The 144,179-nt window shown below is 35.1% G+C and overlaps 1 pseudogene; it reads right to left on the bottom strand.

The window, feature by feature from the left end:
* Positions 1-36,552: 36,552 nt before the first annotated feature.
* Positions 36,553-108,726, bottom strand: LOC138820647 (DNA topoisomerase 2-alpha pseudogene; annotated as a pseudogene).
* Positions 108,727-144,179: the final 35,453 nt, after the last annotated feature.

The following is a 144,179-nucleotide window of genomic DNA, read 5'->3' as shown; positions in this document are numbered from 1 at the left end:
CTAGTTGATGTATGCATTTGTTTAGATCAGCAGTTTCTCTGTTGAGATTTTGCTGAGTTGATGTATCTATTGGGGATAATGGTGTGTTGTAGTCCCCAACAAAATAATGTCTTTGGATCTATGTGAGATTTGAGGGAAAGTAGTGTTTCTTGGATGAATTTGGGTGCTATATTTTTTGGTGAATACATATTTAGAAATGCAATATCTTCCTATAGGAGAGATCCCTTAATTAGTATGTAGCGACCTTCTTTATCTCTTCTCACTAATTTTAATTTGGAGTCTGTTTCATTTGATATTATGATTGCAGCTCCTGCCTGTTAATGGGTGCCGTTTGCTTGGTAGATTTTATTCCAGGCTTTCATTTTCAAAATATGTTTGCTTTTATGGCAAGTTGTGACTCTTGAAGGTAGCAGATAGAAGGATCATGCTTTTTAATCCACCCTAGACAGTCTATGTCGCTTAATTGTATAATTTAGTCCATTAATGTTAAGAGTTAGGACTGAGAGGTGTTTGGTAGTTCCTCCCTGCATTCCTTTTTTGACGAGAGAAGTTGAGCCTTTCTTCATATGTCTGTTGGCTATTCTTATTTCCTCTTCACAGAAGTCTCTCTTCAAGTCTTTAGCCCACTTGTTGTTTCTTTGAGGATTTGTTTTTGGATGATTTATTTATTTTTGAGTTCCATGTATATTTTAGATATGATATCCAAGATATTTTTCATCATCATAATTATTTTAGACATTTTTGTATTTTAATAGTAGAAGTCAATGAATATTCTAAAGCATAGATGATTAGATTCATGATTAACAAAGTCACTTCAGTAATTATAGAGATTAATATAGCAAGTTTAAAAATTTACATATACTGTGTTAGAGATGATGGTTCCTTACAATAAATACAATAGAAGTACTCTATGTAAAATATATGTAAGATGAAATTGACCAAACTTTTTGATGAACTTCAATATTAAAGGAACAGTAAGAATCAAACTGTAGCTATTGATTATAAGCTGTCTATTTTCATATCCAACACAGAGGACACTCAGTATATAAAGGACTCATACAAAAGACAGAAGAGAAGTAAGTTGCAGAAACGCTAACTCTGAAGTGACAAAGAACATTGTTTACTGTGAACAAGATAAACCAGAATTACATTTACAATATCAAGTTCAAGCAAAGCCAACCAAAATAATTCAAATAACAAGAGTATGGAAGAGAAGAGGTGTGGTCTGAAATTATGAACCTGAGCATTGCCAGCACAGAGGTGATGTTTGTATTTTCAGGGCCTAATGAGAAATTGCATGAGAATGGGAATGTGGATCTGAAAGGCAGAAGAATTCAGTGGAGAGTTAGTAAAAAAAAAAAAGGGTTCTCCACTCATACTCTAGCTAAAAAAAGAAGTATTTTCCTATCTGGTCTATCTCCATAGTTCAGTAAACATTAGTCAAAAAGTATACTCTTGAAATACTCTCAGTAACATTTCATTTTAATTTATTATAGGCTCTGCAATCCTTGCTCAATTAAAAGTATTCCTTATTTGTTGTCTTATTATTGATTTTTCTTTTACATGGCAGTTTTATATGACCAAATGATAGTGATAAAGGTCCAAGAATTTCCAGTCAATATAAGAGCAACCATAAACCTAAAAGAGAATTCTCCATCTCACACTAATCCATGTGCTGAATACCCAATGCATTGGACATATATTGAACACCTTCTTTTGCCTCAATTAAGAAAATAGAGGTCTCAACAGATATGAGATAGAGATTCACCAAGCTTTGCGACTACTGTTAATTTCTTTAAATATTAATAAATTACTCTTAAACATAGATGGAAAATTGGTCTGTGAGTCAATATGTCAGATGAATAATGATCATTAATTCATGTCCAAAAATTTGTGTCTTTTTTACTGAGTAATAAATCACCATATACAGGTATTGTCAAAAATCAATGTCTTCATTTTCAACCATGAAAATTCAGATGCAGAAAGTATTTAGACAGATTTGAAATATGAGAAATATGTTTAACTTGTCACTTCATAAAATCCAGTCCATTCTGACTAGTATCAAATTACAATGCAATATCTCTTATGTAAAAACATCATCTACTGATAAAGCCACTTAGTTGAAATTAATGCCACTAAATATTATAAAATGTATTATTTAAAGATAAAACATTATTTCTTGATATTTTGAAATTTAGGAAGTTATTTTCAGAATTATTTTTATAAAATGAACAATAGCACAAATGCACTAAAATATTTAAATTTGCTTTATTAAGTACTCTTCAAAAAGTTTTCTAGTAATTTTAAGATGAATTGCACATATTAAAATTACTCTCTTTTCATTCATAGATGAACCACAGATTAATTATTTTGTATTTTTAAAGAATGCACAGTCTTAAAGAGAGACTTCTTTGAAGAGGAAATAAAAATGGCCAACAGACAAATTAAAAAATGCTCAACTTCTCTAGCCATAAAAGAAGCAAATCAAAACAACATTGAGATACTACCTCACCACAGTTAGAATGGCTATAATCAAGAACTCTAATAACAACAGATGCTGGAGGGGAGGTGGACAGAAGGGAACCTTACTGCATTGTTGGTGGGAGTGTGAACTTGTTTAACCACTTTGGAAAGCAGTATGGAGGTTCCTAAAAGACTCCATAAAGCTCCCCTATGACCCAGCAATCCCACTTTTGGGCATTTACCCAAATGTTCAAAAACAAGGTCATACCAAAGCTAGCAGCACAAGTATGTTTATAGCATTATTCACCATAATTAAGATATGCAACCAACCCAGATGTCCCTCAGTAGATGAATGGATCAAGAAAATGTGGTATCTATCTATCTATCTATCTATCTATCTATCTATCTATCTATCTATCTATCTATCTATCTATCTATCTATCTATCTATGTATGCATTCACACACAATGGAATTCTATACCTCCATCAAAAAGAATGGCATCCCCCTAGTTGTTAAGAAATGGAAAAACTTGGAAAAAATATACTAAGTGAAGTAAGACTGGGCCAAAGAAACATAGGTCCCATGGTTTCTTTTATTTGCAATATCTGGTACATGTCTAGGACAAGTAAAAAAGGTCAAAAGCTATGTACATATGACCATGTAAGATGATGTTAAGCAAAATGAAACCCAAGACAGGGACATAAGTGTTTTTTTTTTCTTTTTTGCTATTGTTTTTAACATACTTACAGTCCACTATGTGATTCTCTTGTTTCTTTTGTATGTTTTTACCCCAGGGAATAACCCCTGTTTTCACTGTATCTGATTCTGGTGTACTGCATCTTGTATACACATTTTTATAATTTGGGAAGGGTAAGGGATATAACAAAATACTTAAATAATTATACAGATTGATCCATTGTAACAATGAGATCTACAAGGCACTATGCTGAAAATGAACTTTACAATTTCGGGGGGGAGGGGCGCAGGGAGGGAGGAGTAACGATGCTCGATAGGAAATATACTCATTACCTTACTCTTTTAACTGTAACCCCTCTGTACAGTATTTTTACAATAGAAATATATATGGGAAAAAAAGAATGCAAAATCTGAATTCCACATTGTTACATGAAACTTTATGCTGTATTGTCCTATTATTTAATGTATGAAAAAGACATTCACAAAGTATTTCAAGGATTTCTCAGTTGTCTTTTCTCTTAAAACTGCTAAGGGCAGTGTCTGTTTAGTGCATGATAAATTAAAAATAATGAATTAATAAATAAGTTTTACTCTTAAACTGACTCATGGAATTATCTGTCACTTAGAGAGGATTTTTGAATATCATCACCCCATTCACCTCTGTTGCATTCTAAATTTCCAGAAAGTAAAAGGTGAAAGTTTTAGAAGATCTGAAGAGAAACCAGAGGAAAAAAATCATATTAAGTGAAGTAAGCCAGACCCAAAAAAACATAGGCTCCATGGTTTCCCTTATTTGTAATAATTAGTAAATGACTAGGATAGTCCTAGAAGAGGATCACAATAGCTCAATAGCTAGGTATATATGAGCATATAAAATGTTACTAACTGAAATGAACTTCAAAATATGGAAATAAGAGGTTTTTCTTTGTTATTGTTTTAATATACTATGTGAAGTTATTACTTTTTTGTTGATTTTTTTCTTTTTTTCTCCTTAAGCTTTATCCCTTATTTTCACTATATTTGATTTTTGGTTCCCTGTGTATTATATATAGGTTTATCTGAATCAGGGAAAGGAAGGAGAGCAACAAAATGGTGACACACAAGATAAAAGGTGAACCAATGCAACAGTGATACAGGAAAACATCTTGGAAATAAACTTTGCAGCTGGAGGGCAGAAACTTGGGGGAAGAAATCAGGGAGAGGATAACAATATTTGACAAGAAATGTACTCACTACCTTATGTATGTAACTGTAACCCCTCTGTACATCACCCTGACAATAAAATTAAATTAAAAAATCCCAGAAAGTCAGTTGGTATTTTCCAATCAAGTATGTGGCAATGACTGTTCACATATGCATATCTATATGTTGACTTTTGTTGAGCAAAATGCCTGTTTAGTTCTTATTACCCATTGCATCATCCAACAATTTCAACCCAGTTGTACCAAATAAAATGATAAGTATGTTACATTACACATTATAGATGATATCTATTCCTTAACCTGATTCTGGTCAACTTGTGGTAACAAAGCTTTTCCCGATCATGCACTGTGAGAGTATAGCAACATCAAAATAAGTTTCTCAGACAGATTAAATGTTGCCAGGAACACCAATATAAAACCCATAATGGTTTAAAACATTATAGCAATCCACTGTATATTGTTTTTCATTTCATGCTCCTTAAACAGTGGACTCATTTTTAGAATCAATCTTCTTTAGCCTTTTATATGCCTTTGGCAGATATTATTTTTTTCCATGCCATTTACAAGCCAAATATCCTTTCTTGCTCTTAAGATTCCTATTTTTTTCTTTAGTTCTCCTCAATCTCTGCTTATTAAAAATAAATATTCAATCAGTTATATTTTAGCTCATATGATAGCTTAAATACTTTTGTTGTAGCTAAGTTGGAATCTAGATTAAGACAGGAATGTATTTTCAGGAATGCATTTATCTACAGTAAAGGTACATGTAATTAGAAATTATTTGGACTGTTTCATTGTTCTCTTCATGTTCTATGACAAAGCTAATTTTAAATTTCTTTGGTAAAGCTCATTTCCTCACTTTATTCTCCCCAGATAAGCATTAATTATTTATGCTATTGAGTAATTCTAGACCCTTGCTCTGCTCATTCTTCCAGAGTAGTACATCCATCCTCTGGGAATTTTGGCCAATAGTGTTGGGTATGAGAGAAATACTTGGTTCTGCAAAATGAGAAGCATTTGCAATGATGTGATCTTGTAGACAAGATGAGCCCTAAAGGATTTGGGGAGTCAAGATGAGCTCAGAGTTTAATATACGTATTTTTATTTATGTTACCACACTCACATTGTATGATACTGTATATCATACAGTATATATTATATTGTATTTTTCTAAATTTTTTCTGTATTTTATTTCATATACCTTTTCAATATTTCTCTAAAATTTAGAGATAGAAATGTTCTTGATAGCTCACTGTCTCCTTCAGTATCGGGCCAGTAACATAGTTATTGTGATCATGTAATCAAATTATCAATTGTATAGTATTTTTTAAATCAAGTAATGAATAGGAAGGAGTATGGGAATGTATAGAAAGATGAGAGTTTTATTCATTTATATTGCTGAGACAGACAGGAAATGGGGGGGAGGTAATTATGAATTTCACACAAACCTTCTATCTCCTCAAGAATGCATTTCCAAAAACTTATTTACCTACTCAAGAGATAAAAATAGATTCAGTTTCTGGCATCTGCATGAAAATATATCTCTTGTGTCAAAATCCAAGCAAAGCAAAAGAACGTACTGTCAGCCTAAAAAGTCTAAAGTAGAATACTTCTTGTTTTGTGTGCTATCTTCTTGCTGAATTGAAAGTACCTTGCCAATGAAATAACCACTTGTATGAGGAGTTCATTGCAGTTGATCAATCGGCCCCAGACTGATTGACCACAGGCATGTCTCTCACTGTAAAACATCCTCCGGATAATGAATCCCTGAACTACTGCTTACATACACATTATGGCCAACCTTGGCTCCTTTCAGCATCACTCTTTATATCATTTTTTTGAAGACTCAGCTGTCACCAGCGTATTAGGAAGATATATTATCTTACAACTTGTCTTTTTTTCTCAATGGGTATTGTGACTCTATTCATAGACAATAAAGTTATTTACTTCTTATTGGTCAAATCCCACCTTCCACTTATTGGTTGAAACATGAAATTGATATAAGTCAAAAGGATGATTCAAACTAAAATATGTATCTATTACCTACAGATTTAATCTGGAGAATTTTTCACCTGAATTACAACTAAATAGGTAAAGGTGAATTCTGAAACTGTTCAAATTGAACTTTGTTCAAATTCTAGATCTACTAAACCCATGTGGGTTTTTTTGAATAATTAGCCTGATCATCAATGGACAGTTCCTTCTATTTGAAATTATGGAAATAATGGACTTACTTGGTAACATTTACATAACACTTAAAATAATACCTACCTGATTTTAAATTTAATACATATTTATATTTATATAATATAAAATCATGTGTAATCATGTGTTTGTAAATAGTATTTTTAATTGTTAAATACAATACACACATTTCCTCATCAGAGAGCTAAATTGTGTTCATACATAAAATAATTGAAGACTATAAATTAATCCCCTTATTTTTCATTTTTTTTACTAAAATATACTAGTAGAGTGATTAGGATACATGCTTTAAAAAGATATGCAACTGACTAAGCACTGGTAGGCTCTTGGCTATAATCTTAACTACTCGGGAGGCTGAGATTGGAGAAAAATTTGTGAAGAATCTCCAATTAATTAGCAAAAAGCCAGAAGTGAAGCTATGACTACATGGTAGAGGTCCAGCTTTAAACAAAAAAGCTAAAGGATAGTGCCCAGTCCCTGAGTTCAAGCCACAATATCAGCATACACCACACACACACACACGCACACACACATACACACACACACACACACACAATTATTTTACAAATATATGAGAAATATATAGAAAAAAGGAATTAGATACTAATTCAGAATAGATAGGTGTACATTTCTGGGTTTTTTCTTTTTCTTTTTTCTAATGAAAAACACTTAACTACCTAACCTTAAACATTTTCATGTACTTGCCATCAAGCTGTGACTTCGAGCAAGGAATTGGTTTCTTCAACTGTTAAATGATAATGATAACCAAGATGATGATAGTGATGATGATGATGATGATATTGATGATGATCTTTTTTGTTTGCAATACATTTGGTACGATATATGTGTGTATCTATCTATCCATATCCATATATATATATATATAAGTATTCAATAAATCATCATATAAAAACAACAATATAACCTAGTAACCAAGAACATCATCACCTCTCCAGCCAAAGCAGACTACATGCATTTGAATCCTAGTTCTGGAATTACAAAATGAGCTTTAAAAAATTGTTTAACACTTTATAACAAACACACAAAATATATTTGAATATATGTATAAATCCACAAATATTGTTATAAAGACAGAATGAGAATTCATATTTCTTCTTTAAAAGACAAATAGATCATCCATCAATAGAATGATTATCTCATATTTAGTAGCTTGCAACCTTGTCAGGCAAGCTTCTTGATGTTGCCATGGCCTTAGAATATTGGTGAGACTATTATCATTTGGGCACAACTACATCTGTCACAGTGAACCAGCATGCCATAACTTATACACTTATCCATACCCCACTATCTCCAAAAGTTTGCATTATCATGGCATCAATTTCAGGACTGAAGGTTTTGGAATTCATCAGTTTCAATTAAGGATGAAATTCCTCAGCTGTTACTTCTTAAGTACAGTTTCTAAGGAATCTGGAAAACCACCCTGTAAACAAAGCAGTTGCTTTACATCTACAAACCCAACTTAAAAAGTCAGAAATGGTTATATCTTCAATTTTTGAAGTGGAAACAGCTAAAGCAACCAGAAATCAAATTTCATGGAAATTCTTTTTTTCTTTTTTTTATTGTGAAAATACTGTACAGAGGAGTTACAATTATATGGGCAAGATAATGAGTACATTACTTATCAAGCATTGTAGCTTCCTCCTTTTTTTCTCCTTCCCATCACTTCCCATCCTCCTTCCCCACCCAATCCCCCTCCCCTCCACCAAAGTTGTAAAGTTTGTTTTCCACCTAACGACTTGTACATCTCATTGTTGCAATGGGTCCACCTGTATCCCTATTTAAAAGATTTGTTTTTTCCCTTCACCTCCACAAATTATACCGACATCAAATACAGTGAAAACAGAGGTTATACCATGGGCGAGGGACATACAAAGCAACAAAGAAATAATCTTATAAATATGTAAGAAACAATTGCATGAAAGAAAAAAACTTTTGAATACATATCTTAGGGTTCATTTCCTTAATATCAACTTATCTGACCTTTTCTGCTTGACTCAGACATATACTAGTTATTGCAAATAAGGGAAATCATGGGATCTATGTTTCTTTGGGCCTGGCTTACTTCACAATATAATTTTTTCCAAGTCTTTCCATTTCCTAACAAATGGGGCAATGTCATTCTTTCTGATGGAGGCATAGAATTCCATTGTGTATATATACACATTTTCTTCATCCATTCATCTACTGAGGGACATCTGGGTTGGTTCCATATCTTAGATATGGTAAGTAATGCTGCAATAAACATAGTTGTGCTGGTAGCTTTAGTGTGGTCTTTTTGTGATCATTTGAGTAAATGCCCAGAAGTGGGATTGCTGGATCATATGGGAGCTCTATGTGGAGTCTTTTGAGGAACCTCCATACTACTTTCCAAAGTGTTTGAACAAGTTTACATTCCCACCAACAATGCAGTAAGGCTCCCTTCTGTCCACATCCCCTCCAGCATCTGCTGTTTTTAGAGTTCTAGATTTTAGCCATTCTAACTGGAGTGAGGTGGTATATCAATGTCGTTTTGATTTGGATTTCTTTCATGGCAAGAGAGGTTGAGCATTTCTTCATGTGTCTATTGGCCATCCTTCTTTCTCTTCAGAAAAGTTTCTCTGTAAGTCTGTAGCCCACTTATTTATTGGGCAGTTGTTTCTTTGAGGATTTATTGTTGGGGGATTTAATGTTTTGAGTTCTAAGTATATTTTGGATATGAGACCCTTGTCTGTTGTATGGCTAGTGAAGATCTTCTCCCAATCCATGGGCTTTCAATTGATCTTGCTAGCTATGTCATTTGCCATGCACAAGCTTTCCAATTTCATGCAATCCCATTTGTCCAACCTTTCTTTGAGTTGTTGTGTTTCTGGGTCTCTATTAAGAAAATTTCGGCCTGTGCCAACAAGACCTAGGGTTTCTCCTATTCCATCCTGTAATGATTTAAGAGTGTCTGCTTTGACTTCGAGGTCTTTAATCCATTTGGAGTTGATTCTGGTACAGGGTGATATATAAGGATCTACCTTTAGTTTTCTACAAGTTGTTAACCAATTTTGCGAGCACCATTTACTGAAGAGGCTGTCTTCTATTCTATTTTTTTAGCTCCCTTATCGAAGATTATGTGGCTATAGTTCTGTAGGTTCATTTCTGGGTTTTCAATTCTATTCCATTGGTCCTGGGGTCTGTTCTTATGCCAGTACCAAGCTGTTTTGATTACTATGGCTTTGTAGTAGATTTTGAAATTTGGTATTGGTATTCCTCCAGCAGTGTTCTTTCTGTTGAGGATCATTTTTGCTATTCAGGGTCTTTTATTGTTCCATATGAATTTTTGGATTGCCTCTTCTATTTCCTTGAGGAATGAGGTTGGACTATTGATAGGTATTGCATTGAATTTGTAGATAGCCTTGGTAAGTATTGCTATTTTCATGATGTCGATCTTTCCAATCCAGGAACATGGGACTTTTTGCCACTTTCTAAGTTCTGGTTTGAGTTCCTTTTTCAGGTTTTTAAAGTTTTCATCATAGAGGCCCTTCACCTCTTTGGTTAATTCTTAGGTATTTAATTTTTTGTGAGGCTATTACAAATGGAGTTGCTTTCCTAATTTCAGCCACACTTTTCTCATTGTTGGCATCCAGAGAAGCTATTGTTTTTTGAGGGTTAATTTTATATGACTTCAACAATTCATACAAAAAATCATACACCCCGATCAAACAGGATTCATTTCAGGGATGCAAAGCTGGTTCAAGAGATGCAAATCAATTAATATAATTTATCACATCAACAGGAGCAAGGATAAAAACCACATGGTTATCTCAATTGATGCAGAGAAAACATTTGACAAGATCCAACACCCTTTTATGATGAAGGTTTTGGAAAAATTAGGAATCCGTGGAACATTTCTCAATACAATAAAGGCTGTATATGACAAACCTACAGCCAGCATTATACTTAATGGTGAATAACTAAAGCCATTTCCTCTTTAATCAGGAACGACACAAGGATGTCCACTCTCTCCAATTCTCTTCAATCTACTATTACTATTTCTAGCTACAGCAATAAGAAAAGATGCAAACATAAAGAGGATCCAAATAGGGAAAGGACAAGTAAAACTCTCCTTCTTTGCAGATGACATTATCTTGTATTTAAAGAATCCCACAGACTCCACTCCCAAATTACTCAAGCTGATGCATGGAAATTCTAAGTTCAAGCTGGGCACTATTTTGTACAAATGATTTGTCAAAACTCCTGGTTTTACCCTCTGAAATGTTGGTGTCTTGTTTTTGCCATAAACTATCATTGGAATTTACAGATAACTGGTGTTTTTGTATGTCTTTCTGATCTGTAGAAATCTGATGAGCCAAAAGCCCCTTTTACTTCTGCATCTTTAAGCACATGCTGATGATGTTTGTGCCAATATTATTGTCTTAAAGAACCTATGGATTGCTCATAAGTCTTACTGTGTTTGCTTCATTACATAAAAATCTATACCCACAGATCTTACTGAAACACAATGCTTCACATATTTGGATTTCTATAAGAACCAAATCCCTAATTTCTTCCAAGGTGAATTTTCAGACTAAATCTATGAATTATGTTAAGAAATTTTTATCTCTGAAATCTTAACAGAGATTTATACTATAATAGCATCTTTTCATCTACTTATTTATATAGTAATATCCTGATGTAATCCTTCCTAGAAACCATTTATTAAAATTAGTGCTGTTTCCAGGGACTATGGGAATGGAGTATAAGTTATATTCAAGCTCAACAAACATTTTGTTACTTGTATTAAATAGGGTACATTTCTCCTGTTGCTTTTTATGATAGAAATTAAGAAACCAGGAGAAATTTCGGAGCTCTGACAGAAAGTCTCTTTAGCTAGGCCATCAGTTTATTAATTATATTTCTTATTTTCCATATCACTACACTATGGGAAACTCTGAGGAAACTTGCTATTACTAAACAATTTGACCTATTTTTCTATAGCTTCAAAATATATATTTCTTTTTCTTTAAGCCAATTTAAATCCCAATTTAAATCAATGTAAGCTTTCTTGCCTTCTGTCCAGCTTATCTCTGCCACTAAAGTCATATATATATGCATGTATATAACCATATGTATGTATATATTATATACTGCTATATATATACATATATATATATATATGGTTATCTATTACTACTCTATTGACCCTAAATCTTCATTTTCTGTGTTTTGATGCTGTAGAAATCTAAGACTTTTTAAAAAAATTATTATGAAAATACTGTACGGAGGGGTTACAATTACATGGGCAAGATAATGAGTATATTTTTTATCAAGCATGGTGAAATCTAAGACTTTTCCATCTCTAGAAGTTATGCCTCTCCTAGAGGAAATAATTGGATACATCAAACAACTCATCCCCATGTAAAACTCTCAAACGTAAACCAACCAGTTAGACCCAGGATGCCTATTTTTCTGTCTAAATTAGAGGAGGGACAGTACCAACAATTAGGGATAGCCTGCATAATAGCATATATCTGCAATGCCAGCTACTCAAGAGAGAATCAAGAGGACTGATTGCCAGTTTCTGGCCAGCCTGAGCAAAGGTGGTTAGACTTTTTATAAAGAACAAAATAAAACAAGAAGGATGAAGGCATAGCTGAAGTGGTAGTGTACTTGCCTAACATGCTCATGGTCCTGAATTAAATTTGCTGCCCCCCCAATACTCTTGAACATATTTTCCATATTCTCCCCTACCTCCTGAGTTATATATGTGTCTCTTGTGGCTTGTCCTCCCAATATTTCTAAGGATTATACTTTTCTTTTAGTGACAGTCATTCCCCTAATAATAATCAAGTCTTTATGTTAAGTAGAACTTCACAAAGAAACAAAACATTGTCTATTAATATCACTTGAAAAACTAGATGTGACATAACTCCTCTGTGTATGTTACCTTCCTGTATGACTTACAATATAAAGATGGAAATCACTAAAACTCCATTCACTGGTACCAATGAGAGTAGATGAGGTTGTCATCTGAGACATGCTTCTTTGTTGCTTGGACTTCCTCACAATCTGATGGTTGAATTTTCCTTTCAAACATTCCAAGTGAGAAAACTAGGTGAAAGCTACATCTTATTTATGACCTAACCTCAGAAGTGACACCATATCACTGTTAATGCAATTGAGCTGTCCACCCTTTACTCACAGGAAGAAAGGAAAATAGCCCCTGTATTTTGATGGACGTGGCAAGATTCTAGAAAGGGATGTGGGACAAATCTAGCAGGACCGACATTTCAAGAAAAAGTCACCCATCCATTTCATAATTAGCAAAAAAGAAAAAATGAACCAAAGTGTAACTTTAAATTCTCCCTCTGCTGGTAAAGCTACAAGAAAGCCAAGCAGATGTGTGATATTCATTGTCAAAAGCACTAACATTTCTAAATATCACATACAGCGAATGCTGTTAAAATATGAGTTAAAAGACAATTATCTTAGTTTGTGAGGACATTCCTCACAAGCAACTCATATACTTTCATATTTCATTTGTGGATGTCCTAACTCACAATGTTTTCTCCTTTCTCTATACACTAAATTATTTGTATATCTATATATGTCTATATAGTTGTATATCTTCTAATATATCCATATTAGGAGATAGAAGGCTGAAAGGTTTTGATAAAACTGTGGGGAAGGGAATTTTGTGTTTGTTTAGTCTTTGTTTTTCCTTAATCCTTACCAGTAAGGTTTGAATATAGTTTGGGATGCATGCAGAAATTTGATGGCTGCTGATGTTAGGAGATGAAATCTTGAAGAGGAGGCATAGCCAATAAGGGGAATGCATTTATTTGTGATGGGGAATGGGTTAATTCTTTCTGAACTGGATTAACTTTACTGAAGCCAGTGTTGTAAAGCAACAAATTCTCTTCCTGGCACATTCATTTAACTTACGTTTTTACTGTGGATAGAAGCAGCATAGTGTTCTCTTGAGCACCACGCCCCTGACTTTTTCATTTCCAGGATTAGGAAATTGATTTACACAGCAAATAGACTGTGATTCACTTTACAAAAAAATCATTTCTATGAATTTGTATGTGCTATATTATTATAACACTGGCAGAAAATTAGATTCAATATTAGAAGATAATAATAAGATAATTTTTTTTACCCAAAGGGCCAGCCATTTGTTTATTCAACAGGTAAGATCACAGTATCTCAGTAGAATTGTTTCTTAAAATTTGGCATCTGAGTTTAGACAGAATGATCACAGGATTTCTGAATTCACATTTATTTTTCCCTAGGCTAGGGTTTACAGAACTGTGATTTCAAAGTTACTGGTGTCATGTTTTATGTTTTTTATATATTTTTTGTTTCATGTAGTATTATGCTTTTTTATTTTCTTTTTCTTTTTTATTTATATTTTATTTACCTAATAAGTTTTTTTTATTGTGAAAATACCGTACAGAGGGGTTGAAATTACATGAGCAAGGTAATGAGTATATTTCTTATCAAGCATTGGTGCCTCCTCCTTTGTTTTTCCCCTGCCCTCCCATCTCCATGACTACACTCCCCATTTTCCCCCCACCAAAGTTGTAAAGTTCATTTTTCAACATAGCACCTTGTACATCTCATTGTTGCAATGGGTCCACTTGTATCCCTATTTAAACAATTTTGTTTTTTTTTCTTTTTTAATTCCACTTTATTTTATTGTAGCGATGATGTACAAAGAGGTTACAGTACATAAATAAGGTACGTTTCTTTTTATTTTAAATTGAATTTAAATTAATTTTCCCTGAAAGTTTGGGGATTTTACTCCATCTCCCTTGAAATAATAACAGATCTTCTAGGGGTATTGCAATAGCAATTAACCATTCATGGAATTACAGTTCTAATAAAACTTTAATTAGTATCTCTCTTTCTGTCTTAAGTATTTGTTGGTGTTATCATCAAAATTATTAGTAGATTCTGAGATTTGTGCTTTTTCATATATTTAGGAAAACCATCCAGAGAAAAGCAATAATATTTTTGTTGCTAAAAACTTTTCCTTTGGGAATTCTACATTTATAAATTGCATTTTCTGTAAATCAGTTAAATCAAGGTCATAAGTTTGTCTTATGCCATCATAGAATATTAAACAAATATTTAACATGTTTTTTGAACATTACAACTTTGGCTTGGGCGGGGAGGAAGTAGAGGGGAAGGGGAAACAAAGGAGAAGGCAACAATGCTTGATAAGAAAAGTAATTGTAACCCCTCTGTACAGTATTTTCACAATAATAATAAAAAAAGAAAAAAAAGAAATGTACTCATTACCTTGCCCATATAATTTTAACCCCTCTGCACAGTATTTTCACACACACAAACACAAAAAAATAGATAATATCCTTATCAAAAAAGTTTAACATGTTTTTATTATGCATTTACTCAAGTCTGGAAAGATGATAGCAATACAGTATATAAATACTGAACATTTATTTTGAGTTAATTGAAACATCCAAGAATTCTAGCTATCCTTATGAGAACTTTAATTTAAAGTTGTACACAATTACTTTAATTGGCTGATATCAACTTCTTTGAATTTCCTGGAAGTTTACAGGAAGGAGTACAGGTAGAAATTTGCTGTTATTTTGAGGTATTCAATGAAGGAAATTAATCTTTTAAAAGTAGAGATAACTTATTTAATTGGATAGATAATAATAAATGCAAAGATTGAATACTTTTTGTTTATCTGTTCACAGAAAACAAAAATAGTACAAATTGTACACAACAGGCCACACACAAGAACTTAATAAAAGGAAGCTCCATCTCAAACAATGAGTGTAAATCATGAGAGCTGTAATAGAGTATTAACTTACCAAGTCAATGGAGAACATGTTTTCCTTTCATTCACAATCAGAATTGCTGAGGGAAATTTGGGGCAAAGCAATTGATAAATCAGCCTGTATTCAGGCAATTCTTTCAAGTCAAGTATTTACCTTTTTTCCCCAGATAGAGCCAAAAGTTAGCTAATAGATTTTAAAACAAAACTCTTATCATGGATAGTAGGTAAATAATATTTTTATCATCTTTAACAGAACGTGGATTGACAATTTTCTATATTTTGAAGCACAAGATATAGAAATGTTCCTTATAATAATAATTTCAAATAGCAATTAACATTTTTCTTAAAACCTTCCATGTAATTTCTTTCTTAAAGCTGTACTTTTTTGTTTCCACACCAGTGACATCGACACCCTATTCCCAGGCTTACTTCCTTCTCCGCCTACATTTACTCTTATCTCACATATTTTCAAACTTTCAAATGCAAGATAGTCTTCCATTACGCTGATATCAATAAAGAGGGCACTTATGCAAATTCCACATAAACCATGTGCCAGTCGATACTAGCTTTCTAATAAATTACAGAGGAAATACAGAAATGTTAGATTTACCAAAGCACTCCCACAAAATCCTACTACTAAATCTCATGATTATGCCAAACTAAACACACATCTGACCCCAGAATAACATCAATGTAAAACAAAATCAGATAGAATTATTATTAAATAATGCTCAGCACAACAGAGAAGCTATTTACAAATCTTTATGATAAGACTATAGAAAGTAAAGACACAGTTATACCACTAAGGATATACAATTATTATTAAATAAATAATGCTCAGCACAACAGAGAAGCTATTTACAAATCTTTATGATAAGACTATAGTAAGTAAAGACACAGTTATACCACTAAGGACATGCATTTCAAATGTAAACATATTACAAACTTACAGCTGCAAGAACTGGAAAGGAACCAAGGTTTAGACAAGATCTTGGACAGATTTGAAAACAAGTGCAAGGAAAGATCTTTTACAGAAATGAAATCAATTCACTCCAACAGATAAACTAAGGCAATAACTATTAGGAACTACTGTGTGCCTACCACAACTAGCGCAATTTCAAACTTATTTAGGCCAAGTATTCTAGATGTCCACCACAGGCACAAGAGCCTCAGAATCAGATGGCATGGCCTGAGCAGCAAAGGAAAACCTCATTGAAGCAGGAAGAAGGGAAATTGATTTTGATGCCATCAAACAATCTTGATGCCATCAGATGGCAATAGAATACTGAAACAATGATGTTTTTATACCTTTTGCCATGGTTAGAGGGGGAAGGAGACAACAAACATTATCACTAAAGTAAGGAAGTCTAGCGTTACCATGTCATATCTAGAAAGACTTGCAGTCCTTTCCAAACATGAGTAAAACAAGAAACAGTTCATCTGTACCTTATAACAGACAGAGGCCATGAGTCCAATCCCTGAAAAAAATTTATACCGTAAGAATATGAATAATAAAATATAAATCATATGCATGCCATATATTTCATATCATTTATTATATAATATATAAAAACATTATGTTGTAATTTATGTTATCAATTATATAAATTTATATATGATATATTGTGAAAAATTATATATAATATACCTATATTATGTATGCCCATGTATGTATACCTACATGTGTGTGCACATGCACACACACACAGATTTTAATGTAACAAGTAACTGAAGGAGAGGAAGGATGTGTGGAGTATTACTTAGGCAAAAAACAGATAACGATTTTTTTTCATTTTCTCTATTAATTGTATTAGTCTACTTTTTATTGCTGAAGCTGGATATCTTAAAGAACAAAGTTTATTTAGCTACCAAGTAAATTTCTAAATACATGTCACCAGCTCTGGCAAAGAGCCCATACCTTCATCTCATCATGGTGAGTGGAATAATGGCAAAAGTGTCACTGAGACAGATCACATGGCAAGACAGGACACTGAAAGAAAGAATAGGGAGGGGACAAGATGTTGCTCTTTAATCAGCGTCTACCAAGAATTGTATTTCTTCCTTTGGAGGTGAGCAGTCTCAAAAGTAATTCCAAAATACTTCCAGCTAAGTGGAAAGTTTTATTTACCTCACCACCTCTGTCACACAAAGCTTTCAAAGAAACATTCAGACTCTACCTAAATGATGCTAATTCTCTGCTCCTTTACCTTGTCTTTTTCACCATTTATTTAGCACCCATTCTATCTCGAGCAGAGTATTAAAATTTATTTACAGCAATTCTATATTGTCAAAACACTAATATAGAAAGAATAGGACAAAAGTGAAATAAGTTACCACCTTTTCAGTACCAACTGGCAATGTACATTGACAAAAGCATATCATTTATTTATCTTGCATTGTTTAGGTTTTAGTTTTTGAAACAGAATCTCCTGCAATAGCCCGTTTGCCTCAAATTTACAAGATACTCTTTCATCAGCTATCTGAGTGCTCGGGTTAGTACTCACCACCATGCCTGGCTAAAATCTAATCTTAATTTTCTAGATACGAAGTACCCATGAAAAGATTTAATTGTACCCAGTATTCATGTGGCACTGAGTTCAATACCTCGCTAACATCTGTTGGTATGACATCATGCATGGAGTTTTAGTGGTACTATTAGTCTAACTAAAACGTAAGTAGAAAAATAAATAGAAGACAAGTAAAAACATTTCCAAAAATGAAAGAGTAGATTCAGTACATTTATCTATTGCTTCGATTCCTCCAATTTGTTTCCTACATGTTTTATAATTAGTATTCAATAATGATAATATCATTAAAATCCTTCCTCTGGGTTACACATTGAATGTACACTGTGTTAGTGTTCATAAATATTTTTGTACAATTGAAAACTGATGTATATGGAGGATATAAAAATGGACCAAAGCAACACAACCAACAAGAGCACACATGACAAAAGTCTTATGTTTATACATATGTTTATCCATCACTACTCAAAGAATAACACAAAAGAATGTAAAGGACTCTCCAGATACCTTAATGAGCTAGAATAAATAGGAGTTGTTTTGTTCATTTTATTGGGACATATTATTTTTGGAAGCATTAGGACAGCTAAAAAGAATCATCTAAAATTCTCCCTACATAGTTAGCCAAGTATCACTATTAATAATTTCAAAAGATATACATTGAATTTTTCCTTGAAGACTTAATTAGACCAGGTGGTTATTATACATAGACTACACTCCCAAGCTCAAGGCAACTAATATTTTTATTATTATTAAAATGTTGAAGACCAACAAATTACACTACAGGAACAGTATATAAAGAAATGGCAGATAAGGCATTTCTGTGCTAATGTTTGAGATTTCTAATACTTCTTTGTTTCCTTTATAGTTTGACATCCAAAGAAACTTTGCAGATTTATGCATCAAAATGATTTCAATCACTATTATGAATAAAACTCTAGTATCTTAACAATAGGAAGCCTGAATTCAACTATTCAAGAAATTATATTATTACTATTGTTATATATACACATACATATGTATCATACATGTCATATGTTTTAACACCATTATATAGCTATAATAATTAATTATTCTTATTTTTTTATTTGCTCGTCATGGGTACTAAACTCTGGCTCTGAGTCCTGTCCCCCATCTCTTCAGCTCAAGGCTAGCACTCTACTACTTGAGCCACAACACCACTTCTGGCTTTTTCTGCTTATGTGGTATTGAGGAATCGAACCTAGGGCCTCATGCATGCAAGGCAAGCACTCTACCACTGAGACACCTTTCCAACCCCAATAATTATTCTTTTCATTCATCCAAGTCCTGAAAAAAACTATCCAACCAAGATTATTTTTCTTATGAAACCACCATAAATGATTCTACCACAAATAATATATCATATCTGATTCTCTCTCTCTTTTTATAGTAATATAGTGCAGTACTAGGGTTTGAACTCAGGATCTTGAACCATGTTTTCAACTCTTTATTTACTTTTGAGATAGTGTCTCCTAAGCTTTTCTGCCTGGACTGTTCTCAAATGAAGATTCTTTTGTTCTCATTATCTCAAGTAGATTACAGGTGTGAGTCATTAGTACCAAACAAAAATCTGGGTATTTTATATTATATTCAAATGATCATATCTATTCACATTTAGTACAATGTACCAAACATCATAACTCCTGGAGGTGTTTAATAATCCATGCAAACATTTAATCGATCATCTACAATTTCAAAGTGGGGATCAATACCAACATTGCATCAACTCGTATAATTTACTTACAGTAAGATGCTGATGGCACGGTGTATTTTGTACATTATAATTTGTTCAAAGAATTCCATGTCAGCAATTTTCATATGACATTGACTAGAACATATTATCAGTAACAGTATTCTGTCTATAAAAGCTGAAGAAGTGCCGAATCTGGTCCATGGGACTTCTTTGACTAAATGCTTCATCACAAAATGTCGGTTTGCAAGTAACTTAGTTCAGAAAGGGTAAGGTACAGTAAGGAGTTTATGATCTGCCAGGTAGAACTCTAAACAGTACCTGAAGCCTGTGTCACTGTGTCATCTGCAATCCCCACATATTCTGTTCCTAAAGAATGGGAATTAGAAAGGGATCCTCAGCACAGAATTACCAATGGTTTGCCATGTTTTGATGCAGTTACAACTATTACTAGAGCAAAACTGGTATTAAACTTACTCTCTCAAATAAAATACCAAACCAACATTTAAAAGAGCAATACTTTGGAAGCATTTGCATAATTTCCAGCATGTAAATGTCTCTTTTCTAAGTTATTTAAATAGTTTTTTTTCATGTGTTGACTTTGTGGGCATTTATTAAGTAATAATTTTTGTTTCCCTCCCCACTCCTCTACTGCTTTTCCCTGTAGAAAACCATTGCCTGAGTTGGATGCCAGTCAGTTGCAATCAAGTTTGCACATTTTACAGATTTATTTTTTTAATTGCAAACTAATATCAAAACCAGCTACAGAAGAAGAAAACAGGAAAGGCCTCTGGATTCTTGGTCATATCCCATAGTTTTCAAATAACAAAGCAGGCTTAAAATGTAACACTCTAATGTTCACCTTGTTTCTTATATTAAAAATAAATTCTCTGCTAAAATTCAGCACTTGTGACTCCTTGATGTGCCAGATTGGAATTGCCCACAATTATAGAATTTTGCTTGGGATTTCTGTGAGAAACAATTGCTCCCACTTCAGCTATTCAGAGCGGACTCCAATTATTGGTGAGTTTATTGAACTTCAGAAGTTGCAATCATGAAAGTACATTCCCCCAACAACTTGGAAAGGGAAATATTCTGGCAATCGCAATTGTCCCCCACTTTTTGTGTTAGTTGGGGGACTGATGGTCAAATATACATTCCAATCTAAAAATTCCTCCTCCAGACACTTCACCTGGAGAAGTACATTTCAAATATGAAACACACAATAGGGGAAAAATAAATGTAACACATAGTAATACACAATAATTACAATAAATGCTTCTGATTTGGTTTCCTATATGGTGCATATACTTCTACATTGAGAATCGCATTGTTCTTTTATTGTCACAGATGGTGTGTGTGTGTGTGTGTGTGTGTGTATGTGTGTGTGTGTGTGTGTGTGTGTGTGTGTGCACAGATATATGTGTTACCAACACATTGGGTCTGATAAATTCCAAGAGGTAGGCTGAAAGAACAAAAGTCTTTCCCTTTAAGACTGAGGTAGATAATGAAGGGAAATATGAAGGGAAATTTTATCTCCTAGGTCTCAGAAGGAATAAATAACCAGGATGATACAGGAAAAGGAGACAAACCACACTTCATATATGGAATTCATTTCTAGCAAAATCTTCTTAGTAACTAATTTTTAGTGCAGGTGCAAACTATTAGGCTGTTCATTTTAAAAAAAAGTGTGTGATCTCCACCTGAGTATTTCCAAGTGAGTACAGGTGTTACAAAGAGAAGGCTCCAGAGTAGCTATAGGAAAGCAGAAAAGGGTGTGTGACCAAGTTTTCTGGCTGAAATAATTCTCATTATTGTCACATATTATTGTTATTTATATGAACATTATAGAAGTGCTGACTAAAGCCACCATCAATTATTTACATTATATTTACACTGACAAAAATAGGGCTGCATTCAAAATAAAAACTGAAATTTAGACAGGCTTTATGGATTAGGCCAATTTCAGGTTATTAATTATGAATAAAAATTTTATGGAAATGATTTAAGGATTTCAACAAAAGAGAAATAAATATAAGAAAAATGTTAAGAATATGAGAATCAATGACCCAAGACCTTACCTACATCTCTATTCCTATTATTCTTTACTCATACAACCACAGGCAAATGTGTTACATGTCCCACAAAAGGAAGGAGTAGAAAACTTTGCTTCAAAAAAAAATACCATTATCTAAATGCTGTACATATACATAATCTTTTAAATGAGCTGAGTAAGTTTTTCTTTTGGGACAAACACCTCTAACCCAGTCACTTAAATTAACAACTCTAGGCTCAGCTCAGTGGATCTACTGGGCTGAGAGCAGCCCAGACAAGGTAGACTGAGCACATCTCATCTTCAGTGAAGTTAGTTCAGACATGTTCACAGATTATAGGACATGATGAAGCCTCTTAAGGGGTTCATATTATTCCTCCCACCAAATTATCCTGTGTAAAACAAGTTACGTTGCCAGCTGTAGTTTAAAAACTGAAGAGCTAGCTAGCATCACATGATGAGAAAACTTGCATCTCACATTGTATTGGGTGTGATTTATGTACAAAAAAGTATGTAACCATTTGTAAGCAAAATGCCATGGGTAGATTACATATAATAACCATCCCACAAAGACTTTACTAATTAAATGGATAAGTGAGCAGCTGCATGAATAAGTGAAAAATTCAATGATGAAGTGATTTGACTCCCCTCAGTAATGCAGCATGATTAAGTAGGTATGGAACAAGTTATAGCTGTTGATCATCTTTTATGATTGTTTGAATATTATAGATTAAATACTCTGATTAAACTGAGTATTTGTACTTTTTACATTTACATGCTGTTTTCTGAGTTTTAGTTGTCTGGATTATTATTATAGTCCTGTGTTTACTAAATTCAACATTTTTCAGGTTCACTTTTGGATAATAGTTTCATTTTATAGCAGCTAATCTGATTGGATTATATCTGATAATTCAGCATTTGTAACAATCTATTAAATTTCAAGTCTACAATTTATAAAAGAATTTTACAAGTAGTTCATGTATATAAATATGATTAACTGTTGTCAAGTGTTGAGACACGTTACACTTAGAAAACCTCAGAGTTTCTATAGCAAACTTCAGTGCTCATTGTATTTTTTAACATTTACTTCTGTTCTACCACAAGAATAAGAACTATTTATAATAAGTCCTGTGTTTTTAATCCAAATTGCGTCTCTACATCTGATGCTGCATTTATGAAATTAAAAAATGTTGGTAATGAGCTTTTAAAAACTACAATCCCACAAAAAAAATCACCCATATACAACTCATCTTAAAGAGAAAGCACAGGTCTATAAGGGCAGCCACAATGCAAAGATAATTCCATGTAAAAGTAATTCTTAGACATGCTTCTCAACTATTACAAAACATGGCAAAAAAAACTTTGTTCAAATGCTAATGGAAATTGTACTAGTTTAAAATGCATGCAGTATATGAACTTCATTTTAGCTGACATTCTACTGTGGTTGGTCCATGTATTAAATTGGGTTCAATCTCATAATTGAGCCTGCTGTTAGCATATCAGTACACAAAGGTCAATGCTAGGTTACTGTCCAAGTTCGGACAAGGTGCAGGGTTTTATGGTCCTTTTGCTTGCTTCATGGTCTGACACTATTAAAATTTCCACCAAGCACAGCATTATACCAAATTCAATCAGATAAAGAGGAATGCCCCTTTAAGGGAGTTATCTCATTTTCTTTTTATTGGCTTTAATGTGTGAGGTGCCAAACCACTAGTTTCATCTTCAGTGCATTATAAGAAAAACTCTTTTGCCCGGCACTGGTGGCTCACGCCTGTAATCCTAGCTACTCAGGAGGCTGAGATCAGAGGATCGCGGTTCAAAGCCAGCCCAGGGAGGAAAATCCGTGAAACTCCGATCTCCAAAAAACCACCAGAAACACGGAAATAGCGCTGTAGCTCAAATGATAGAGCGCTAGCCTTGAGCTGAAGAGCTGAGGGAGAGCGCAGTTCAAGCCCCATGACCGACAAAAAAAAAAAAGAAAAAGAAAAACTCTTCTAACTAAACAAATACATTAAAATTCAATTATATGAACTAAATCCTTCTTGGAAGAATTTTGTCCATAAAATAGTTTTTTGCTTCTGTTTATTCTAATGGTGTCCTATTCTTAATTTCTGTCTCCTAAAATTGAAACAAATATAAAATTCGGAATAGGACAACTCCTGAAAGTTCTCTATGAATGAATCCATTTGAATATAATTCAAATTAGGAGCATTAATGCTATCCATAATAACTCTCAAGAGCTACTATGTATTGTCTGTATACTACATTATGTATAATATATAAGTACTAAATTAGTACAGTGAGTACTATAACTTATGTAATGCTATGCATAATAGAATGTTTTACTACAGAAATATTTATAATGCATATCTGAGATGTATTACTACAAATTACTACTATGAATTACAGATTACTAATGTTCAATAGTACTCATAGGCTACACATGGGCTATAATGTGTGTGAGTATACAGGTCTAAGTGTCTGTACCTATAAATGGGTTTATATGCAGAATCTGCTTATGTTTTGCTCCCTTTAGTTAACAGCCCCAAACTTCTTTATGGAAAATGAGAAACTTCCTTCCGATTTAAGCTAAAGTACATTTCATATATAATTAATGTTCAAATCGCTATCTTATGCCTTGATGACCTCATCAGGGTAGTTGCTTGATTTACTAAATAAAGAAAATAATTTTCCCATAAAATATCTCTCCAAGAAAACACATATAAAGGAGGTCCATCTGTGCCTCATTATGTATATGAGCTTTATTCTTAAAGGACTTGAAAAAGAAGTAAGGATTTTCACACTCAGGAATCTGATTTCTCAAAGGATTGTACAATAAATATAATTGTCCCCTTCCTCTTTCTCAATGAAACCCTTCTCTCTGCCTCTGTGCAACAATATTGATATTGCTTAAGTCATCAATGCTATTTAAATATAAAGCTATATATTTATATTTGTATCTACTTTATATAATCTTTTTGTTCTGCTCTTTCATCCAGGATGGGTTTCTTTGCTCTGTCTGCTTTATCTTTTTATCATTATCAAATGATTTTTATTCATTAATATTTCATTCTTGAACTAAAATTACTTTCAGTCCAATGGTCCAGCCTGATGTTATAATAACATAGTGTACTTTTCCATCTCAAAAGCATTTAAGAAAATCTTCATAAAAGCTAAAGCAGTTTTGAAAAGTCATTGATTCTTACTTTCCCTTAATGTAAAGGCATCGGTTATGAGCTCAGACCTTGCTTCTTCTTTCACTTGTTTACTTCTTTTCACACTTCTGAGATTTCTAGACTAAGAAGAAAGCTCCCTTCTGCAGAAGATACACACACTCAACTCCATCTCATATGTACTCTCATAGGATCCAAGGTGGAAGAGAATAAAGTCACCATAATTGGATACATTTTACTTTTTTTTGTTTTTTTTCTGCATCATTTCCATTGGCATAGTCATCTTTTTCTTAAGTAACTTGAAATTTCAATCATTTTTGTAGTTCTCTTCTGGGACTTTTTAAATGCTTATGAGAAAGTAAAAGAAATAACAGGAAAACAATTTAAAATAATCAGTGCCTTTATCCAGTTAGCATTCTGTTTCCAAAGTTTGTCTCTAATACATTCGCAGAAAACATTTATCTTGTACCCATGATAATGCTTGGTAATCATTTATTATAGGGGGGGAAAAGAAATCAAAATATCTACAGGGAAATAGAATGATGCAGACGAAACTTTTATTTCATGGGAAGCTGGAACGCAGAAAAATTCATCTGCTATAGAGATCCAAAGAAAAGTAAAAAAATACAAGTTTTAATGTATACCAAGAATGACCTATTCTTTGGTAGAAATTAATCTTGTATAAATCCTTTAATAATATAATTAAGAATCCCACAAGCCTCTGTATGTAATTCACTGTTCCAACTGTCTACAGCTCTGATTCTGACCTTTCAAAACCCCATTAAGCTATGTAAATACAGTAGAGAGAAATGTGTACTGTGCATAAACAGTATTCTAATGTCAACTAGACAAGGCCACATTGCTCACTTCTGTCCCCTGTGTTTACAAAGGCACTGCTGATGTGTTAATCCATCCTTGCTATTGATTTGTATATGACAGATCTACCATGGGACTCTTGTTGTGGCCTTTCTGTTCAATGTGTGGCTTGAGGGTAAACTATACTTTTATTAATCTGATATTTATAACAGATGTTACAAACATGTTTAGTGATTCAACAAAAATGATACTGATAAAAAATGGAAAACAAAGGAAAATGTACAAACTTTCACATGAAAAGTAATAAACTTATGCTAGGATTAGTACACAATTACTACTCCCCATAGAAAATATAAATTAAACCCCCCCAAAAAATTAAACATTTCCTTTAACATTTTTATAGTTTTGTAAAATATTTTCTATGTTTATAGCATGTACAAGCATATATGCTCATCATTATATAAATATATCTACTATAAAAAGAAATGAAGCACCAAACAAAATTACAATCCATTGCTTCACTTAACAGTGTTTTGCTTCATTTTTATAAGACATGAACTTTAAAATGTAACTTTGATGAATAACTAATTGATTAACTGTGTAAACCAAGTGAAACTCCTTTTACCCTGCCCTAAGTCTTACTCTGTGATGTAATAGTGCTAGTCAACTTTCTATCACAATGGCAAAATACCTGAGAGAAATCAAGTTACAGGTTAAAAGATTTATTTGCCTCACAGTTTCAGACATTTCAGCCCTAAGTCAGTTGACCCTGCCACATGGGCACTGGTGACCCAAGTATCGCAGCAAGAGCAAGTGATGGAACATAATCATTCACCTATGGAAAGCAGAGGAGATGGAGTGGGGACAAGATATATCTTCACGGTGAACATTTCTAAAACTAAGCCACAACTATTATAAACCCTATTACTTCCCAAAAGTCTATTGACTACAAATCCATCACATTAACCCATTGATGAGATCTGACCCCTTTGGATTGAATCACCTCTGAACACTGCTACATTGAAGACTAAGTTTTCAACTCATGATTTGGAGACTGGAGTGGTGGAATATTACAAAACTAACCCATGATAATGATGAGTGTGTGTGTGTGTGTGTGTGTGTGTGTGTGTGTGTGTGTGTGTGTGTGTGTGTGTGTGTGTGTGTGTGTGTGTGTGTGTGTGTGTGTGTGCTGGACCTGGGGCTGGAATTCAAGGCCTGACCTCTGTCCCTGAGCCTTTGTACTCAAGGCTAGCACTCTACCACTTGAGTCACAGCTCCATTTCTAGCTTTTGGTGGTTAATTGGACATAAGAATCTCACTGTCTCACCTGACTGGGTTGACTTGCAACTATGATCCTAAGATCTCAGTCTGCTGAGTAACTAGAATTAGAGGTGTGAGCCACTGGCACCCAGCAGATAGTAATGAATTTTAAATGGGCAAAAGCAAAATGTCTTAAGGACTTATCAAAGAAAATTAGGATACTACTTACCCGAATGACTTAGTTTCTTTTCTCTTGTGTCTTGGTCTATTGAAGCCATCTAAAACAAAAACAAAAACAAAAATACCGTGGGCACAGTGACTTAAACAACCAGCATTGCTTTCTCACAGTTCTTGAGGTAAGCCATAGAAGATCAGTGTGCTGGTAGATTCCATGAATGGTGAAGGACCAGTTTCTGGGTCATAAACAACCATCTTTGTAGTGGAGCCTCCACAAGGTTAAAAGGTCAAGGAAATTCTCGTTCTCTTTCAAAAAGGCACCAAGACGATCAAAAATCCTTGCCAACACCCCCCCTCGGTTTTCATCACCATATGGGATAGGTAGTAACTCAGTATATTAATTTGGTGAGAGACAAATACATAGTCATCACAAAGCATCAAGTAAAAAACTACTATAATTGGCATGACTTAAAGGAATGTTAGTTTCTGCAAATCCCTTTGGGGTCTCACAACACTCATATTAAATTGTTGGCCAAGCTACTTTCTCATGTAGAAACTTGACTCAAAATTAATCTACTTCCAACCTCTCCATGGTCCTGGAGCTACAGGACTCACAACTATCTAGTTTTGTGTTGCCTGTAGCTGAGTCACTATGAAAGATGCTGATTAATCCCAATTCTGGGTCTTCACGGGTTACTCAAACATGGTATGTAGCATCATCATCCTCTGTACAAAGAAGAATGTATTGTTTTCATTTCATTCTCTGCATACAGAAATTTCTCTGCTTTCAAATAAACTACCTCATTAAAGCAGGCTAAGTCTGCAGGGATTTTCTTCAGGATCTATCTCAAGGTATTCTCAGGCACCATGGTGACTCATGGGAGAGATGATTTGGGTTAGAGGTTGAGTATAATCTTAAGAATTCTGTCTTAAGACAATATTAGTGAGATTAGTTTGTTCATTCAAATATACTAGATATGTTATGTAAAATTTAATTACTAAATCTTATCTTGTTCTTTTTATTTATATATAATTTAGATATCTACATCTGAATATTTTAAAATACAAAAGCTTAAACCTGGTATTAGCACTATAATATGTATTTTCTTTTTAATTAACATGATAGATAGATGGATGATGGATAGACAAATAGAGATTAATAAATAGATGGACTTCTTACTTTGCAGGAGATTTATTTTATGTATTATTTAGCTTTTTATAGATAAATATTATGGATATTTATTCTATAAAATATGATCTACCAATTCTTGAAGGGTTTATAATTTATTAAGACATTTTTTGTGGCCTAGGGAAAAGTAAGCCTCATAAATATTACATATATGAATAGAGAAGAAAGGGAATTGAACCTAAACAATCAGACTGAGTAAATTTATTGCAATAACAATGTGGAGTGTTTTTATTTACTTTCATTTGTTGCATTTTCATGGTACAAAGCACAATAGTGTGACTACTTAGGCACATTGAAATAAATCTCTCCTCCACCTGGATTGTTACCTTCAAGGACCTCCATTTTATTTTCTAATTGCTAACTCTCGCACCTTCTATTGAATATGCTTCTTTGTTGTTTACTATAACAGTTGTGTGATTTGGGGGTATTAATTTCTCTTTTATCTCTGTGGCTTAATTTTGTACAAAAATGAGTAGATAAATATCTTCTTGTTGATTTTCCTATGAATATACTCTCCTCCTAAGATACTACCACTAAGACTGACTTAGTTGCAAATAGTCATTCATATCATCAAATAATTGACTAAATCTGACATAAGAATTATAAACATTTTTAAGGTATGTATTGTGTATGTGTGTGTGTGTGTGTGTGTGTGTGTGTGTGTGTGTGTGTGCATGTACACACACACATACAGGCACTAGTTCTGGGATTTGTGCTGAATATTTGGGCACTGTCCTTGAGGTTTTTTGCTCAAGTATAGCACTGTATCTCTTGAGCCACAGCTGGACTTCTGAATTCTTGGTAGTTCATTAGAGATAAGAGTCTCATGTACTTTCCTGCCAAGGCTGGCTTTGGACTATGATCTTCAGATCTCAGATTCCAAGGGTTGTAGACATGGGCTCATGGCATTAAACATATTTTAAGGTAAAGAAAAAAATTTGTGAGCCGGGCACCAGTGGCTCACGCCTGTAATCCTAGCTACTCAGGAGGCTGATATCTAAGGATCACGGTTCAAAGCCAGCCCAGGCAAGGAAAGTCCGTGAGACTCTTATCTCCAATAAACCACTCAGAAAACTGGAAGTGGTGCAGTGGCTCAAGTGGTAGAGTGCTAGCCTTGAGCTGAAGAGCTGAGGGATAGCGCCCAAGCCCAGAGTTCAAGCCCCACTACTGACCAAAAAAAAGAAAAATATTATGTAGCTTTTTCCAGTGATTTACATCTATGTGTAATAGGCCTGAATGTCCATTTATTTCGATAGTTCCAAGGTGCTTACAATTTGTGAAGAGTCTAAAAATATTTTACATGCTTTCATAAATGAAGTAGAAACACATGATTGGGAGCTGAATAGAAGGTAATAGAAGAAGCTTGGAAATAGTCTCAAGTCCAGATCACTATATTTCTATACAAAAAAAAATGATACTTTGACATGCTAAGGCTTTGAATCATCTGCAGATTAAAAATATTAATAAATTTTGAATTAAATACAAAACAAAATTTCTGCAATGCAATAAATGAAACATCCATGCCAACAATTGTAGTTAAAGGGTAAACTATCAAAATATAGATGAAAATTAAAAGAACTTTTATTTCTTTTTTAATGTTAAATGTCTTTATACTTTGTGATCTGAAGTACACCCTGATTTAAGGATCCTTGATCAAATGATTTATAAGAAAATATTATATGAAATACCAACCAGGAGCTGGTGGCTCACGCCTTTAATCCTAGCTACTCAGGAGGTTGAGATTTGAGGATCCCAGTTCAAAGCCAGCTTGGGCAGTCCATGAGACTCTTATCTCCAATAAACCACTCAGAAAACCAGAAGTGGTGCTGTGCCTCAAGTGGTAGAGCACTACACTTCAGCTGGAGAAAAGGACCAGAGTTCAAGCCCCACGACCGACCAAAAAAAAAAAAAAAAAAAAAAAAAAGAAATACCAATAAAGTGATCAGGAATCAGGAAAAGAACAAGAGGGGAATTAAATTGGTAGCCAAGTAGAAGGGCAGCAAGTTTGTCCTAGGTGTAGCTAGGCCTGGGAATGCAACCTATAACTGAAAGTTGCCCTGAGCTTCATAAAACAAAGGGTATGGGGTTTGCATTCTCTACCTCCAAGTATTCATTAACAATCCTTGATAAGAAATGTACTTGTTATCTTTCCTATGTAATTGTTAACTCCTCTGTATGGTATTCTCACAATTAAAAAAATAAATAATTAAAAATTAAAAATAAAATAAAAAAGAAGTGTCATCTAAGAAGGCTAAAGTTATAACAATGTAGACTCAAGCTATTGAAAGCAAAATCAAACAAAATGGTACTGTACACACACACACACACACACACACACACACAGCTAAAAGGAAGACTCGGCCATCTGAATGAGTACTCAAAATGACTTACTGTTTCTTTATTTGTATAAAAGTGTATATTTAACCAGTCAGGTCTAAAAATATAAAAAATATTAATGAACACTAATAAATTACAAGTACCTATATGTCATAGTTGCAATATACATACAGATCCATAGATAGATAGATGTATAGATAAATCTATAACATATAGATAATCTATAAATACATCTTTGTATAGGTATATAGATTTATAGAGATAGATTAGATATAGATAGATAGATAGATAGATAGATAGATAGATAGATAGATAGATAGATCCAAAGAGTGTGTATGATTTATACTTAATAGTACATACTAATTTCACAAATGGGTTGCCAAAAAGGCATCATTGTATCAAAGTAGTTCACTGTTTCTGAAGGTTTCTGCTTTGGTCAGGTGGGTTGTTTCTTGTTAATTACAACTTAGTTGCATACAGCCTTTTGCTGAGCAATTTAGTGCATCTTATTCAAAGCTCCTTGAATTTCAGGTGCATCCAATTAATTAAACCACATCCTTTTGCAGATTGTGAACCTGAGCTGAGCCAAGTGAGTGAAGGGTCAAGACTGCTAAGTTAGGGATAAAAAAAGGAGCAACTAGTCTGTTCTACATACTTGTTTTCCAGATTTTTGACTGATGGTGCACCCTTCTGAAGAACTAAACTCTGCCTTGCCAAGTTCCTTTGGAGTTTCTCCTATGCCACACCCCAACATTCTAAGCAATTTCTAACAAGGTTTCACTGTTACATATCCATATATATATGTCTAATAAACCTTGAAAAAAACTAATTCAATAAATTTTATTACTCTATTTTTATTTTTATAAATGTATTTGAAATACTTTGATTTTCTTTCCCCATCAACTCTTCTTTTACCCAGATTAATTCCCCTCTCTTTCCTTCCCCCTCTCCCTCTCTCTCTCTTCCTTTCCCTTTCCTGTTTCCTAACAAAACAGCAATACATGCATATATGCCAAAATCTTCCAAAGGAAGATTTCATCTCATGATGAATAGTTCCAAGAAACATGAATCAGTAATGCCATCATCGAAAAAAAAATCTATTCAATAATGCAATTGTTCATTGTGGTCTGGGGTTAAGAAACCGCAGGTGCTAAGTGAGGCATAGCTTGACAGCATCAGAAGAACGAGACTTTGTATTGGCCCGAGTGACATGCTTCACTTGTTTTTATGCTTACTTTTAGAAATTAGCATGAAGCATGCTATTGGTAACAAATGAGGACTTCCATCAGTGATCCCCCCAACAACTGTATTCTCAGCTTCCTCAGAACCTTAGGAATACAGGTAAACTCTTTAATTTTTGCTTCCTGGAAAAATCTGCAAAGGATATGAGTTTGGTGAGGTACATTCTGAGTCAGAGGAATAGATTGTGTGTAGTAATGGCTCATTTACATTAGTTGAAGTGATACTTCTATTCAGTAATTTTCAAAAATTATTCAGGAATCGATTTTTCCTTTATTGCCTTTTTTTCCTTTTACTTACACAGACTCCTCATCCAGTCAGCCAGGCCATTTTGTATTCCTTGCTTTATGGAATAGCTATAATTTCAGAGAGTGGAGAATAAGTATGTTTCCCCACGCTCTTTTAAGTTTCCAGTGTGTAGGTTTCCAAAATGCCAAAAGAACATTTGACTAAGGAGGAAAAAAAATGATGATGCAGAAAAAGAAAGACTATAATGTTGAATAAATGTATGGAAGATCAATTGTTTGTAAATACAAGGTTTTAATGGGCTGGGAAGGTGCTCAGTGGTTGAGTGCTTGCCTTGCATGCATGAGGCCCTGGGTTTGATTCCTCAGTACCACATAAGCGAAAAGAAAAAAAGCCAGAAGTGGTGCTGTGGCTCAAGTGGTAGAGTGCTAGCCTTGAGCTGAACTGTAAGGGTCAGCCAGGCCCAGAGTTCAGGCCCCACAACCGGACCCAAATAAATAAATAAATAAATAAATTCAAGGTTTCAAAAATAAACAGATAAAAGTTAAGAAGCCCATGAATCTAGTCATACCATTTTTTGGCAGATAAATATGAACAATCATATTCTATTTGCTAAAATGGCTAACCTGTATGAAGTCTAATATGTACACACATCAATGAATATTCACATCCAACAAATTCACATGCATATTTAACCTTTGCCCATAATGTTTAGAAAGTGTGTATTCTCATATTTGTGATTATATGAAATATGAAATATGACCACAAATTGGCCCCATACTATTTTAACAGTTTTAAATACTTTACATAGCGGTTATGCTCCATATTATATGAGTGCATGTAAGTACAAGGTTTGTCCCCACTTAGTGGCACTATTGAGAGGTGATTGGATTATGAGACTGCTTTTATTATCCCTGGATTAACCCAGTGATGAATTCACATTTGAATGAGCCTTCAGCAAATGGAGTATAGTTGAAAGAAGCAGACCTCGTGGTATGTTTCCTTAAAGGCATAGTTCATCTCTACTCCCTTCCTCGCTCTGCACTTCCTAGACAAAATTTGTTGAATAGCTCTATTCTACCACCTGTTCCCCACCATGATGTTTTGTCTCATTTCAGACCCACATCAATGGCGTCAGGAAAGCATAAGGTGAAAATGAGCAAAAATAAATCTTATCCTTGAAGTTTTTTTTTCCTATCATATGTTGTCATAGCAATAGTAAACTGCATAGCACATAAACCCACAATTAAAAAATAAATATAATTGAATGGATTATATGTCACCAATTGGGCCACATAATTAGTCATGGAGAACAGTTCCCACAGTACCTATGTTTTGGCACCCAAGTTAATTGATGGTACTTAGTCCATTTTATGCTTCTATTTCTCCTTGGCATATGAGTTTAGTAGATGGGAGAATTAAGGTAATGAATTATTCAAATTCTTTATCATAGAACATAATGACAATTTCTTTATAGAAAAAACTGTCTTGAATGTAAAAACTTGAAAAAGTATTTTAAGTTCCTACTGCTTGAGATGTGATTAAACTAGCACTAGTTTTGGTCCTTTTTGAAAGGAAAAAGATAATAAATTAATGAAATATGTGACAAGTGAAGGTATTAGTGATAGAACAGATTCAAGGAAACTATGAAGGAAATAGCAAAAATAGGAACAGACAAAAGATCTAGAATTAAAAATAAAATCAAGTGCAAAGTTGGATATTTTAAACAGGATGAAAAAATTGGAGAAAGGTAACCCCAAAATATAATATTATAGGGAAAGAAGAGAACAATATAGGAGAGGAAATAGAAACAATATAGTAACAATATTAAAATAGTGTTGTGATTGTCTAACAACTAAGGAAAGGAATCATTAATGAGATATATTTAAACATATATACAAACACACTCATAAAGTTTGAAGAGAGCATTTGATGAAACGTTCAAAAAAGACATTCTTATAAAAAATATGTAGGGTGCCAGTGGCTCAAGCCTGTAATCCTAGCTACTCAGGAGGCTGAGATCTGAGGATTGTGGTTCAAAGCCAGCCTGCGCAGGAAAGTCCATCAGACTCTTATCTCCAATTAACCACCAGAAAACCAGGAGTGGCACTGTGGCTCAAGTGGTTGGGATTCACCTTGAGCTGAAGAGCTCAGGGACAGCACCCAGGTCCAGAGTTCAATCCCCAAAACCAACAACAACAAAAGAATAAGAATAAAAATAAAACGTATTCTAGAAAGTAGCTATTTCTACAGTTTATTTTAATAAAGAAAAATCACACAAGGACAGTGAAAAATAAAATCAACAACCCATTCCGAATCATAAGCATAACTACCCTTGAATCTTTAGCTTTGAAGTGAGAAACAAGGCCAGAATATCTGCTCATTCATTTCATTTACTCAATAATTTGTTCACATACAGATTGAGCTCATGCCAGCCATCCTCTACGAAATGTGTAAGACATTCTGGTTTCTGCGGTACTTACATTCTATAGGGAAAGGATTGAAAACAAATAACTGCAATGAACAATTACATGGAACATTTAAGCCTAAAAAGTGAGATGGTAAAATAGGAACTCTTACAAATTAATGTATATCAGGATTACAAGATTGCGGAAGAGTGAGAAGGCACACAACAGTGGTGAGATTAAATGGGAGGTACTGCTAAGCCTCACTGCGAAGAAGGCATTTGGAAACATACTAGATAGATGAAGAAGTTCACTAAATGGATATGTACTTGAAAATAGCAATGACCGTGGGGCAAAGTTGTATTCTAGGTTGAGCTTTCTGAAAAGGCAACTTACCTCCAAAAAATTGATAAATATTGTTTTTATTTGTGGTACAGGGGTTTGAGCTCAGGGGCCTCTTGCTCATTCTGTTTGCTTGCTCAGCTGGTGGTTTACCACTTGAGCCACACCTCCCTGCTTGTGTTGGTTATTTTGAAGACAAAATGTCAGACTTCAATGCCAAGGCTAACCTTGAACCACAATTCTCTAAATCTCAGCCTCCTGAGAGCCATGAACACCTGTAGGTGGCTTAAATATTTTTTGTTTTTGTTTCATTGTTGTTTGTTTGTCTGTTTAAAGTGAGAAGTGAAGCAAAAGGATGATTAGTTTGTAAAACGTGAGTGGACGATATTCACCAGTGTGTCCCCTGATACCAAATCCTAATGGGGATTTTCTGAGGCTGCAGTGTACGTGGCATCTCAGAATTCCCCATAAGAGAGAGAGAAACAGAGTTTTCATCTCTTAATTACCATTTCTCACTGGTATATAGTTGTTCTTGGAGAATGTCATTCCAGCAGTTCTATTCTTCTCTGCAGATACCTCAGTAATGCTCAGGATGCATTTGTAGTTGGAAAGAGTTGGTGGGAGCGGTCACAGGAAGAGTACTAAGTGAGCTCAGAGGTATTCAGTGTGAAAGAGAACACTAAGGGCATGTTCAGTGATCAAAGGGCTTAGGGAGAAGAGATTTTACAGAGTGTAGTATACTTGTAATGACTTGGCTTTTGCCCTAAACTGAATGGGAAACTAACAGAGGGCTCTGGAACCATCAAGCAGAGGTGGGAAGAATAATCTGGATGAGAGCAAAAAGTAGACTCAGGAAAAACGGCTAGAAAGCTATTAAAGAAATGAAGTCAGGTGGTAAAGAGGGCTTGGAACTTGATGATGCTGGGCAATCATTGGTAAGTGATTAGCCTCTGGATATAATTGCCTAAGGTGATGTGTCTTTCAGTTTGTTTGTCTTAGACAAGGAAAACAAATGTATAGGGATAGGTGAGTAAATGGGATAGGTGAGTAAATAATCAATCTGTAGCTGATGCCCATGTACACTGAAAATTTCCAAATAAACAAATATAATTATGAAAACTAACCAAATAATTTGGTAGATAGCAGCTAGGTAGCTATGAGATTAATACCAAAAAAAATCAATATCATTTTATACCATTATGCATAGAATACTTAATTATTTAAACATGCAGCATATGCATTAGCAAATAAGTAAGTGCATAGATATATATCTTAAAAGTAGTACTATAGAAAGATTGTGATGCCTAGGAATATCATTGATAGAAGATATGTAAGAGCTGTCCCAAAATTGTCTAACATATATATATATATATATATATGTATTTATATGACACCAAAGATATAAATTAATTAAAAATATTTAGTGTTCATGAAGAAGAACATTCATTCAGCAAAAATGTCTATTTTTTGGGTCAGATGAATCCACTCAGTGAATTCAATAGGACTTTAACAAGAATCAGAAATGCAGCATTTTTGTGCAAGGATGAAAGAGCAGCAATAATTGGCTCACATTATTTGGTATTTTTGTTGTTGTTTGTTTTGCTTTGTTTTTGTTTTAAACTTTAGAACCAGTGTTAGGCTCAGTGAGATCATTCACATTTTAAAACAGGCCATCTTCATCTTACTCTTCGAGGTATTTGATAAGTTTTTTTGATCTACCAACTTTGCCTGGTATTGGGGGGGGGAGCTGCCTTTTTTTTTTTTTTTGTACCAGCAACAGAGGTAGAAGACTGACTTTTTTCACTGTCTTCTTCACGGTCATGTTCTTTTTAGAAGGTTGATTTAGAATTTCAGTTTTAGCTGGTATGTTTTGGGGGAGCTTTGGTCTTAGGTGGATTAACAGCCATGGAACAAAAATCTTCATGTTCAAATTTTCCATCAAAATCTGAAAAATCTTCATCTGAATCCAAATTCACTTTGAATTTGGATTTTGTTGTAGCGCTCCCTGACTCTATGTCTTATGGAGGAAAATCAAAATTGCTTTCAGTACTACTCATATCAGATTCTGAATCAGACCAGGGGTTTTTCTTCTTTAATTTTTTGACAGGTTAAAATGGCAACCTAATTTGTTTCTTTGCCTTTTTAGCTGGTTCTCTTTTCTGTTTCTTCTCCAATCTTTCTTTTAGGTTTTCTATTTCCATCCCATCCTCCTTAGGTGTCCCCTTAGTATTTTTGCTCTTATTTTCCTTTTAATGTTCATTTCTGATTCTGCTTTCATTTCTAGGGTCACTTGAGGAATGACTCTTTTTCCTTGTGGAGAAGGCAAAACTCACATCATTTGTGTTTTCTTCCCCTTGGCTTTTCCCCTCTTGCCAGGAATTCCTAATTGTTATCTTGATTTTCCTTGGCTTCAACAAGTGTAATTCTTCAGTAAACGCAGCTAAGTCTTCTTTCCATAAATCTGATGGACTTTTTTCTTCAATGTATCCAGTGCTTGCTCTTTTTCATTTTTGTATACAGCTAATCCTTAATTGCCTTGGTTAGATACCAAAACGGCATATCAAAAGGGATGGCCCTGAATCTGGTACAGTCACTCTCTCCGTTGTGACTATCTTCATTTTATCGTTCATTTGGAGCATTTTGTTGGGCTTCTTTCCAGGCTTTCACAGGATCTGAATCATACCCCCTCTGGATCAGAACTTTAATAAGTTCTTTCTTAGGCTTGTTTTCAATAACAATTTTTCCTAAGATTAAAGCGAGCCTGATTGTTGAGTTTAGCAGATTCTACACAAAGCATTCCTAGAAGACATTCAAAATATATGAGCCTGAGTTCAAAGAAGCCTCTTAGAATATCCAACACTAGGCCAGGCACCAGTGGCTCACGCTTGTAATCATAGCTATTCAAGAGGCTGAGATCCGAGGATCCGGGTTCAAAGCCAGCTGGGGCAGCTAAAGTCCATGAGACTCTTATCTCCAATAAACCACTCAGAAAACCGGAAGTGGCGCTGTGGATCGTGTGGTAGAGCAATAGCCTTGATCTGAAGAGCTGAGGAACAGCGTCCAGGGCCAGAACTCAAACCCCACAGCCAACAAAAAAAAAAGAAGAAGCTATCCATATTTCTTTAAACACCTTACATGGTCAACAAAGAACCATAGAATTGCAGGTGAGACTGGTTTAGAGTTTAAAGACTTTGTGTAATCCACCTCTCTCTGCTTCTGCCAGTTTTTCTTCAGCCATCTTCACAACAAACTTCACTGTAGTATCCCGATAGTCTGTGATGAGCAGGGGTGTCTTCTCAGTGCCATTCAACATGAGTTCTAGAACCTGTTCTTTGCATGTTTGGGTTCATGTTCTGATGAGAAGCTCTGAGATTTCAATGGCGGTGGAATTAAGAATACCTACTCCACCACTGACTACATATTGATTTGAAGCCAGCTCTTCAACAGTACCCTTGAAGTTCTTGTAATTGGGCAGCATTGGCAAAGGTTCTTCTCCATCCATCAAACGCCTTACTTTATTTGCAACTTCACAAACATCAAACCCAGTTTCACTGCCTTCAGCACCATGGGTATAATAGGAATGTACCATTCAGGTTCAACACGTTGGCTTCATATAAGAACTTTAGTGTGTGATCATCTTTTGGTGGAAATAACAACCGAGCCAAAGGGCTGAGCATTGTGAAAATGTATCGAGAGCTAGCAGAGTTTTTGCCACCATGCAGCCTTGTACTGAACTGACCAATGAGCTGCAATAGGTTCAACTTATTGCAACCCACAAAATTCTGAGCCAAATTGATAATGATCATCATTAATGACGTCTCACCATTATGATAAGAGGACATTTCTGGCACTGACCTAGCAAACTGGGCAACCTTTACCTCTCGCTTGTCATTCTGTTTGAAACAAGTAAACAAAACTTTCGCTAACCTGGTTTCAAATCATATACCATAGATGGGATAGATACTGCATTATCAGAGGAAATTGGTAAAATAATTTCTCTTTCTAGGTATTAAAACACATTACAAAGCTATAATGTCTGGGCATGCGGAATTGGGCCAGCATATTAAAAACTAAGCACCAATGTCACAGGATTGAGAAGTCAGAAGCTGGCACCAATATATTGGATAAGGTATATGGCCAACATAGTACAATATATCAGAATGAAGTAGTGGAAGAGAAGAAAAATCAGTAAACTGTAAATTAGAAAATTGGTAAAAGTGAGATAGAAGATGCTTACACAGGAGCTAATAAAATAAATTTTAAAATGTGGAAAGCACAAATCAATGTTAAGGAATAAATTACAGAAAAATATATTTCTATCTAGATAGTTCCTATCTTTAATCCCAGCACTCAGGAAACTGAGGCAGACTTGTAAGTTTGATGCCAGCCTGGTCTAGAGAACCAGACCCTGTCTCAAATTATAAGTAGACAAAGAAATAATAAAGAGAAATAAAAAAATTTGAAGAAAATGAATGGTTTCTTGAGTATGACCATTCTCTTCCAAATAGTAGATATACTTAAATGCAATGCTTGATAAGAAATGTACATGAGTACATATCTTGCCCATGTAATTGTAACCCCTCTGTACAGTATTTTAACAATAAAAAATAAATAAAATGTGCTCAAATATATATAGCAAATATCTAGTATGCAGAATGCATAAATTATATTTACATATCATGAGGAAAAGACAAGCAAATTCCATTTTATGTTTGCTTGCTTGAAAATACTTCAGAAACTCATAGTAACAGAGGACAAGGATCAATGGAAACATGCCTGTGTTGCTTGAGAGAGGCAACACAGCACTTTCTGGTAAAATTAAGCATTCATGTACCCTACTTACCAACTTACATTCCAAAGTAAATGACAAGCGACTCCTTCACAATGGAAAGCAAGTGTATGAGAAAGCCTAGAGAAGTATACCGAATATTAAGTGCAAAGGAGAGGTCTATAAACCAGAAAATCAATTTTTAAAACACGGTATGTTCACATATTTATATTACAAAGCAGTGAAAGTAAGTAATTAATGGAAGCATAGAAAAATCACAAAGCATAATTTTTAGTTTAATAGAAATCTAAGAAAATTAAGCCTATTAATGGACATAATTCATTCCTTTAAACTAACAAACAGATAAAATGAAATAATGCATTGTCTTATATTCCATATATATGTATACAACCCACATGAATATGTTATTTCATATATATGTTAATCATATATAAGATGTATATGATTTTATATATTTATATATTGCATAAAATATAATTGTATTATATATTAAGTATATAATGTATATAATACTTGTAGGGTACATATATTTTGCATAAAAAAAATCACAAATGACAGAATGGAATAAGAAATCTAAGAGGCAGAGAGAATAACTATCAGAAGAGTGATTATGTCTTTGATACTATCTTTGTTGTATTTTTGAGTTTTGCAATATACATATGTGTTCAAGTTTGTATTCTTCAGAGAAATGGAAGCAATACAGTTGAGATGTGGGGGGGGGCGTGCATATGTGTGCACAAGACAGATTTTTCATCACAAGGATTGACATGTAATTATGTTGGCTGGTAAATTCAAATCAGTACAATAGAGTCTCAGGATAAGTTACAGTTCAAGTCCAGATGTGGACAAGGTTCCTCAGTTGTTAAGGTCTGTTTCTTATGCATAAAATGATAATAACATTACTATCTATTTACAAAGAGTATTTTCTCAGTTAAATAGGGTAAATTAAATAGACATTCTTACATTGTTTGAACACAATATATATACAAACCTTTATTAGCAATGTCTGAAATAGTCAATGTAAATGTGATCACTAACTTTATAGACATGTATGTTAATTTATATTCATATTCATTTTAGTATTGTTCTTAAATTGACATACACTGATTATATGTTCTCCTCATGAATAACAGTTTGAGTCTCATAATAAGATGATGAGAACCCTTCTTCAACTTTCTTATTTTGACAAAGCTAGACCTAGAAGCATAAAACAGTATCAACCAACAATACAAGAACCAAGTCACTCATGCATGAGTTGTAGGCTTCTAATTTTTCCATCTATGGACAAATACATGAAGAAGTAGTAGTTCATTATGAATGATTGCTCCTTTTCAACATCCCACACTCCACCATATGTGTGTGTGTCTGTGTATGTGTGTCTGTGTATGCATGTATGTATACATGCATATACATACATCTGTATATCTGTACATGTATATATGAATATATATAGATATGAATATATACATATATACACTGTGAAGTATTTTTAATATATAAAGTATTTTGTGAAGGAAACACAGCTTAAGCTGCTGTAACATAAGCTATCTCTGTGTTCCTTACATTCAAGTTTCAAAAGATATTATTCACAACCTGTATTTAGATAAAACTTAGCAAATAAAGAACTTGCATCCGATTTTACCAGTCTTTACAAGAGATTAATGAAGCTATGATACTAGCTACTCAATAGTGAGGGATCTGAGAAATCTTGGTTTAAAGTCAGCCCAGGCAGGAAGTCTGTGAAACACTTATCTCCAATTAACTGACAAAAATAAAAAAGCCAGAAGTGAAGCTGTGGCTCAAGTGAGTATTAGCCTTGTGCAAAAAAAAAAAAAAAAAAGAGAGAGAGATGCATTAATCTACTGAGGGGCATCTGGGTTGGTTCCATATCTTAGCTATGGTAAATAAGGCTGCAATAAACATAGTCGTGCTGGTAGCTTTAGTGTGGTCTTGTTTGTGATCATTTGGGTAAATGCCCAAAAGTGGGATTTCTGGGTCATAGGGAAGCTCTTATGTGGAGTCTTTTGAGGAACATCCATACTGCTTTCCAAAGTGGTTGAACAAGTTTACACTCCCACCAACAATGCAGTAAGGCTCCCTTCTGTCCACATCCCCTCCAGCATCTGTTATTAGAGTTCTTGATTATAGCCATTCTAACTGGGGTGAGGTAGTATCTCAATGTTGTTTTGATTTGCATTTCTTTTATGGCTAGAGAGGTTGAGCATTTCTTCATGTGTCTATTGGCCTTCCTTCTTTCCTCTTCAGAGAAGTTTCTATTTAAGCCTTTAGCCCACTTATTTATTGGGCAGTTGTTTCTTTGAGGATTTGTTGTTGGGGGATTTAATTTTTTGAGTCCCAGATATATTTTAGATATGAGACCCTTGTCTGTTGTATGGCTAGTGAAGCTCTTCTCCCAATCCTTGGGCTTTCTATTGATCTTGTTAGCTATGTCCTTTGCAAAGCAGAAGCTCTGCAACTTCATGCAATCCCATTTGTCCAACCTTTCTTTGGTTTGTTGTGATTCTAGGTCTCTATTAAGAAAATTTCTGCTTGTGCCAAGGAGACCTAGGGTTTCTCCTATTCCATCCTGTAATGTTTTGTGTCTGCTTTGACTCCGAGGTCTTGTGGTATATATACACAATGGAATTCTATGCCTCTATCAGAAAGAATGACATTGCCCCATTTGTTAGGAAATGGAAAGACTTGGAAAAAATTATATTAAGTGAAGTAAGCCAGGCCCAAAGAAACATAGGTCCCATGGGTTCCCTTATTTGCAATAACTAGTATATGTCTGAGTCAAGCAGAAAAAGTCAGATAAGTTGATGTTAGGGAAATGAATCCTAAGATATGTATTCAAATGTTTCCATGCGATTGTTTCTGACACATTTATAAGATTATTTCTTTGTTGCTTTGTATGCCCCCCCCACGGTATAACCCCTGCTTTTACTGTATTTGATGTGGAGGAGAAGGGAAAAACCAAGTCATTTAAATAGGGATACAGGGGGACCCATTGCAACAATGAGATATACCAACTTTGTGGGGAGGCGAGGAAGGTTGGGTGGGGATGTGGGGGGAGGATGGGATGGGAAGGGGAAACAAAGGAGCAGGCTACAATGCTTGATAAGAAATGTACTCATTATCTTGCCCATGTAATTGTAACCCCTCTGTACAGTATTTTCACAATAAAAAAAAGAAAAGAAAAGCTCAAGAATAGTGCTCAGGCCCTGAGTTCAAGACCCAGGACTAGCACAATAAACAGCCACAACAAAAAAAGGTATTGATCATTTCATGTAGAATAATCTTACAAAAGTGTAGTATGTTTTGCCAAATCATAATTTCTGCAGAACCAACAGCTTCAGAAAAAACTGTCCTTATCCTTTGGATGAATGGATACTTCTCTCTACAAGCCATTAAAATTAAAGTACTAATTTTGGTGAATTTTGAATAATACAATCAAAATCTCAATATATTAATAAGGATGCCACCTGTGTGAACTTCTTTTGCTTTCAGAAACTGTCTGAAACCTCTCAATTCCCCTTCAGTGGCCCACTTGATATTTCCCTGTACAATGATACTGGGAATAATTAAGCTGTTAGGAGAAGATTCATAATGAAGCAACAAAACACAAAACAATTACAACAAATATTTTATGCTCATTTTAGTTCCCCTCATTAGAATTTAAAGGTCAGGAAAACATTTATAATTTAGGAGTAAAGAATACAACATAAATGTTAATTTCCTCCTTGCTTTCACTTGAAGAAATATTAACATTGTTCTAGAATGTAAACCCAAAGCAATTTAGAAGAAATAATAATCTTCAGGATGAATGTATTCTGTATCATCATTGTGCAGTAGCATACAAAAGTATAAAATTGACAGAGTAGCCATAGTTCTAATTTAAGAGAATGTACATTTGTAATACTTATTCTAAACCCGATAACTTCCTTTCTATGTTATTTAGAATCAAGTATCAATATGCATACATAGTGGGTAGAAGACCTTCTCCGTGCAAATCTCCAAAACCTTACTCAGAGGAATACCCCCTGGGATTGTATAGTTAATCATAGGTCTTGAAAAGGTTGAAGTTTTGGTTAAGTCAGGAAGTCAATAAATCCATTACTGATAGTGCAAGGTTCTCCCTGATATTGCAGGTTTATTGTTTGCTCTTACCATGTATAATCTTCATTTTCCTTTTTTTGGGAAAATTTTTATTGAATTTTTATTATACATTACATTTCTTTTATGCCAGAGATGTTGAACATTTTCTTCATGTGTCTAGTGGTCATTCTTATTTCTTCAGAGAAATCTCTTTTTAAGTCTTTAGCCCATTTATTAATGGGGTGGTTGTTCTTTGAGGATTTGTTTAGGCAGGATAGGTTTTTGAGTTCTCAATATATTTTAGATATGAGGCCCTGGTCTGTTATATAGCTAATGAAGATCTTTCCCAATCTGTGAGCGTTCTATTTATCTTGCTAGCTGTGTCCGTTCCCATGCAGAAGCTCTGAAGGTTAATGTAATCCCATTTATCCAGCCTTTCTTTTATTTGGGTCTTAGGAAGTTTCAATCTGTGCCAAGGAGTCCTATGGATTCCCCTTTCCCGTCCTATAATTTGTCTTTGCTTATACATCCATTTGGGGGTGAATGTGTATAAACAAAATATATACAAATATATTTTCTAACAGTGAGTCAAGGATTTAATCACATAATGTCTCAATGTACATCCAAAATATATCAAGTATAAAACTGTCCTCCCTCATCATTGAAGGAAGTTCTTGGTGGTATTCATGCTGCAAAACATTTGTGCGTATTCAGCACTCCCAGTTCTAGTCACATTTCGGTAATTACATCTAAAATCTGAAATAGAAACGCTATTGCCTTTGAGTATCATCTAATTTAAATTTCAGTTTATTACAATTATCTTTAATATACATATTCTTCATTAGAAACTGTTAGCTAAGCTTGAGTGATACTTTACATTTCCATTAAAACTCTTAAGTATGGAATATTTTCTTATCCTTAAAGGTCAGTCACGGGCCTTGTTTACCACTACTAGTTTTATTGTTGCAACAATTAATTCATGTGGTTATCTGGCTTCTCATATTATGTCATTTTATCTCTAGAGATCAAGTCTTCTATGGAGCATAGTGAGGTTGCAGGCAAACCTCCAATAACCAGATCCATTGTCAATGTCTCTTCCTTATTTTCATAAGTCTGTTTGATGGTTAGTTTTATGTGTAAATTTGGTTAGTCAGGGAACTTAGATATTATATTCTTTGTATTTCTTTAAAACTGTTTTTAGATGTTACTAACATTTAAGTCAGTTAACTTGGAAACATTGTATTATGGGTGAGCCTTATCCAATCTATTGAAAAACCGTAAGATAAAGGATAAAGACCAGTGACCCATCAGAGAAGGAATTCTATTAGCTGACTGCCTTTGGACTTAAACTACAATTCTTTTTAAGGTCTCTGGCCAATCAATCTGTCCTATAGTGAATTTATCAGTCTTCTTCCCAATGCCACAATGACTATCTATCTATGTAATGGTTCTATTGGTTCTATAAAAACCCTGATATTAATGCTTTAAAGAATTTGACATTTAAATTATATTCAGTCTTTTATACTATAAGAGTTTTTAAGTAAACATTATAAAAAATAACCTGATCATTCTATAATTATTTGTTATTATTGATGTAAAAAATCAGAGTTTGCTCTTTTAATGTGCCTTCTCTAAGGCCAGTGAATACCCACAGTTCTACCGTAGAGTAAATCCAGTGAATAGAACTTGAAAAGAAATGGTATATTTAAAACCCTTTTTCTTGAGCCAGGCACCAGTGGCTCACACCTGTAATCCTAGCAACTCAGGAGGCTGAGATCTGAGGATCGTGGTTCAAAGCCAGCCTGGGCAGGAAAGTCCGTGAGACTCCTTGTCTCACTCAGCCTTCCAAGGACTGAAATTATGGGCATGTGTCAGCCCGCTCAGTTCTTTTTTTTTTTTTTTTTAATTTCCTATTTAATAGATCAAGGCTGGGATGGGAGAGGGGCATTTCTGAGCTTTACACAAGCAAGCTGGATGGTTTTATCAATGAATTCTCTGCTATGTTCACTTCATTCTCTCCATAGCAGTTGTGTTTCACTTGTGCTGTAGCATCTGCCTGTACACCTGTCTTCCCTCAGTGTAAATGAGCTTTATGAAGAATGGCATCGCATGCGACTTGTTTGGATATGACCTGAGCACACATCTGTGCCTGTAAGATTCATTAAATATTTTTAGTTTCTATGACAAGCAATTCAGAGTAGTAGCTACTATATTTAAAATACTGACTACTAAGAATCATTAACTGGATATTATCAACAGCATTATTGATATTCCTAGCCAGGAGTTTTATTTTTATTATTTTTATTTTTTTTTATTTTTTATTTTTTTGTCCATTGTGGGGCTTGAACTCTGGGCCTGGGCACTGTCCCTGTGCTCTTCAGCTCAAAGCCAGCGCTCTACCACTTGAGCCACGGCACCACTTCCGGTCTTCTGGTGATTAACTGGAGATGAAGAGACTCGTGGACTTTCCTGCCCGGGCTGGCTTTGAACCACGATCCTCAGATCTCAGTCTCCTGAGTAACTAGGATTACAGGCGTGAGCCACCAGCGTCCGGATTTATTTTTATTATTTTTATTATTTTTAATTTTTTGTATTTTAAGTCTATCTATAACTTTGTTTATTGGTTGATCTTTTTTTTTTAATTGTGAAAATTCCATACAGAAAGGTTACAATTACATGGGCAAGATAATCAGTACATTTCTTATCAAGCATTGTTGCCTCCTCCTTTGTTTCCCATTCCCATCCCTTCCCATTTTCCTTCCCCCTCTACCTCCCCCACACCCCCTCTTTATTTTTATTTTTAAGATTTGCTATTTTGTGAAAAGCTATAAGAGAAAATTGTCATGGGTTAGGGAAGTAATGCTCCACCCATATCTCAACTCTGATTTCACACCCTCATTCCCAGAACTGGTCTGTGCTTACGATGCTATGTTATGTCTATGGTTGTGGGAAGATACCGGACAAAAGTTCTCCTGGATATTAAGATTGTTAACTACTTGACTTTGAGATTATTTCAAAATTTCAATCAAAATAAAAAGTTATTTCAAAGTTGGGGATTGTTATGCAAAAGAGGATTATTTCTATGATCCAGCAAAATAGCACAACTTTGTATATACACAGAACTTTTACAAAATTCTAGTAGAAGAGAAAGGAATTGAGAAATATTCAAGGCAAAAGGACTTGGCTTACCATTCCAGGATGAAGTTGGTACGGAGCTACATGGAAAAGGACATAGGAGACTTCAAGAAAAGAGGATGGAGCCACACACTAATGGCTTATACTTGAAATCCTCAGCATCCAGAGAGGATCAAAGTTTTAAGCCAGCCTAGACAGAAAAGTCCTATCTTCAACTTGAGAGCAAAATCTGAAAAAATGACCTCAGACCTATGATCTGCAAAGAAGTTGATTCTACTAATAGTCTGACCAAGCATACACATTTCCCCAGAGATCAGAAGTACTGACTGACAGCTGACACCTTCATTTCAGCCTCAAGAGACAAAGAGTCTAGATAAGTCTACTTGCACCTCTAGGACCATGAGCTTATGAAGTTTTAAGCTGATAAAATTGTGATCATGTGTTTTGAGCAAGAGATCTAATGCACTACTAAGCTGTCCTTATTTTAATCCAAAATTCCAGTCATTGCAATATACTAACTAAAAGTGGGTCAAAATCAAAGGGTAGTAATTTGTTTTGGATTTCAAAACCCAAATGCTATCACAGAAATATGAAGGACTTACATGTTTGCTTATACTGCTCATTTCAAAACTTCTCAATCAGCTTTCTGATGAGATTTGCTTTGTGACAAGATTCTCCTATAGCTAACTTTTGAAATAGTCACTAGTTTCGCCTTAAAAGCTTATCTTGACTTAATTGGCCTGTCAGGAAGTGAGCAGCTGTATATGGTCAGAAATATGGGCTGGAGTACATAGCTGTGATGCTCTGTGTGGTGTCCCAAGGTTCCTCCAAGGGGGGGGGGGGAGAATTAGAAGTTTCTTATTTGTCTGGCTCCTCCTTTTCCTGCTAGGAGTACCCTACCTAGCTGACATTTACTGGCAGTCAGACCTCACCTCAGCCATTGCTGGTACTACTCTCCTTTTTCAATCTCTGCTATGTCTTCCCCATAACACCTGAAGTAAGCAACCTGCCCCATATGCAGTTGGAACTTATCCTTTCAAAAATCCCTATAAGGCACACCATTATGTAGGAAGACGAGATTCCATTCATGTTTTCTTGACACAGCCTACACTAAGCAACTCAAAGAGGCTAACCTACATCTTTTCTTCAGACTAACCATTTCAGGTACAGGGTTTGCTTTTCGGTAACCTCATGGAGGGTATCTCCTTCCAACGTTCCAGAGATTAATCTAGAAATGTGTTCTCAACCTCAGAGATATCTCCAGTTTGAAACAAATATCCCCCTTTCAAAGGCAAAGCCTGAAAGTCAAAGACTAAAATTAGATTACCAGGTTCTCAGTATTTTATTACCTTCTTATTATATTTCTTACTTTCTTATATTTCTTATACTATACATACTTATATATATGCTTATAAGTTTATATATACTTACATACTATATATACTACTACTACTTATACTTCTTACCTTCCTTCCATTAGCTTACAGAATTCCTTGTAACCAAAATAGAAGACTTTCTACCTAATATTTTTAGTTCAGTGTATCATATTGGCTGTAAATATGAGAATGGTTCTGACAGTCATAGATAGTAATCCAGGAAGACTACTGGTAAACATGCCAGGCATGTGCTCTTCCTTTAGAGTAGAATTTTCAGTGCTAGCCAGAGGCTAGGTATTGATATATTAAATACATTTTAGAAAATATCTACTTCAAAGTCTTCATTTCCAACCGTCTTATGGCAAGACTACCCTTTGGTTTTCAGAAATTAAACAATAAATCCACCTTAGTCTTTATGTTCTGCTATTTCCATTGACACTCTGGAACTAATACAATTTTCAAGGTTTGCTAAATAAAGACCTAAGAAATACAGTGTTGAGGAAAAAGACATGAGAGTGAAATTCAAAGAATGATAGGGAGAGGATAGCTCATATAGTAAAGCACCTATCTAGCAATCACAGAGCCCTGTGTTCAACTCCAGTATAAAAATAATGAAAAATATCAAAATATCAACCTAATAAGTTAAATTATTATACATTTGAGAAAAGAAGACTCAACATGACCAGATTTTCTGTGCTTTTTTTCCCTTTACTAGACATTAATGTTTACAAATCATGGAACATGTTTTCCATGAAACAGAAATAAATCTTAATTTCAAAATTACTTAAATGCTAAAATTAGCTTTTCACAATAATAAAATTTAAGTCTCTATGAAAATGATTTGGTTCCATATCATAGTTATAGATATGGAACCAACCAAGATTCCTCTCACTAGATGAGTGGATCAAGAAAATGTGGTATACATATACCACCCCCTTTGTTAGGAAATGCAAAGACTTGGAAAAAATCATATTAGGTGAAGTAAGCCAGACTCAAAGAAATATAGGACCCATAGTTTCCCTCATTTGCAATAATTAGTATATATCTCTTATAAGTTTATCAGATGACCAGAAAAGCTCAAAAGCTAGGTACATATGACTATAAAATAATGCTAAGTGAAATGAATCCCACGTTATGGACACAAGAGGTCTTTCTTTGTTGTTGTTGTTGATATTTTTATTTCCTTATCTGTTCTTCCCCCTATAATATATCCCCCATTGCAACTGTAGTTGATTTTTGTACCCTGAATTTTATATATCCAATTGTCTAATTTGGGGAGGGGAAGGGGAATAGCAAAATGCCGAAACAAGGACACAGGATGACTCATTGCAACAATGATACCCACAGAATAGTGTATTGGAAATGAACCTTACAACTTCGGGTGGGGTAGGAGTGATGGAGATGGGGGAGGGAAGGGATAGTGGGAGAACAACAAGGGAAGGGGTAACAATGCTCAACAAGAAATATACTCATTACCTTACTCATGTAACTGTAATCCCTCTGTTCAGCATCTTTACAATAAAATAAAATTTTTTTGAATGATTTGGTTCAGACTACATCACCAAATGGTCATGTTGGAAAAGAATACCTTGATTAATTTAAGCAAAAGTCATGTTTCCACCTGCCTGGCATCCTTCAAAACAGAGATACAGTTTCATGTAGGGTACTTTCCTGATGATATCATCTTAGATTGGAGTTTCGTTCTAGTTTGGGGTGAAACTTAAGTGCTTATAAATACAAATACTTATTTTTAATATTGGACTCATATGTATACTTCCCATCCTCCTATCTCATAGAGTCTTAGCTGAAAATACAACATAAGGAGGAACTTTTCCTCTATTTTCAAGAATAAATCAGAGGCACAGCATTGTCCTAATTTATTTTTAATCCTTTCCTCTGATTTATTATGTAGGACACTGGACACTCCCTAGAGAGCTTGAGTTCCACACTACAGCATGTTCAACATTGCCATTTGTTCATTTAAGTCTGTATTTCCGGAACTGCAGTATTTAATAGTACCAAGAGGTTCTCACAATCTTAGAGAGTTTGCTAAAAGGAAATTCCACTGTGTAATCTTTCGGAGACAGAGAATGCCATTTTTTATGGAGAAATGTTACTAACAGCTTACATTCTCTGAAAATTTGTGAGCATCTTTAATTAACACTATGTCCCGATAATCACATCACATTTTAGTGTACTGCTTTCTACAGACTGAGAGATGATGGTGACTTAAAAACAAGGAAAGAATAAAGGGAGTGGGGGGAAAATGATCACACAAGAAAGAAAATTCAGTGACTATTGGTTGTGTATGAAAAAAAATAGAAACATATACAGAATAAGCAAACTGATACTTTTTCTAGTCATCTCATTTATTGAAGTGACAGCAAACTGTTTACCCTGCTGGTTAGCTCTTGCAAGAGGACCTCTGATCTCACGAATGTCAGCACTTGCCTTCCAGGTTTACTCAGCTCTCAGCAGAGATACCTTTCTTGTCCAGCTCTTCAAAGCAAAGAAAAGAAGAAAGAGAAAGAAAAAAAGTATCCAGAGTGAGATTACAACATCCTCTACAGGGAATTCCTGAGATTTGCTGATTGTAAGAATGTGTTGAGAAGGAACTGCATGTGCCCTAATCCATTCTGAATGTGACTGGAGCCTTCGATGCACAGCAAGCTGAAGGTCAGCCTCTTGTCAGCACAGAGGAGAGGAAACCCACATTTTGTGTTTCTGTCAAGGAGTTAATTAATTATCACCTATAATTGTTTTTGTCAAAGGGTAAATTCATTCTTTCCTGAGAATTTCCTCATCTTGTCAGCTGCATAGCAGCAGGGTGAAATACTCCCTTTAAATATGAAGGCTATTTTAATTTTGTGATTTCAAGCCTTATGAAATACAAGATCCATCCCCAAGATTTTATAGGATGCCAAGTAACTTTATAACTACAGAAATATCTAGAAGACTTGAGCAGCTTCATAATTACATTAAGACACAATCAAATATCGTTCATTATTATTCTGTATACTTTTCAAGCCTATTTAGAGCTAGTGTTTATTACTGAGGCTTTTAAATCTTAAGAACAGAAGAATAGTCATTTTGAAAGAAATGTATATGTATGAGACAAATACAATTGAGTAGCAAAGTGAAAATAACTTGTTCATTCAACAGATTGACTCATTAAAGACTTTCAGCTACATCTGTTTAATTTCTCTTCTATTGCTCAAGTAAGTTTCTTAATCCAAGCTTCCATCATCTCTCATATTAAGTCTATTGGTATCCTCCTCCCCCAACCCTCTCTTTCTTATCTATCCTCTCCTGTATTCAAGCTTAAATTTTCTATTGAAACCTTCATGGATTTTCATCTCATCATTTTGAAGTCCAGACATCATCATTCAAACCTGTTTGCAATCTTAGCTAATTCTGCTTTCAGATTCACGTACCCCCACCACAGACCCCATCCCACACAATCTTCTTCCTTCCAACGCATAGTAGCTCATGGATGCTCTCAGTCACTTCCCACTGTCTTGCACAAAAGCTAACTTTTCCTCTATTCCCTGCCCATATACTACATGTCAGAAATGTCAGCTGACGGTTCACCCTGAACACTCTTCTTAGACCAAAGTCCACAGTATCAGTTCATGAGATAAAATACTACAATACTATGTCCACCTAGAAGACCAATATTTGAAAGACTCTTACAGATTCCAGTCTTCTAAAATCAAAGAGCTCATTTATATTCAAGTTTTCAAAAAATTATAGAAAATTTTGAATATCTGTTAAAGAAGTTTAAATGTACTTAGAAAACCAAATGTTGGGTGATACTGGGGCCTGTAATTGCTAACTAGATTCCCTACCATGTGAGCTATGCCTGTAGATGTTTCTTGCTTTAGTAATTTTTCAAATAGGGCCTTGTACATTTTGCCTGGATTTACTCTTACACCATGATCATGCTACCTAGGCCTCCTGAGTATCTGTGATTACAGGCATATGCCACCATGCTTAGCTTGTTTGTTGAGAAGAAGGGTCTAACTTTTTGCCTTGACTGTCATCAAACTGTGATCCTCCCAGTCGCAACTAAACTAATATTGTGTATCCATCTTGAGATATTATGTTGGGCTCAGAGTTGAAAGTTAAAAATATTATCATTCAGAAATTATGTAATAAAACAATTGAAAATATTGCTATAACTCTACCAATATATGTCAAGGCAAACAAACATGCTAGCATTACTCACATCTTCTCAATAGATTGAAAAATGAATTACAATGAGATCATCACTAACCCACTGAAGGTTCTTTTGCTTCAAATGGAAAACTCTCTTACTGTGAGAGGTCCTAGTCTTAGACTTGAGACTCTCTACTCTCAAATCTAAAGATCTGGGCATTAAATTATCATGGCTCAGACCCAGGGATTCATGTACACTAGGTGTCCTGGGTAAGGAGAAACTCCTCCCAGAGCGGCCCCCAACAACTAGCATTACAATGCTTAGCTAAGGCCACCAGATCCTCTGCTCTCCATGCTACAGTTCCTCAACAGCCAGGACTGGTAGCTTTTGGTGGCTTTGTAAAAATCTTGCAGTGTTTGGGGCTGCGATTCTTCTGTAGACTCAGCTATTTAAAGACCTTCACCTTCTATAGTCTCAGTTCTCTGCTATCTTTCACTCTATTGGCAATTCTGCAGTCCTTTATAGTCTGAGCTTACCTCATTTCTTCACAATTTCAGTGCTTTCCAATGCTCCTGGTCACTCTCTTCTAGTTGATGCTGGGTTTGTAGCAATCCCTTGAGTTGTCTGTTCTTGGCGTTATAATTCAGCTGGATTTTCTTATTAAAAAAATCACAAGTACACAGTAGAGTACCCTCATGAGGTTTTATTGCCTGTAGTACTGCAGGTCAATAGGGTGCAAACTATCCAAAGGGAAGTGAGAAGTGTGCTACACAGGTAGCTCTCTTCACCCATCCACACTTTTATCAAGAGTATGGAGATAGCTCCTCCAAGATCAGAGTGAGACTTTGGTGGGAGTCTCCACCCACATCAGCCTTAGCCTTGTGCAAGTCTCCCAGAGCCATTCTAGCATGTCTAGAAAGACATGACAGAAAGAGGATCTCCCTGAGCAAAGCCTCAGTTGGAAAATCAGCAATAACATTTTCAATGGTTCTTAAAACTTGAAGCAAGTCTCTATAGCTGATCTAGTCTTCTCTCAGTGTCAGAGGCTGGAACAGAGTCCTCCTAGCCATCCACAAGATTTTCAAAATAAGTAAATATGTCCTGAGTATAGATAGTAAAATTTGGAGAAGCAGCTTCTTGATAGACAGTTGGCTGCCACTGCCCCACCCCTCCCAAACAGGGTCAGGAAAATGGTGGTGAGGGGGCAAGGTTGGGATTGTCATTGCCCTATGGATGGCAATATTGCTCACAGTCTGATGAGATTCAGAAACAAAAGGAGCAGTGCAAAGCAGGTCTCCATCAGGGCTTTAAATAGGAAGAGCATTGGGCTTCCTTCCTAAGTAGATGCTGGAATCAGAGGCAAAGGATGAGACTGACAACTGTCAGTGAGGTTGGGAGCTGCTCACATCTTACAGTTTTGTCCACTTAAAAGAAAATGAAGATGAAGTTGTGCATGCAATAATGGCATGTGAAATAAGTTTTCACGTTTAGTAAATCTCATCCAACAACTATTGGATACTTTGAATATCTTCCCCCTCCCTCCAGCAAAGTCAACTTAGAGAGGGATGGTTCTTCTAGTCTTACAGGGATACAGTACAGTTCTCCCAGATAGGATTTTGTAGCAATTTCTGACAACAGCACCTGAATTTTGCCTGCACAGAATCCCCATCTGAAACATGAGAACATGTGTTACTGTTTTACATCCAATTCTTTACAAGTATAAGTTGATAGCCATGAAAATGAGCTAATAAAAAAAGGAAAGCACTCATTTTATGTTTTCTTCCTTTTATTTCCTCCTACAATTGTACTATTATCTTCTGCTTGCTTTTATCAAAAATATGAAATCCAGCCTATTCATATAAAACAAAAGCAAACTGGATGCTGGTGGCTTAAACTGTAATCAAGACTCTTGCTTATCTCCAATTAACCACCAAGAAGCTGTGGCTCAAAGTGGTAAAGCACTTACCTTGAGCAATAAAACTCAGAGACAGGGGCTGGGAAGGTGGCTCTATGGTAGAGTGTTTGTCTTGCATGCATGGGGCCCTGGGTTTGAGTTCTCAGCACCACATAAGCACCAAAAGCCAGAAGTGGTGCAGTGAGTCAAGTCGTAGAGTGCTAGCCTTGAGCTGAAAAGCTGAGAGACAGCATCCAGGCCCAGAGTTCAGGCCTAGGACTGACAAAACAAAAAACAAAACAAAATGAACAAACAAAGAAAAACCCTCAGAGACAGCATTCATGCCTGAGTGCAGGCCCCATGACCAACAACAACAGCAACAACAAAACAAGGGAGATAAAAGTAATCATTTTGCTTGATAAGAAATCATGTATTTATTAAAAGATTCATATCTTCTGCCGGGCGTTGGTGGCTCATGCCTGTAATCCTAGCTACTCAGGAGGCTGAGATCAGAAGATCGCGTTTCAAAGCCAGCCCGGGCAGGAAAGTCCGTGAAACTCTTATCTCCAATGAACCACCAGAAAACCAGAAGTGGCACTGTAGCACAAGTGGTGGAGCGCTCGCCTTGAGCTGAAGAGCTGAAGGACAGCACTTAGGCCCAGAGTTCAAGCCCCACAACCACCAAAAAAAAAAAAAAAAAAATCATGTCTTGAATCAATTGACTATTAAATCATTTTTGTTGTTTCAAATTATAAAACAAGATATGCAACATTCTGTCATTTTCTTCTGCCTGAAAAATGGACATCATTTATAATTTAAGGCTACTTGAACATCTGAGAAGCATTTGAGAATCTTGTGAATGTGATTTAGAGGAAATATATGACTAGTTAAAGAAAGAAAAATCTTTTAAATGCTTACAGAATTTTTTTTAAGTTTTAAAGTTTTTAAAGTTTTATTTTCTAGGAAGACTATCAATATTAAACATGGATTTAAAAAATCATTATGTATCCTTTCTGTTTCAACCAATAACCAAAATCAGTGTCACTGAAAAGTAGCAACCGAAGTTGAAGTTCTATTGTCATTTGATTTCATTAGCATATCTTAATTGATTTCGCAAATAATACCTCCTGTGTCATACTTAAATGGGACATATTTAAGTGATTATAACTACCCAAGGCTTCTTGGAGACTTATAGACTAACTTCCTTTCAACTTGGAATACATTTCATTTTGTTAGCTTCAGGGAAACAACTTAAAGATGAGAGTTTAAAGTACATGTGCACATGTCTGAGAAACATAAATTAAAGAACTCTGTTATCAGTATACAGGATTTAAGAAATAATTTATTATCAGATATCCATTTGTATAAGCTAGTGTCACAAGCCTCACAGATAGCTCCGCACAGTAGCTCATGCTTGTAATCCAAGGTACAAAGAAGACAGAGATCAGAAAGACCCTCATTTAGAGCTAGCCCCACTCCTGACCCTAAACCCTAAAAAATATACATGAAGTAACTTCACCAGCTAAATTTAGTCAACTTATCTAAAACTTAGAAGTGGAACTTAAAGTTTATTTTTTTAATAATTAAATTGTTAGTTCCCATCAAAGCCTGAGAAACAGAAAGAATCCACAGCCATATCTATAATATGACATATCACTATGTTAATATCTAATGTGATCATTGTATTTAGAGAATAAAATGAGCTAGGGCTGGAATGTGGCTTAGTGGTAGAGTGCTTGCCTAGCACCCATTTAGCCGTCAGTACCACAAAAAACAGAAAAAAAAATAAGCCAAATAGGAGAATAAAGTAAGCTAATGGCTAAGAAATGAGAGCATGAGATGGAAGGCAGAATCTGGAGAAAAACAAGCAACGGAATTCTCTCAGTACTTTGCCGTAAATGTAGAGGAGAAAGGACAGAGTAGACTGTGCTGTTCAAGCCTTGTCTTTCACAGCTACTCTGCAATTAATTTCCATGCTGTGTAAATATTTTTCCTATAGACTTATGAGCATTAATCATTATAAAATAATTGAACATCTTTTTCCTCTTCACACTTGCATCATTCCAACTGGCAACACCTATCTCATTCCCTTCCTTATTCCTTGAAGTATTAAATTGTATTACTACTTTTTTTTTCTGGGTGATTTTTTGAAGCAATTTATTATATATAGTTTAGGATTCTCATTTGACTGTATATTTGACTGCCAGGGTTGGAGATATTAGGAGGTATAGAATTTTTTAGCCTTTCTAAAACGGAAATGATGAGAGGCCCTTAGTTAAAGGGAGGGGCAGGAGATAGCTCTGTATCCTTTGGCAGTTCTTATACAGACCTTGCTAGTCTGGCACCTCTGACTCTCTCCTTCCATGCTTAAGAAGTAATCTATTTCCTTCCTAATGCTCTACAAGGGCTGTCCACTAGGAGGTAGAGAGCTTCCCACAGAGCTTCCCTGTGATCTGGACTTTGAACCTCTAGAAGTGTTAGCTAAATACACATCTTTTCCTCTTAAGTAGATTATATCCCTTATTGAATTACAATAACAAGCTGACTGAAACAGTAACCTTCTTTGTATCCTTCTTTTTCCTACAGGGGAGACCGCTTTTGCATCAGCCCTTCAGAGGCTGGGATAATCTTCACCTTGACTTATGTGGATTTATGAATATGTGTCTCGACACTCAGAGGATTTAGCCAGTCTTACACTTAATAAACACTTGATATCTAGTCTGATTCATTTGGAAATTTTTTAAATATCACCAAATGACAACTTATAGATGAGGTGCTAAACTTTTCATGTCATTATATTCCTGTGTTTTGCTTTTAAATTATGTAATGGCAATTTACATTTTGTGTTCAAGCATAATGAAGCTATATATCCATTATTTATTCTGAAAATAGATACTACATTTTATTATAGTAACATATAAATAGTACCAAGAACATGATGCTTTGATAAAGATCCCTGTAAATGATGAAGGAGATGCTATGAAATTTGTCCAATCTCTATTTGAATATATTTATTATTTTTCTTTGTCTCGCTGGTATTCTTTAAAACCTTTGAACAAAGTGTGCAGTTGAAATTTGTATCTGAAGCTTTTTATTGCTTATCATTTCATTTACAAATGATAATAATGACAACAGCACCAAATCTTCCTATCTAAATTTCCCATACTGAAAAATGGATTATATATACTTTACTACTGAAATATTTCCCAATATTCTCATGTAAGAGATCTCAATGCATTCAGTTTAAATGTTAGGAGGAAAGAATTATGAAAAGTGTAAGTTTGCTTTGACAAAAACCAAAGAATAAGGAGGGCTGGAGAAGTCTAATGAAATATCTTAAATGGTTAACACTCTATTGGAAAAAACCATGGGGCAAAATGAATGGATAAACATCCTTGTATTTTCTTATTCTTAGTATCAGCCTGAAGACTGTTAAAGCCAGACAGCAGACTTTTAAGCCTAATTTTAGAAAAAAATAGTGAATTATACAGTGTGAATTGTTTATTTAATTTTTTATTATCTGTAAGTAGTTGTACAAAGAGGTTGCACAAAGGGGTTTCAATTCAACATGTCAAGTTGTAAATAAGATGTGAGTGCCAAAAAATGTTTTACCAAACATTCTTTTGCCAAAAACACATCTTAGAAAACAAAAGAGTATGTCCTGCAGCATATCTAATTGTATATTCATAATTTTGGGTGGAGTTGACCTTAAATCCATTTGATGTTATGAATAAAACTTTTGACCATGGCCTAATGTCAGGTTATATGCTGGAAATATTCTAAAGCTCTAGAAGGAAGAAAAACTGAATCTCAAATGCGACTTATAATTGTGGGAAGAAAGCAATACCATCAAGACCTTCATCACACCTTCTGCTGTAGATGCTGTTCTAAGAGACATACTCCCTCACATGAAGCTATGTTTTAACTGCTTTAAAAACATACCTACTGTAATCTAACTATGTGAATGAAGTACTATTACTTCTGTCCTCAATTCACAGAATTAGGTACCTGATTATAGATCTGAATGAGCAGTCTAGCTCGGAGCATATGAGCTACCTACACATAGCTCCATTTCTCATTTCAAAGAATTGTACCTAGGACAAATAAAATGGCAGCTTGCCTGTGAGAATAAACACAAACCACATATATTTTATTACAGATCATAAAATCCACATCGAAATTTATTTCTTCCTCTCTTAAGACAGTAATTTCACCCTATCTAGTATTATAAATATTTTTATTTGTAAAATACTCCTTGACATAAAAACTAGGCCTGGTTTTTGTACCCTCCAATGTCTTTAGAATAAAGTCTTTCAAGTTTTTAAAGCATTTATTCAGTGTGTTTGAAGGATAGGTTATAAATCTGCCCCCCACTTTGTATTTAAAAACTGGGAGAGCAAAACATTTACCACAATGAACTATTGCTCAAAATTACAATTTGATTTTCTATGTGATAAGTAGCTCTCCATCTAACACACTGTCCTCTACTCCCCAAACAGAAATAAACACAAATCCAACCATAGAGACCATATGTAATCCGTGAAAAAACTAAGCAAAATTTAATATTAGTATTTTCAATCAATAGAATTTAATTTAAAATTTTATTTTAATTTATAACATTGTATTTAAGATTCATTATAGTTTTACTTTGTTAATAATTCCCATCCTTTGAAACTTAACTGCGTATAAGATTTTAGAAGTCATAGAATTTTTGCATCCATTGCATTGTTAATCTTTTTTTAGCATGAGAAGATAAGGAACTGACTGACACCAAAAGCAGATAATGATCTGGATAATATGATGAGACTACTATATCTCACTGTTAGATTAACATTTCCCAATTTTTGAGGTATCGAGGTTACAAAAAATGATCAAATAACAATGGAGAACTATGGAGATTAAGGGTAGAATTGGGATCTATCTCCATTTGATAGTAGAGGTCATAGACAAGAATTTCCTAATGAAAGAAAAATTGAAAGAAAAATGCAAATGTTTGAAGACTCAACCTTGTGTAGTAATTATGCCTCATGGAGTAGGGGGATGTTGAGCAGGAAATCCAAAGAAGAAAAAGGGCCTTGAATACCAGCAGGGATCATTTGAAAGAAAGCACGTAGGCAACAGAATATAGAGACTAATCAGCACTTTAAAATAGCCTAGACACTTCAGTGATAATAAGAAGTAAAACTAATTTTCAATTTTGGTGACTACACAACTCTCAGTAACCATAACAGTTTTCTATGAATTAGGGAAGCTAATCACACAACCGTTTTCATCAAATTGGGAAAGCTGAAACATAGAAATAAAGATTTTAAGAATATCAAGAAAGAAAAAAGAAACACAGTGAGTTTTTTTTTTAAAGAAATTGGGAAGAAAAATAAACAATAGTGACTGAGTGGTTAATTTAGAACTTTCCAACATTGTGATCTGTGCTTCCTGACCATTGTTAAAATTCCAAAAGTAGGGAAATTATTGTAACTCAAAAATAAATAAGCAAGCCAGCACTGACAGCTCATGCCTGTAATCTTAGCTAATCAGGAAGCTGAGATCTGAGCATCATAGTTCAAAGTTAGCCAGGGCAAGGAAGTCTGTAAGATGCTTATTTTTAATTAACCACCAAAAAGATGGAAGTGGAGTTGTTGTGGCTCAAGTAGTAGAGCAGTAGTCTAGAGCAAAATAGCTCAGGCCCTGAATTCCCAGGACTGGCACATAAATGAACAAACAAACAAACATCCATCTTGAATTGAACCCACTGCAGATATCTGAATCACCTAAATATATTTGCTATCATTTCACTTATAAATGCCTATTAAAATATTTCACATACATAAATACAAAACTCCACAGTCGAAGTGATTTTTCTGATTGTCAGTCCATTATAGTCTACATAATAACCACATGACTAAGAAAGATGTGTAAACTTTGTCTACCCTTCAATATGTTTCCTGAAAAACTTTCCACTTCACAATGTTACTGACATTTACTATGAAGACACAGAAGTTTGAATTCCAAGGATGGATGATGCTCTCCTTAATATTATAGGGCTTTTAGAGTAACTGTTCTTGGAAAATGTGAACAGCATTTAAATTTAAGGTATGAGTATTCCAAATATATCTAAATCCCATCATCTTGTATCCCATCATCTTTAAGGTATACAAAGCCATGAACTGTTGTAACTACAGTTACTGGCCACCTGTTTCACAGTCCTTTCTAATTGATGTCATCTCTCTCAAAACCATGAATTGAGATGATGTGGCAAACTATTGTGAAAGAGAAATAAGAATAATAAGTTATTGTATGTAAACAGGAATGACATTCAATTTTTCTTCACCTTTTCCCATGATTATGTAACTGTTGTTGATCAAACTAATTCTACTTAGTGTAACTGAGCTATGTAATACCTGTGTTTACATAGGTATGATACTTTCAAGCAACAATGATAAAAGCCCCCTCCATTTTTCTCTACAATTCACATAAACTAAGAACTAAGAGATCCTCTCTTTTTTTTAACCTAAGGAAATATACCATAGCATTGTATCTATAAACTGACACATTGAATTGGAAGTCTTTTGTGCAGTTACTTAAATATAATAATCTTTTTTTTAATTTAATTTAATTTTATTTGAGAACATACTGTACAGAGGGGCTACAATTACATGGGCAGGATAATGCATACATTTCTTACCAAGCATTGCAGCCTCCTCCTTTGTTTACCCTTCACCTCCCTTCCCAGCCTCCCCCCTCCCCCCACCCAATTATACCCCCCTCCCCCCCCACACCGACATTGTAAAGTTGGTTTTGACATGACATTTTGTACTTCTCATTGTTGCAACAGGTCCACCTGAATCCTTAAACGACTTGTTTGTCCCCATCTCCTCCACATGTTATACTGACATCAAATATAGTGAAAGCGGGGGTTACACTGTGGGGGAGGGACATACAAAGCAACAAAGAAATAATCTTATAAATGCGTTAGAAACACATGCATGAAAGAAACGAAAACATTAAAATACATATTTAAGGGTTCATTTTCCTAACATCACATTATCTGACCTTTTCCGCTTGACTCATACCTATACTAGATATTGCAAATAAGGGAAACCATGGGACTTATGCTTCTTTGGGCCTGGCTTACTTCACTTAATATAATTTTTTCCAAACCTTTCCATTTCCTAACAAATGGGGAAATGTCATTCTTTCTGATGGAGGCATAGAATTCCATTGTGTATATATACCACATTTTCCTGACCCATTCATCTACTGAGGGGCATCTGGGTTGGTTCCATATCTTAGCTATGGTAAATAATGCTGCAATAAACATAGTTGTGCTGGTAGCTTTAGTGTGGTCTTGTTTGTAAACATTTGGGTAAATGCCCAAAAGTGGGATTGCTGGATCATAGGGGAGATCTATGTGAAGTCTTTTGAGGAGCCTCCATACTGCTTTCCAAAGTGGTTGAACAAGTTTACATTCCCACCAACAATGAAGTAAGGTTCCTTTCTGTCCACATCCCCTCCAGCATCTGTTGTTGTTAGAGTTCTTGATTTTTGCTGTTCTAACTGGAGTGAGGTGATATCTCAATGTTGTTTTGATTTGCATTTCTTTTATGGCTAGGGATGTTGAACATTTCTTCATGTGTCTATTGGCCATCCTTCTTTCTTCTTCAGAGAAGCTTCTCTTTAAGTCTTTCACCCACTTATTTATTGGGCTTTGAGAATTTGTTGTTGGGTGGTTTAATTTTTTTGAGTTCCAAGTATAAATATAATAATCTTTTAAAAGAACACAGCCTGCCTGTTCTTGATTTGACTTGGTAATTATGGTGCTATGTAAAAGATGTTATTTGTGCTACTGATATGGTTCAAAGTGAAAGAATAATAGCCGGGCACCTGTGGCTCACACCTCTAATCCTTGCTACTCAGGAGGCTAAGAACTGAGGATTGTGATTTGAAGCTAGCCTTAGCAGAAAAATCCTTGAGACTCTTATCTCCCAAAAGTCTGAAGTGGAGCTATGATTCAATTGGTAGTGTGCTAGCCTTGAGAAAAAAGCTCAGGGACACTGCCTAGGTCTTGAGTTCAAGCCCAGGACTGACATAAAAAGAAAGATAAAAATTTATAACTATGGGATATGTTTATATATAGTTAAATCAAACAAAATTACAGTTTAGATATAAACATTACTTTCATGATGTCATAAATTATGAGTTTAGATTTTCTGTAAATTTATCTCTACTTAAGGAAAAATAATGATCCTTATAAATATCTAGAATGCATAGCTGCAACGAGTTATTGTTCAGACATTTCTACTGATTGTGAAACTTCACCAAAAGTAAACTGCCATATATTGCACTAAAGAAAGATGATACACAATATATAATTTTTTAGTAGAAGAAATATAAAACGTCATTATATCAGTAATAAATAATTGTGTTTCAGCAATTTTCCTTTTACAGATCACCTTCTAAATATGATAGTATAAATTGTGTGCAAAGTAACCAATTTGAGAAATAATTAAAGGGACAATTTTCCTTTAACAAAAGATCTTCCTGAATAAAGTCCCCTTTGCACACAGAAAATATTAATGAAGCATATAAGGACTGAAAGCATCTTGTCCAGAAATAAATGTTGCACAAATGAAAAAGTGTTTTGCTTTTAACACTAATCACAATTTAAAATGCATTGATGTTCATATGAAATATTAAATTGAGTTTTATTATTTATGAAAGTCAGACATCTATATTTACCTATTCTAGCTCTGAAAGATTTGAATTTTTAAAAATATTTTTTAGTTTTATTATTTCTGCCAGTCAGATTTTCCTCAGTTGCTACTGGTTCACAAATATGTCAAGGAGTCATTTAACTTTCCATTTTTTACATGGCAATTTGGAAGGATGAAGATGCGCTCGGTATATTATAAATGAATTATTTATTACTGAAGACTATCCATGAATAGCAAGTCATATTATAAACCAGAAAGACTCAAGCCCATGAAGACACTGAAAATCTAAAAAAGATAAAAGAAGCAAAATAATTTTTGCAAATGTAACTAGCTGAAAGTTGCCTGTGTATATGTGTGTGCACACATTTGTAGGTGTGAGATCTTGAATATGTACTCCAGTACCATCTATAAATCATGAAGCTGAACAAATCTCATTTCCAAGGAATGAAGTTCTCATTATACCTCTATAACTTTATTGCCACTTTATTAAGAATGATCTCTTCCTATTCAAATTTTAAAACTAAATTTAACTCTCTTTGTTGCAGATTTAACAGACCCCCCAAATTATAACACATGTTTTCCCCAATAGCACAGAAAGGTCAAATACTTGGAAACATTTAGTAGCTGGAGAATTGCAAACATTGATTTAGGACATTTTTGATCATATTACATTTGTAGCCAGAATAATGATGATGATAATGATGAAGGTGAAGCAAAAAAAGAAGGAAGAGGAGGATCAAGAGGAGGAAGAGAAGAAAGAAGAATGGTGAAGAAGGTGATTGCTTCACAAGGAAGGAACCCAGAAAAGCACTGTACATGCTTCCTTATGTAAGACTTATAAAGTGGGATTGCTGATTTTCTACTAGTTAATGATAGATAGCTCAGATAACATTTTTAATCTATTAATGATAATGCTATCAGTGAGAGACTGGCTTGATTCTTAAACTAAGATATGCTTAACCCAAGCTTGTTTTGCTTTTAATTTGTTGTCTTATTTTTTAATAGATTTTTAGGACAACCCTAGTAGTTTGAAGAGTTACATTAATCTTTATTCTAAGATCTATAGAAATTATAATAATGAACAGAGCATCACTGTGGGTATATAGTATCTGTAACATACCACAGCATTGGGAACTTGTCATAACACATATGTGAAAACTCATCTGAGATTCAATAGTAAGAGGAAAACATACATACCAACAAACTTTATGCAACTATGATAAGAGAGATCTGTAAATATTTGTGTGTGTCAGTCTGGGACTTGAACTAGGATCTGTGTGCTGTGCTCAAGGCCAGTTCTCTACCACTTAAGCTAAAGCTCTACTTTCACCTTTTGGGGGGGGGGTGGTAGTCAAGTGGAGATAAGAGTCTCATGGACTTTCCTGCTCAGGCTGGCTTCGAATTGTGATCCTCAGATCTCAGTCTCCTGAGTAGCAAGGATTACAGACATGAGCCACATTAATCAACTTTAATTAAGAACCAGTTTATGGAAATGTTGATAAGGAGAAGAGCTATGTAGGCAAGGAATATGAGAAATCTCTGTACCTCCCGTTCAATTTTTCTCTGAAATTAAAGAATTCTCTAATAAAAAATTAAAAATCAAAATTTCTAAAAGCAAGTAATCAAGAAGATAAAAAAGAGGGAAAAAATGAGACAACGTAAAAAAGAAGCAAATATTTGGAAGGCAAAATGCCACATAGGGATAGATAAGAAAGTACAAAGTCCTGGTGGAAATTTCAGGAACATAAAAGTCAAAGTCTGAGTCCAATTTAAAAATATTGTATTGAAACATTTAAAAAGATTTAAAACTAAAAAAGAAGACATTCTGCAAAATTCATTTTCCCAACTTCTATTTAGGAAACTACTCCAACTCTGCCTACTAAAGACTAATGTTTTGGAAATGCACTTTATTTTTATTTCAGATAGTTCTATACTTTGTTTTTATTGTTATTCCAGAGTTGATGTACAGAGGTGGTACAGTTACATGAATCAAGTAAGGAGTAATCAGTATAATTCTTTTTTGAACCATGTCTCCCCTTCTGTCACTCTCTCCCAGTCTTTCCCTCACATCCCCACCCACAAGATATCCAGTTCATTTTCAACATAGTATCTAATGAGTATCGCTGTTGTATTTATTCGCCCTTGTTCCACCTTTGGTGTGCCCTTCCTTACCCTCTCAAATACAAGCAAACAAACAAGACAAAAGGAAAAGAAAAGAAAAAAAGCAACAATGGCAACTACACATGTCTCTTGTTTCCTTTTCTTGGAATTCATTTCGTAGAATAGCTATGCCAGTTATTTTATAGAGTGGTGGATAAAAGACTCATTTTAGAAAGAATAAAAAATATGACAAATGACTGGTTTTGGAGTCATGGCCACAATAAAGGTAAAAGAAAGATGTTTCCTGAAAAGCTTCCTTTCTTTCAAGCTCTCAGAATGCCATCTGAGAAACCTGTCACACGGATACCATCACACCAATATGTGTAAAGAGCCCTAAAGCTACTGGGGTTGGGTCCCTCAGGAAAACACAAGTCTTTGCCAAACCAGTCTGCATTCCATCATGTATTTAGTTATTATATATATTATTTAATTGTGAAAATACTGTACAGAGGGGTTACAATAACATGGGCAAGATAATGAGTACATTTCTTATCAATCATTGTAGCCTCCTCTTTGTTTCCCCTTCCCATCCCTTCCCATCCTCCTCCCAACTCCCCCCTTCCCCCGCAATCCTCCCCGCTTACCCCCGCTCCCAGCACCAAAGTGGTAAAGTTCATTTTTCGACGTAATGACTTGTACATCATTGTTGCAATGGGTCCACCTGTATCCCTATTTAAAGGATTTGTTTTTCCCCTTCCCCTCCACAAATTATACCGACATCAAATACAGTGAAAGCAGGGGTTATACTGTGGGGGAGGGACATACAAAGCAACAAAGAAATCATCTTATAAATGTGTTAGAAACAATCGCATGAAAGAAAAAAAACATTTGAATACATATCTTAGGGTTCATTTCCCTAACATCACCTTATTTGACATTTCTGCTTGACTCAGACATATACTAGATATCGCAAATAAGGGAAACCATGGGACCTATGTTTCTCTGGGCCTGGCTTACTTCACTTAATGTAATTTTTTCCAAGCCTTTCCATTTCCTAACAAATGGGGCAATGTCATTCTTTCTGATGGAGGCATAGAATTCCATTGTGTATATGTACCACATTTTCTTGATCCATTCATCTACTGAGGGGCATCTAGGTTGCTTCCATATCTTAGCTATAGTAAATAGTGCTGCAATAAAAATAGTTGTGCTGGTAGCTTTAGTGTGGTCTTGTTTGTAAACATTTGGGTAAATGCCCAAAAGTGGGATTGCTGGGTCATAGGGGAGCTCTATGTGGAGTCTTTTGAGGAACCTCCATACTACTTTCCAAAGTGTTTGAACAAGTTTACATTCCCACCAACAATGCAGTACGGTTCCCTTCTGTCCACATCCCTTCCAGCATCTGTTGTTTTTAGAGTTCTTGATTTTAGCCATTCTAATTGAAGTGAGGTGGTATCTCAATGTCCTTTTGATTTGCATTTCTTTTATGGCTAGGGAGGTTGAGCATTTCTTCATGTGTCTATTGGCCATCCTTCTTTCCTCTTCAGAGAAGTTTCTCTTTAAGTCTTTAGCCCACTTATTTATTGAGCAGTTGTTTCTTTGAAGATATGTTGTTGGGGGATTTAATTTTTTGAGTTCCAGGTATATTTTAGATATGAGACCCTTGTCCATTGTATGGCTTAGTTATATTTTTATTTTTCTTGCTTTAATTAAACAAAAATTGAGTATACTTAATGTGTATAGTATGATGATCTAAGAGTACCTTGAAAATGATCCCTAGAAACAATGTAATAAATTTGTTGGCTGTGTGACTATTTTAGCTTCTATTATCATTCTGCATGGAACATCTTTTCCATACTGTTGCTTTTGACCTACTGGTATTAATGAATCTAGAATATGTCTCCTCTAGACAGCATATAGTTGGGATCTAATTGTTTAAAAAATTAATCTAATGCTACATGGCATTTGATTGAATAATTTGTTCATATTGAATGTTCATAGAAATACAAATGGTTTTGTAAATTTCATTTTGCATTGTGCTTTTTGTGCATCTCATATCATTCACTGTTCTTTTTCTGTCTTCCTTTGTATTAAATGGTTACTGCCTAGTAAACATTGTAATTCCTTTGTTATTCGCATATCTTAAATCATATTCTAAGACTTAAAATATATCTTACTAAAATGTGCTGTATATTTTTATTATATCCCAGTTAAATACAAAACCACATTTCAGAGCTACGAGATGGATAGATAGATAGATGATAGAGATAGATAGATAGATAATCAAGCTCTATATTATAAAAGCATAATCATTACATTTTACAATTTTATATGTTCAAAATAGTGAGAGATAGAATAAGAGCAAGTGTATATTTTGAGTTAATTACATCATTCTTCCTATTTACTCTATCTGTTCTCTACATGTTTTCATTCTTTTTGGATACTCATTACCATATGGTGTCATTTCCTTGTTCCAATGAAGCTTTGCTCCCACCCACCAACTCACTGCAATTTTTCCAAATGAATTACATTTCTATATTCTAGAAGTTCAGCAAGATAATTATGCACATATTGTTTTATGCAATTACTTTTAAATTAGTTTTTAAAAGACAGGAGAAAAAATATCCACTTTTCTGATTGGTTACCTTAACAACCGAACCATCTCTAGCCACACCTGACTGTGGTTTGAATTACTATCTGGAAGCTTACAACTTTAGTCCTGTTGAAAAGTGACCTTCTAAGAGCAAATTTTCTTGGTTTCTGTTTACCTGGGAAAGTCCTTTTCTTCCTTTGTTTTTAATGACTTTTTTTTTCTGAATATAGGATTCCGCATCGGAAATTCTGTTGTTTCTTACTCAGGGATTTGAATATATTTTCTCATTATGTTTTGACACTCATAACTTCAGAAGAGTAGTTACTTGTTAATTTTATTGACATCTCATATGTAATAACATCTCCATTTTTATAACTTTCCTGGTATATTAAGATCAATATTTCAACTATCTTGTACTTTTATCTTTTACCTATTCTAGTTGAAATAAGCTAGGTGTCATACTTGTGTAGATTAGTGGTTGTGGAAGTTTAGTGGAAACATAAGGAAATAAATGGTAAAGAAAAGACCATTCTCTGGTGAGAAGTTTGGCCAGAAGAATGTTTTAGGTGTCAATAATGGCAGCCGGTACCATAATACTATCTTCTTGATATTGAATATATAGCTGGGCACTGGTGGCTCACCCTTATAATTCTACCTCCTCAGGTGATTTGAGAATTGTGGTTCAAAGCCAGCCAGGGCAGGAAAATCCATGAGACCCTTATCTCCAAAAAACTCCCAGAAAACCGGAAGTGGCACTGTGGCTCAAGTGGTGGAGCACTAGCCTTGAGCTGAAGGACAGCGCCAGGCCCAGAGTTCAAGCCCCACAACAGACAAAAAATGAATACATAGCATAATATAGTGTTATATAATAAAAAGATGTTCTATCATTATGTGACATTGCATCAGAAATGTACAGGCTTAAAATTGTATCTATTTATTAGATCATAGTGTCAGAAACTTTAATATGTTCCATCTGGATTCTCTGCTCAGTGTGTTAAAGACTCAATCCAAACCAAGTAATTGTAGTTCACCTCTATGATCCTAGTTACTTGGAAGGATGAGATGGCACAGGCCAAAATTTTCTTAATAGAGACCCAGAAACACAACAAATCAAAGAAAGGTTGGACAAATGGGATTGCATGAAATTGCAGAGCTTCTGCATGGTAAAGGACATAGCTGTCAAGATCAATAGAAAGCCCACGGAATGGGAGAAGATCTTCACTGGCCATACAACAGACAAGGGTCTCATATCTAAAATATACCTGGAACTCAGAAAATTAAATCCCCCAACAACAAATCCTCAAAGAAGCAACTGCCCAATAAATAAGTGGCCTAAAGACTTACAGAGAAACTTCTCTGAAGTGGAAAGAAGGATGGCCAATGGACACATGAAAAAATGCTCAACCTCCCTAGCCATAAAAGAAATACAAATCAAAACAACATTGAGATACCACCTCACCCCAGTTAGAATGGCTATAACCAAGAACTTTAATATCAACAGATGTTTTTATTTTTCCCTTGTCTCTATTTTTAATTTCTGTGCCTTTGGTCTAGTGTGTAAGTTTTTTCTGTTTTGGGGGAAAATAGGCGGAGCACAGAAATGGTAGGACAAAGGGTGAACAAATTCAACAGTGATATTCACTAAATACTATGTAGTGTGGAGGGGAGAATTGGGTGGGGGAAAACTGCAGGAAAACAAGGAAAAGGGTCACATTGTTCAAAAAGAAATGTACTCATTACGTCACTTATATAACTGTAACCTCTCTGTACATCACCTTTACAACAAATAATAAATGCAATTTCAAAGAAGAAACAGAAAGATGTGTCATTATGAATATTCAGAACAGAATAAAATTGATTTCAGAACTGAAATTATGATACAAAAATGTTTTAAAAATCAATCTAAAGTTGCACACCTAAATGCAGAAAATGCTTTAGGATATACGACAAAAAGAAAATAGAAAGTAACTGAAAACTAAGAAAATTAGATACACAATAAAATACTCTAATCATCTACATGTAATTCTTAGGCAGAATAAAATTACAGAAAGACATTTAGGGATGAAATAATGCAATATTATTTCCCTTAATGAAAGAAAAGAATTTCTAGATTACAATGACCTATGCAAAGACTGTAACATAATTGAGAATATATTCACAACAAATCAAATAATTATGTAAATTCAGAATACACCAAACATCCTAAAAGATTTCAGTAATAAAAATAAAAGCAATTCACATGAGAAATCAAGTTTTTAAATGGCATAAAATATATCAGTAGCAGCACTAGCAATGGAGAACCATATATCAGTGATTCTAGTATTGAGTGGAAAATACTTTCAATATGAAATCTTATTAACACTCCATGTTTCAATCAGCAGATTAGAGCTAAAATTATTCTAGACCTGAAACTCTAAACAAGCATTGCTTTCATGCTTAGAAGCCTACAAAGAATGTGCTCCATTAAGATGTGGGTTTAAATTGAGTTTTTTAAAGAAAGCCTAGTTAGTTGGAAAAAAATTTATCATTAAAGCACAGTACAGGAAATCTCCTCCAAAATTAAGGCACATTGAAGTACTTTGCAAACAAAATTTATTAGCATATATTAATTGTACAGAGCAGTTTCATTGTGATACATACATAGCCACATAAAATGTGTTTTGACCAAATTCTTCCTCTTCATCTCTCTCTTATCTTTCACTTTCTCTCTAACCTTTACTCTCCTCTCTTCTTCTATTTTTGTAAGTTTCAGTAGGTTGCAGCAATGAGTATGTCCTAGCATAAACAGTAGTTTACGACTTACAGCAAATACCTTCAGGAGAAATACTTTCTAGAAAGAGTTAGATGACATAATGTGGATATATTGATAATTGGCATTATAGACTTGCCAGAAATTTGGGGATGTATTGGCGACAGATTAGTAAAGGACTTTGTACTCTCTAAACCTCTCCCAGACTAGATATAATGGGGATCTTGAATGTGGATGCAGGACACTGATTTAAAAGGTAGCAATCATTGCTGACTATGTGACCCAGCTTGATCAGTCTCTACAGAGTCATAATTTAGTAAACATTGTGTTTTAATGTAAACCAAGGTGTGATTTATGATAATGAGACATAGAGTAAGAAATAACTGTTTCTGTAGGAGGCAGGAAATGTAAGACACTTACATAGGAAGTCTCAGATAAAATTTAAATGGAAAATCAAAGCATATCATTAGAGGCATTTTATTTCAAACTAAGTACCTTAATAATGACAGACACAGGAAAAGAAAGTCTTTCAGGAGTTCACCAGTATAAATAAAGACTAAAAGAAAAGCAGATAATATTATTTGTTACTGAAGGAAAACATTTACTCAAAGTCAATTCAAGATTTTACAACAAATTATATAGATTGAGATGCTTATATATAAAAATGTGTATTTCTCATGCTTCTAGAAACTGAGATGTCCAAGATCAGGGTGTAAGTATATTTGTAGTCTGGTATAGGCTTGCTCTCTGATTGTTTTCAATGACTTGCAGCCATGTTCCCATATGGTAGGAGGGAGGGTGTCTTTTGGGCTTCTTATATTACAAACAATTGCTCAAGGTCCTACTTCTTAATGCCGTCACATTCATCAACTTATAGTTTTCATAAAAATAAACAGATGAATTTTGTACTGAATACAAAAATTCAAATAGGAACAAATAATTATATAGAGTATTTCTTGTTATTTTAGTTTTCATTACTTTCACTAATATTATTATTTGAACAAGGGAAGTTTCACTGTAACATTTCATGTATAAAATGTATAATGTATAAAATATAGCTTCACTCCCCATAATAACTCTCCATCCTATTTCCCTCTTCTTAAAACCATTTCAACAGGACCCTTTGTTCTATTTTCATGAATATATTTTTGTTGTTTTGGTTTGGTTTTATTTGACCTGGGGTTTGAACTCAGTGCCTAGATGTTGTCCCTAACCTTTACCATTTAAGCCACAGCTCCACTTTCTTTTTATTTTTTTTGTTTTGTTTTCTGGTGTGTGTGTGTGTGTGTGTGTGTGTGTGTGTGTGCGTGTGTGAGTGTGTGTGTGTTTGTGTGTGTGTGTGTGTGTGTGTGTGTTTAATTAGAGATAAGAGCCTCACAGACTTTCTGGCTCTCTTGCAAGTGCTAGAACCAAGATTCTCAGATGTTAATCTCCTGAGTAGCTCAGATTACAGGTGTCAGCCATCTGTGCCTGGCTATTCAGGAGTGTGTTTAAAGGAAAGTTTCTCATATCCTAAGAATAAAACATCACCTCTCATGCATGCCATTATGAACTTCTTAGTGTTCGAGTGCCAGTCTCCCTCCAGGCTTAAGGAACATTATTAATAAAAAGTAATCACACAAAATGCATTGATACAATAATGTCTTTCTTCCTCTCTTCCTGAATTCTATATTAGAATGCTTAATTGTTCTACTTAAGTGGCTAAAAGATATACCTTAATCTTCAGCACAAAAAAAAAATCCCAATGCTGTTTAACACACTCAGTGATGTTTGAGATTTAACCTGATCTATTTTCCAGGTTCCACAGACACCCTGGTCTCTGTGCCATAGATTCCCATTACTAATCACAGGTGAATACTCATGATCTTGTGTTCCCCAATCCTTTTGCCGGTGCCATTTGCTATTCTGAAAAATATCAACACCTCCACTTCTGTCTGGGTAATTCTCCCTATGTCCTTCTTGTCTTCACCTAAATTCATGCTGCATATATATTTGTCTCAATTCCATTCCTGTCCATTTTCCATTCTATTCCTTCCATTTTCTAATAAGCATTGTTAAAATCTACTCCATTCCAAATTCTAACCCTAGATATAATTCAAGATTTCTTGCTGGCATTTGTGGGTGTTATAAATCAAGGACTAAGTTCTATGAATTTCATTGGCAATATATCTTCAAGTAGATCTCTTGAAAAAAAATCTTTAAGTAGTTGTAATTCTAATGCAGAATATTATAATAGCTGTTGTTCTGTGTTTTGACTTTCTGTTTTGTCTTGTATTTCAATACATCCCAGTACTGGAGTAAGAGTACAAACAGGATTAGTGTCTAGAAGAAAAATTCACTCTGAGTATATCTAGTCATGCTATACATGAATCCATTCTTTCCCTTCATTTTGCCACCGCCCACAAAGTTGTCTAAATCTCTAATTTTGTTCTAGTAGAGTGCTCAATTAAAATTGTAAAGACCATCTGTTTCCGAGTTCTTTACAAGCAACAAGAGGAAGCAAACTCTGTGAGAAAATGTCACTTTCAGTTGATTGTCCATGGGTTGACTACTGCTAGATTTAAATTCTTTTTGGACAATTTCTAGACAGAGAACAGGGTACTAAGTCAAGTTACAATCAACTTCTGAGCACTTTCTACACTTGCCACTCAAATTAGAGTTTGTGGACCAACCACTAATGATGACATCTCCTGAGATGTTAGAAGCAATCGATATTTTAAAGTCTGGTCCCAGTCCTAATAAATTATTAAATAAAATTTAACCATATACCAGATAATAAATATATAGTTTAAAATTTGAGAAACTACTCTGTAGATACAGGTGGACCCATTGCAACATTGAGATGTACAAATCGTTATGTCGAAAAACGAACTTAACAACTTTGGTGGGGGGTGGGGGAGGATTGGGTGAGGGGAGGGGAGGAGTATGGGAAGGGATGGGAATGGGAAACAACGAGGAGGCAACAATGTTTGATAAGAAATGTACTCGTTATCTTGCCCATGTAATTGTAACTCCTCTGTATGGTATTCTCACAATAAAAAAAAAGAAGTTTTTCATTGCTGTCCCAACCTCCTAACCAAATGTTTTCTGGAATTAAATGTTATTTCTTCTTTTTCAGTTGTCACAGCTTTCCCTGTTCTCATTCTCAATCTTACCTTGTTTTCTGAAAGAGGAAAAAGCTTGCTCTACTATAATACATTTAAATCTTTACTTGGAACTCACTCCAGAAGTTTCTCTTGAGTACTCATCTGTGTGTATCCAGAAGCTGTGAGTCAGGCTCATCAGAAGAATCTGTAGAAAAATGGGCCTTAGGGAATAGGTAAAAGAATTCTGTGCTGTTCACAGAAATGGAGGGACAAAAGGCTGAAACAAGGACACAGGATGACCCATTGCATCACTGATACCCACAAGACAGTATATTGCAAATGAAGTTTACAACTTAAGGCAGGGGTGAGGAGTGAGGGAGGTTGGGGAGGAAAGGGATAGTGGGAGAACAACAAGGGAGAGGGTAACAATGCTCAACAAGAAATGTACTCACTGCCTTACTCATGTAATTGTGACCTCCCTGTACAGCATCGTTACAATAAAATTAAATTTGAAAAAAGAAATGCAGAGGGACAAAGGGTGAACAAATACAGTCATGAGTGAGACACTATGTTGAAAACGAACTATATTATTTGTGCGGGAGAGGGTCAGGAGGGAAAAGCTAGGAGAACTTAGGGAATAGGTGTAACAATGTTTGACAAGAAATGTACTCATTACATTAGGTATGTAACCATAAGCCCTATGTACATCACTTTGACAATAAAATTAAATTTAAGAAAATAAATAAAAATTAAGCAAATAATTAATAAAAGAAAAATTTAAAAAGAATTCTGTATGACTAAAGAACAGAAGAACATACATAAACTATCATCTTAAGGTTTTTTGTTTTTTGGGGGGTCCAGTGGTGGGGACTGAACTCTTGGCCTGGGCACTGTCCCTCAGCTCTTCAGCTCAAGGCTAGCACTCTACCACTTGAGCCACAGCACCACTTCCATTTTTTTTCTTTTTTGCTAATGTGGTGCTGAGGAATCAAACCCAGGGGCTCATGCATGCAAGGCAAGCGCTCTACCACTGAGCCACCTTCCCAGCCTGATCTTAAGGTTTTATATTCAAACACTTTCATATATTAAATATAAAAAGTAAACTCATGCAGGTACTTACAATAAAAAGCCTACAGTGGCAACCTTGTGCTTCTTACGAAAATCTATTAGGCTGGGAATGTGGTTTAATGGTAGAGTGCTTGCCTAGCATGAATGAAGCTCTGGGTTCAATTTCACAGTACCACATAAACAGAAATTGCAAGAAGTGGTGCTGTGGCTCAAGTGGTAGAATGCTAATCTTAAACAAAAGCAGTTCAGTGACAGTGCTTAGGCTCTGAGTTCAAACCCCAAAACTGGCCAAAAAAAAAAAGAAGAACTAAAAAAATCCCCACAAAACTATTGTTTTCAAAATCACTGTCAAGGCTGCTGGGAAGTTCACTAATCTATGGATCCTCCATTTTTTCTCTGGCTTTTTCCTCAATAGCTCTATATTCTCCTGTTCTCAGGGAGACCCTATCCCTTGGTAAGATTGGCTCCATCGTTCCAGGGTAGATATCTGAACCAACAGTGTGACATGATAGCAGTAGATACGTGAACTAGCAAATCAATCAAATTCAGAGACAATCACAAGACATTTATCTCAAAAGAGGAGCTGGCAAACTCTTCTGCAAGAGACCAGTTGTCAAAAAAATCTGAGCTTTGAGAACAAAGGCATATACTGTCTCAATTACATATTTATTTTCATAATTTGTCTTTGTGGATAGCCCTTTAGAAGTACAGAAAGCTTACTGACTTCAAATGTCAACACAGTTGACTTGGCTCTCAGGTCATACTTTGCCAATACCCAATAAGTAATGAAGTCAAAAGGATTTTTCTTTTCTGCTATAACAGAAACGGTGAGAAGGTAAGTCTTCCCAGTTAAAAATATATTTGGGTGGAGAAACAGCAGGAGGATAAAGATACTAAAGATATTGTTGCATTCCAGCTCAACTGCTAGACATATGAGTTACAAAAACTTGAAAGAAATTTATTTCTACATCTGTTATTGTAGACTAGCTTTTTGGTCACTTATAACCAGCAGGAGCCCACCTGTAAAAATCCTTCTAAATTCACCAGCATGGGTTCTTATAAACTACCTGCATAAGGTGTGCTCCAGTCATGCTTTTACTTGAGTCTGGGAAGTGACAGATCTTCTTTCTACAGAGCATTTCCTGCCCACTTCACCAGTTTGGTTTTGATTCCTCCCAAAGAATTTGGGTTAGAAGTCACTGGCTCTAAAAAGCCAGTGCCATTCCTTGCTTGCATATTTCACATCATGCACTCTTTAGACACTACCAATAAAGAAGTTTCCATTAGTGTTAACAGTAAAACAAACATAACACTGGAAATGAGGCATCACACATCAATAAGGAAATGATCAATAAACAAACAATGTTGAGAAGATCTGATTAGCATTTAAGGGGATGTTCAAATAAATTCTCACCTCTCTTGACACAACAAATCTCAGATAAAGTTGGTATATGTACAAATGAACATAAGTCAAGCTGCCCACCTTTGATACATATTAATGAAAGTTGAGACAAAAATAAATTTCTGTTATCACTAACCAAATTATCAAGTAACTATCGGAATGATTATTTCTACCAATGAAACAGGTAGTGGAGGCAGATGCAATCATATATTTAGGTAAAAATATAATAATTCACAATTTTATTAGAAAGTAGTTTTAATTTAAATAAGATTTTTTAATTTTATTTTTACATAATTTTATTGTCAAGATGCTGTTCAGGTTTTAAAATTTTTATAAAATTTTTCCTGACATTTCCCTTAAAGGAAACTAAAAATTTTGAAAAAACATGTACACATGTCCAGAAAAATAATACTGCTCTACATTTTAATATATATTGATTTAAAACAAAATATCCACTAGCTCATGCTAGAAGGTTATTGTAAAAAGAAATTTAAAATACTTTACTAGCATTAAAATATTAATAATTTGATATCTGTAAATACTAATAGATTTCCTAAATATTGACAGATAATTTATCATAAAATGACAAATTGTCAAAGAATTATAATTCCTGGCAACTTGGAATTTATATTACATTTGTAGATGGAACTTTTTCTGCATTATTTATAAGATGAAAAAATAGAATAAACCTTCACTTTATTGTTAATAGTTTTAGAACATACAAAAATGATCCTTGCTTTGTAACATTTATTTCTGGTATATAATAGAGGAAAAAATAATGCCTAACACCACAGTCATATTGAAGATTAGCTAAGATGACTATAGTAAGATGTTTCAGAAATGGCTATCTCTTTCAACACTTCCTTTCCAATTTTATTTCTAGAATTGCATGTTGCAAAAATGTACATGAATATATATTTTATAGCTGACTTCCTATATCTATTTATGTCATCTATATCTGTATCTGTAATCATCATGACAATATAAAGACCCAGGTTAAATCTAAAAAAAATTTGTGTGTGTGTATGTGTCAGTTGTGGGGCCTGAAATCTGGGCCTGGGTACTGTCCTTCAGCTCTTCAGCTCAAGGTTAGCACTCAACCACTTGAGCCATAGCACCACTTCCAGCTTTTTTTTTCTGCTTATGTGGTTCTGAGGAATTGAACTCAGGGCCTCATGCATGCATGACAAGCGATCTACCACTGAGCCACCTTCCCAGTCCTCTAAGGATTTTTATTAATACTGCGATTTATCCAAAGAAACACACAACAGATCTGAGATGTGAGCATTCAGTTTACAGCTGCAAAACATACAAGGTATCTTAACACTTTTATTTAGACAGCATGTACAAACTTGAATGCCTGAAAGACTTCCTCCTCTCCTACATTTTAACAATAACCTTCTTGTTTCAGAGGTGATATCTGAAACATCCTGACTTGGGTGCACACCAACTTATTGTTTTGGTTCAAACGCTGGAAATAATACAGCTTGCTGACAAATGAAATGCAAAAGTGCAGTTTCCATATCCATCTAGTTTTCATGATTTTGTAAGAAAAGGGACTGATGATAATGTAAAAAGGTATGCCAAAAACCCTAGAATATTTTATAAACTAGTGAGTGAACTGATCCTTACCATCTAAAGTCAATTTTAAAGCTGAATAACTCTAGGAATGCATTTGCTGAATATTTTTAAGGATTGTTGATGACCACAAGGATAATTACAATCTCATCACGTCTGTATCTGCCTACTCACCTTTGGAAAACAGAAATATGAAACCAGAATAGATTGCACTTCATTCTGCATGGTTGTTCCAAGTTGTGTAGGAGAGCTGTGTGTGTTCTTTCTTGCATATCTCTGTGGAAATATAGTGATCCTTCTAGCCTCAGAAAGGGTGGGAGTTGTACCATGTGGAGGTAGTTGTGTGTTTGTGGGAAGAAAAGCAGTAGGAGGCTGGTGTGATGTGTCTGGAACAGGCATCAGAGTATGAGTTAAGGATGAGTCAAATGTGTACCTTACAAGGAACAAAAGGATACATGTGCTTCAGTAGGGAAGTGGGGATTTATTTTCAGCATATCTAGAATTAGATTTGCCCTTACTTGCTGAAATGTACAGGGAATAGTTATGCCAATATCACCTTTGGAGTTAAATATAAACCAAAGGTAGCCATGGAAGTGCAGGAAGTACTAATTTTTAAGAAGAGGAAAAGGTTAAATGCCTATATCTGCCAAAGAATAAAAGCAACTTTCGTAAACTTAGAATTAGTGCTGTGTTTCAACATGCTATGCACAAAAGAGCTTTAGCATAAAGAAAAAAGGAAAGATGAAAGAAAGAAAGAAAAAGAAAAAAGAAAGAAAGAAAGAAAGAAAGAAAAAGAAAGAAAGAAAGAAAGAAAGACAGAAAGACAGAAAGAAAGAAAGAAAGAAAGAAAGAAAGAAAGAAAGAAAGAAAGAAAGAAAGAAAGAAAGAAAGGAAGGAAGGAAGGAAGGAAGGAAGGAAGGAAGGAAGGAAGGAAGAAAGAAAGAAAAAAAGAATGAAAGAAAGAAAGAAAGACAGAAAGAAAGAAAGGAGGGAAGTAAGGAGGGAAGGAAGGAGAGAAAGAGGGGGGGAAGGAAGGAAGGGAGGGAGGAAAAAAAGACAAAATAGTAGGGCTGGGAAGGTGGCTCAGTGGTAGAGCGATTGCCTTGCATGCATGAGGCCCTGGGTTGGATTTCTCAGCACCACATAAGCAAAAAAAAAAAAAAAAAAAAAAAAAAAACCGGAAGTGCTAGCCTTGAGCTGGAGAGCTGAGGGACAGCGCCCAGGCCCAGAGTTCAGGCCCCATGACCTGACCTCTCCCCCCCAAAAAAAAAGATAAATTGTAAAAATAAAGTGTATGAAGCAGGGCGCCCATGGCTTATACCTGTAATCCTAGTTACTCAGGCTAAGATCTGAAGATCATTGTTCAAAGGCAGCCAGGCAGCAAAGTCTGTGAGACTCTTCTCTTCAATTAATCACCAGAAACCCGGAAGTGACGCTGTGTCTCAAATGGTAAAGCACTAGTCTTGAGCTGAAGAGCTCAGGGATGGCTCCAAGGATGAGTTCAAGGCCCATGACAGAAAAAAAGAAATTGTCAGAGACTGAATTTAGTTTAGAATTAGGGTTACTTTTTGTTGTTGTTTTGCTGGTCATGGGGCCTGAACTCTGGGCCTGGGTACTGTCCCTCATCTCTATAGCTCAAGGCTAGCACTCTACCACTTGAGCCACAGTGCCACTTCCAACTTTTTCTGCTTATGTGGTGCTGAGGAATCGAACCCAGGGCCTCATGCATACAAAGCAAGCACTCAAACACCGAGCTACCTTCCCAGCCCCATTAGGGTTACTTTTAAGTGTCTGAATTACTTCTTAAAATAGAGATTGTGAAGTTTAGGTCACTGAAAAAAAATATACCTTCATGTACTCATTAGTGTTAATAATGATATTCTGAGAATTTGCTTATTACTGTGCTGCACATTAATTTTGGTCTATTGTTACTAAGTGAATAGCATCAACTTCTGGCTCTGTAACCTTTTCTAAATTAAATGAAATTATATTTTTCCCATTTTAATACTATCAATATACAATCTGTATGCCTACATATCCAAAGCATTAAAATTCTAGTCTCACAATATGGTCCCAGACTAAACTGCCAAGTTTTAAGGTAGGTTGATGTGTTTTTATTTTCTTGCTATTTTTAACGTAACAAGTGAATTGGCATAAATATAGACATAGGAGATATAGAGATAGAGATAGACAAACGTCAGTGATGTAGTTACGGACATCATCAAGTAACTTGCTGAAAATTTTCAAACTTCTGAAACTATACAGAAGCAATGTTTAGTTTCTTTTTTGAAAATCCATTGATTAAGAAAGATTTATTAAGTACCTCTTGTGAACCAGGCACCATAAACATTTCTTTGCCCCCATAGAGCCTATTATAATTTTATAACTATCTGACTATAACAAAAGCCACATAAGTATCAATAAGTATCACTATATAGAGATTGTTGTTTTTTTTGTTTTCTCACTGATAGGAATAAGAGACAACATTGGTGATTTTTTCCATTAGTAACTGAGTGTAGCAATTTGATGCTGTCATATTGCTAAGGCAATGCCAACAGTCTGTGACAGCATATGGGGGTAGATAATCACTCACAGACACAGACAGAGTGGTTTTGTAAGCCTCCTTTATGACACATAAACTAAAAATAAAGATTGTTATCAAAACTATATTTTCTCATATTAAAATAGCCTAATTTGTCAGGCTGTGGTGAATAGATGTTGAACCACTTCTGGCAGTTTGAAATGTGTATTAGAAGATGATATTTCTTCTGCCTCATGCACTTCAAAGTTCTTTCCCTGATTAGAATAACAGGTAGTATGAAGAAGAGAGTGAAAATGTTATGACTCTTATCCCAAATGCCTTAACATACAGCATTTCCTTATAACACATTAAAGACATCTAAAATGAGAAAATGATGAAAATCACTTGAGTTACACACACACACACACACACACACACAAATACACACACACACACACACACACACACACACACACACACACACACACACACACACACACACGCTTCAAACCACAATCTGAAAACTAAAGCACTCACATCACAAAAATATTTTCAGTAGCATTCAGCATATCAATTTTACATTTGATTCCTATAGGAAATACAGAGAGATGAACTGAGAAAATCCTAAACTTTTGATGTTTTCTTTTCACTTAAATCAATGAAAAAGCCAAAAGGAAAGTGAATAATTTGATTTTTCATTTTACATTTTAGTCTTCACATTTATTTTACCCTTATGACACTACTTAGTTAAGCATGAATATTTTATATAGAATAATTCATTAGTTTAACTAAGAGATTAGTGATAATATATTCAGAAGCACTTGATGATAAAGAAAATCAGGGCTGAAAATAATCTCAGCCAATAGAAGTCATCGACCTTGTCAGAGCACAAACTTTGTCTCTATTAATGGGTCTGTGGCTTGTCCACATTCCATTGTAACAAAAATCTTTCTTTTTCCTCCTTCTACTCATTAAGAATAACCAAAAGGATCACCTTCTTAATTAAGAGACAAAGGCATATATAATGGAAACTTGATTATGTTAAGGTGAAACTAAGTCATTAATAACAAATTGTAGAACATATCCAGGAGAAAGTTCAACTTTGAAATCTTAAAACCTAATGTTCTGTGGAAGAATACTATTTGTGTATGATTCTAAAATGATGAATACCAAGGAAAGGTTAGAGGAAAAAATGAAATCTAATTGATGACTAATTGATGGTGGTTAAGAATAAGAGGACCACAAGATGATTGAAAATGCCACTTCAACCATTGTTATAAAGTAGGTACTTCAGTTTATGACTCATGGAAATAGCATGGTGCTGCCAAAGATTGTATCTGTCTTTAGTGAAATTGTCACTGCTTGTTACTGTTTCTCAGATAGGGAATGGATAAATCAATGCATTAGTCGTGGGTAGATAAAAGAGTGAATAATATAATAAATATAATTATTGTGATCAATTCAGAAGCAGAGAGAGTATACAAAATAACCAAAACAAGGACAGTATTCTCTAATTAAAGAAGTATCAATCTCAAATTAAATAAATGTAGACAGTTTAATAGAGATATCAGAGTAAATAAATGTCCACAGATAAAAATAAGAATTCACTGCTGGAAACAAAAGTGATATTTATTGCATTTTTTATTGTGAAAATACTGTACAGAGGGGTTACAATTACATGGGCAAGATAAGATAATGATTATTGCATTTTTGGAGATAATAAATCTTATGAAAACTGGAAATTGGGACTACCATATATAGCATGAATAATTTTAAAAAAGGCTCTACATATCTGGGTAATCTTGTGCTTCAGTTCTCTAGGGTTCATCAAATGTCTGGCAATAATTTATTTTCAAACATGTTAACATACATAGTAATTGCCTATGACTCCCCACACTACATAAAAGAATCATTTATGTAAGAGGCTGACCTTTGCTCAATGTAGGTTCTTAAGAGTTTTTGTCAAGATTATTTGGCTACAGATGCATAGATGTATTTATAGGCTCTTTTCTTCTGTTCTCTTGGCTTTTATGTTTGTACCTGTTTATGTATCTTAGTTACTACAGGTTTGTAGTTTAGTCTCATTCAGGTTATATGATGTTCTCCATGTTCTTCTGACTATTTATTAAGAACACTTTGTCTAGTCATGGTCTTCTGATATTCTCTATATATTTTTCCATGTCTGCTAAAATATCATTGGTGTTTTGATTGGATTACATTAACCTGTAGATTGCTTTGAGAAATATGGGCATAGATAGTATTCCATATTTCTGCATCCTCCTCAGTTTCTTTCACCAATGTATAACGGTTTTCATTATAATACTCTTTTACCTCTTTGGTTAAATTTACTACTAGATATCATCTATATGTTCATACATATGTGAGCTAAGTATAACAAGCCCTGCTCTTAAAAAAACTATTCTACATGATCTAATTTATTTGTGGATTACTTTTTAAATGGCTGTTTCCACAGAATCAGAGAATAGAAAGAGCAGGTGTAAGACATAAAGAGAAATTGCTCAGTAGTAAAGTTAGCTGTGAAGAATAAATTTTATTGTTTTATTATACCACAAGGTGACTATACAATATATTATCTATGTCAGAACTGATATAAGTAAGGATCTTTATGTTTCATCAGTCAGAAGTGATAAATTTGTGGTGACATATACACTAATTTTACCACTACATAATATATGCATATATTAGAACATTATGTTTTGCCTCATATATGTAAATATTTATTGTGGGTCAATTTTAAACATAAACCCAAATTTTAAATCTTATTATTTGTTTTAGAATACATGAAAGGTCCAAAGATCAACACTCAAGTCTTACTCATTAGAAGTATTCTTTTCAAGGAATCACAACACACTATTGTCATTAGTATTTCTGGATAATATTTATAGTAATATTTCTGTATTAAAGTGTTTCACTGCTATGAAAAAATACTTGAGAAAAACACATTGGGAGAAATTATTTCTTTTAAATAAGTTTTAGGGATTTAGGATCATCATCTGGGAGAGCAGAGTAGCTCACAAGGTGATCAGAAAGAGAATGCATTAAAAAGCATCTTTCTCCTTTTCCCATACTATTCCATCCAGCTGCCCAGCCCATGGGACAATGATGCCCACAATCAGAGCAAGTCTTTACCCCTTAGTCAGTCCTTCATGAAAACTCTACCAGACACAAAGAAATGGCTTTTACTAATTTCCTATGCACTTCTCAGTCCAGTCAAGTTGACAATCAAAATTAACGATTATAGTTACTAGAAATAGAACATGGAAGTTAGTTCATTAACTAACGTTAATGAACGTGAGTTCATTAATGTACTCAATTTGTAACTAAGATGCTGAAAATATGTGAGAATGTATCACATAAATAATTTTCATTTGCTGCATTTGTTCACTTTGACAAAATAAGCACAATGTCTAAAAACACCCACTTGGAATATCTGTTACAGATTTAAGCTCAGAAGCTGATTTTTTTTATTGTTTAGTTAATCATTTTCTTACTGCAACCAGCAACAGGTCTTCTGCTTAGTGAAATGTCTTAAATGCATTCATTGAATAGAATGCTAAGATTGAAGCTCAGTGAACAGCTCAAGGCCATAAGTATCAAACACCACAGTAAGATGTCCAGTTAAATTTCTATGCGTAGAAAAGAACTAATCATATAACTGTTAAACTGGTCATCAATATTAAGAAGCTAAAAGAATTTCATGAGTGTATTAGGGAGGTAGGTTTATAATCAGCATTTTTTTTGAGAACAGCATTTGATTTCTCTGAGTCAAAAAGGCCCAGGAGATTTCCTTTAGCATGAATCCAAACTCTTTCCCACTTATAGCAATGAGGCTTATTAGACTAGGTTTACCATAAAAACTGTCTCACCATGTCATCTGAGCCTAGACACTCTATTTAGCTTTGAAACTAAAGGAAGGATCTTATTGAATCCCTTGGAACTTTCCCTGTGAACAGAGGGAAATTCTTTTCAATAAGTTGAACTCCTCATTACCTATTTACTCCCATTCACTCCAGCACAAGCTGATAAGGACTCTTGAAACTCAGGTCATCTAGGTTATCAATTATTATTTACAATAGACAAAAATCTAAGTGCATATTCCCATGATATAATTTTACCATTAGTCCTTGTTACACTAATTGTATCCAATAGGGGAAGCTTGTCACCTAATGCATGTGACTGCTGTTAAGATTCACATTTTCTGAGCATGTTAACATATCTGAAATCAAAATGGCATTTCAAAATTACTGTTGGCCAACTGGTAGTAATGGTGTAGTTTCACTCTCAGTTTATGTGCTAAATTTGAAAAGAGCAGCATCCACATTTACAGAGGACTTATAACTTCTTGGAAGAGAGTTTTGGACAAAAGTATGGCAGTCATTTTGAAAATTATATTATCAATGATCTTGACACTACCCAGGACAATACTATGTGGAAAAAAACAGAACACCAAGACCAAAATGCAACAAAATTCAAAAGAGTATAGCAACATCTAAACAATTCAATGACTAATGTAATGTATGCATGGAGTGAAATATGAAAAATATATACAAAAATTTAGTTACTAACAGTTCTGTGTGAGTAAATGCAGTATGTGTAACTATTAGTATATGTAGTGTATGTAACTGTTAAGAAGCTGGGTGATTGTGGCTTAAGCAGATGAGGTCTGAGGATCTCAGTTTGAAGCCACCCTGGCAGGAAAGTCTGTAAGACATTTATCCCCAATTTACCAACACAATGCTGAAAGTGCAGTTGTGGCTCAAATGGTAGGGTACTAGTCTGTGCAGAAAAAACCAGAGACAGCACCTAGGCCCTGATTTCTAGCCCCAGGACCAGCACAAAACAAACAGAAGCAACTGTATATACTGGTTGTATGACTGAAAATGCTATTATTTTGACTTTTGTGTTAAGAGTGAGGAAACATAATCTGTGTTATATTAGTTTCCACACAAAATACTCTAATTAAAATATTTTCTTTGTTAGCATTGGGCTTTGAATTCAGGGTCCCACATGGAATCACACAGCTAGCCCTATTTTTCTTGGCTGTGTCTGTTTTTTAGTTCTCTTATTTTATAGATAAAATTTCACTTCCCTCCTCGGAATACTCCCTGGGAAAAGACTCACTTATTTTAGGCGTACTGGAGTTGCTGGTGTCACAAGCATGAATTATTGCATCCAGCTTCCACCCATTGAAATGAAGTCTTGCAGAAATTTCTGCCTTGCCTAGCTTGGAACCACAAATGTCCAAATCTCAGAATCCCATATAACCTAATTGGGTTGAAAAGGGGGTCCCAAAGACATTTCAGCCTTGCCTGGTTTCAAACCACAGCACTGCATTCTCAGGCTACCAAGTCACAAGAAGTACAAGCGTAAGCCAAAAGATCCATGCCCAAACCAATTCTTCTGTGTCTAAGGTGCTGTGGTGAAAAGTACTGTGAATTGCCTGGATAAAGTCCAGCACACTGTCCGAATTCTCCCTGTTTATCAGTCTGGTCATACAATTCTTAAAAAGGCAATTATTTTACTATAAAACTTGTTTCTATTAACTGAGTTCTAATGACTAGCACATATTTTTTATAACACTTAGAGGTTCATTTCTGGATAGTCATCATCTGTGACTTCATAATTTCTAGGTCATATTTTCTAATAGAGTTCTATTCACTAATGAGATGATTTTAGTATTTAATCTTTATGCAGAGGATTGAATTAACCTTTCCCCTCCCCCATTAGCAACACTAAGAGTGATCCTCATATATCTCATACATATAGATGACTTCCTTGTTTTCCAAGACTGAAACTTTAGATTTTTTCAAAAGTTTGAGAATTATGTGAACTTGATGGAAATGCCATTAGACAACTGTTCAAGCTGCTTGAGAAATCATTGACAATGAGATTTTGCAAATAATTGACATAAAGGGAAATTAGCAACAAGAAAATATCATGGAAATTCAAAGTATATTTTATTTATTAAAGAATTGATATATACCCTTGGCAAAAATCGTTACAATTTTTTAGTATAATGACAGAATTTATTACATGCTCTTCAAGATTTATGTTATGATGTTATTCTCATACAGTGCTGATGTCAAACACTTTAGATAGTTAGATAAATAGATAGATAGATAGATAGATAGATAGATAGATAGATAGATAGATAGATAGATATAGAGACATATGTGTGTATACATGCTTAATAAAGTACTCAAAATCTATTTTCAAGAAATTAGCCCACAACACAATAAGAATGTAAATTTTCGGAGTATCCTATTAAAGAACATCATTTTTCTATTTTTGAATTTCAATGTTTAGTATAACATCCCAACCAATTTTTATTCCATCTATTATTAAATGCACTCATTAATTTGAATAAATATCAACACGATAAAAATTTCTTGTTGCTACAATTTTTAATTTTGTGTTCTGTAATGTATCTATTTTATCAATTTATGCATAAATTTGAAAATTTGGCTTTTGTTGTTATTGTTGTTGTTTGTGGGGGTTTTTTTGTCAATCTTGGGGCCTGAACTCTGGGCCTAGGTATTGTCCCTCAGCTCTTCAGTCAAGGCTAGCACTCTACCACTTGAGCCACAGCACCACTTCCATCTTTTTCTGCTTATTTGGTGCTGATGAATCAAAGCCAGGGCCTCATGCACACAAGGCAAGCACTCTACCACTGAGCCACCTTCCCAACCACTATGCATAAATTTGAAGTGCATTTATGCTGTTATAATTTTGGATATTGTATGGGATGATGTAGAAATTTAAAAATTGCATAGCAATTTATCTACTAAAATCTATGACATATTTCTTTTGTAAAACTTATATCAATAAGATTAATAATTTTAGGTGTGGATCAGCAGCCAGATTTCCTGTTTGTATTTCACCTCAAACTCCAACCAGCTATCAAATGATTACCTATTTATTTAAATAACTTTGTAAGCATGAGAGAAGAGGAAGTTAAAGGTCTTCTACTCCTGCCTTCCCCAAGTACTAACCCAGAAATTATACTCCATAGTTTACTGGGTAAGAAATTCAGAAGACAATAAACAGGCTAATACACCCTGTGCACAGTACAAAACCAGTTACACTGAAACAGGTAAGAAAATTTGTGACACAAATTATCATGCCCTTCATGCTGACTCAGTATGCTACATCAGAAGAAAGCTTTCCCTTTTCCCTGGGGAGGAATTTAATTATGTACACCTACAGCCTGGATGTTACTGTTGTCTGATTTTCCACACTCCAGGAGCGACTTCCTTTGTCTGGTACTAGGGTGACAACAAAATTTGATGTCTGTGGCTAGATAAGTACACAGACTCTAGGATGTGTCTTTTAGTAATATGTTTTAACTGCTGGGTGGGTCAGAGCTCTGCCTCCTGGATTCTCGGACATGTATTAGAACCACAGCCCCTGAAGACCCACAGAGAGAGGAACTAGCAGAAGGGCCCAAAAGGAGACCAGGTCCCTTGAAACTGAATCCCAGTGGATCTGCTGTTGAAGCTGAATACTCAAATCCAGACCATTTGATTTGTAAAACTTTCACAGCCTTCTCCTCTACAAAGTCAGGTGAATTTTGGGATGGGATTGAAGTAAACAGACTGCCAACTTAGATTACTATAGGCACCAAAAGTATCCTTTGTAATTGAAGAAGAAATGAAAACCTTCCAGGATAAAATAAAAGGAATTCATGAATGCTAAGTCAGTACTGCAGAAGAAATTCAAAAGAAACATCATACATAAAAGAGGAAGAGGAGCACAATTAAGAAAATACAGAGCAGAAAAATCACACTAGATGAGTAGACTAGCAAACAATTAGGAAAGACTTAAACATGGTGAAAACAGAACAGGAAAGTATACATACAATTTAATATTATCACTGAAGGCTAAGAGTTTCAATTCTGTAAACAAAAGATATATACCTAAAATTTCTATAAACAAATGATATATACCTAAAATGATGGACCATGAGGACTGCAAAAGAAGGATTGTCTAAGGGAATCAGTGGGAGGAGAGTATGGGAAAGGACAGAATGCTAATGAGTAAAGATGGTTAAAATAAGTTACACATATACAACATAATGAAGCTCATGAAACATTACTTGTAAAAGAGAGAAGAAAGTAACTGCAATACAATGGAAAGGGTGAACTTCAATGTAATGCGTCTGTGGCGCTATCACTATGAGACGTGCTGTCATGTAAGTAGTATAAATCACAAAAATAAAATTTAAGAAAACCTTTAGAATATATAAAAAATGAAATGGAATGAAAGATAGTACAATGTGTCTGGTGCCACAAAATTAAAGGTGATCCTGAGAGACTACTATAAAAGAACCCGAGGAAATTGGATAGCCTAGGTTAAATGAATACTTTTTTAAAAAATGAAAGAAAGAAAAAGATAAAGGAAGGAAGGAAGGAAGGAAGGAAGGAAGGAAGGAAGGAAGGAAGGAAGGAAGGGAGGGAGGGAGGGAAAAAAGCCTAGCAAAATGCAAACATTAAAAGTAGGAAAACTGAATAGCTTTATAATTAATTGAATCCATAATCAGTAACCTTCTGACAAAAATTGCTCAGAACAGGCTAGATTCATTATGGAATTATACCAAATAACAGTACATTAACACTAATTCTTTTAAAGATTCAAAGAGTAAGAAACAATTTTGTTCATTTTATGTTGCTATTTATCTTGGCAACAAATCCAGACAAGCATACTCCAAGAATAGAAAACTACAACCCAATATCCAATAAGCATAAAAGCAAATGTCCTCAGCAGAGATAGTAAAACTTTGACTAGAACAGTACATTGTAATTATACACCACTGTCAGAAGGATTTACTCTTGACAGCCTTTAGAAATATTGTAGCACACCATTATAACAGAATGAGAAATAACAACCACAAACTCATGGTCATGGGGCTCAAACTCTGGGCCTGGACACTGTTCCTGAGGTCTTCAGCTCAAGGCTAGTGCTCTACCACTTGATCCACAGTGCTGCTTCAGATTTTCTGGTGGTTAATTGGAGAAAAGAGTATCACAGAGTTTCCTGCCTGGGCTGTCTTCAAACCCGGCTCCTCAGATCTCAGCCTCCTGAGTAGCTAGGATTACAGGGGTGAGTCACCAGCACCCGGCCCACAAACTCATCTTAATAGATACGAAAGCAACACTCGACAACATGTAAAATTATTGTTTATGTTAAAAATGAAAACTAATAACTAAAATAAGAATAGAAGAAATTTACCAGCACATTATGACTTTCATGCAAGAACATCCCAAGCTTAAGAGGATAATCAATAGTAGAAAACTGACAGCCTTAACCTTAAGATCGTCAGGTAAAGTTGCTCACTATTGTCACTTCTGTTCAACATAGTCTCAAATGTGCTAGTTATAGTAATGAGGCAATAAAATAAATTAGAAATATACAAACTGGAAAACATGTGAAATTATCTCTGTTTACAGAGATTAAGGTACTTTATGAAGAAAACCTGAAATCATCTGCAGCCACACATGTTCGTCCCACCAGAATTAATAATAAGATAATATCAGGATGTAAAATCGACATAGAAAATCAATTGTACTTCTATATATAGGAAGCAAACTATCTGAAAAGGATATTAAGAAACCAATTCTAGAAAAGTGTAAGTGCTGGAAGTAGAGCTGTGGCTCAACACTCTGGTGGGGGGCTAGCCTTGAGCAAAAGATCTCTGAGACAGTGTAAAACTCATATTCAATGCCAGAATATAGGTGTAGTTCAAGTGATAAAGCATCTGACTTGAGGAAAAAATCCAAGTAGGAGCATGATGCATGAGTTCAAGCCGCAGTACTGGAAAAAAGGACAGGAAAGGAGGGAGGGAAGGAAGAAACAATTCTATTTATACTAGCAGCCGAAATCAGCATAACCTTAATGAAACAAAAGTTTTATATACTAAAAACTTACATAACTGCTGAACATGAATGGATACAAATAAAAAGTCTTTATCCATGTAGTAAAGGAATAAACATTGCTATGCCTACACCATTCAAAGTAATCTACAAAATCAATAGAATTTCTATTAAAATCCCAATGACCCATCATCTCAGCAATTATAAAAACAAAAATTGATTCCAAAATTCTTACACTACTGTAGAGGAGTCTAAATAGACAAAACAATTGTGAGAAAGATCAGAGTTGGAGATCTCATTTTTTTTCTGACTTACAATCTTATTACAGAGCTACTTGCTCAAAGGAGTATGGTACTGAGATAAAGGCAGACATATGAATGAGTGAGGCAAACTAGTGGATCCCGAATAAACCCATATATATTTGACTTAATGACCGTCAACAAGGATGTTATGACTACTGCACAATAGGGAAGGGATAGTCTCTTCAACAAGTTGTGCTGAGACAGCTGGATATACTCATACATAAGAGACAAGACTGAACTTTTATCTCATCCCATACACAAAAATCAACTCAAAATAGGTTCATCCTTAAATATCAGACTTGAAAACATGACTCCTAGAAAGAAAGCATAGGAAAATCTTTTTTGTGGCATTTGCCTTGATAATTATTTCTTTTTTAATTTAATTTTATTGTGAAGAGGGGATACAATTACATAAGTAAGGTAATGAGGATATGTCTTGTCAGTGTTACCCTTTCCCTCATGTTCTCCTACTTTCCCTTCCCCTAACCGTCCACCCACCCAAGTTGTGAAGTTCATTTCCAACATACTGTCTTGTGAGTATCACTGTTACATTAGTTTACCATTTGTCCTTTGTCTTACCATTCTGTGATTTCCCTCACTTTCTCATATCAGATTATACACACACACACACACACACAAACACACACACACACACACAAACACAACACAAGGTATCAAAATCAAAAGCAGTAATAACAGGGTATAAACCACACACAATGTATCAAAATCAAAAACAGTAATAACAGGATATAAGCCAAAGGAGAAAAATGAAAGAAAAAGGGAAATAACTTCACAAAGTATATTTTAAAAACATCCTTATTTCCATATCTTGGAGTTCACTTCAATTAGCATCATTTTATATGGTCATAGGTACATAAGTATTGAGCTATTGTGATCTTCCTGTAGGACTATCCTAGACGTATATTAATTATTGTAAATGAGGGAATCCGTGGAGCCTATGTTTCTTTGGGTCTGGCTTACTCCACTTAATATGACTTCTTCCAAGTCTTTCATTGTCCTTCTGAATGGGATGATGCCAGTCATTCTGATGGAAGTATAGAATTCCACTGAGTATGTATACTACATTTTCTTGATCCATTTATTTACTGAGGAGCATCTGGATTGGTTCCTTATCTTAGCATTGGTTAGTAATACTGCAATGAACATAGCTGTGCTGGTAGTTTTAGTGTGGCCTTGTTTGTGATCATTTGAATAAATGTCCAGGAGTGGGATTGCTGGATCATAGGGGAGCAAAAATCTCATACACTATGACCAAACAGGATTCATTTCAGGGATGCAAAACTGGTTCAATATATGCAAGTCCATTAATGCAATTCAACATATCACTAGGAGCAAGGACAAAAAACACACAATCATTTCAATAGATGCAAAAAGAGAAAAGAAAAGAAAGCATTTGGCAAGATCCTACACTCCTTTATGCTGAAATCTCTGGGGAAACTAGGAATCCATGGAACATTCCTCAATATAATAAAGGTTGTAGCCAGCATAATACTTAATGGTGAAAGGTTAAAATTCATTCCCTCTAAAAGAAGAATGAGACAAGGATATATTCTGTCTCTACTCCTCTTCAATATATTTCTAGAATTCCTAGCCACAACAACAAAGCAAAAGACAAACATAAAGAGGATCCACATAGGTAAAGTAGAAGTAAAACTCAACCCCTTTGCAGATGATACAATCCTGTTTGTAAAGAGACTCCTCTCACAAGTTAGTTGATTCCAACCTTTAACAACGTAGTAGGTTATAAAATTGGCCCACAGAAATTGGTAGCTTTCCTGTATGCCAACAATGAAAAGAGTGCGGCTGAAATCAGAAAAGCAACTCCTTTTGTAATAGCCTCCAAAACAAACAAACAAAAACAAAACAAAACCTAGGAATTAACTGAACCAAAGAGATGAAGGACCTTTATGATGAAAACTTTAAAACCCTGAAATAGGAAATTAAAGCAAATTTAAGGAAGTAGAAAAACTTCCCATTTTCCTGGATTGGAATGATTAACATCATGAAAATGCCAATACTGCCCAAAGCTATCTACAAATCCAATGCAATACCTACCAATATCCCAAAAATATTCTTTAATGAATTAAAAGAAGCAATCCAAAAATTCATTTGGGGTAATAGAAGACTGAATAGCAAAAACAATACTTAGCAGGAAAAGCAGTGCTGGAAGAATATAAATACCAGACTTCAAACTCTATTGTATAGGCTGTGTATGACAAACCTACAACCAGCATTATAGTTAATGGTGAAAAGCTAAATCCATTTCCCCTAAACTCAGGAATGAGAATGTATGATCAAGCTGTAGTTTTACAAAACAGGTTGGTATTAGCACATGAACATGTCTAAGGATCAATGGAATAGAAGTGAAGACCCAGAAATGATCTCAGAGATCTATGGTCACCTATTTTTTGATATAGGAGGCAAAAGCATCAGATGAAAGAAAGCAGACTCTTCATCAAGTGATAATCATTTTTTGAATATATCAATCACCAAAGGCACATAAAAAACTAAAACAGCTGAGACTATATGAAATTTTAAAGTTTCTGAACAACAAAACCTATGACAGAGGAATAAACTTACCCCATATAAAAAAGTAAAATTATTCATAAATGTGTAAATCTGATAAAGCATTAAATCCAAATTTACAAGAAACTCCAACAATTTGAAACAAAATAAATAAATAGACATGACACTTGAGTAGAAATGTTTGATGAGTGTAAAATTATGCACAACATGAGTAATCATCAAGAAGTGAAAGTCAAAACCACAATAAACTCACTCCAAAAAAATGTAAATCTTTGATTGCCCTCAGTGAGAAAGGGCAAGAGTCTGTAGATTTCTAACAAAATTTGAAGTGGAAATATTATAGCTTCAAGCAATGACACATATGGGTATGTGTCTAATAAATGAAATTCAAAAGTGTATTTCTACCTGCATATTCATTACAGTATTATTCATAGTAGTCTACAGTTGAGGTCTTAATGCCCATGAACATATGGGTGTATAAAATGCAGCATGGGCATACAGTGGAATGATATACAATCCATTTTTATGATGATTACATGTCTTTTGTCACAATTTTAAGTAATGACAGCTACCACTCTTTTCCTCTTTTCTGGTTCCCTAGACAGCAGAGTGTATGCTCTGCCTTTTCCTTAACTGGAATTACCCAGGGAATATCTAGAGATCTGATAGCAGTTTGGGATATTTTTTTTAATAAAATACTAGAGACTAAATTTTCTGTTTCACATCTCAGATACACTGGGTATTGTTACTACTGAAAGTTGTATAAAGAAATAAAAGTTAATGTTTTAAATGAATTTTCCTGTAAATTATAGAAATAATGCCTGAGAAAATAAAGCCCAATAGAAGTCATAAATAATTTTAGAATTTCATAGAATCAGATTTATGAAGATTATTTAAGAAGGATTATTGACATGAATTCAGCTCCCAGCACAAAATATAAAAACAGAAAAATAAAAGATTCAATTAATGACCATTAATGATTCTTGTGAAATCTGATCTTCACTATCTTTGAAATCTGATGCAAGTTTCTCTGGGCCTCAATTTCCACCTTTATTAAAATGAGTACCTTGGGGCTGGGAAGGTGGCTTTGTGGTAGAGAGCTTGCCTTGCATGCCTGAGGCCCTGGGTTCAATTCCTCAGTACCACATAAGCAGAAAAAAAAAAGCCGGAAGTGGCGCTGTGGCTCAAGTGGTACAGTGCTAACCTTGAGCTGAAGAGCTGAGGGACAGCGCCCAGGCCCAGAGTTCAGGTCCCACGACCGGAACCAAAAAAAAAAAAAAAAAATGAGCACCTTTATTTTCAAGAATCTTTCATTTTAAGCTCTTGCATTCTATAAACTGATGTGGAGCGATGAGTTTTATTATTAAACTTTTAAATTTATTCTCCTTTTTCCCTTATAGCATTTAAATTTTTGTGAAGAATACAGACTAGGACCACATAAAATAATATAAAAATATTCCTAAGTTCTTGGACTGGTGATATAGCCCATTAGTAGAATGCTTGTCTGTGCATCAAAAGAAAGAAGAAGAAAGGAAATATACCTAGCTCTTTCAGCAACCAAAGTAGTGGAATAAACTTTCTTCAATTTTTAATCTTGAAAAAGTTTTCTTCATTTACCTATTTCCCATTTATCAGAAACTCAAAGGTAGTTATAGTTTACAGGCCATTTTTTAAAAAGTAAATCCTGTAATTTGCAAAAAAAAATGAGCTATACCTGTAAGTCATGGTGAATTAAATAAGATAGTGAAGGCAAATACTGTAAGACTCCATTTCTATGACATAGCTAATAAAACAGAAAGTTAAACAGTGGTTCCAGGGATTCTATGAGGGTAAAGCAGGTGGTATTGACAGTAAGAATATGTTCAATGGGTTTAGAATTATAGTCATACCAAATAAAGAAATTCTATAGAACTGCTGTGAACAATGTACATTTAATTTATAGCATTATACCTTGAATTTAAAGGATGGAAAAGGTAGGTTTCATATTTTGTACATTTTACACAATGTAAAATAAAAAATCTCATCTAAACAACCTGTGTATAAAATGAAGTAAATGTCTCAGTGACATAAATTTATTGTGAAGTTTGATTTGTTAATATATGTACAAAATTCATAGAACAAGATCTTAATGTCAATCATTTCTTTTTCAAGGAAATTGATGAAACATTTAACTCCTTTAGTGGTTACACATAGAAATATACTAATGATACTTGGCTTTACTGATGATTGAGTGATAAATAGTTATTGTGAAAAGAGATCAGTAAAACAAGTAAATGAGCTAAGAACTGACAATCTGTCAACAAAACCAATAGCAAGATTTTTCAGTGGGTTAGCTATTTTAAAGTTTATTGCATAATTGCCTTAGTAAGCATACTCTATTTTTGTCATTGTAAATCTTTGTTGAAGGCAACTGGTGGCAGATCCATTACTTTTATTCAATTTTTTCACATGCTAACATTCAATTAAATCTATATTCTCAGACCTTGCTTCAATTTCCTTAATGACATTCCATAATAGATGAGCATATTAATAGCATTCAATTCTATAGCATTAGCTAAGATTAAACAGGTGCTGAAACAGGAGCAAGAAAACATGAGTTCTTGTACTGAGTTTACCCTATTTATGAAGTCATCTCAGGCAAGTGACTTAACATTTTTCTTACCCAATATCAAATTTCAGAGAATTAGTATGTCAAAATGAAGTAGCTTCCAGTATTAGATTTTTTTTCTACGTAATCTGAGTACACCCAGCTTGCCTACTCTTATCTGTGCTACATTTCCACACACAATTTTGGCCAACAGATAAAGGCAGCTTTCCCAAGACAACTGAGAGTGTATTTTTATCTGTGATTTTATGAAGGAACTATATGGCATGAAAAAGAGTAAAATGCTCTAGAATTATCCTTCACAACTTTATCTTTCTTAAATAACCATGTCAGCTTTCTTAATTTCTACTCATACACTATTAATTTCCAAAATTATTTCTTCTCATAATTTTTATTTAGTGTTTCAGCATTGTCTTTTCTAGTTATAGTCACATTCTCTTACCCTTCCTCACTATGCTATATATTATACAGAGCAATTTAAGCTCTTTAGATGTCAGCCATCCCATTTCTCCAATCAGCTCTAAAAGTTACCAAACATTTAAAACTTACATCATTTCCTTTCATCTGTATAAAATTTTCAAATATTGCCAAAAGTCCTTTGCCTTCCAATTCTGATATAATGATATATAACAGCAAACATAATCCCAAGGAATATCCTTGAAAAGAGATTCGAAGCTTTGGCAGAAACAACAATAACATTAGTGCCAAACCCAAGATGTACAAATAAAAATGGGATGACATGATGCTATCCCTTTTCGGAAAAATGTAAGTTGTTGAAAGAGTGCAATGTGGAGCAAGATCTTGACTATGAAATAGAAAATAAGGAATGAATTAGAGATGTTTTTCTTCTATTTGTAGGAGATTTTATGATTAACTCTGGCTCTAAATAAGCCATCATTATTTTAAGCAAATTGCTTTTTGAAATACGCAATTATTTATCAAACAACACATTCATTAAACAAATTGCCATTATTTGGGGAAATAAACTTACCCCCATTTTAGATGTTTCTAATTCTACTGTTTTATAACTTTGCAGGTAACAATTGAGATTAGACTCTATATGAGAAGTTTCAATGATACAGAATAACTAAAATGTCTAGAGGACATTATGCATTGTTTTATAGATATGACACTGATATGGTAGAGAGCCTAACTAAAGCATGATTTGAGGGGCTAGAACATCATTTCACCGTCACTGCTTAACCCAGTTAAAAATGGTACTGTGCAAGCTGGGAATGTGGCTTAGTGGTAGTGTGCTTGTCTAGCATGCATGAATCCCTAGGTTCTATTCCTCAGTACCACATCAACAGAAAAACCCAGAAATGGCTTAAGTGGTAGAGTGCTAGCCTTATGCAAAAGAAGCTCAAGGTCAGTGCCCAGACCCTGAGTTCAAACCCCAGGACTGGAAAAAAAGAAATAAATGGTACTAAACATGACAGGCCTTCTACATTTCTAACCTCTACTACTCAGTTGCTTTAGTTGAATCAGAAGATTTACCAAAATTCCTTTAAAGTTATGAGCCAAACTAACTAGAACCATAGTTTAATAAACTCAACTGGTCAGTAGTTTGTCCTTCACAAACATTTTGTTTGAAAAAATATTTATATATATAGAATATATATAATATTTAAAATTTAAAATTTCCAAAGCAACAATTCTTCCTCTGCAAAGTATGGCTTACCCAACAGGAAATCATACACAGATGTACACACACATGTACACAGAATAAATAAAACTCTGAGTTTATAGCCATTATTCTCAGGAAGTATTTCACTTCTATTTAAAATTCATTTCATACATTAGATTTCCTCATGACCAAATATTATGTGTATATATATATATATATATATGTCCTGTAGTGGTGTGGGTACACCATTTCTGATGTCCCATACTTCCATGGTCTTACTGAAGTGAAATTATTTTACTCACCACTCTTGTCAAAAATGTATCTCTAGATGTCTATGACTTGTACAATTTGACTAAAGTCCGTAAGTGTACCAGAAACAGATGCTTAATTCACCAGTAATCAATAGGCCCCCCATAATCAACACATGATGTTGCCTACTACTGCAAGAGAGACTTAATTAAACTGATTTTCTCTGGGTTATCTACTTGGAGAGAAGCAAGCAATTAGCAGAGGGAACTAATGCTAAGCAGATGCATGCAAGAAGGGAGAAGATGTAGGAAGGGCTTAGATGCAAAACTCTGTGAACCCAAGGTCACAAAAGCCAAATTCTTACGCCTCCAGAAGCTATAAAATATTAGAGAGAGAAAGAGAGAGAAAGAGGAGAAAGAGAAAGAGAAATAAAAAGAATGAATATTCCCCCTGCCCTCGAAGCTGTAAAGCTCATTTCCAATGTAGTGTCTTGTGAGTATCATTGTTGCAATGGGTCATCCTGTGTCCTTGTTTCAGCATTTTGTTATTCCTCTTCCCCTCCCCAAATTAGATAAATATGTATACAAGATGCAGAGTACCAAAATCAAATACAGAGCCAACAGGAGATATACCATAATAAGAAAAAGATACGAAAGAAACAAAAAGGGCTGGGAAGGTGGCTCAGTGGTAGAGTGCTTGCTTTGCATGCATGAGGCCTTGGGTTCAATTCCTCAGCACCACATAAGCAGAAAAAGCTGCAAGGGGCACTGTGGCCCATGTGGTATAGCATTAGCTTTGAGCTGAAGAGCTGAGGGACAGAGCCCAGGCCCAGAGTTCAGGCCCCACGAATGACAAAAAAAAAGAAGAAGAAGAAGATGATGATGAGAAATAGAAGAAACAACAACAAAAATCACATAGTACATTAAAAACAACAGCAACAAAGAAAAACAACTTCGGGGAGATTGCAACAATCATACTCACAGGAGGCTATGTTGGAAATGAACTTTACAACTTCAGGGTGGGAGGAGGAAGTGGGGGAGGGAAGGAATAGTAGGAAAAAAACAAAGGAGGGGATATAATGCTTGATAAGAAATGTACTCATTACCTTACTCATGCAACTGTAACTCCTCTGAACTGCATCTTTTCAATAAAATATTAAAAAAAAGAAAAGAATGAATACTACAGACGAAGCATACAGGAAACAAAAAGGAGAATAAGTTTGTGATTCACAATTAGCACTAGATAGCACATATGGCCCTCTGCTTCTTGGCGAACCGACGGCAGCCTGTCATGCTGGCCAGGGATGAGGCACTCCTGTTCCATGCAATAGTCAGTGTTGTTATTTTTGAATCATTTCATACCATATCCTTGCTTGAAATCCTCCCAAAAATGTTTCTTTGTCTGAGAATAAATCTAAGGCTGAATGACCTACCTAGTTTCTTCTGCGTTAGTCCTTCTCAGGCCCTGACTCTCAAGTAACTACAAGATCCTCCAAATCCCTCTGCTACTCACTAATTCTTAACCTGGTCTTCTCTCCACTTTACTGGCTACTAGTCTCTTTCTTGTTTGTTATGGTATTTTTGTCTTTTCACTTCCAAGACAAGTGTGCACACTTGTGCCTATATGTTCACTGCTAAGAATACAGTAGAAACTTAAGGGAATCTGTGGAGAAATGATGGGAAAATGAAAGGAGACAAGAAAGAAAATTACAGAGGTCTCAGAAGTAGAGGTATGGGAAGGATAACCAAAGAGAAAGCTCCTCTTGGAATCCCTGTGCTGCTTTGAACTTCCTCGCTTTATTTCATCCTGTCATTCTACCTGAGCCCGTGTTTTCCCATTTCGTCAGTTCCTTCTTTGCCTGTGACCTGATAGTTTGCATTTTCCTGGTCGCACAGAACTTAAATGTATGCTCACCTATAAAATAAATTTTGTATTTTTTGCTTCAATTTTAATTAAAAATATTCTCAAGTGAGTATCTGTAATGTCATAGAAAGGCTGACCATTTAAGAATAAAAGGGCTTTAGTTATCTTTTTTTTTTTTTTTTTGTCGGTCGTGGGGATTGAACTCTGGGCCTGGACGCTGTCCCTCAGCTCTTCAGCTCAAGGCGAGCGCTCTACCACTTGAGCTACAGCGCCACTTCCGGTTTTCTGGTGGTTTATTGGAGATAGGAGTCTCACGGTCTCTCCTGCCCGGGCTGGCTTTGAACCGCGATCCTCAGATCTCAGCCTCCTGAGTACCTAGGATTACAGGCGTGAGCCACCGGCGCCCTGCGGCTTTAGTTACTTTTTACACTAATTAAATATAGATAAAGATCAAATCATTCTATTTGTTTTTAGTTGCTATTATCATGGCACACATTATTTCACCTAGTGACATTTTCTCCTCAATTGTGTCACTTTAAAGTCAAACAAAACCTCAATGGAATTGAAAATCAAAGTTAAGTTTGTGTTGATATAATTAATTGACTTATGTTCATTGTTTTATGTAAGTAAAAATCATTTGAGTTATATTGTTTTAAAATTGGGGGAAGGGAAGAAATTTTGTAAGCATGGTTAGTACTTTACATGTGAGGCATAATATAACATATGCATAGTAGATATGATTGGATACGATTACTATTATGACCAGATTGAAAAATAGGCACAAAAGATAGTACCTCAAAACAGGCATGCACAGTAAACATTTACCTGAATTAAGTGAGATTTTAAAGTTTGCTGGTGTTTTGAAAGTACCACAATCAAGGAATTAAATATGAAATAATGTTACTAATCAGGCAAATTTTCAGAATGTATTTTTATAGCCATAGATGTCATAACTCTATACTCCTCATCATAAATTTAAAATGGTTTTCTGAATAACTGAATCTTCTCACTGGCATAAGATCAGCAGTGGTCTACATTTGTCCTTACGTGAGCAACCCAGAGAAAGGATGAGCAGAAAAAAATGTGCCAAAAAGTTGTCGTTTCCACCCATTTTTCAAAGAAGTCTTCTGTTTATAACACACAGAAAGGACAGCTTTGTACATGCTGAAGTGACAAGGACAGGCCATTCTTAATCAAGGATGACACAAAAATCAAGACTTTTCAGGGCAATACTTGCTGTAAAAGACAAGGATTCTGACAATATTAGTGTCTGCAAATATCTCTAAATGCCACCAGGTGAATATGTGTGTGTGTGTGTGTGTGTGTGTGTGTGTGTGTGTGTGTGTGTGTATACATACCATCAGCAGTCTCCAATGCTTATTCAGAAAGTCATGGAACTAAATGACTAAATGACCTCAGATTTCTGCTACAATAATTACTAAGATAAAACTGAAATTCTTAATGAAGAAACATTACAAAGAAAAGGCTCCATAAAAAGTGATATAATTGTGTGTGTGTGATTTGCACCCTTGTATTTATGTTGTGAGGAAATCCCCATGGTGAATTACCAAGAGGGTAAAAATATAATCCAACTGTGGTGTTTAGAGATGAGACAGTGGGCAGTGATTCAAATTAGACAGCAATTAAGATTGAGTTCCATGACTAAATGCTGGTAGCTTTCTTTGAAAAGTGTTCAATAACTATGTGCATATGATCATATAAAATGAATCTTGTTGAAATGAATTCTATGAAATGGAAACAAGAGGATTTTTATTGTGGCGTTTTCAGTTCTTTTTCTTTCCTTTTGTTCTTTGGTTTATTCCCTTTTGTTTCTGTATTTAGTTTCTGCATCCTTTGTCTTGTATATAAGTCTATCTGATTTGGGGAGGGAAAGGGGAAACACAGAAACAGTGGAACAAAGACTGAACCAATTCAGCAGTGATACTCACTAGACACTATGTTGAAAAGGAGCTATACAACTTGTCAGTGCGAGGAGACAGAAAGGGAAAAACTGGGAGAGAATTAGGGAGGGGGTGACACTATTCAAAAAGAAATGTACTTATTACCTGACTTATGTAACTATAAGCCCTCTGTACAACACTTTTACAATATTTTTAAAGAAAAGTGTCTTCTTTGCAGTTTATTCCAGTGTTGTCTGTCTTCTCTCACTTGTACAAAAACAAATGCTAATCCTTAAAGAAATCTCACTGCCCTGGTTTCAGAAGAGTCAGTCTAAAACAATCAGATCACTACAATAGGCAATGGACACATTACTGTGCTGCATAAAGGTGAATTGTGGGAAAATTGTAAATCTTTCAGAGTGAATATTTTGAAAGATAAGCTGAAAGGAGGTATGATGATGGATTTGTAGTATGTTTATTTCTTCAGATATCTAAAATGATGGCAGAGGGGGAGTTGTCTCAACCTGGTACAGAAAGAAGATAATGTAAATTTAAATGTATTACTCTTTTGATTGCCAAGTATGTTTCCATTTCAATGGACCTTCTTGCATGTGATATACAGAAATACAAAGTGGCTATTTACCTGCAAATATTCACTGTTACTATCGAAAAATAAAATGCCCATTGAATATCTTCCTTACACTTCTCATATTGAATCAGTAATGCATCACTAAGATTTTGAAGTAAACTATTTCATATTTGATATTTTAATAGGGCTATTAAAATCTACTATACTGTTTTCTCTATACAGGATTTCTCTTATTAAAAAAAATATTTTATGTGAGTTCAACTGTTTATTCATTTTCCAGGGACATTTAGGTTGTTTCAAATATGGCATTATTATGAATAAAGGTGCTGTAATTTTTTTCTCTTTTCTTTTTCCTTTCTTTCTTTTTCCTTTCTGTCTCTTCATTTCTTTCTTCCTTCCTATCTTTCCTTCTTTCTTTCCCTTCCTTTCCTTCCTTCCTTCCTTCCTTCCTTCCTTCCTTCCTTCCTTCCTTCCTTTCTTTTTCTTTCTTTCTTTGTTTCTTTCTTTCTTTCTTTTTCTTTCTTTCTCTTTTTCTCTTTCTCTCTTTCTTTCTTTCTCTTTTTCTCACTTTCTCCCTCTCTTTCTCTCTTTCACCCTTCCTTCCTTCCTTCCTTCCTTCCTTCCTTCCTTCCTTCCTTCCTTCCTTCCTTCCTTCCTTTCTTTTTTGATGCTGTTCCTGGACCTTGAATTCAGACCTGGATGCTGTCTGTGAGCATTTTATTCCAGGTTAGTGCTCTACCACCTGAGCCACGGCCCTACTACTCTATTTGGTTTTTGGTGGTTAATTAGAGATAAGAATCTCATAGATGTTCCTTCCCAGACTGGCTTTGAACCACAATCTCAGATTTCAGTCTCCTTGGTATTTGTTTTATAAATTAGCTTTATGTTATGTAAAGATATTAAGCCAAATTTTATGTTTTTTCTTATTCTGAAATACTTCTGGTAAGATCTTTCAAAGAATGTAGTATAAAATTTTGAAATCATTCTTATGTTTTTCTCAATTCTATGGAAAATGCATTTAAGGCTTCACTATTAAGACTGATATTAAACTGTAGAATATATTTTTCCCTTTTTATTTTAAAGATATTTAATCTCAGGGTCTCTTGCTTGCTTTTGTCCTGGGTGCTCTACCACTGATCCATGCTTCCAGTCTTTTTTTGCAAAGGCTATATTGACATAGGGTCTTGCTGTTTGCCTTGACTCATGGGTACTGCCTTCTATTAGCTGGGCTGAGAAACACACACCATTACTCCCAGCTTCTTTTACTAACATGGAATCTCACAGTCTTTTATGCCTAAATTGTCCTGGAATGATGATCTTCCTAATTGTAGCCACGAAACTGGGACATCATGTATGAAAATGTGATCAATCCACTAGTTCCCAGTTTGTAAATGTTTATATAGGTAAACATATATATGCATATATATGATTTTAATTTTAATGTGAGGTAACTATAATATCAAGCGCATAATTCAATTAGTTTACTTAAACATATGTAGACATGCAATAGCTACCAAATCTATAATAAATCTATAATAAAGATCTCCAACTCTCACTGCTCTTTTCTAGCTCTCTCTGCTCTCTCTCTGCACTCTCTGCTCTTTTCTAGCTCTTTCCTCTCTCTTTCCTCTCTTTCTCAGCTCTCTCTCATTCCCAGGCCTTTCCCAGCCACGTGGAGTGCCAAACTTGCCTGGTCCCAGCAGATCTACTGAATAAACCTACCCCTTACCTGAATACCATGTGAGTGCTGCTGTTCTTACTCTGCTCTCTCTCTCTGCTCTAGCTCTTTCCTCTCTCTTTCCTTGCTTTCCCAGATCTCTTTCATTCCCAGGCCCTTCCCAGCCACGTGGAGTGCCAACCTTGCCTGGTCCCAGCAGGTCTACTGAGTAAACCTACCCCTTACCTGAATACCATGTGCGTGCTGCTGTTCTTACTCGGCTACCTCTTTTTAAAAACCTAACATAAATGGTGCCTTGACTCGGATAAAGGGCTTAAAGTCAGGATAGCTGGGATTCCTCTCTGTTTTTTCCTCTTTTTTCTTTTTCTGTTTGTTTTTTCCTTTTTGCTCTGAGGAATACCCACAGTTCTGACGGCCTTTTGCGTACCCATCTGTCTTGCTGCGGAAACAGCGCATTGATACCATTGCTGACCTTCACATCCATGTCCACACCACTTCTCTACTCTGGTGAGTGAAACTACTCTACGGTTCTCTGTTGCTCAAGAGGGCTCTGGGAAGTCGGGACGCCGCTTCTGCCTGGTCAGCTTTCCTTCACTCACCAGACTGAGTCTCCTACTCATTTAATGGGGTGCTGCGAATCATGCCTGAGCCGTAAAACCCCTTTGAAATGTCTCCTGCACTACCTGGAAAGCCAGAGCGCCTCATTTTTATGCCAGTCTCAGATGTAGACAGTTTTTGCTACTGCAATGGTAAATGGTCAGCAGTCTGTTTACTTTCAGGCTCTCTTTGCTCTCTCTCTGCCATTCATGTCCAACTTTCTCTATCTCTCCCTTTCTCTTTTCTACATTTTGGCTTGTGCCTTGTATAGTGCGACACAGGCTGGGTCCCGGGGACCCCCCCTCTAGGTTCCCTCTCAAAGGCTGGCCAATGTAGGCTTGGTCTATTTGTTCAGGCTTTCTTTGCATTCTTTCAGAAATTCACCATCTTGAATTTGCCATCTTGGCCACATGGTGGGTTAAGGGTTTGGCCCCATCTGACCCTTAACCTTCCACCAAGCTTACTACTCCATCCATCTATTCTAAGGTGCCTTGCTAACAAGTTGCTCTTTTCACAGGCCCTGGTAACTGAGGCCCAACCATCTGATGTGCTTTGTTAGCAAAGATGTCTAAACGTTGTCAAAATTTTAGGTTTTGAGTTTCGCCTTTTTCGTTTTGTGCTGTGTATTCTACTACTGACTACACGGTTCTAAAATACTGGGCATATCTGTGCTAAAATTCTCATCACATCTAATGAGTTTTGTCATTGCAGAATATTTATTGGTCAGTTCTAGATAAGGAGCAGGTAAGTATAAGTATATTCTACTTGATCTCCTTGTTGCTTTAATTAGAAATAATAAAGGGCTTTTGTGGTAAAGATTTCTGCTCAAAGCCAGCCCGGGCTGAAAAATCCCTAAGACTCTATCTCCCAACTGCAAAGAGCCAGGCTGGAAGCATGGCTCAAGACTCTTATCTCTAACCAGCCAAACTCTGGAAGTGGTACTGTAACTCCAAGTGGTAGAGCACTAGCCTTGAGCAGAAATGCTCGGGGACAGTGTCCAGGCCTTGAGTTCAAACCTTCTTGAATACCAACTGGGACAAGCCATCCTAGTAAAGAGCACCTAGACTCAGCCAGTCTGGAGAACAAAGGAACATGGAAAGGAGTAAGAAGAGATGATGTCACATCAGCAACTTTGTGCCCGCCCTCCCTTACTGGGAGGTCAGTAGAAGAACCTGCCCATCCAATGTCTATACCTGTCTACCTATTAACAACAGGAATTTATATTCTTGCCTCTGTCACCTGACTTCTCTACATAGTCGCCAGATGTCAGAAGTAGCTAGAGACATTTTTACCAACATTTTCAGCCCCAAGTCCTTCCTCTTGCAATTTATTTGCTCTCTAGTATTTTTTTTCCAGCACCTCAATGCTCATGAGACTCTCCTGACTTCATCTAAGGATTCAACGCCACCAAAGGACAGCTGCTGCTCACTGCCTTCTCTGGGAGGAGACCAAATTCCAGCCTTTTACCCCTATTGTGGACGCCCCTTGTCAGCAGGAAGTAGCCAGAGAGAATCCTCGCCCTATTTCATGATTATTAAAAGGCTGGAATGTAAGGTCCGCTCCTGGATGGCGAGCAGACTCCACCCTCCTCGTAGCAAAGTCTCCACCCAGTACCTGCATTACCTAGGCAACTGGGACACCTGGAAGAGGTCACGTCTGCATCAACTGAGGTCACATCTGAATTTGATGTGGCCACAACTTTCTCTGCCAATACCCTAGATAAGGGCTAGCCCAGGCCCAGACTTTCTCTCACTGCTCTATTCTAGCTCTCTCTGCTACCTAGCTCTCTCACTGCTCTTTTCTAACTCTCTCTGCTCTCTCTGCTCTTTTCTAGCTCTTTCCTCTCTCTTTCCTCTCTTTCCTAGCTCTCTCTCATTCCCAGGCCTTTCCCAGCCATGTGGAGTGCCAATCTTGCCTGGTCCCAGCAGGTCTACTAAATAAACCACCCTTACCTGAAAAAAAAATCTCCAAAACTCATTTTGGGGATGGTGGGTATCTCAGTGGTCCAGCATTTGCTTTCATGCCCAAGGCTCTGGGTTTGAGCCTTAACATTCTAGTTAAAATTTTAAAAGTCAAGAATGTTGTGTTTTTCCTCAATTAACTTCAGTTAAATCTCTGCCCTTATTTTAGATTCTGATAATCACTACTTTGCTTTGAGTCAAAATAGTTTCAACTTTTCTAGGATTTAGTGAATGTATTCATACAGTATAGAATTTTTGTGTTTAAGCCTTTTCTTTTTCTTTTTTTTTTTATTGTGAGAATACTGTACAGAGGAGTTACAATTGCATGGGCAAGATAATGAGTACATTTCTTATCAAGCCTTTGTCTGAGCCTTTTCATTTAGCAAAATGCCTTTAATGAAATATTAGCCTTCTTTATTAAATTGAATTGCCACATTTGTCAAAAATCAGTTAATAATATATTTATGCTGTGTGTTGTTCCATTATATAAATCAATGCCAAGATATCTAAATAAACATCATTTTAGAATTAATCTTATATATGTCATTCCTGTATTCCATCTTTTAAAAGTTACCTTGGAAAATCAGGTTTTTTACACTTTTATATGAATCTTAGCATTTATTTCACAATTCCTACAAGAAATTTTGCTTGAGTTTCTGATAGGATTTGCAAAAAAAAAATGTATGTTCCTTTAGGTAATTAGGATTATTGACCACAATGCATTTTAATAATATAGCATTCTAATAGCTGAATTTTAGAAAACCCTTTCATTAGGTTTTTATTAATTTTATTCAGCTTTTCTTTATTTGTTGAGTTCACAGCTGCTTCTAATAATTTCAAAAATATTCAAAAAATCATATCTCTATGTAAATGAATGTTTGCATACACATTGTTACATTTGTATGATGGTTTGACTTTTTTATTGTAAAGAAACTTGCTTTTTTATCTCTCCTAATATTCCTTGTTTTTCAAGAAATATTACCGTAGATACTCCGGATTTCCTCAGAAAGTGAGTTTCCTGTACACAGTAGTTTGACTTATTTGACTTATTCAATCTGACAACTGGGTGGGTTTTGCTCCAACAGATAGGTAAACCATAAACATATCACCTGCGTTTATAAAAATTTTGAGTAAATTAGTTCTATTTTGATTGTCTTTAATAATAGGGTAGAAAATCCATCCTGGGCTTATTTCTTCAAATAGTACACACCACTAGTTCACCTACGGTGAACTTTCATTAGTTGAAGTTCTTTATTAATATTATTATTATTAAATATGTGTACAAAGGGTTTATAAGTCCTTAAGTAAGGTTATAAATACAATGCTTACTTCATTATCTCCCAAGTTATATTAACTTATATTCAATGTTCATTGAATATAATGATTACAAAAGCATAAATAAAAGCATCTATAAGTTAAGCCCCAACTTCCTTGACAAGTTGCTTGAAATTCAATTGGTTGTTTTCTTTTTCACGTGCTTGACCTGTGACACCTTTGTAAATTTCTTCATCATCTGTTTTTTTACAGACAACCCCCTCCTGTTAAGAACAGGTATCATCTGTGGTGTACAAGGGTATATCTTCCAAATTTTTCCCTTCATTGAGTACATTCTTAACCATCCATGTGCTATTCCAATGATTCTCCTTTTTACCTAATAAGATTTAGTTCCATATCACAACTTAAAATTATTTTCAAATTACTTGTGTGGCCAAGGTGCCAGTAGCTCTAGCTTCTCAGGAGGCTGAGATCTGAGGATTGTAGTTCAAAGCCAGCCCAGGCAGGAAGGTACATGAGACATATCCAATTAACCACCAAAAATAAAGCCAGAAGTGGAGTTATTGCTCCAGTGGTGGAGTGCTAGCCTTGAGAAAAAGCAGCTCAGAGACAATCCTGAGTTCAAGTCCTAGACCAGAACCATGAAAGCATTTGTGTGGATTCTTTCTCCTTCATGAACTGTAACAATTGCATCTTTAAACAGTAACTACTTCAAGACATGAATTTTGTGTTGGAAAGGATCTTCTCAAAAAATATGGTTGACTTCAACTTACCTTCAGTTTCTATCAGCTTTATCTGATATATGAAATAGGTAAAAGTGGAGTCTTAGCAAGAAATATGGATTTAGCTGCAGTGATAAAGTGTGGGGGATGTGGGTACGTATGTTCATCATGCCTGCACACATTCTTTAATAACAGAGTCTAAGAACTATAGTATTTTTAAAAGCTGTTAAAATACTTGTGTCTTGTTTATGAAATTCTCTTTATTATAATGACACGTATCAAAATCTTAAAACAGATACTCTATCCCCAAAGATGATTGAAAGTACTATGAGATCATTTAACAAGAGGTAATATAAAACTTCAAATGTGGGAAGTTCTAGTTGACTGCTGATATTTCTTCTGTGCACACATTTCAAATGCTTCTTTCTGTTTTGAAATGCTTCTTTCCAAGCTCTTTACTCTGAGTACTATGATTTTTCTCACATCTACCGTATCAAAACAATTCCTATTACTCTCTCTTTGAGTCTCTGCTTTGTCTGTACACTTGCTTGTAGTGCTGTTAGTTTTTCATTGTTACCGGTGGGACCAGTCAGACTGAGAACTTGGCAAGCACTAGATTCCCTGTCCCCCTCCCTGCAGACCCCACCCTCAGGTACTTGAAGCAACTGATCCTTTTGCCACTGCTGAGATGTACTGAAACCTGGAGGCACAGTTTCAGCTTGCTCTTCTTGCAGCTTATTGACTGTCAGTGTCTCCACCAACCACCTGCTGTGGCTGGGGAGTGTCATCTGGTTTCTGCAGCTTTCAGTGAGAAAAAAGTTCATTCTCCGAGTGATAAACTGTTTCTCTCTAAAATATTATCAAATAACCATTGTTACTAGGTCCTGCTCTTTCCAGAAAAGAAAACTTTCCTTTTAGCAGTATATGGACTGTTAGAGAGGTAAATAACTGGATCACAAAAGGACTCCATCAGACTGGCAAACTAATTCATTCACTGTACTCTTAAACACTTGTGACTGGTGGTCATAAAAAGTCTCCATTCTCTCAGTGTGAATGTCTATATTCCATATGATTTATCATGTCTAAGTGTATTCTTTTGTCTTCTACCATCCAGTATGTTTACTTGTAGATTTATAAGTACTTTCTGCTTAAAATAAAGGAGAATATCCATAAAAGAGAATCATAAAGGTTCACTAGCTATGGGTACAATATATGATCATAAAAAAATGATGTTTATCAAAATGATCTCCAGGAAGTGGAAATAAGAGTTATTGTGCTATATTGCTTCTTAGACTTTATTGTAATTTTTAATTATTTTTACTTTTTTGTCCTTTGTTGCTGCTTTTGATTTTTGTACATTTTTCTTGTGTCTAAATTTATCTATTTTAGAGAGGGTGAGGGGGAACACAGAAATGGTGATAAAAAGGCTAATCAAATGAAGCAGTGATTCTCACTAGACACTATGTTGAGAATGAGTTATATAACTTGTGGGGAAAGGGGTCAGGAGGGAAAAGTGGAGAAATAAGGGAAAAAGTGACATTGTTCAAAAAGAAATGCACACATTACCTGGCTTATATCACTGTTACATTCTGTGCATCACCTTAATAAAATAAAAAATAGTTAAATTAAAAATAAATTATTTTTTTAATGTCACCATTCCACCAGGGATCTGTAGCTCATGCCTATAATCCTAGAAACTAAAGAAACTAAAGCCTGAGGGTTGTGGTTCAAAGCCAGCAAGGGTAGAAAAGTCCATGAGATTCCTATCTTCAATTAAATACTAAAAAAGCTGGAAGTAGAGCAGTGGATCCAGCAGTAGAGTGCTATCTTTGAGCAAAAAAACAAAAAAACTCATAGATAGTTCCTAAGCCTTGAATTCAAGCCCCAGGACCAGCAACAAAACAAACAAACAAAAAAAAAAGTCACTGTTCAACTTAGCAACCATTTATAAAGCATGTACTCATTTTTTTTTAATGTTAAGGCTCTTCAGTTCATTTTTATATTTGAAATATAATAACACACCTATTTAATCTATAGATAAACAGCAAATATTTTCTCCTTTTTTTCTGGGGAGTCCAGTCGTGGGGCCTGAACTCTGGGCTCTTCAGCTCAAGGCTAGAACTCTACCACTTGAGCCACAGCGCCACTTCCGGCTTTTTTCTTTTTGCTTATGTGGTGCTGAGGAATCGAACCCAGGGCCTCAGGCATGCAAGGCAAGCACTCTACCACGGAGCCACCTTCCCAGACCAACAGCCAATTTTTTCTATGTCAAAGAGCCACTCACTAAAAAATGCTAGGATTGAGCAGCTCTTCCAAATACATCAAACTAATAAGATATATTTATGTGTCAATTAGTGATTGGGATATACTCTGAGGAATACACCATTGACTAATTTGTTACTGGGAAAACATTAGAGAAAATATTCACAGATACCAATATGGTAAAGTCTAACCAATTGACAAAAGTCTCTTTCTCTCGATGTAACTTATACAAATATGAGATATTCTAGGTTAAAGCTGTAATAATATAGTATTTTGTTTCATAACATAATTTTGTAAGTAGAAGATAGCTTAAAATCATAAAAGTCATAATTAAAAGTATAGTATTAAAAGTATAGTATGAGCGTATGCCACAGGAGACTGAGATCTGAGGATTATGGTTCAAAAGCAGCCCAAGCATAAAAGTCTGTGAGACTCATGTCCAATTAACCACCAAAACCTGAAAGTAGGAGTAGAGCCCAAGTGGTAGGTCACCAGCCTTGAATAAAAAAGCTTAGAGGCAATTACTAGGCCCTGAATTTAGGTCCCAGAACTGGCACATTTTTTTAAATGTAGACCACCAATAAAAGCATGGTATTATAAATGTATAGGTTTAAAATATAATCACATACTATTACTATTATGATCAGTATTACATCCTAATTATGAGTACTATCCTTTTAAACAACAAGTGTTGTAGTAAATTTGTTCATACCAGCATCAGCAAAACAAAGAAATAATGTACTGCCCGAGGGTTTGTAATGGCTATGATGTCACTGGGCCATCATTTAGTCAATGGCCCATCTTGGACTAACATCTCATTATGCAATATGGGATTACACACAATAAAATATATATGATCAGAATTGACCCCTGAAATTATAGAAGCTAAAACATTATAGTAGGCAAGGGACATAGCCACAAGGTAGAAAAACAAGAACAGTGATTGTACTTTAGCCTGAACCTGAAGCCCTAAGAACAGTAGTTTTAATGTCTGAAAGAAAGAAAGTATATATTATAATTTCTTCCAGAATCTCCTTCAAAGAAACAGTGTTTTACAGGTATCTGGGCATTGTTTAACTCAGTGAAGTTAATACATATAATTATCAAATTGTGACATAAAGAAAATATTATCAGTCTTTAATGATTTTACAGCTCCTTAGCATTAAATGTATTGCATACTGTAAGAGTGACATCATAGTATAATTAAATTTTGAATTTCAATAATTTTAATAAAGCCTTAATAACCATAAGACCATATTGTTATATATAGTTATATACTATATTGTTATATTATACTTGTTAATATTGTTACATTGCTTGATTTGTCTAAATTCATTAGATGGACAATAATCTCCTTAACTTTAACTCTTACAATTTCTAGTATAACTTTCAAGACAAAGTTGTAATGCCTCCAAAGTTTTGTTGCTGAATTTCTCTTGCATATATTTCTTTTTGTGGTTGTGGAGGCTGAAAATCCAAGCAAATATCTAATATAAAAGAAAGGGCACAAGGCTGGGTACAGGGATCCAGATTGCAAACCCAGAGTCTGTTTCTTACCAATTTGAGTAAATGTGGTCATGAACTCAAACTTTGACCCCCAGATTCCCTTATTTTATGATAACTTACTTGGAGGAATTTTATGATAACTTACTTGAAGGACTTTTAATGGGACTAAATCGCCTGCCATGAAAAAATAGTTATTTAGTAAATATTTAAAATTTCAGATGTCAGGACAATTTCTTTTGATGGTAAGTATTCAGCCCAAAATGTACTAAGGAGTATGGAGTTTCACTTTGTGAATTTTCATCTTTTAGAAGCATCATGACTAGATCTCTAATCATTTATTTTCTTACATATACTCAAAGATATATCAAAATCCATTCTATTTTGACCTAGTCATTCTGAAACTATTAATGGCTCATATCAGTGATTCATTTTCAAAAACTGTATTATTTTTAGATGGAACATTATTCATTTTCCCACACAAACATGCAATTCTATTATTATGATCATTAATGTTGGCCTCTTAATATTTTATTCTCTTCATAACAACAACACAGTAGAGTTGCATTTTTCTACCTTCTGCAGGTTAAATATCATTCTGCTTTGGGCAGATAATGGTGAGCTAAAGGGCTATAAGTAACCTCCCAGCAGAAAACAAGAGTCACTATTCATTTCCCATGTTCTTTCCCTCTATCTGGACAGTCAGCAATATTCTTGAGAGCAGTGGTTCTTAATCAGGGTGATTTTCTCTTTTCAGGAGACATCTGGCTGAATTTTGAGACATTGATTCACCCGACTTAAGAAGGATGTTTTCTTCATCTAGTGAGTAGAAGCCAGACGGACAGTGGAATCTACAAAGGCCAGGATAACCCCCACTGCATAACCCTTACCCTGCAACAACAATTTCTATCATCCAGACCTAAATGTTGATGGTGTCACTATTGAGTAAAATGGCTCTGAGTAAAAATGATTTGGATCATGGTGGCCAGATGTTCTCCAACAGAGAAGCATCATTATCAAGAAATAAGCCTTAGCCATTTCAGACCATTAGGAGTTTTAGGTTTTCTGTTATCAGAGCATAGTTGGCTTTGACTAACTGAGATGTTTATTTTGCAATTGGAGTGATATAAAATCACAACTCACTTCCCTCACTTTCCTGGTATTTCTGGATTTAATATCTATTGACAATATGATTTCTTGGCTTAAAATTGAGATGAAATTTGTTTAAAATGGAAAATAAATGGATGGATTCAAATTTCAAGATAATTCAGTTTACCTTTAGAGAGAAATGACTGTTCAGGAAAAAAAAAAAGCATCTGGTTTTAGTGCTTAATGTCCTTTTTCTAAGAGACTCAGTAATTCCACCAAATGCTTGAGAAAAAAAAATGATAAAATTTGCTTTGAAAAACAAGACTGAAGGTTACAATCTTAAATAAAAAGACCTTCATATCATTTACACTAAGGTTAATAGTCCCTAGTATTTAGCGACAAAATAATTTAAAGTACATATTAATGTGACCATAAAAGGACAATTTTAATTTATAATTTTGCAGAATAGAGATTAGAAAATGAATGAAATTAAAGCAAGAGATTTTTTTCCCTCTGAGAAGTGTTCTTTTAATGAAAAATGTTTGCTGCAATGTCAGGCAGACATGCAATTTTAGCTTCTGTTCTCATATGCTCTCTGTCCTCGAGACATTCCTTCTGATTCAATTCATTTTCATTTATCACTTTGAATACTTAACATAGTCACATAGTTAAAAGAATTAAAAAGTTGAAAAAGAAATACAATAAACAGTTTTCCTCTCAACCATGGCTGCCACTTTTGACCTCATGGATTGTGCCTGGCATAAGTCTGCTGAAAAATGACATTGCCTAGAACTGCTGTAATCTCACAATATGTGCAACCTCCTCATGCTAAATCACTCACAGTAAACCTGTTATTGTCATGAGGCTATGCATATATGCCTTCTCTGATTCATTCATATGCACATATAATATACACAATCTATATGTTCAATCATGAAAACATGCATATGGATACATAGAAACAAATGTTACTTAACATTTTCACTATTTTTTAAGTCTTTTTCTTGCAAATCCGTCTAAAGTCTAGAAAGTAATCTCCTGTCCATTCAACAAAGACAGACTTTTAAAGAAAAGACTGGACTCTTCCATATGCTTTTAGTAAGTAAAAATTAGTGAAAGTAAAAGGTAATATTAGGTATGTATGAAGTGATTTGTGATTTGCAATTTCCAACAAGTCATTGCAGGATTCAATGTTTTTTTTTCCTTTTTTACATGCTTTCTCAGATTATCTATATCTCCTCCAATCGAAAGTTCTCATGTACAAGCCTACCTCTCCTTCCATTCCTCTTTAAATGAGCTTTGCCTCACAACTTATCCAGTGCCACTGTTAATATACATACTTATAAATTCCTGCTTTATCATCAACCTGAGGGTCTAGTTCCCAATCATGTCATGGTAAATGTCGAATGCTTTGAGTGAGAAATATTCAGTGTTTTTATTCTTGTGAATGTCTTATGTAAAATTAAGTTTCCAAATGTTTTAAATTATGTTAAAAGTCTTCATTTAGAAGAGATTTATAAAATTCTGTGTTGACTGGTATTGAAATCAAAGTATTAAATCTTCCTTGTTGATGTCTATAGATGTGACCTTTAAAATGTAAACATGGAGGAAATTCACTGAGGAAAAACATGGAGGAAATGAAAAGATGGAGCCTGGCACCAGTGGCTCATGTCTGTAATCCTAACTAGTCAGAAAGCTGAGATCTAAGGATCCTGGTTCAGAGACAGCCCAGGTAGGAAAGTCAAGGACCTTTTATTTCCAGTTAACTACAAAAAGAGCTGAAAATGGAGCTGTTGCTCAAAGTTGTTAGAGTGCTCACCTTAAGCAGCACCAAATTTCAGGGACATTGCCCAGGTCCTGAGTTCAAACCCCAGGCCTCACACAATAAAAAATAAAGGAAAGCAAGAAAGCAACAAAGAAAGAGAGAGGGAGAAAGGAGAGAGGTATAGTGGCAACAAGGAAGGGAGAAGGAAAGAAGGAAGGAAGGAAGGAAGGAAGGAAGGAAGGAAGGAAGGAAGGAAAGAAGGAAGGAAGGGAAGGGGAAGGAGGGAAGGATGGGAGGGAGGGAGGGAGGGAGGGAGCTAGGGAGGGAAGATTAAGATTTGAGGCTACCATTTGTTAGGAAATGGAAAGACTTGGAAAAAATCAAATTAAGTGAAGTAAACCAACCCAAAGAAACATAGGTACCATGGTTTCCCTTATTTGCAATAATTAGTATACATCTAGGATCATCTTAGTAGATGAGCAGAATAGCTCATCATTCAAATGACCATATAAGACCATAGAAGATGATGCTCAGTGAAATGACTCCAAGACATGGACACAAGAGGTTTTTCTTTTCTTTATTGTCATTTTTTATATTTTTATTGTCATTGTTTTTAATGCACTAGGTTGTGTTTTGGGGGTTTTTTTGTATGTTCTTCCCTCTATGGTATATCCCCTGTTGTCACTGTATTTGATTTTGGTACCCAGGTATTATATATATATGTGTATATATATATATATATATATATATATATATATATATATATGAACTAGGAAAGAACAGGAGAACAACAGAATGGTGAGACAAAGGACAAGGTAGGAGCCGATGCAAAAGCAACATACACAAATCATTTGGGCCAAAGCTCAGTAGCTATGAAATCAAAGATGTATTTGAAGTGTATAATTCTAGCTATGGAGAAGGCTGAAATCTGGAAGACTGGGGTTTGAGATTAACCCAGGAAACAGAATTCAGTAGACTCTCACAAACAAATCCACCAAAAAAAGCAGGGCTGGAAACATGTCTCCATTGATAGAGTGCGAGCTTAGCAAGCTGAATAAAAAAGTTATTAGCATTATTTTTGTAATAAGAATGACTTGGAAACAAAAAAATTGAAGTTTATAAAACCCCATTTACACGTGGTTCCAATATCATGTATTGAATCTTGGTGCTTAGGTTATTTGTCTGTAGAGATTAAAAATTTAGGAGGCTTGGTAGAAACTATTAAACATTATATTTATTATATTTGTTGTATTTTCCTAAAACTTCTATAAGAGGCTGAGAAAAAAAATCATGCTTTGGTCTAAGGCAGTAGTTCCAAAATTGTTGTCTAGAATCAGTTACACAAGTATCACCTGGGAACTTATTAGAAAAGGAAATTTTCAAGCCCCACCCCTGACCTACTGTATCAGAAATTCTAGAGGAGGGGATAAGCAATGAATGTCTAATAAACCCTCCTGGTAATAAAGATACTCTGAAGTTTGAGAACCACTGATTTAAGGTAGCAGTTCTCACTCTAGCTGCTCATTAGAATTGCCAAAGGGACTATAGAAAATAGAGTTACTATAGTTCCATCCTCAGAGATTTTGTTTAATTGTTATGTGGTAAAGCCAACTATTTTTGAAGGCTCCCTGTGTGATTCAAATGTACAAACACAATTAGGGCCAATATTGATAAAACCCCAAACTAGTAGCTGAAAATGAAACAAAACATAACTTAGTATTACTTACAAAAGATGTTTTCTGTGTAGGGGCCACAATGGAAATGATATAGGTCAATCTTTTGACTTTGGACAATTATAATAGCTTGCTTCTCTTCATAAATTTGAATTTTATGTGAGAATAGATGAGTTCAAGACATTCCAAACAGTGCTTTCCTCTTAGTTTTAGAGTTAGAAATGAGATTGAAATACCAAGTAAATGGTAATTTCTTGATTAAAAGAAAAACCAAAAGGCAAATCATTGTTAATTAACCATGAGCTAGTTTTTGGATTTTTGCTATAAAACTAATTATACACTATAGATATAGATATATATAATATATACTAGAGAATATTTAACATGTATGTTACAACACATTACATAGGTAACAGCATACTACTATTGTATTGGGCTAAAAAAATAAATATATAAATAACAGAAAATCAGAAAAATCTAGCACTGTGAAGGGAAATAGAACAACATAAGTACTAGCAGGTGACACTTCAGAAGCAACTTGAAATAAATGAGGACAGTCACATTCCTATTTGGGGACAGAAAAAAGCCAGAGGGAAGAGCAGTGGAAAGCCTGTAGCATTTCAAGCTTGAAGTGTTCCATGAACAGCAGCCTCATTTAATGTTATGAATTAAGCAAGGTGGAATCCATTAGAGGTGAGGTTACAGAGACATTCATATCCAGAGATCTGCAAGTTATGGCTAAAAGTTCAAATGTTGTTTTCTAATAATAAAAAGACAGGAAGGTTAGAAAAGAGATGTTTCCTTCCTGTGGCATACAATTTTTTTTTATTGTAAAGATACTATACAGAGGGTTACAGTTACATGAGCGAGGTAATGAGTACACTTCCTCTTGAACATTGTTACCCCCTCCATTGTTTCCCCCCCACCATCCCCTCCCTCCCTCCCTTCCCCGAGGTTCTTTTTTTTATTGTGATTAAGTGATTACATAATTTCCCGAATTTCACAGTATTGTGAAATAATGATGCTCAATTAAAGTCACAAGTTCATTCTAATTTTCCTGGAGCAAATTGTCTATCACAGTCTGTAACTTATAACGGTGTTCACATGTTATACACCATATATGTGATCAGCAGCATGGGTATATTTAGTAGTGGTTCAACCAGATGAGTGGGAGTTCTTTGTTTCTTAAGTCCTGTTAGTTTTGTCGTATCACCTAACATTTTGGATTTAGCATCCACTTATCAGGGAGACCATGTACTGTTTGTCTCTTCGTTCTTGGCTTACCTCGCTCAACATGATTCCTTCTAGCTCCATCCATTTCCCTGCAAATGCCATTATTTTGTCAATTCTAATGGCTGCATAATATTCCATTGTGTATAGATACCACAATTTTTGGATCCATTCATCTGTGGTGGGGCATCTGGGTTGTTTCCATATCCTAGCTATTGTGAACAGTGCTGCAATAAACATGGAGATGCCCGTGTCCTTGTATATTGGTTCCTGTTGTTCAGGGTAGATGCCTAGAAGTGGTATGACTGGGTCGTAAGGGAGGTCAATCTTTAGCTTTCTAAGGACCCTCCAGACTGCTTTCCAAAGTGGTTGTATAAGTGTACATTCCCACCAGCAGTGTAATAGGGTTCCTCTTTCTCCACATCCTCTCCAGCATTTTTGTCGTTGGCTGATTTGTGGATGTGGGACATTCTGACTGGGGTAAGGTGGTATCTCAGGGTTGTCTTTATTTGCATTTCCTTCACCACCAGGGATGATGAACATTTCCTCATGTGTTTCTTTGCCATTTTTATTTCTTCATTTGAGAAGTCCCTCTTTAGTTCCCTTGTGTGGCATACAATTTTAAAGTAAAATTATCTTAGATATAATTTACTGTACTGGTTAGGAGATCAGAGGGTAATTATGAAACCTCTACTTGTGATACTTTAAGACTAACCAATAGACCTAAAGTCTTGAACCAGGGTGGTGATGATACTGCTTTGATATTCAGAATAAGTCTGGATTTATTGATATAGTTCCTTAGTGTTTGGCATGAGAAATGGGAAATCATACTGGGAGATGAGAAGGCCAAAGATTTTGGCCACGTTGAACTTGAACTCCCATTGTGGAAACCCTGAGAAATAGCTAGAAATAATGTGGGAGTATATGGAGACTAAAGGTACTAAACAGACTTTGCAAATTACTATGATAATATGTGACATACTCTAGGAAATGGGTACAGAATACAAAAAGAAACTAATTGTCTAGAATTCACCCAGTTATTGAGTAAAGTCGTTGCCATATGAGCTATCTAAAGACTGTGACTATTTCATCCATGAAGCAACTTAAATAAATAGGAAAAAAGATTTTCTAAGTGAAATGATTAACTTATCAGGATTCTTTTAATATTCCTTTGAAAGATAATCATGGAAGGCCTTAAACAAGAAAAATTCTATTTTTGCCATTCTAAAATATGTTTTTTTTTTCTTTTGTAGAACCCATTCTTCAGCTGGAAAGAGATGGATCAGATCATCTGTGATTGTCAGTGGGAATAAATATATGTAAAAGTTTTCCCTTTTCCCTTTTCTAAAAGAGAGAACTTATTGTAAATATTTGTATTTCCAGTTTTACTTTAAAATGTATGTTTAGATTTTTTATTTATCATTTTTCCATAAGTGGGCAAATTTTGAAGTAATAAACTCAGGCCTAATGGAAGTAATTTAGGTAAGTTTTTAAGCATTCTTCTGATGGAAAATACAAAATGTTTTCCTATTTAAGCTAGTTACCTTATCTTAATTGTGGGTATTGTTGCAGGTTTATTTATAAAAATTGTGTTATATCTATCAAAGAGTGAAATGCCATTAGGAGCTTTATTTTTGGCTACTTAAGAACTCCCTCCAGGTTCCTCAAAAAACTAAACGTAGAGCTACCCTTTGACCCAGCAATATCACTCCTTGGCATTTGCCCAAATGACTACAAATCACACTAAGGCCACCAGTACAGCCATGTTCATTACAGGATTATTTACCATAGACAAGGAATGGGATCACCCCAAATGCCCTTCTGTGGATGAATGGATCAAGAAGATGTGACATATATACACAATGTAACTCTGTACTTCTATCAGAAAAAAATGGCATTGGCATTGCCCCATTTGTAATGAAATGGAAACACTTGGAAAAAGTTATATTAAGTAAAATAAGGCAGACCCAAAGAAACCTATGCTACATGGTTTCCTGCTTTTGTAATAACCAGAATATGTCTAGGATATTCTGAGAAGAGGACCACAATAGCTTAAAAGATATGTGCATATGACCATTTAAAATGATGCTTATCAAAATAAACTCCAAGAAATGGAAATAAGAGAATTTTTATTGTACTTTTGCAGTAATTTTTTATTTCATGTTTTCCCTTTGATTTATTCCCTGTCACTGATTTTGATTCCCCAACCCCTTGCCTGGTATATATGTTGATCTGATTTATAAAAGGGATGGTGAATTACAGAAATGGTGGGATAAACCAACTCAACAGTGATACTCACCAGGCACTATGTTGGAAATGAACATTTGGAAGGGGCTGGGGTGGGGGGTGGTCAGGAGGGTAAAAAGTGAGACACAATGAGAGATTGGGTAGCACTGTTCCAAAAGGAACCTACTCATTACCTGACTTATGCAACTGTAACACCTCTATACCTCACCTTTACAATAATATTTAATTTGACAAATAAAAGAGAATGTCTTCCCTCTCTCCCTCATCCACTTCCTTTTAGGAGTTACTTAATTTCAAAGGAATTCATTAACTTTCCAGATTTGTAAGGTAGGCACACAATCAAGTCTGACACAGTCATATTGTCAATTCAGTTGACCACAGTACATAACATGATCTCACATATTCTAAACAGATACCTACTCTGAAATTAAAGCAAGTGAAAAGGTGCTGGTCTTGTGATGTCCTAGTTTGAAAAGTTTGAATTATTGGCTATTACACTTCATTATCTTTCACTCAACATATGAGAAATTTACTCAGACAAGGAAAGAAGAAACTGGGGAAGAACACTGCAGCTACAAGCAGTCTGGTGGGAGTCTAACAGTGTCCTGGCTCTATGCCCTGACACCTCTAGAATTATACTTAATCTTAGAGCTCTTTGTGTCATTGTCTTGAAGTTTTATCACCCTATGAACACACATACACCTATTACACATTATGCAATATATATATAAATTGCATTTGTAGAACTTGCCACTGAGATTATTTTTACATGATGTATACATTTATTTCCACCTCAAAGACTAAAAGGCTTAAGTACCACATTCCAAGCCCATAGTAAAAATAACTTAAGTCATCTTCACTAAGTGCATCAAGTGAGAAAATTAGACTAAATTCTGTTTCAAAAATGCTTTCTTAAATGCTGAGTGTATATCATGTATAAGTTTCTAACTCTTGAAAAAAAATAGTAAAAAGACCCACAGTGGCAATGTGCAAAGTTACGTCCTTAGGTACAAATTCTCTATTGTGTGTATGTGTGTGGTTCACAGACACAAGATGTAAACTTGATTTAGAATGTAACACCTGACTTCCTACTATATTAATATCTCCCAACCAGTTGCCTCCAGCCGTTCCTTGAACTTAATCAATATGCTACCAAAAATTATTTATTATTCCTTAGAATTAGAACAGAGTTAGCAAAATTTAAACAAAGAAACAAATCCCTTTCCTGTGACATTTCTCAGAGCTTCTAATTGCATTGTAATTCTTTACTGTGGTGAACATAAACACACCACTACCAATTTAAAGGAAACCATATCGTTTATTAACATCTCCACAGCACAAGGTTTGGGAAATATTGGACTAGTCTTAGGTTGTTGATAGAGTAAATAGTCCTTCGGAATCTTATTCTTATCTTATTTGTTCTGATTTAAAACCTTAGAAAGTAAGAAGAATGGGGCCAGAAGAAAAAACACCATTTCCCTCTGTGTAAAAATAGTTGCAGATAAGGAGGCCAAGCCAATTTGGCCGAGCTGCCCAGCATCTAGGTTGTTAAATCAAATCACAGACAAGCAGAGCCCTAAGCCAAATAAACAAATCTCTAGTGATGGAGACATAGTGATTTTGACAGGCATATCTGGGAGTATTTATGAATAAAAGAGTATTTTCTAGTTTTGGAAATGACTGATATGCCCATATTTAGCTGTCTCTTGGTCCCCACTGATAGACATCAATCCTTTGATAAATGAGAGTGTATTCTAGCTATGATCAGTGTTAAGAATTTTCTGATAGCTATGTACTTATGAAATGATAGCAATACTGGATAAAATGTTGGTATCTTTAATTTCTACATTTACCCCAAAATATAAAGAAACCATTTCTGTGTAATGATAAAGTAAAAAGAGATTAAATCTTCTACTCTCAACTGTTAAGTTTAGTTCTAACTAGAAAGCATAAAGATAAACTAGAACCTTGAAAATCCTTGTTATCAATCTTCTGAGATAAAATGAACTGATACCTTGATATTTTGTTAATTATTAGGACAAAGACTATTTCTAATTTTACTTTAATTAGCCTAACTTTTGAAAGTGAGGAGTGGTATTTCAAAAGGGAAGTAAAGATAAACATTTAAAATTTATAATTGAAAAAATTATCCCAAGATAAAAATTTATAAAATCCATATGAAACAAAAACCAATAACATTGATGGAAACTTATTGGTAGTTTTTACTTTGAGTTGATCTAGGTGAGATTTCTATAAAGTAGGATTGCAACTTTTCAAGCTCAAAAACAAATCTGATGAAAACAAGTTAGTAATGATAAAAAAAAAAATGCCTAATATGCATCAATGTTGTTTATTTAGAGGGACTATACAGGTAAAGCGTGTTCTGGGGTAGCTAATTTGGATTACCATGGTCCCAAAAACTGAAAATCATGCTTTCTATGAGCTCTATGTCCTTATACATGAATTACTAATTACAATTATTAGAAAATACATTTCTAATCACACTTACCTTCCATGTAGGACAATATTTATAAAACACAGAAAACAGAGCAAAAAGGGCAATCCAGAGACTAGAGATCACCATTCCAATGAAAACAATGTGACCAGGTTTCCCAGGACACTCAACTCCTGTGTTTAAAATATAGCTGTATTAGAAAGAAGAATATTTCTCTGTTCTTCACCTTTATGATAATAATTTTTTTAAAAACTTAAAAAAGAAGTTTTCAGTTGTGGGACACATTTATCTGAAAGGTTACAATAAAAATGTAACTAAGACCTTTGGCTCAATTTAGGTGAATAAAAGCAATTAATCGAGGAAAAGTAAAAGAAAGAGGATTAATTTATTCTTGCTCTGCTTTATAGTTTTTCTAACGATTATAATATTTTCCTAGCTCTACTGAAAATATCCTAACAACCAGGTTTAGTAGTTATGCGATCTTACCATTTTCATGTTGTCTTGCTTAGCCTGTAGTTATATCTAAGGTTAATATTTCCATCTCTGTTGAAAAGCTAGGAGGCACTTTCCTGATGTCTTAAGTGGTGCTCTATAAAAACAGAGGCTGAATTGAGGACTTTTCACTAGTAGTATTCTCCCCCCTTTGGAAAGTGTTTTTATAAAAAGCAGAATGACAGAAGTGGAGATAAGCAAGAAGGTATATCTGCTGTAACTCATTTCACTCTGAATCCCACTGTCAAATTCTGGTTTCAATTTCACTGTAGAAGTGGCCCCTACCTTAAGACAGAGTTGCTTTTTTTGAATATCAATCCCATTGATGATATTGATATTGATATTGGCCAAACACTGATTGCTAGACATCATAGAAGATGAGTGCTGTTTGACCAATGATAAATCTTGGAAAGGAGAGATGTCTATGAAGGTTTAACATCAACAACTTCAGGAAGGTAGAGATGTTTAATCGTCAAAGACGTGTGTAAGGCAAAGACATACCTTTCTGTGTTACTCAGAAATGCTGATGGGTCACCTTAAATTTATTCAAATAGCCATAGTTGTTACTCTAAGATTCTAATTAGTATCTTGGGAAAAATGCAAAATTTCTGGAAAAAAATAGCAAGAGATGCTACATTTCCTGTTTCTGCAGCTGATCTTGAAGGTATAGGTCTTTTTTTGGGGGGGGGGAGGGCGGTCATGGGGCCTGAATTCTGGGCCTGGGCGCTGTCCCTCAGCTTTTCAGCTCAAGGATAGCGCTCTACCACTTGAGCCGCAGCGCCACTTCCGGCTTTTTTCTTTTTTGCTTATGTGGTGCTCAGGGCCTCAGGCATGCAAAGCAAGCGCTCTACCACTGAGCCACCTTCCCAGCCCCAGGAATAGGTCTTAATTCTGCAAATTTTCTACAAGTTCTACTTTTCAGTCTCTCTGGCTTACCGTGTGAGATAACCCTGAAAACCACTGGTTGTCATGCTTTTCTTCAGATCAGTTCGTGTTCTATAATAATGATAGACCTACCTCAGTATGAATTAACAACTATACATTTTATATGATCAGAATCAGTAACCTCATAAATATATTATTTTCATTTTTGTTTATTTGATTGTTTTTGTCTTTGCTAGGCTACTGGCTGAAAGGTATTTAAAAAACCTAAACACCATCTTTGGGTTTAAATCTAGTGAGAATTTTTTCCCTCCAGTAGCAGTGACTTTTTAGGAAATCAAGATCTCAAGCTCTACAGTGTGTAACAATGCAGGGATAGGAATCACAGATTCCTAAATGGATCAACAGTAGAAAATGCAGACCACTTGTATTCCCTCGTATTCCCTAATGATTACCCCCACTTGTTATTAGTTTCAGATGCACACAATGCTAGAAGAGCACCCAACCTACTTGAAGATTCATCTCACACTAATTTGATAAGGCCAACTGGTATAGCACATGATGTCGCTTCCACAAAGAAAGTCTGTAGTAATTCTTTCCTTCAAAATGAATCTCTTGGCCCAAGGCAGTTTCTTGTGAAATTTTATTTTGTTAGGTAAAATTCCGTGGCCTTTACATAATGTGGAGAACTAAAGCGCTTCAGGAAAGAATGGCAGATCCATGTCTGAATTACATATTAAACCCAGTCCAACACATCTCCCTTTCTTTATTCTGAAGGGTCTAATATGCTCTGCATGACAAAGATCACTGATGAGTCTCAAAGAATGGTGCCACATTGGTAGCATTAGTTATTTTTGCTATAAGCAGATCATTTTCAGCTGTGACAAAAGGGAGTCTGTGACATCAGGGCCATACAAATTTTCTTTCCTGCCATCACTATGTATAATGATCCCATGGCTAAACCATGTGCCATAGCACATAAGATGGCCAAGTGAAGAAGCAGGCTGACATCTTCATATTCAAGCTGTCTTATACACTCGATCGTTTAAGGCCTTTCTGCAATGGGTAGTCTCAAGTGTCCATTACTACATGATTCAAAGATCCTCACATATGGTACTTATTTGTTCAAGTACGTCCTCATACCTCTAGTCTCTTAACATTTTAACATTGCTCCTTCCAAATTGTTTGCTACAAGCCATAACATTTGACATCAATTTCATATCTGTATATGCTTTTGCCTCAGGTCATTTCTTCGTAAAATAAGATCAGGATTCAAACATAATCAGTGGCAGTTGTAGGTTGATGTTTTCTCATAACACAATGTTCTGGGACAAAAGAGAGGGAAGTTGAAGGGACCCTACTGGAGAATTTGTTTCTAGAAAGCAAAGAAAGGAGTTGTCAGGGATAATTAACCCTGATGAGTGAGCATCCACTGCTCTTCTACTTGCTGCAGTTTGGTCCAAGAAGGAAGGAAGGTCTGGATGAAGACAATTCTACAACAAGGGACCGTTGTTTTGAGCTGGAATCACAAACAATAACTGGAATACGTATTCCAGTTATTTTTATGCATTCTAGGGTTTGAGAGAGATAGTAACAGCTTCCACCACCACTTCCTCCACCAGTTAATGCTCCCACCAGTATACTCACTTCTACATGGCCCCAGATATTCAGCCGGGCATTGCTGTACACTGAATGTATCTACCACCTTGCTCTTCTAAGCAGCAATGCTGCCTTTGATGTGTCAACACTTGCAAAATTAACTCAATGCTCCTTCTGTTGTCATTTTTGGCTCTTTGTCTAGATCTGATACTGTCACCTCACACACATGGAATAATATACACCACTTATTAAAGAATGAATGATGAATCCCTCTGGCAGGCACTGCCTTTCCTACCTGCCAATATGGGGGAAAGAAGTCAAAGCTCTATGTTTGTCTTTGACCACAGAGAGAAAAATATCTCTTCTTTGTATTATATTCTCTTTAAGGAGGATAAGCAATGGCTAGGGTATTCATAGCCATTACTTACTTACTCAGATGTCTTCTGAGTCAAAAATCAGATATGAGAGCATGGAACATAGGCTGGAAATTAACCAAAAAACCATGCATATCCCTCTCAGACTCATTCCTCCTGAAATTGAGGCTGGAATCCCTCATCCCTGATATATTTTTTTTCCTGTAAGGTTTCTTTGCCTCTCATGCAAATAGATGTCTCTAAGCCATGCCTAATCACTGATATTTCTAGATGTATCTCAATCCTCAGGCTAAGTATGGCTTTAACTAAAGCCAAAGAAAAATTACAAAGATTTGGCATATATTATATACAATCAAGTGTTTTCTAAGTCTAGGAATCTAATGTGCCTTATCAAGCCTGCTTAGAGACCTGGTAAAGGTTGAACTTATGCACTGATCTTTCCAGGGTTGTGTCTGTAAGGCCATCACTAAGAATATTCAAGGTTTCTCTTCAAGAAACACCAGCCTTGCCCTGGCTTGATTTCCTTTATAAAACAAATACATTCCTTGTTCTCCTTAGCTTCATTTGATGGGTTACTTTTGATTCTATTCTGTAAGACATATATTTGCATCATCTTTATTTGATTTTTTTACAACAGATGTAGATTATAAACAGCAGCAATGAGTATGTAGATCCTGGAAACAAAATCTGAAGGTTGTAAAACACATGCTCCATGTACATTGTAAACATTTTCATTTCCTAATTTTCTCCAGAAAGAACAGAAATGTTTTGAATCGTGGTTGGGGTTTAGAGGACTCAGAACACTTACAACTGATTTTCTGTCTATCAAATGTTACATTTGCTATTGCTTTTTCTTTTTATATATGCAATGTTTAATAAAGATTAAAACAATAAGGTAATTCGGGTAATAACTGTAAAACTCTGGAAAAGAAATATATTTTTAGGTGAGACTAGGTACAAAAGTTTCTGCAAACGTGTTCAAATGCACATTGTGCATTGTTGTATCAGTAAGAAATATGTTTTTCTCCTATCAAATCTGTAGTATTTAACTTCATAATATATGATGTTCTTCTGGCCAACAAATTAAGTCTCTGAAAAGGAAACAATAAGGTTACATAATTTAGACTCACATCTCATTTTTCAGCAGTTAGTTCATTTAAAAAATCTGAATGTTATTTTTATAGAAAGAATGTCATGAATATTGCCATTTGAAAATAGATGAGAGAAGCGGTGCTATTTTAGCATTTTGTTTGAAGCTAGGAAACCTGAGTTCTATTTGCAACTGTGATTGACATTATCAGCTCAGACCAAGCACTTTGCCTGTTCTTCCTGGAGTTTCTAAATCTGACTATCAAGTAATAATTACTAAGCTTAATTGCAAGGGTAACAGATGTTCTTGAAGTAAGTTTTGTAAGAAGTGTACTTCTACAGACCTCAAGGCATAGATGTGTCAAGCATGCTGGCAGAGTGGTAATAGACCTACCTCAGCGTATCTGTGTAACTTTGAGTGAGTCATTTCTCTCTCTCATTTTCTTCATCTGCGAAATGGGATATGAGGGAGGTCTCAGTTAATACATCACTATCCGTCAAAATAGTACATATAAATGACACTCAGTAGTAACAAAATGAAAGCAAAAAGAAACATTTGGTGCTAAAATATCACAATGCAGGGTTTCTACCTATATAACAATATATTTGTGATTAAACCCAAACTTTCTCAAATTCTTATTTCTTTCATTTGTCAACAATTTAACATTTGTATTGCAATGTAATTTTCAAGTTTTCTTAATTTTTTAAAAAGATAATAGAAATTTTAGAATTTTGTAGATAAGAAGTCTAAAATTTCACTGACTAATGTAGTACATCATTTAAAGCTTACAGTAGCCATCCTTCATCCCCCAGAAGAACACATTCGTAAACCCTCATTGTATGCTTGAAACCTTGAAAATCAAGTGCCCTATCTAGACTTCACTTTTCTACACAGACATGAACTGATTTAGTGCTTTTCCATCTTAAATAAGCATTTTAATGCAGTATGCATATAACTTTTAGAGTTGAAGATGCGATGCCAATCTAACATGAGGTTCTTTTTACTTCACAATTGTATACAGAGATTTTTCTTACAATTGATCTTAGCTACTTCAGCATATAATATGTTTTTTTCTCATTGGGAATTTTCATCTTTTCACTTACAGGAAGCAGGGTACAACTAACCTTCAGCATATTTGTACTGTTAGCATCATTCTGCCTGTGCTTTAAAGTCTTTGTTAAGGAACAAGAATTACTGAACATAACCATGGTGTGATTCTATGGTAGTGATTCTGGTAACCAAAGTGGCTTCTAAATGCATGTATAGCATAGTCATCGAATGGGTATTCTGGACAAATATGCAATTCAAATCCCAAGAGGAAAGTTATGAGACTATCATACTATTCAATGGTACAAAATTTAATTTTATTAATTATTTACTTAGAGAATTGAGGAATGACTATTCTCATTATCCTGTCTTCCTAGCTAAGTTGCTTCTATGTAACTTACTTCTGACAATTAAAATCTGAACATGCATTATTTTGAGACTTATAGTAAGTCTTTGAAAGGCACTATTTTTGCCTTATCCTGAACCTGCACTGAAGATGTGATTTAAGGAATTACAACAGCCATCATTTTCTCTGTAGCCACAGTAAAATTAGAGACCATGTAATAATGTGGTGAGAACTACTGTGAGAAGGAAACAGGGTCCTATTAAATGTAGTCATCATATCAGAGTTTCATTCAATTAACTCATGTCTCTGATTTGGAGAGAGAGAGACAGAGACAGAGAGAGACAGAGAGTCAGAGACACAGACAGAGGAAGGAGGAAAGGAAGGAAGGAAGGAAGACAGGAAGACAAGAAGGAAGAGCGAGAAGGAGGGAAAAATGTGCATTATTTAAAACAATACTGTTTTTATGCTTTCTTGTATGCATTTGAATCTACTTTTAAACAAAGCTTACTTCCACCAAAATGACATCACCTTTATTTTTCTCTCCCCTATTTTCAATGAGGTGTGGGAAGAACTGAGAAATGTGTTTGTTTGCATAGCGTGGGTTGAAAGTAAAAATAGATAGATAGATAGATAGATAGATAGATAGATAGATAGATAGATAGATAGATAGATAGACTCATATATATATATATATATATATATATATATATATATATATATATTTCTACTATGGTTTGAAGAACTACAACTTAGAAAGGAGTAATCTTAGTAACCCAGATAATTCACTCAAAGAATTTCGCTGGAATTTAGAGAAAATTAGAAATTTTTACTTTTTTTCCCTCTTTCTAAGGATGGATAGCAGGATCCAATATTTAGGATTTCTTTTTTTATAAGGTCTTTTATCATTTTAAATGCCTCTCATCCTTTCTATAGATAAAGAAAGGCCCATCTGGTGTCCTAATCTGGAGCAGATCAGAGCTCTAACATCTGGTAAGGCAGGAGTGTCTTTGATGGTGTTCATAGGGCAGACATTGCAGACTCCCCTGGGGACATAATAATGGGCCAAGGTAATTCTCCTTTTATTTTGGATGCTGGGGATGGAACCGCACAAATGGTAGGCGAGCACTATAGCATTGAGACCCATTTCTTGCTCCAGCCCCAATATACTTTACAAATGCCAATCTGTTTCCAGATGAGAAATCATTTTATTTAGAGCAAAATTTATTTAGAGCAAAGCTTTAAACAATTCATAATGAAACAAGATGTTTGAAGGAACTTTTCTCCTTTTATTTTCTCTGTATAAAATGTAAAAGTGTTTCCCACTGAATGTGATAATAATTAAAAAGTCTGAAAGGGAAAGTGATTCCATTAAGACAGATCACTGTATTTGATGACCAGAATTTCTCTCTCTGACCAAGACTCATCTTGAGTAAATAACCAAGATATAGAACTCCCAAAACTTGTATGGACGAATCAAACGAATTACGGTATTCTACAAAAATATCTAAAACAGCAGTTGCTTAATAGACTTACCAAAATATTGATTTCATATACCAAATTTTATGAATATTAAAATTCCACATCTGATATATTTCTTACTATTTAACTTATCAATAACAAACTTCATAGGATTCAGAAAAGAAAACACACTAGTCATGGATCTTCTGATTTGATCTAAAGAGAGGAGGAAGGTGTTATTTCTTTCCTAGAGAGAGAAGTGGTTCAAGCTAGAGATATAATGTAGTCCAAAGATCTAAAAATAGTGATGCTTAATAAAAACAGCTTTTTTTCATTCACAAGATGCTATTGAATTAATCATCTCATGTTTCTAATACACCTGGAAATTAAAGTACTTCTTGAGCCTAATGGGATGTAGAAGTAACCCTTTCAGAGATATAATCTGTGAAAGTGTATCACGCACTGGAAGTAGCACCCATTTTAATATATGTGCCCAAGGTATAGAGTCAAGAGAAGATGCCTAAATTTATAGAGTCAAGAGAAGATGCCTAAATTTATTTCTAAGTCTAGAATGATATTTTTAGTCTAGGGGATGATCTTCTGGGAGTTTTGGAAGCTCTGTCTCAAGAAAGAGAAGTTGACATATTCATTCAGTATTTCACAGAGAAAATGAAAACTAGATGTGACTAGAAGCTTCTGGGTGTTTGGAGTGCCTATTCAGAGACAGGAAACTGAAGGAGAGGAAAGAGGGAATGAAAGGGTTGAGGGAGAATGAAAATGCATATATGTATATATATATATATATATATATATATATGCGTAAAGTAAAATAATGAAACCTACTAAAATTGTTTATGAAGAGCAGAAGGGAGGATAAGAAAGAGTAATAAAGGGGTGAATTTGATAAAAGTTCATTATTTGCATGCATGGAAATATCACAATGCAACTTCTGTATATAATTAACATGTGGTAATAAAATATCATAAAAAATAATCCTTTGGCAAAAATAGAGTTCACCATATAAAAAGTTTCACTAGGTTTAACTTAAAATTCAGTGTGCAAAGAAAGATAAAGCAAGCTTATATTGACCCTAAGAGGAATGTGGGATTTAGTCTAACAGCTCTGTGGCTGAAGTAATCACCTACATTAAATAAAACATCAAACAAATTATTGACAAGTTTCAGCCAGTTTTCTGTGACAAAATTACCTGAGATAATCACTTTACAAAGGAATGATTCTTGGTTCTTGGTTTCCGAGGTTTCCTTCCATAGTCATGTGGCCCAGTTACTTTATGGTCTGTAGTAAGGCAGTTTATCAAATTATCATATAGAATAGAACAGTGCTGTTCACCTCATACTGTCCAGGAAGCAAAGACAAAGGAAGGAACTAGAGATAAAATATACCTCTCAAAGCCACACATCTAGTGACCAACTTCCTTTAACCAGATCCCATCTCATTAAGTGTCTATGGCACCTTCATAGTATATTAAGATATGAAACCATGAGTGGATGAATTCTTTTATGTGTTCGGAACTGAGTCAGATTTCTATACTACAGAACTGTATGATAAGAACTGTTTGTTGTTTTCAGCCACTAATTTTGTTGTGATTTGTTATGGCAGCATTAGAAAACTCATGTCCCAGCATTTAACATTTGTCTGACATGAACATTACAACACAAACTTTAATTAAATGTGAGTCATTCACATTAAAAATAGAAGAAAGTACACTCAAGTTCCTTTACCTCCTAAATCTATTCAGTATTTACTAAAATGTCTTGCTGAGCAGAATATAACAACCATTAGATAATTTATGGTAGTCAAGAATGGAAATAACAAGTGTTGAGATATTAAGAGACAGTGAGAGTCTCCTGGATTCTTAGTTCACATTAGTATAGGAAGGCTCCAAGAAATTCAAATACTAAACCGTGCCAACTCTATTACATTGATTGTTTCTCAAATGGATTTGCCCACAAAACTATTTTCATATATAGCATAAGTTGATATCCCCTGGATAAAAACAGGAGCTACCACTTAAAACAAAGAACAAAGCTTTTACCTTGTTTTTATACCATAGGAAAATCAGTCAACTTTTTTAGAAGAAAGAATAATAAAACAATCAACACATTTGGCAATTATAAAAGCCATATAGTCACTAAAAATGATAAAAGAAACAGATTGTAAAGTAGCAGGTTTATTTGCTCTTTTGAAGAAAATCTCAATGCAAAACCATTTATCCTTATCAGTTTTTTGGTTATAACTTTTTATTTTTTTATCCATGGAACTTTCTGTTCCTTTATCTATGAGTGGAAGGAAGTACTACAATAATAATAAGTTGAGCATTTGTAAAAATATATTTCTCTGATCTCACAATAATATTTTGTCACCAAATTTTCTAACCCTAAGAGGTTGTGAATTTTGTAACTTCTCAAAGATGATAAAACTTATTGGAAAACAGTATTTTTTTTAATTTTCTATTTCCATCTCTTCTAAAATGCCTGAGGATTTCTACGGGGTGGGGGGCAGTAAGAAGCTCAGTGTACAGGCAAAATTTTACCTTATCCTTTATAATTAAAACTACATTTCACTTTTATAGTCATGCATCATATAGAATAAATATATAGTTAAATATAAAATCAGCCTGAGCTATCCATCAGAATTTAAGTATTATTTTTAATTAAGTAAATAACTTACAACCTAATGAATCAAACTGTTATTCCTCTAAGTAAAATTTTGTCTGTATGTTCTGTTGTGCATTTCTTTGTTGCTTTCCATGCAGCAGGATTTTAATTTCTATTCTTTATGTCTTTATTAGCATATTTGAGTAGGACAGGGTTTTCATTATATTTCCATACAATGTGTTCTGATTAAATCCACCCCAGTATTCACTCTTCTTTTATTCTCCCTACTCCTTTCTTAAACACTAACAACAGGTTTCATTGTACTTTTTTCACACACACTAAAGTACTTTGACCATACTCACCTTACTTCCCCTCTCCTTCCTATTGACACTGTGCCCCCCAAAGGACCTATTTTCTATTCCTATCATTCACTTTCTTTAACATCCATTAATTTTACAGAATATCTTCACCATGTTATTTCACAGTTATGTATTATATTTACACCAGGTTAACTACCTCTATTGCTCCCTCTTCCAGTATCCCCATTACCAGTCTATTATTTGGCAGCTTTCAATGAGTCTCTTATGTTACCTTTATGTATTGACATCAGGTAATTAATTCGCTGCTCTACCATTCCATCATGGGTTTTTTTCTGCAGCTTTGCTGCGAAATAAAGGAAAGCAATAATGATGGCTAGATAGTGATTCAAACAATAATTTCTTTCTGATGATGACTTTATTTTGACAGATTTTTATAATCCTATAGTGAAAGACAAAAAATTTGTATTGTTGCAAATCTCAGAAGTTCATTCACTTTCATAACATTTGTATTGTAGGCACTCTAATATTAACCATAGTAATTGAGAATTTTTCATGACTCCTTTGTTTTTACCTTCGCCTGGAATTTTAACCCCTCCTCTCAATGTATCCCTTAAAGTCTGGCTTTACATAAGAAATATATGAATTGTGGCACAATCAGTCTATTATTCCAGCTAGCATACAAGCTGATGTCAAATACTGTTAGTCTAATGTAACCACATAAATCATAAAAATGACTAAATGGGACAGTAGTACCAAGAGCTTGGTGGCATCACAACCAACCACTGATTCACTTGGCTAACTGTTGTGACACAAATGATATAGTTATACTTCCAACCATGAACACACTAAAATTAATTAAATTGTGGTTCAAAGTAGAATAGACATTCTCAAATAGACAGTTACTTTTTGACACTTCAAGTGTATGTTCCAGAAGATTGGAATGAAATAATCCTTTTACAGATAAGATAGCTGTTCGTTTTTATTTGGTGGTACTGGGTTTGGAGCTCAGGGGCTCATGTTTGCTAGACAAGTGCTAATTTTAAGAGTGTCTAACTTCTTCAATTGTTCTAATATTTTCTACCAAAATTTGTACACTCCTAGCCTTTATAACTTACGCCTCACATAACCCATAGAATCACATAACCTAAGAGACAAGATTCAATACATAATTATATACAAATGTGATATCATAAAATATTGTCAATTCCATTGTTACTTTTTGTCTCCAAATCATTAATACAAATAGTGTTCAGTGATATCTTTTTAAAAGAATTTTTTGCCTTTACCAAGATTTGAACTCATTGTTTTGTACTCGATTAAATTATATTAAAAATTTATCAGCCGGTCGCTGGTGGCTCATTCCTATAATCCTAGCTACTCAGGAGGCTGAGATCTGAGGATCATAGTGCAAAGCCAGCCTGGGCAAGAAACTCTGTGAGACTCTTATCTCCAAATAACCACCAGTAAATTGGAAGTGGTACTGTGGCTCAAGTGGTAGAGGGCTCTCCTTGAGCTGAAGAGCTGAGGAACAGCGCTCCAGCCTGGAGTTCAAGTCTCACGTTCAACCAAAAAAGAAAAAAAATCATCAAATAACCTCTTTATAAAAGTATAATTTCTATTTAATCTTAGAAAGCTTATATCCCAAACAAATAAACTGAGACAAGCTCCACTCAGTCATTATAAACACTAAAGTTGGAGGCCTCCATTAGACTCATAATTTCTATTTAATCTTAGAAAGCTTATATCCCAAACAAATAAACTGAGACAAGCTCCACTCAGTCATTATAAACACTAAAGTTGGAGGCCGCCATTAGACTCTGGAATTTTTGCTGACTTTGACAAGGCTATATTTCCAAGACACCTAGCTGAGTAATTTTAGATATCATTATCTGTTTTATTTACTTGCATGAGAGGTAACGATCAAATTTCCCACTCACCTGCATGTAGGCTTCAAACAGCCCCATGTACTCCGGTGAGAACTGATTTCTTAAGCCAATCACTCCAAGTACAATGTGGAAATGACCCTCCCCTTTGCCAAAGGCTGACTACAGCAAATCTGTAACAGGAATCTGGGAAGCCAGTCTTCCTTATGGCATCGTGAGAGGACCTACTGCTCTCCTCATTACAGTGCTTGCAAAGACTTGAAACTAAGGCTGACACTGGTGACACTTCTATTGCATTCTAGCTCTGAGTCATGCATAGCCAGCCACAAAGAGGACAGATGAATTCCTAATTGCAGATACCCAAGACCAGGGGAGAGGGAAGTAAAGGAAGAGGGCACATAAATAGAGAGAAGAGCAGGCAAATAGAATCATATATATATATATATATATATGAATATATATATATATATATATATATATATATTCAGAATGAAGCGGTAACCTGAGTGAATGGGTGTGTTAGGAAATACAGGAGGGAATGATAGAAGGGGTGAAATTAATCAAGATGTGTTATACTTATAAACTGGCATGTTGTAATGAAACTCTTCAGTACAACTACTTATAGATTATTTTTAATACTAAAAAATGAAATGCAAGCTCCTAAGCCATTCTCTCTGGTTTACTATCCACAAGTATCATGTTCAACAGTGGATTTCTGTGGTTCTGTTTTGGGGAGTTTCCCCTCAACTATGGATCATTAATAGCCCTGCTTCGTGTAACCTATCTTGCTGTTCACTATGTTTGCTTACTTTGCCCTAGCATCTTAAGTACCATAAGCCTTTCTGTGCTTTTTTGCAAGCTGCAAGTGTAACAACTTAGATATCATTTACATAGTTCAAACAGAACCAAATTCTCAGTCATTTTTTATGAAAACAGTACTCTTGCCAAGAAAACAAATATTGGCAAACAGAAGAGAAAGAGCTTAAGATTTTATTGGCGAAGTTTGAAGAACCTGAAATTTCTCTGGGGAAATGTTTCATATTTAGGATCTTTCACTAGAGAATATAGTATATCCTCTTTGACAAAGTAGGAAACAAAATGATGTACTCCAAAGCATCCAGGATCAAGAGTCAATAGACAGAGATCGCAGACGTGGCTCTGAAAACAAATCAGCTGTGTAACCTTGAGCAAATCACTTAATCTTTCTAACACTTAATCTTTCTTGAAAAGAAACTCAGAAAAGAAACAGCAAGAAGCAAATGGTAAATGATGAGTAACTCAATCATGAGCAATCTGTGGCTTGAAGCTTATACCTAGTAAATCACAAAGCCTAGTCCTAAAACGAACTTGCACTAATTCCTAAAGACTACAAAAACCTCCCATTTTGTCACTAATAGAGTCATGGCTACTCATCTAAGTGCTGGATGAGCATGTGGGGGAGAATTATACTATAATCATCTTTTGGCTGAAATTTACCCAGAGTCTTCATATAAGAACATTACTTGGAGATAATTATAAAAGTAGAGACAAGTAGTTGCTACTTGTTGAAAAAAATATTAGGTAGAAAAAAATCCTTTGGAAAGTTTTCTTTTCCAAGAAGGGAAGGAAGAGGCCCAAAAATAAAATACTTATGTTCATAAAAGTTATGAAAGAAGGCTGTCCACATTAAGGATTTTGAAAAGAAAACTCCCTTGACAATTTTCTTTTTTGGTTTTGCTTCTTATATATTCCTGAGATTTTTCTTTTAAGGAATCTGTCTCATTTATATTCCAAATTCAGTACTTGTAGTTCCTACATAGTTAATGTTCTTAAATTTGTGTATTTGATTGTAATAAACATGTTTTTTATGTCAGAAATAGAAGCTGAACTCTGGGCCTGGGTGCTGTCCCTCAGCAATTCAGCTCAAGGATAGAGCTCTAGCACTTGAGCCATAGCAGCACTTCCAGCTTTTTTCAGCTTATGTGCTGCTGAGGAATCGAACCCAGGGCCTCATGCATGCGATGCAAACACTACCACTGAGCCAACTTCCCAGGCCAACATGCTTATTTTGTTAGGAGTCTCTTTTGTTCTTTATTATTCACATGACTAATGTTTTCCCATATTTCTGTCTCCCACAGGATGCATTAGGACATCCTGTATTATTGACATCCATGATACATTCATATTCTTTGCCTGAAAAACAAAAAAAGACTATAGAGGGTGGAGTGTACACAGTATTGAAATGTCCATAACCACCATGGAGTGTAAGGGAAAGTTTTAGATGTGTGTGCGTGTGTGCACATGCATATGTACTTGCAAATCTCCACAGATTCTAGTTGTCTTCCCCTGTCTTTTTTCAATTCTGTTCTATTAAAATCTCACCTCTGGGTCTGGGAAGGTGGCTCAGTGGTAGAGCGCTTGCCTTGCATGCCTGAGGCCCTGGGTTCAATTCCTCAGCACCACATAAGCAAAAAGAAAAAAGCCGGAATTGGCACTGTGGCTCAAGTGGTAGGTAGAGTGCTAGCCTTGAGCTGAAGAGCAGAGGAACAGCGCCCAGGCCCAGAGTTCAGGCCCCACGACCGGAACCCCCCCCCAAAAAAAAAAATCTCACCTCTGTGCTAGTCTTGCTAACCTCTCAGATTTGTCAAAGACTGAGAATCAGAATCAGTGTGAAACAATGGCTTGGACAAACACTAGTGTGGAAGAAAACAGAAACACATCCAATTCTATTCCATTGGTCCTGAGGTCTGTTCTTGTGCAAGTACCAAGCTGCTTTGATTACCATGGCTTTGTAGTAGAGTTTGAAATTTGGTATTAATATTCCTCTAGCACTGTTCTTTCTGTTAAGGATCATTTTTGCTAGTTGGGGTCTTATATTGCTCCATATGAATTTTTGGATTGCCTCTTCTATTTCCTTGAAGAATGAGGTTGGAACAGGGGGTGGGGTGGGAGATGGGAAGGGATGGTAAGGGGAAACAAAGGAGGAAGCAACAATGCTTGATAAGAAATGCACTCATTATCTTAACCATGTAATTGTAACCCCTCTGTACAGTATTTTCACAATTAAAAAATAAAACCACCCTAAGGAGGAGGGCTGTCATGTCTGGACATGATGGTGGTAGCAGCAGAAATGGGTTCAATATTTAACAAAAAATTCCAATCGTTTTCCAAAGTATCTTTCTCTCTGTGTCTCTCTCTATGTCTCTCCATCTCTGTCTGTCTCTCTGTCTGTCTCTCTGTCTCTCTGTCTCTGTCTCTCTGTCTCTGTCTCTGTCTCTCTGTCTCTGTATCTCTGTCTCTGTCTCTGTCTCTCTGTCTCTGTCTCTCTGTCTCTGTCTCTCTGTCTCTGTCTCTCTGTCTCTCTGTCTCTCTGTCTCTCTGTCTCTCTGTCTCTGTCTCTGTCTCTGTCTCTGTCTCTGTCTCTGTCTCTCTCTCTCTCTCTCTCTCTCTCTCTCTCTCTCTCTCTCTCTCTCTCTCTCTCTCTCTCTCTCTCTTTCTGCAAGTAGCATCTTTTTTGTCAGTTATGGGGCTTGAACTCAGGGCCTGGGCACTGTCCCTGTTTAGAGTTTCAAGGACTTTCCTGCCTTGGGTGGCTTCAAATTGTGATCCTCAGATCTCAGCCTCCTGAGTAGCTAAGATTATAGGCGTGAGCCACTAGTGCCCTGCTGGCATTAGCATCTTTTATACAATATTCATGTTGGTGCCACAATTAAACATTTGAATTTCTTGATATCTTTACCAAATCACCCATTGTTTAAAAATGTTACAAATAGTATGAAAAGCTGAACAATTGAGCAACATTTCTCTAGTACCTCATCTTAGGAATTCAAGAATGATCTTTTCATATTGCTTTATATTTAATAGAAACAATACTTTGCCCTAGGTAGACATTTAAGAAATGAATCACACAGTCTTGTTTTTTTGGAAGATATGAATCTTCTGAAATTCCTGATTCTGTACAAATAAATAGCAGGTTCTCAGAAGCCTACTTATCTCTTTAGAAACAAATTTCTAGATGACAGATACACAAATAACTTTTTTAAATCCAGAGCAGCTTCAGAACATAGTAACTTTGGTTAAACTGAAAACTCATTCCTATTTCATTATTGACTAACTGTTTATATCATTATTACAACTCCGAATCTTGAAAAAGGATGTTTCTACAGATTTTTTATTTATTTATTTATTTTATTTTAGCCTGGCACCAGTGGCTCACGCCTATAATCCTAGCTACTCAGGAAGCTGAGATCTGAAGATCACAGTTCAAAGCCAACCCAGGCAGGAAAGTCTGTGAGACTCTTATCTCCAAATACCCACCAGAAACTGCGAGTGGCACTGTGGCTCAAGTGGTAGCTAGTATTAAGCTGAAGAGCTCAGGGACAGTGCCCACGCCCAGAGTTCAAGACCTATGACCAACAAGAAAAAAATATATTGTAAAGGCAGTGAGCAAAGGGGTTACAGTCATAAGTAATGAGTAGATTTATTTTTGAACAGTGTTACCCTTTCCCTCATTTTCTCCCAATTTTTCTTTCCCAACTCCCTCCCCTCACAAGCTGTATAGTTCATTCCCAACAGAGTACCTAGTGAGTATCACTGCTGAATTAGTTCACCCACTGTCCCACTGTGCACAGGCACAGAAACAGAAATGGAAATGAGATTTATTTATTTTGCTGTTTGTGAGTTTTGTTTTCCTTTTTGTTCTTTTGCCACTGGTTTTGATTTTTGTGCCCTTTGTCTTGTATATAAGTTTATCTGCAGATAATTATATTAAATGTTAAGAAAAAAAGTCTATCAAAATTTTAGTCTTCTATGAAGACATCCAGGTAATCTATAATGCAAGTACATGTAAAATAAAATACAACATGGAAAGAGAAACTGAAAATATTTTCAACTGATATAGAAATGATTAAAAGAAATGGATATGTTCGTTTTCGTGGAATTGTAATAAACTAAATGAAATGGATCTAGAGACAGCATCAGAGCCTTTACAGGAAATGGAGTGCTCATTTCAGGGACAACTGGATGAGCAAATGCTAGAAAGTAGCAAAGGGCATATTCATGCTTCTTCTACTATTGACAGGCACAAGCTTATTGATGATATTTAAGTGAATGTTAAGATGTTTCTCCATTATGGAGTTCATCGTCTGTTGAGAAAATTGGCTAGTAAGACAAGTAACAGTCAGTGGATTTATAAAGAATATGAAAAGGAGTTTCTTCCAGTCAGTTTCGTGTGTGTGAACCTGTGGGTGTGCTTCTTAAGCAGGAGAAACACAGAGATGTGGTGAGGAGGATCACTTTGGCAGAAATAATGGGCATGGAGTCAGGAAAACAGTGAAAGTTAATGAAGCCAAGGAGGAGTTTCCTTTTGCATATCGAGTTCACTCTTTTTTTAAAAACAGGAGGCTTTTTAATCTCTCTTCCCTTTGATCTTTGCTTTAAATGGGAGATGGGTGAAGGAGAGGTGGAAGGAGGTGTCTCTTGCCTGTTTCCTCACCTGCCACCTGCCTGGGTTTCTCTTATCATATAACTTACATGCCACGTCTCCACTTCTCACTGGGTTTATTACTACATCTATGTATTGCTTTTTTTTAATCTGTTATCTTTGTTGTTCCTGGTGCCAATCCCAAGTACTTAAAGACTGATTGAATATATCCCTGTCCACTTCCAACCTGTGATCTTTTAAGTCTTTATCTGGATGTATGTTTCATTCCAGTTGGCAGTTCAATTTATTATATGCAGAGCTTACATTGACACAATCATATATTCAAGTCTTTTGAATATATATTTATATATACGGAAACTTGTGTCTCAGATAAAAAGGCTGCCAATTACAAGGTAGGAAAGGACCAGATGTATGAGTACGAATGTGGGAGAAAAGGATCAGGAATCATACTAGATAAGATGACAATGAGTCACCAGTGTGGGACTTTAGTTAAGTGAGGGAACACGATAGTGGGACACATGAGCAGGATCATAAAAATGTAAAAGCCAGAAGGTACTCAGCATTAATCAGTCTTTACAGATGTCGACTGAGCACCAAAAAGGGTGTGTTGCCAGGACCAGCCTAAAGCATAATGACAAAGCAAGTGAGTTAGACCTCAGCAGCTGCAGACCAAGCTTCGCATACCCTGCTATCCTCACTGATACCCACACCTCCAGGCTCTAAGCACTCAGCTCTGCCACCTGTGGTCGGCCCACAACCCTCCCACTGTCCTCTAAAAATCTAACACCATCCTCTCATGCCACCATGCTCAAGATGAGAGGTCTGGATCATGATGCTGCTTCAGAAGAAGAAAACCAGTGTGTTTATGAAGGAGGGCTCAGAATAATGAGGTGTAAGACCAATGGAATAACTTCCATTGTGCAATTTCAAGTGCATCCCATGATATACAGAGATATATTGGGATAAAGAGATACAGTAAAAAAGGCATCCTACTTTCTTCTTATCCAAAAAATAAGCCTAAATAACATTATGCTTATGTAAATCTGGCAAGAGATATTTTAGAGTGGGCTTAGGAAAATAATGTATAAGAAAACACAGTTCATTTCATCCTAAAGCAGGTTTCTCTATACTTTTTCCTACTTCCGCTATACTTTTTCAACATTTGTTTCTTGCCAGTTCTATAAGTTAATAACAACTGAAATATGGTTTGTAATCTGTAGCTACTATACCATCTATTAGTCTTATGTTCGGTTTCACAAATATATTCATGTTTTCCAACTTGAAACTCAAGTTATTCACTAAAATATTGTAAAACAATGAATCAAATTAGAGACTTTTGCCCTCACAGACACCTTTTTACTAGACTAGTTAACAAGACAATATATATTTTCTTCAAAGTCTAGCTTCTCAAAATTTTCTTGTACATCTCAGAATGCGTGAAAGTCTTCAGAACAATTCTGGAACAGATGTTCCACAGGACAATTCTCTAGACATCAGACTGTGGATAGAGTCCTCTTAAATCCAAGATCTTCTCAGCAGATTCTTAGGCAGATCATGATAAATTGAGTGACTTCCTTCCATTTTCTTATCTTTTAGAATTGAAATCTGCCCTCTGTATAAGCATACTTATTCATTCAGCCATCACTCAACAAATTTGTTTCAGTGTTTCCTGTATGCCAATGTAGAACAACAGTCTTTGCTTCCATGAAATGTAAATTATTGTTGAAGAGAAAAGACATAAAACTGATATCAGATGATGATGGTTGCTTCAAAGAAAACAGAATGCAGTGAGAAAAAAGCAATTGAATACCATGCAACTTACTTTTTTTCAGTCTGGCTTCCTTTGCTTCATATAATTATTTTTCTAGGTCTTTCCATTTCCTTACAAATGGGTCACAGAAAAGATGGTTGCATGCTTTCCCTAATTTTTAATAACTAGAATACATCTATGATATTCTTTTATTTTTATCAGTCCTGGGCTTGAACTCTGGGCCTGGGCGCTGACCCTCAGCTCTTCAGCCCAAGGCTAGTGCTCTACCACTTGAGCCACAGTACCACTTCTGGTTTTCTGTGTTGTTTATTGGAGATAAGAATCTCACAGACTTTCCTGCCCAGGATGGCATTGAACCGCAATCCTCAGATCTCAGCCTCCTGAGTAAAAGGTTGTCTATGATATTCTTAACAGGGAATCTCAATAGCCAATTGCTAAGTGCACTGGACCATATATAATAAAGTGTACCAACATGAACTCCAAAAATTGGAAACAATAGATTTTTATTATGACTTGTTTGTAGTTATTTCTTTTTTTCTGTTTTAGTTTCTGTACTCCTTGTCTTGTATATAAGTTTTATTATCTGTGGAAGGGAAAGGGAATCACAGAAACAGCTGGAAATGAACTATACAACTTGTGGGGGAGGGAAGTAAGAAGGGGTAAACAGGAGAAAATGAGAGAGAGGTAACAGTGTTTAAAAAGAAATGTACTTATTGCCTTACTTATATAATTGTACCCCACCCCCTCCCCCGTTCATCAGCTCATCACTTTTACAATACACACACACACACACACACACACACACACACACACACACACACACACACACACACACACACACACATAATAAAAAAGAAAGCGACTGGATATTATGAAGATACTTTACATGTAAAGAAGAAAGGGTCATGTTGGGGCCAGCCTTTGAGCTGTGAGCTCAATTCTTCCAAGGATCCAGTATGAAACAATATGTAGGAAGAACATTTCAGATATAAGGGAGAGAAATCCCAATGCCTTGAAGGAGAAGAGTACGCAGTTAGATGATCCAGAGACTAGAAAGAAGTCAATAAGGAAGTTATATATACAGTAGTGACCAAGAAGGGGGACAAAAAACACAAGCAGGATAAAAAAGCCAAATGTACTGTTTTCAGAACTTAGTAAAGAATTCAGAAAGAGTTATGAAAAAAGTATTGAAATAAGCAGTGAAATTACTTATTTTTGTTTTACAAAGATGATTCTGAGTTCTTCATAGGAGATTGATTGCTTAGCATAGGGCATACATTTAAAAGAACTTACCCCTCACTTGTATTTTTTGATCTAAGAACCATCATCCTGGTGCTGATTTTTTTAAATCAAGACTAGAAAGGAAAGTAAATGGCGACTATAAAGCAGTACCAGGGAGAAGGTTCTGGGTAGGTTTGGGGATTAGACCAAGGAAAAATTCAGGTGACTTAGTAGCAGTGCCTGTAAAATTTGTATTTTATTTGATCTAAAGGGGAAAGACAGAAAGATTCAAATTTAACTGAATGTCCCATTTAAGGCAGTAATGTTTATATATTTGAGAAAGAAATATTAAAAAGATAATAAGTAAACACATTCATATTGTAGTTACTTATTAAAGTAATCCAATTGGAAATTAAAAACTCCGTTAATTTTAATATGATATTGTTCAATTCAAAGACATTTATTCTATGCATAATAGGTACTCAATAAGACAGATAATACAAAATGCAGTTCTTGCTCTCAATAACTACTACAAATAGAATACACATAATTAACCAGAGAATTAATTTTGAGATAGTGCTTTCAAATCAAATAAAACATTTATTGAATGCCTACCATGAGCATAGTGCATGGCACTGCTAAGAATAAAGGTGATTATATAAAGGCGAACAAAATGCACCATTGGTAACAAGCAATTTAAAATCAAGATTAAAAAACACACAATTTATTCTGGAATGAGCTAAGAGAAATTATAAACTATACATCTGTCGATTCTATCTGCAAACTTAGCGCTCATGATACTGCTTTTGAAATCCATCTTTACACTTGCCCAATGGCACCTGGTAGTCTCATTCCCTTTCTTCTTTTACATTATGGCTCAGCAGAATATGCTGAACGGATTCCAGCAATCAGCACATTGTGTTTTTCTTATAGTCATACTTTGCTTGGCTCATACTGTTTTAGGTGGAGAAGCTGCACTGCTAAATTAAAAGGCGATGTACTCACAGCAAGTGGGCTCCCATGACCCAAATGACTGGAAGGAGAGTAATTTCTATGCCATCTGAACTCTGAGTGTACAGAGCTATCATGCATGGACCATAGCTCTGTGCTTTTTCTGTGCAGTCATGCACTCAGATTCCATATAGTCATTTTATATTAAAAATCATTAATAAGAAAGGGCCTTAGTATCTGGCATTTTGCTAATTATCTACTACCATTAGCATAAATGTTTCTAATGTATTTTTCATGTGTAAAAAGAGTTACTACACAGTATTGAAGCTTCTCAGGGCTGAATGATAGAATGATGATGACATCCTATTCTTGTATTTACCAAATGGCTGATCTCATGTGACCTATGGTAGTCCATGTTAAATGCCAATCAACTGATTTTGTTTTGATGGAGAGTATTTACCAAATGGCTGATTCCATGTTACCCATGGTAGTCCATGTTCAATGCCCGTCAACTGATTTTGTTTTGATGGAGAATTCTGCATTCTATCAAAGGCAACAGTGAGTTCAGGCTTAAACATT

The sequence above is a fragment of the Dipodomys merriami genome, unplaced genomic scaffold (genome assembly GCF_024711535.1).
Source record: "Dipodomys merriami isolate MVZ:Mamm:240054 unplaced genomic scaffold, mDipMer1.0.p SCAF_9, whole genome shotgun sequence".
Classification (NCBI taxonomy): domain Eukaryota; kingdom Metazoa; phylum Chordata; class Mammalia; order Rodentia; family Heteromyidae; genus Dipodomys; species Dipodomys merriami.
The sequence above is the reverse complement of the archived record's forward strand: the minus strand, read 5'-3'. Positions and strand labels throughout refer to the sequence as shown.